The sequence below is a fragment of the Schistocerca serialis genome, chromosome 7, assembly GCF_023864345.2.
Source record: "Schistocerca serialis cubense isolate TAMUIC-IGC-003099 chromosome 7, iqSchSeri2.2, whole genome shotgun sequence".
NCBI classification, from domain to species: domain Eukaryota; kingdom Metazoa; phylum Arthropoda; class Insecta; order Orthoptera; family Acrididae; genus Schistocerca; species Schistocerca serialis.
Window position 1 is genome coordinate 285,234,059 of NC_064644.1, and position 144,179 is coordinate 285,378,237.

Below are 144,179 nucleotides of genomic sequence, written 5' to 3' on the forward strand. Positions count from 1 at the left end.
TCCATTGGCTAAAGGTTAACCTACACTCATGCTCATAAATTAAGGATAATGCTAACACATGGTGAAATAACGCTGCCGGCCGCGGTGGTCTAGTGGTTCTTGGCGCGCAGTCCGGAACCGCGGAACTGCTACGGTCGCCGGTTCGAATCCTGCCTCGGGCATGGATGTGTGTGATGTCCTTAGGTTAGTTAGGTTTAAGTAGTTCTAAGTTCTAGGGGACTGATGACCACAGAAGTTAAGTCCCATAGTGCTCAGAGCCGTGTGTGAAATAACGCTCTGGTGGGCGGTTTGTGGGTTGACATCACCTCGGGGTACTACCATGCAGGGCATTTTACCTGCGGTCATCGTACGGTGGCGCTGGCAGCAGCCCACATACACAGAGGTGTGTTGGTGCATATCAGAGTAAGGTGCAGAGAGTAAGTGCGCAGACGTTTTCAGACGTGCTAATGGTGACTGTGTGTTGAAAATGGCTCAAAGAACACATATTGATGAGGTTTAGGGGGGGGGGGGGTAGAATACTAGGGCGACTGGAGGCTGGTCAAAAACAGCAGGTAATAGCATGGGCCCTCCGTGTGTCACAAAGTGTGATCTCAAGATTATGGCAACGATTCCAGCGGACAGGAAACGTGTCCAGGCGCTACAGTACGGGACGTCCACAGTGTCCAACACCACAAGAAGACCGATATCTCACCATCAGGGCCAGCAGACGGTCATGGAGTACTGCAGGTAGCCTTGCTCGGGACCTTAACGCAGCCACTGGAACAGTTTTTTTCCAAACACACAGTCTACAGACGACTAAACAGTCATTGCTTATTCACCTGGAGGCCTGCAAGATGCATTCTACTGACCCCTGGTCACTGGAGAGCCTGTAAGGCCTGTTGTCAAGAACACAGTACATGGTAATTGTGAAACGTCCCCTTTGAAGAATTATACATGACTGTGCTTAAACTGACACACAATATTTTGTTAGCGCAACGCAATCTGACTTTCAAAATTCTCTACAAAAGAATGGCCCTGACTAACATTAAACTATACCTTTCACAAATCACTTACCTCACAAAAATCTTCGCTGCTCAAGCTACTGCAATACAGCAAGCGCCACTACTGCCAGCTAAATAAAAGATTCAAACTATGGAAGGCACTAACTACTGATAGGGATAGTTAGCAAATGAAAGATATTAATAGAGAACAAACAATGTATTTACCCTGATATCATCATATATAAATATAGCAGTTCATGACAAATTACAAATCTCCGCCATCTCTCTCCCCACATCCACCACTGCTGGCGGCTCACCTCCCACTGAGCAACGCTACGCGCTGTTCACAGCCAGCTGCCTAACACTACAATGGCGAGTATTACAACAATGCAAAGCAGCCACAGACTGCACACCGCACAGCCAGTGATTTTCATATTGAGCGCTACATAACGTTGCCAATAAGAAAACATAAACAGCCTACTTACATAGAGAAAACATAAACAGCCTACTTAGATAGAGAAAACATAAACAGCCTACTTACATAGAGAAAACATAAACAGCCTACTTACAATTGGAACAGTGGTCCAAGGATATGTTCACGGACGAGTCCTGGTATAGTCTGAACAGTGATTCTCGCCGAGTTTTTATCTGGCGGGAACCAGGAACCAGATACCATCCCCTTAATGTCCTTGAAATGAACCTGTATGTAGGTCGTTGTTTAATGGTGTGGGGTGGGATTATGATTGGTCCACTTACACCCATGCATGTGTTTGACAGAGGAACAGCAACAGGTCAGGTATATCGGGACGTCATTTTGCACCAGTATTTTCGCCATTTCGGGCGTGAAATGGGTCCCACCTTCCCCCTGCTGGATGATAACGCATGGGCCCACCGAGCTGCCATCGTGGAGGAGTACCTTGAAACAGAAGATATCAGGCTAATGTAGAGGCCTGCCTGTTCTCCAGATCTAAACCCCACTAAGCACGTCTGGGATGCTCTCGGTCGATGTATCGCTGCACGTTTTCACACCCCTATGACACTTCAGGAGCTCCGACAGGCACTGGTGCAAGAATGGGCGTCCAGCAGCTGCTCGACCATCTGATCCAGAGTATGCCAACCCGTCGTGCGGCCTACGTATGTGTGCATGGTGATCATATCCCATATTGATGTCGGGGTACATGCGCAGGAAACAGTGGCGTTTTGTAGCACATGTGTTTCGGGACCGTTTTCTCGACTTATCACCAATTCCGTGGACTTACAGATCTGTGTCGTGTGTGTTCCCTATGTGCCTATGCTATTAGCGCCAGTTTGTGTAGTGCCACGTTGTGTGACCCCACATTCTGGAGTTACCTTAATTTATGAGCATGAGTCTAGATTGCGTAAGGCGGAGTTAATGGAAATTTTGTACAAGCCAAAACCTCCACGCTACCAGATAGACGAACTGGCTGACGCTAAAGGGTATATTTTAGCCAGACATCCTCTGTATCGTGCTCATTTAAATCCTACTGAGTATATATGGACTTGGTGAAAAGTAATGTGGCAAAAAACAACAAGAAATTTACGCTCAGTGAGGTTGAAATGCTGATGAAAGAAGCCATTGCAAATGCTGCACCACAGCCATACCAAGAAGGTAGCTGAGGAGACATGTACTCATGAAGGACTATGACATATTTTGAGTAATACGTAACTTCTCTTGTGCCATGCCTAAACAAGGAATAGTTTACAAATATTCATCCCACAAACATTCTAATGCAGCTGAAATTCTGACAGAATCCTAAAACAGCGTATTATCAAACTAGCAACTCAGATTGAGACCGGGCTATGGTTATGAAAAAGCCTATTCTCAGTATAAATATATACACATAACTTCTTCACTTACATTGCTGCAAAACCCACAGAAAATATCGTTTCACCAGCTATTGGTTGTCATTAAATGTTACATTATTTCATCTACAAACCTACATTGCTCGAATGTCACAGTAGATACGTTTTTTCTCGTGTCACGCTTACTGAAAAACTCTCCTCTTTGCGTGCTATCATTTGCTAAAAACCTGTTTCCGTATCTCAGACCTTTTATGAGATATGAGGGATTTATGTATATTTCATTCTGCCTGTTTCACTGGCGCATGCGTTCGTGGCGGAGCCCTTTATATACATTCCATATTCACGACACTGGAGACAGACAGCGACCTCCTTCCAAGGTTAAAGGAGCCCGGAAGTTTCAAGTGAACTCGTTAAACTTCGGTCACATGATTAATCAGTATAATCTAATAACCGTAAATTCAACTAAGAACCTAGGCATTACGATTACGAACAACTTAAATTGGAAGGAACACATAGAAAATGTTGCGGAGAAGGCTAACCAAAGACTGCGTTTTATTGGCAGGACACTTAGAAAATGTACTAGACCTACTAAGGAGACTGCCTTCACTACGTTTGTCCGTCCTCTTTTAAAATAGTGCTGCGCGGTGTGGTTGATTACCAAATAGGACTGACGGAGTACATCGAAAAAGTTCAAGGAAAGGCAGCACGTTTTGTATTATTGCGAAATATGGAAGAGAGTGTCACAGAATTGGTACAGGATTTGGGCTGGACATCATTAAAAGAAAGGCGTTTTTCGTTGCGACGGAATCTTCTCACGAAATTCCAATCACGAACTTTCTCCTCCGAATGCGAAAATATTTTGTTGACACTGACCTACATAGGGCGGAACGATCACCACGATAAAATATGGAATATCTGAGCTCGTAGGGAAAGATACAGGTGTTCATTCTTTGCGCACGCTGTACGAGATTGGAATAACAGAGAATTGTGAAGGTGGTTCGATGAACCCTCTGCCAGGCACTTAAACGTGATTTGCAGAGCATCCACGTAGATGGAGATTTAGAACTTAATCTTCAGTTTAAGTAACCATAAAAGACATTTAATATAGTGACTCAGAAGTAACTAAGTGTGCATGTCCTTATCACCAAAATGACTTGACGTAAGGCATTGTGACGAGGATTTGTACCCAATATGTAAACGGAATGTTAACTGTGTAACATCAGATGTTAGATTTAGAATTCAGCTGATATGTTGTTACTGTTCAGTTCACTACCACGCTTTCACTACACGACCAATTCTATGAGTGCCATTAACAAATCTGAATAGGTACGCGACAGGTCACCATAAAATTGTGCCAAAATATTTGACCAGATGAACATCAGAAACGGTGGAACACATTCATGGAATAAAAATGTGCTTCAGTTGCCAGTAAACTTCTTAATTTATTCCACGAGCGGCTTCTAAGCTTAAAGATTCATCTTCTACAGATACACCTACATAAATGCTCCGCAAGTCGCGTGTGGTGCGTGGCGGAGGGTATCATGTACCACTATTAGTCATTTTCGTTTCTGTTATTCTGTTCCACTAACAAATAAGGCGAGGAAAAACCGGATGTATATATGCCTCAGTACGAGCCCTAATCTCTCTAGTCTTACCTTCATGGTCCTTAGCGAAACTCACGTTGGCGGCAGGAGAACCGCTCTGCGGTCAGCCCCAATCGACGGTTCCCTAAATTTTTCAATAAATCTTCTCGAAAAGAACGTCGCATTTCCCTCAGTGGTTCCCTTTTGACTTCCCGAAGAATCTCCAAAATACTTGCAAGTTTTTCGAACATGGCGGTAATAAATCTAGCATCCCGCCTCCGAAATTCTATTTCTTCCTGGCGCCGATCCAAAACATTCGAACAATATTCAACAATGGGTCGCGCTACTAACCTATAAACGGCCTCCTTTACGTACGAACCACTCTGCCCTAGAATCCTCCAAATAAACCGAAGTCGACCATTCTCCTTCCCTACTACTGCCCGTAAGTGCTCATTACATTTCATATTGCCTTGCAACGTTACGCCTAGTTATGCCACCAAATAATTATAGGAATATAAACGTTGCTGGTCGTGCCAGTCAGACACGGGGGAGCATACTCATATCAAACAACAGCAATGGAGCGAAGGGCCAGCAACCACAGCGCCCGACCGCCACACATTTTTCCGGCGTATAAAGTCACTCTCGATGTGTCAGCGGCCTTGGCAACGAGGGCGGAGGAGCGCCTATAACTCCAGGGCACTCTGATGTCTCGGGGTGGGAATCTACCCCTACGTGTCGGAAGAATCAGTAATGATCAACAGCAGGAGGATGTAGAAGGCAATGGAAACCACTTCATTAAAGCAACGTAATGTGTATCCACAGGACATGTGGCCTGTAACTGATAAAATGTTGGATGTTCTCTCTGTTGGCAAAGGATTACGGACTACCAAGAGGAAGGTGAGTATGAGAGAAAGGCACAGTAATCAACGAAAGAATAATACGAGTCAGTGCGTATGATATAATTTCAAACGTGGCAGGTATAACATTCTTAGATGTCGTTTTACTCATCGTATCTGGCAATCTGTCGCAGCATAAGTCCTGAAACAGTAACTGTAAAAAAATGACTATATAGTTATTTTTAAAATAATTAATCCTGTTTTTTGTTTCCACTGAACATTTACTATAATCTCAAATTAATTAAAAGCATCTTGACAAATCTGAAACAAGTTGTAATATACTTACAATAATGAAATAAATCATGCACAAAAAGCTACATGCTTTCTGTCTAAAATCCAAAACCAGACTGACTCCTATGCCAATATGGCTACCCCTACATATATTTTCCAAACAATATCGAACAATCCTCGCCATTGTATAGAATTATTTTTCGATTAATTAACAATTAAAACTCTCATCCTAAAACAAATGTCACATTTTAAAGATTACCTAGATTCTTATACATTAAATACATGATTGAATTCTAATCTTTATATAACTTGAAGCAAGTATAAATGCTTAGGTATCAAATGTTAACAATACACTTGTTCTATTAACTAATTAAAGGAGATTCATTTCATATGAAATGTTCCTACCAATTAACAGACTTCTACACATTACTGTAATTAATATTCCGTAATATATTCCTTCGTAACTTTTTCACAAGTACATATTTCCACACACCTCTACGTCAGAAACTACTGTTTATGGTTGAAATTTATGCGCCTTTATTAGTTTTAACTGGACTGTTACGTTTCACAGGGAAACTATAAAATCTGAAAAGGGAAGACGCAATCTAGATATAGTAGGGTGTCAGTGAAGTGAAATGGAAAGGAGACAAAGATTTCTGTTCAGAGGAGTACGGGGTAATATCAACAGCAAGAGAAAATGCTTTGGCGGTAGTAGGAGTCACTATGAATAGAAAGGTTGGACAGAGAGTGGATTACTGCGAACAGTTCGATGATAGAGTTGTTCTCATCAGGATCGTAAGTTCAGGTATACACGCCGAGGTGGCAAGCGACAGAAGAAGATCTGGAGAAAGTATGAGATTACTGAAGAGGTATTTCAGTACGTAAAGGGACACAACATCCAACACGTAATCTTTGTAGACTTGGAATGAGGTTGTAGGACAATGAGTAGGAGAGACGGTTAGGGGAGGGTATGGGTCTGGTACTGAGAAAGACTAATTGAGTTCTGCAATAAATAGCGAGTTCGCTTTTCAATAATCACAGGAGGAGGAGATTTACTTGGAAAAGTCCGAGAGATACGGGAATATTTCATCATTGTCAGTCGGAGATTCCGAAATCAGATACTGGACTGTAAAGCGTATCCAGGAGCAGGTACAGACGCAAATCACAATTTAGTAGTGATGAAGACTAGGCCGAAGTTTAACGGACAAGTCATGAGATTCATTGTGGAAAGAAGTGGAATACGAAAACTCTAAGGATTGAAGAGACACACTGTAAGTTCTCCAAGGTTATAAATACTGCAATAAGAAATAGCTCAGTAGGCAGTTTAGTTGAAAAATAGTTGACATTTCTGGAAAGAGTAATCACGGAAGTTGGGGAGCAAAACATAGATACAAAGAAAGTAACTGCAAAAAGGTCATTGGTAACCGAAGAAATACTTAGCTGAGCGATGAAAGAAGGGAAGTACGAAAACGTTCATTGAAATTCAAGGATACAGAAATACAATCCATTTAGGAATGAAATAAATATTAAATACAGGGAAGCTAAGGCGAAATGACTCCATGAAAAAATGTGAAGACATGAAAGAAGAAATATTTGGTAGATCAGTGTATAGAGACTTTGAAACAACACTCGCTGAGCTTAAAAGCAAAGGTGGTAACATTAAGACAACATTTAAACGCAGAGGAGATCGGGGATAGGTGGAAAGAGTATTTAGAAGACCTTTTTAGGTGGAAGACCTGTGTGCTGACGTGACAGAGGAAGAAACAGGAGTCGATATACGTAGAAGAAATAGGGGATCCAGTATTAGAGTAAGATTTTAAGAGAGCTTTGAATGACTTCGGATAGAATAAGGCAGGAGGATAATCATTATGTTGTCACTTACCCTGATGGTTTTTGATATTCGATCTAAAACCATTGGGGGAAGTGGTAACAAAACGATTACCCATGTTGAGGAGTACAGAGAATGTATGAGTATAGCGATATTACACTTAAATTTCGGAAAACATCCACACAATTACGAAAATTGCAGGAGCTGACAAATGAGAGAATTACTGCGCAGTCAGCTTAACAGCTCATGCAGCCAAGTAACTGACAAGAAAGATACAGAATAGAATGGAAAAGAAAACTGAGCATCTGTAACTGGCGATCAGTTTGACTTCAGAAAAGGTTTGGGTACGAGACAGGCAGTTCTAACGTTGAGGTTGATAATGGAAGCAAGACGTAAGAAAAATCAAGAAACATTCATAGAATTGGTCGACGTAGAAACAGTATTCGATAATGTGAAATGGAGTAAGATGTTCGAAATTCTAAGGAAAATATGTGTAAGCTGTAGGGAAAGAGAACTAATGGTTCAAATGGCTCTGAGCACTACGCGAATTAACTTCTGAGGTCATCAGTCGCCTAGAACTTAGAACTAATTAAACCTAACTAACCTAAGGACATCACACACATCTATGCCCGAGGCAGGATTCGAACCTGCTACCGTAGCGGTAGCTCGTTTCCAGACTGTAGCGCCTAGAACCGCACAGCCACTCCGCCCGGCTGACAACTAATGAACTACATATACAAGGGCCAAGTGGGAACAACAAGAGTGGACGACCAAGAACAAAGCGCTCGGATTAAGAAAGGCGTAAGACAGGGATGTCGTCTTTTACGCCTTCTGTTCAACCTATACATTGAAGAAGCATTGATGGAAATAAAAGAAAGATTCAGGAATGGAATTAAAATTCAAAGTGAGCGGATTTGAATAACATTGCTACCCCAGTGAAATTGAAGAAGAATTCCAGGAACTGTTAAATGTAGTCTAACGAGTATTGAATATGAATTAAGAGAAAATCGGAGAAAGACAAAAGGTAATGAGATGTATCAGAGATGAGAGCAGCGAGAAACTTAACATCAAGACTAGGGATCACGAAGTAGAAGAAGTTTGGAATTTTGTTTCCTAGGCAGCAAAATAATCCATGACGGACGGAGCAAGGAGGCCCTAAAAAGCAGACTAGCACATGAAGACACAGCATTCCTCTCCTAGAGAAGTTTTCAAGTATCCAACACTGACCTTATTTTGAGGAAGAAATTTCTAGGAATGTAAAATTAGATTACAGCATTGTGTGACAGTGGAACATGGACTGTCGGACAAGCGGGACAGAAGAGAGTCAAAGCATTTTAGATGTGATGCTGCAGGAGAATGTGGAAAATTAGGTAGACTGACAAAGTAAGGAATTAGTAGTTTCTCCGCAGAATAGGCGATGAAATGAGAATATGGGAAAAACTGACAAGAAGAAGGGACCGGGAGGTAGAGGAAGACAGAGATTGGAATACATCCAGCAAATAACTCACAACATTTATTGTTACTTTGACATTAAGAGGTTGCCACATGAGAGGAATTCGTGGCAAGCCGCATCAAATCATACAGGGGACTGATGAAAAAAAAATCGTGGTGCCTAAGATGAAGCTTTAAGTTACGAAACCAGTCATGGAATCAGTTAAGAAAATTAGTGGCAACTGGCAAAGGAATGATGAGCTGGAGTATTCAGAACGCTGCCCACCACGAAATTAAATACCGCCTGGTAGTGTTGCGGGGATGTAACTTGTTAAGAAAGTTGTATAAGTATAGCCGAAACGAATGGAGACCCTTCTAGCGACGATACTGGCCACTAATGGTGAAAGCCGCTGAGGTAAGCGACTTTCACCAAGGACAGGTAGTTAGCGTTGCCTGGGAACGAGTATCTCGGATACAGTGAAGCTGATTGAGTGTCCACGTGCTACTGTTGTATCAGTGGTAACTAAATGAAGGACGGTGAAAGTGTTGGACGTCCATGCTTCAACACAAATGGGCTTTGTTATGCGGGAGCAGCTTCAATAGGAGTCGATCTGATGACTAAGCAGTGCTCGGCAAGGAAAATTTTTGTGACGAAATTGTTCAGCAGATGACCCATATGTGTTACAACGTTGACCGAACGACATTGCCAATTATGATTACAGCTCGCACCAATTATCTAGATTAGACCGTGGATCAATGGCTACATGTCACATCGACGGATAATGACGTTCTTTGTTAAAAAAGATCGAATTTCGTGTCATAATAGACCATCAGCCAGGTGAATGGCTGCACACAGACGCTGGCGGACGCGTACAGTATTATATTAAGCGGAATATTCGTCTTCGGTTTCATGGTACCTGTGATAGTAATTAAAAGTACCATGATAGCAGCAGGGTTAGTTAGTTAGTTAGTTGGTGAACACTACAGCAGAGCCGACGGCGATGGGTTTTCCCCACACCAAAACTTGTCCGTGACAAGAGACAGTACGTGCTACGATGGTCTGAGGAACTTTGCAATTGCAGGGAGCGTGGGAGTAGGAGATTGGAATTTTCTGGTGGTTTTAATGGACCAATTTAACGTTATCTCTATTAGCAGAAACGAAAACCGTGTTTTACACATCATGACGAGAGCGAATTCACGCTGGCTGATCACAATAATTGGATATCTAAATATATTTATTACATTTGACTGTAACCTTTAATCGTGTAACTGATACTAAAACCTATGGCTGTTAACTCTCAAAAGTAACACAATCAGAAATACGCATATTATCAAAGCCCAATGATGCAGGAAAGGCGATACCTGAGTGATAACGACCAATATTAAACGTCAAAATATTAAGAAAAACGTTTCAGCAGATTCTTTAAAGTGAATATTCAAACAGAGGTTTACACAAGAGCATACAAGTGTACAGTCTTAGACATAAAAACTGACCGCTGGCCGGCCGCCACAGAGACTAAGTCCGAGTCGATCACTTAAGGTGGCCAATAATACTGATCGCCCCTGACAACTCTGTCTGGCCATCTGCACAGTCTGCACAATCTGGCAACACTGGAACATGCGGAAGTGTTAGGAGAAAGTATTGTCTACTCCCGAGCTGATCCTGGAGTGAGCCCGTGGTCTTGCGGAAATCGTTGTGCATTCTAAACATACAGTCGCATGTTCGCGTCCAACTATATATATTTCACCACATTTCCGTCTAAAGTTATGGGTCTGATTGAACATCGAAGACAATTCGCTTAACATTCTGCCCACCCGCAATAACAAGTATTCCATAAACGATTCCGCAGTACAGCTCGTGGCAGCGTCGCGATCATAACAGCTTACGCTGAAGAGTTTCCTCGCACTGCAGCGGCTACCGGCCACCGGCCAGACGCCACCCGCCGCCTGAAATCCGGCGCCGCCCATGTGAAGGCGACGCCACGCTGTCAGTGTATGTATCAATGCCACTTTCGAATTTGAAGTTCTAGTTATCATCTTGCACTAACGCATTGGATTTTGCATTCTTGAAAATCATGAACTACACTTAAGCATTGTAAAATTGAGTCGCAAGTGGAAAAAGGTGTAACATCTGCAACACAACGTTTACTTTTGGTATAACAGAGGGTTGAATGTAGAGGAGGCAGCTAGAAAGATTTGAACTGTGTTTGGAGCGAGTGCTTTTGGAAAATATGCACCAGACAAAGATATTCTTGTTTCAACAAAGATCGTTCTGGCATGAATGATTTTCCACATTAAGGAAGTCTCGACTACTGATATATGTGACAGATTACCATTTTACCATCATGCGACATTTGCATTCAACAGACAATGTTCATAAGTCTGGTGTAGGAGTCCTGCATGCTCTAATTCGAAACAACAAAAATCAACGGTGTGACTACTATTGAACGTCATCAGGTCGCTCATTGAGCATTCCTAAGCAGTACTGTTACAGGTGACGTGTTATGATGTCTTTATCGCTAACTTCCTAAGAAGACAAGAAAGGCTGAGCCCCACCAAAAGACGTAGACTAGAGCAAAGGGTAGTGTGAACATATTATTTTACATCTGATAGGACCATAAGTGTGTTTTGGACTACGAATTCTACCTCAAGGGGTGTGTGCAAAACAGCTGGAATTTGTTGTCAACAACTGAGACAACTTTCGATCGCAGTGTAAGAAAATCGAGCAAGAAAACTATCCAGGAGACTGATAGGAAAGTCGCCTCACAGGCACTTGTATTGTTAGGGAAGTCCTCTCTCAAGCACTTGTCCCTCTCGTCATATATTCTTAAAATTTTACCATTCCCGCTCTTGATCGATCAACAGTCAAGGCAATTCATTTCTAGACGAAAATTCTCTTAAAACTACACTGGTTTAATGACATCGTTAGAACCAGTGGGTTTCTACGGGCGTAGAATTTGTAAACAACTTTAGGATTGTCAGATTGTTTTAGATACCGTGAAAGAAAATTCAGCTGCTGATAATTTTCTCTTTGATGATTACTGTTGCCATTAGTAAACTAATGGCAAATGCAATTAAAATATTCACTGTACTAATACACATTAAATTCAGCTTACTAAAGAGACATCACGACGGCAGTCTAACTTAATTAAGCATTAAGTGTCTGTAAGACGACTGAGCCTATTTTAACACGAATTAGTAGGATATTAACGACTTTTGACTTCGAAAAGATCTGTATTTACTTCATTTCCTTCATCATTCGCAACTATTATGAAAATGTGGCATTTAAACGATAAAATTGAGCATTCACAACAACAAAAAATATCTCGGCAGAAAACGAAAGTGGCATTATGAAATTGGCAGCACCGTAAGGTTTTCGCTCTGATACTAAGGGGTACTGTAAGTAGCAAGACGAATTTTGATCGAGCGATATCTCACGATTCCCTTACTGAGTTTGTATCTGCCTACTTGTGGCTCCACTACAAAAGAATTAAAAATCTGGCTTTCAGCGAGTCTCGAAAGGCGAACGAAAGCAGCTTGCACCTGGTAGCTAAGCATGTTACCTAGGAACTGTTTTTCTCCTAAAGTGGAAAGACATCCTTTTGTGGTTGAATTGTTGGCAAATGTCAGTCAGACGTGTGCCGTTGGTCTAAGCGTTTCGGTATGTTGAATTTGTACCAATGATTTTTCTACAGGTTTTTTCTGTTCCAAATAGAGAGTTGAAGTCTCACATTAGTATTTTCACATCTTCTTGGTGAATTTTGCTCGTAGTGTAGTGTTCCAGAAGTTTTCGACATTTTTGGTGTTTTTCTTACTTTCGATGTTGGTGGGGGCATGTGCATTGATGAGTGTATATTTTTTACTGGGGCTCTGAATGAACATAGTCATAAGTCGATCGTAGATGGGTGTGATTTCTTTGACAGAGATGTTGACAGATCTGTGTCGAGAAAAGCAATGCGAAAGATTGGTACGCCTTTCGCTACCTTTTGTTGTATTTTGCTCTTCAAGATGCAATGGTTTCCGTAATGCAAGGTTTCACTATCAGTTAGTTGTGGTTCGTGAAGTGCAAGGATGAGAATTTTTTGTTGGTCGATTTCTTTTGTGAAATTATTTAGTATTCGTGCTTGGATCAACGTATCGATGTTTAGTTTTCAAATGCATGTTTTCTGCTAGTAGGGAAATTTACCAGAGATCTTCGATATTCTCTGCCGTGCTAACCTGGACTACCAAGAATCCGAAAATCCAACTGCCGCCTGTCGACAGCCGGGTTGTGTACCACCTGGGGTAAAGTTGACTTTGCTTGCACAGTTCATGTTTGCTTGTGTTTCGTTGGATTGGCTTGGGTGATACCAGGACCGGACAGGACCAGAAGGTGTTGAAGCCTTTGGAAGCATATATTTTCAGCCTAGCTCATTGAGCTAACAGACGATGACCAGAGTAGCGGTGATTTTCATTCAGACGAGCGTGGATTTTGGGATCCACGGATTGAGTAGCCGTTCAGGATTGTGTTAGTATTTGGTTCACCCCATATGGGGGAGGGTTTCCCCTATCGGCCCCACCAGATTATTATTATTATTATTATTATTATTATTGTCATTATGTCATCAGCAAATACGATATGGTGCATCTTCCCACCACTGAAATAGAAGTGCATTGCTCGATTCAGTATTTCCATCACATAAATATGGGTTATAATTCCGTTAAATTGCTGCTAGTAGACATATTTCTCACTTTCTCTTAGGCTGTTGCTACCTGTTGCTCCAACATAGGAATTTATGTGCGCAGCATTGTTGCAATACAGACGTTCAAATTATCCGATTTCTGTAAATTCATTTCGATATCAGATCGTTCTAATCGGATTCAGCCAGTCAGGTTTAATGTGGATATCCGAATACGACTCTCATCATTTGATAGACTGGGTAAACCACATTCTTAACAGGACGGTTGAATCTAGATCACTTACTTATGACAGGGTCTGAATTCTTAAACACTGTGGAAAATAATAGTACACTGTGCTTATTACTAATATGTTATTTAAATATAAATATATGAACGAACGAGATAAGAGTTTATTTACAGGAGCAAAGCCCCATCCATTATAGCAGAGCAGTACGAGATTGGTTTCAAGGCCAAGAGAGGATAAAGCTGTTGCCATTTGTTCCACGATCACGAACATCAACCAGATAGAGAATATGTGGGCAGAGGTAACAAGGTCATTGCCATGTGGACCTACAAATGCAAGCGACCTTTGGACGAATATAGAAATCGTATGGTGGGAAGTAAACCATCACGCTACACTGTCGACGACTTAATGAAATCAATGCCCCTACGTCTTCGAGAAATCTTACGTATTGTCGTGGGTGGGTTGGTTACTAAAAATATACTCGTCCACAAAACCCATGTGGACAATTATCTGAGGGTCGGTCAAGCTTTGCTTTGTCGCAGCTCTTTAGATCTAAGTCCATTTAATTTCAGTCGCCTCCTTACAATTCTTGCAAAGCAACGTAATTGAGAAATCTCATACCCTCGACGCCGACAGAGGAACTAACTGGTTCATGTGTTGTTCAACACACAGTAGTTGTCACCCTCACTGGAATCAATGACAGTTTGTGTGTGTGTGCGTGTGTGTGTGTGTGTGTGTGTGTGTGTGTGTGTGTGTGTGTTTCGTGTTCACGCACAATCTGCATTAATACTATTGACATTAGAGAGACAACCAAGAATATATATTGCTTCAAATATGACTCTAAAGTATTTTAATGCGATGGGAAGTTACAAACTGAATTTTTACCCAACCCAGGACCTGCATATTACGTTAAGTAAGATGTATTAACTCTATAGTATCGCAAGCAGAGACAGTGCGCTCTTGTTGTCGAGGATCGCGACAAGTGCAGCGATTAGCAGTGCCCAATGCCGCCGCGATTTGTTTATGTTGGCTGAGCGTGGACACTGCAGCAGACGCTTCGCCATAAACAGAGAGAAATTACCTTGGCTCTGACTGCAGTGAGCGGAAATCTCTGCCTGCGTGTTCTTACAGAAACCAACGTGAGACTCTACTCACAGGTGCCATGGAGTAATTGCAACGGCTATCATGTCATTAGTCATCAGAATATTAACCTGTGATGAAATGTCCACTCTATTTGAATCCCAAGAAAATAGGAACCTTCTCACATAGGAATGTGAGGTAATATCAAAATTTATCCAACATACAAATATTAACTACAAGGCTTTCATGTATGCAGTAGTAGCACACAAGGAAATATTATGTCTTGGAATCGTATATTTCATTTCCTCTTCTCATATTAACGCCCTTGTCTTAGTATGAGGTGAGAAAATAAACACGAAAAACTAAAGTTCCTGAGAAACATGTGAGTCATCTACTCGTCTCGTATCACCACTTTTGTTTTAGTATGAAGCAAAAAAATAAACAAATTATGGTTGTGAAGCATAATATGACAACAGATTCTTATCGTAGGCGCTATCGGAAACGCAAAAAGCAGGGAGCAGTCCATTCTTTTGTCCACAAGTCTGTCTCCTTCCATGCATTACTCCCGCTAGGAGATTCTGATTTTAGGACTTGTGGGCATCAAGTTCTTCAGCAGAACAAGCCTTATGTCATTGTGCTAATTACGGTATAGAAAAAATGCAACAATGACGATTTCCCTTACAGCAGTAGGGATATTTGCAAATGTCTGCATTCAGCAATGACTGCCAGCTGCCCCAACACTGCACAGAATTCATGCGGCAGGCAACACAACTGTGCGTGCACTTCAGACTTCATTCAGTAAGACGTCAGGAGATGGATGGAAACGCAAATTATTGTCGCTTTCCGAGTCGTATTCAATCCAGAATGAGGTGTTATTAAGATAGTTGAGCGTGCTAGCAATTACACTTTTATAATTCCCATATGAGTATTCCGATAGCCGAAAGAACCCCGCCGGCCGCTGTGGTCTCGCGGTTCTAGGCGCGCAGTCAGGAACCGTGCGACTGCTACGGTCGCAGGTTCGAATCCTGCCTCGGGCATGGATGTGTGTGATGTCCTTAGGTTAGTTAGGTTTAAGTAGTTCTAAGTTCTAGGGGACTGATGACCACAGCAGTTGAGCCCATAGTGCTCAGAGCCATTTGAACCATTTTTGAAAGAACCCGTTAGTGTGAAACTATCGGGAACTGCATTAATATCAAACTCCAAGATCTTGAGACAATACGTGGACTCTTCTCTACCTATTACTGTTATTTAGGATTCTCTCCGTCCTAGGCGTAATACAAATGGAACTTCGGAGGCGCTTTCCGTTATTCTTGACAAACATCAGCAACTTGTAATCACTGCGAGCTACAACTGCGTGATGATAAGGCACAGGTTGTCAGTAGTTGTGGTGGCGTTATGCTCTAAAAACTGCTTACAGTAACGTTAATGGTGGCACACACAATTTAGCACTGACTACCTATTTAAGTAAAGATAGTGTTGTGCCGTCGTCGCTTCTCTTTATTTGGCCCCAGCTTGAGTAATCCGATTTAACGAACTTAGCACTTCATTCGCGGGCTGCTAATGATACAGTACGACAACAAAGATCATCGTGCAGGTATTACATTAATTCTGCAATAATTGGTTAACAAATATTACCCTCAGTTATGCAGCTGGAATGGCTCATTACACAGGTACTCTATGTTGCACTTGGTTAAGGGATCAGTTCGCTGTAATCCTGCTTCTAGTGTTCGTAAATACTTATATACTTCATAAATGGTTCAAATGGCTCTGACCACTATGGGACTGAACTTCTGAGTTCATCAGTCCACTAGAACTTAGAACTACTTAAACCTAACTGACCTAATGACATCAGACACATCCAAGCCCGAGACAGGATTCGAACCTGCGACCGTAGCGGTCGCTCGGTTCCAGTCTGTAGCGTCTAGAACCGCTCGACCACCCCGGCCAGCATACTTGTATACTGACCATGCGTTATTTGACTAAATATGAACTACAATCTGATTCGCATATATATTACATGGGTTAGCGCCGGCACAAGGCAATCAGTAACGGTTGGATGCCGTTGATGTCCCGTTACACTGATGGCTAGACAAATGTTCGCAAATCACCTCTGTTGCCTCAAGAAGCAATTGCAACTTAAATATCGAAGGACCGACGCCCACACTGTCACAGCGCGTTGAAATACAGCTGAGACGGCAGATGAGTATTTGTGACCGACTGGGCTTTGGACCTGGACCTCCTGCTTACTAACAGACATGCTGACCACTGCACTATTATTTTTTTAAAAAAGTTTGAATAGGCTTTCAGCACCAGGTAGGCGGAGGAAAAGAGGTCATGGGTCGAGAATCCGAGGCCTGGCTTCAATGCCTCCCATACCTGTCACTGAGCAGCTGCATTATTCCCACGTATTCCATGTTTGCACCCATATATACCTTTAAAATCTGGAACAAAATTGAAGTAGTAATTAAGGTAAAATGAATTACAGATTGCCGCCTTCAATGGCGTGCGTTCCTTGTAGAACATAACTTATAACGGTGAAAAGGGTGACGGAAAAATACATAACAAATATTCATTCCGAAATATATTCACAATTTAAGTTATTATGCCCTTAACCACAATCCGAGTTGGAGTCTCTCTTCAGTTACAGCTAACGAGGGCGCACCTATCGCACTATTTTAAGAACCGAGATGCAGTATTTTGGATTTAAAATTTTGTAAATTCGTTGTAAGTACTTATGAGGCCAAGCTGCTTAGGTCATCGGTCCCTAAGCTTACGCACTGCTTAATTTAACTTAAACTAATTTACGCTATGGACAACACACACACCCATACCGGAGGGAGGACTCGAAACTCCGACGGTGGGCACTGTCGGGACACAGCAGCCAGCCTCTCTTCAGCACCTATCTACACACGCTCCTCGTCAGACGCAAAATTCGTCGTGCTTGTTTTAGTAACCCTTAGTGTCAAAGCGACCATCCTTGAGTTACTGCCAAATTCATATTGCCACGTTTTTGTTTTCTGCCGACATACTTTATGTTTATGTGATTACATATATTATCTATGAACTGCCAAATTTTGATAATACTTGCGAAGCACATCATGTCAAGTAACACTTCACCAACTTGTTGGGAACATGGAAAAAGCACTATCCTTTCTGGATGCTCTCTGTATCTTCCTGGATGTCGAGTAATACGACCTTCGAGTAAATGGTTAGAGATGAAGAACCTAGTGGTGAATGAATTCATAGATGAGCTGAATGCGGGAGACTACTCTTGAAAAGAATAAGTAGACGATCTATTGATCTATTCACAGTAAGAATTAGAAAATTTGCTAGTACTGTTAAACCTATGTGCACTGAACATTGTGAAAAGGTATTTAAAGGCAAGCCCCAAGAAAATTTGTGTAGTATTATTTATGGGGAAGCATGTCCAGCACACATACTGAAAAATTATGTTTCTCGATGAAACTTTATAGAGGGTTGTAGTGTATCTAGAGGTAGCCCTGGATGGAAAACTATTATGAACACCTCACATAAAGAATATTTTCCACTGCGAAAGATAATCTTATAATCACTAAAAGCTGCTGTAGGGTAAATGTGGTCTAAACCCAGTACATACTGGATATACATCCCTGCAAAAAGACCAATGATAATTTATTGGCCTATAATATGAACAAAGTCGAACAGAAGGTGGCTGTTGGGGAGTCTGGCAAAGTGCAGAGACTGGCCTGCTTTCGCAAACAGATGGAATTAGCAGGACATCCACTCTTGGAATGGATGTTATGCTAGACATGCCCGCCTTACACCTGTAGCTTAAAATGGAGGCAGCGGCAGGGACATAAAGGCTAAAAATTGGAAAGGACAGGATATAGTTAGAATATACGGAATCCCAAACCAGTAAGGCGATGGCTGGAGAAATGCTGACTAATTACACAATAACTTCTAGCTGTTTCAATAAACTTTGCAATGTAACAGTTGGAAGTAGGGAGCAGTGGAGGAACGAACCACAACACCGTGCTGGAGACATAATATAGTGGTTTACTGACAGGTCGAAAACAGATGAAGGTACCAGGTGTGGTGTACTACCTAGAATCTCTTTAGGGAAGATGGCCACAGTATTACACTTTTTTTCTGTCAGCATGTGCACGGAGGAAAATTAGAGTAGAACCTACAAAAATCGTAGCATCTACTTTTATTCAGACAGCCAAGCAGCTTTGAAATCTGTATCAGCCCCCGCAACTAGATCGAAAGTCGTTGCAGAATGCCATGGAGATTTTTCTTTCGGACATGTCCGAAAGAACAGACACCACACACATATCCATGTACAGGGTGTTTCAGGAGGAATAGTAGGTATTTTAGCAGGTGGTAGTACAGACGAAAAAAATTCCATATAAATGAGTCCACTTTTTATTGAGTACAGAGATACAGCTGTTAGTACGGAACGCTAACAAACTCAAAGAAAAGGCAAAGGAGGACATTCAAAGTTGATTTTCAAAAATTCACCAACCAACTTCAATGCACATTCGACTTCTCTTGATAACACCACGTGTAGCTCTACTGAGGTCGTCTTTGCGTTGTTTTATGAGGGCTGCACTATTCATAACCCGAACGATCAAATCGGCACTTGGGTTTACTATTTATTTTTTTCTTTTGTAGAAAAATATATGGATTCCTTACAGACCTCATGTGCATCCATTGCAAAATAAATTATGAATATATTTCTGCATGAATGTTTGTTAAGCATTTTTCAGTTACCCTTTTCACTGTTACAAGTTATGTTCTACAAGGAACGCACGCCATTGGAGGCGGCAATCTGTAATTCATTTTACCTTAATTACTACTTCAATTTTGTTCCAGATTTTAAAGGTATATGTGGGTGCAAACATGGAATACATGGGAATAATGCAGCTGGTCAGTGACAGGTATGGGGAGGCACTGAGGCCAGGCCTCGGATCTTCGACCCCTACCGTCTTTTCCTCCGCCTACCTGGTGCTGAAAGTCTCCTCAAAGTTTTTAAAAAAAATAATAGTGCAGTGATCGGCATGTCTGTCTAGTAAGCAGGAGGTCCAGGTCCGAAGCCCAGTCGGTCACAATTACTCACCTGCCGTCTCAGCTGTATTTCAACGCGCTGTGACAGTGTGGACGTCGGTCCTTCGATATTTAAGGTCTAATTGTTTTTTGAGGCAATAGAGGTGATTTGCGAACATTTGTCTAGCCATCAGTGTAACGGGACTTCAAAGGCATCCAACCGTTACTGATTGCTTTGTGCCGGCGCTAACCCATGTCATATACAGGGTGGGTCACCTAACATTACCGCTGGATTTATTTCGTAAACCACATCAAATACTGACGAATCGATTCCACACACCGAACGTGAGGAGAGGGGCTAGTGTAATTGATTAATACAAACCATAAAAAAATTCACGGAAGTATGGTTTTTAACACAAACGTACGTTTTTTTAAAATGGAACCCCGTTAGTTTTGTTAGCACATCCAAACATATAAACAAATACGTAATCAGTGCCGTTTGCTGCATTGTAAAATGTTAATTACATCCGGAGATATTGTAACCTAAAGTTGACGCTTGAAACCTCCGACGTTCAGTTGCGTGTTGTAACAAACAGCTGCAACATACATCGCTTTTCTGCAGAATGATCTGCCAACGTTGCTCGAAAATGTCCCACTGGAAACGCGTCGACGTATGTGGTATCAGCATGAAGGTGCATCTGCACATTCTGCAGGTAACACTAGGCTGACCCTTGACAGGATGTTCGACGGGCGTTTCATAGGACGTGGAGGACGCATAAATTGACAAGCCCGTTCTCCTGATCTTAAACCTCTGGACTTCTTTCTGTGGGGCACGTTAAAGGAAAATGTGTACCGTGATGTGCCTACAACCCCAGAGGATATGAAACAACGTATTGTGGCAGCCTGCGGCGACATTACACCAGATGTACTGCGGCGTGTGCGACATTCATTACGCCAGAGGTTGCAAGTGTGTGCAGCAAATGATGGCCACCACATTGAACATCTATTGGCCTGACATGTCGGGACACACTCTATTCCACTCCGTAATTGAAAACGGAAATCACGTGTGTACGTGTACCTCACCCCTCATGGTAACGTACATGTGCGTCACTGAAAAAGACCAATAAAAAGGTGTTAGCATGTGGACGTAATGTGCTGTTCCAGTCTCTTCTGTACCTTAGGACCATCACCGTTCCCTTTGGATCCCTACGTAATTCGATGCTCTCCGATACACACGATCGAACAGCGGAGGAGTGGTACTCAAGCGTCAACTTTCGGTTATATATGCGAATCAGATTGTAGTTCGTATTTAGTCAAATAACGATTGGTCACTATACAAGTATGCCGTCCGGGGTGGCAGAGCGGTTCTAGGCGCTACAGACTGGAACTGCGCGACCGCTACGGTCGCAGGTTCGAATCCTGTCTCGGGCATGGATGTGTCTGATGACATTAGGTTAGTTAGGTTTAAGTAGTTCTAAGTTCTAGTGGACTGATGAACTCAGAAGTTCAGTTCAATAGTGCTCAGAGCCATTTGAACCATTTATGAAGTATATAAGTATTTACGAACAGTAGAAGCAGGATTGCAGCGAACTGATCCCTTAACCAAGTGCAACATAGAGTACCTGTGTAATGAGCCATTCCAGCTGAGGGTAATATTTGTTAAGCAATTATTGCAGAATTAATGTAATACCCGCACGATGATCTCTGTAGTCATACTGTATCTTTAGGAGCCCGCGAATGAAGTACTATGTTTGTTAAATCGGATTACTCCAGCTGAGGCCAAATAAAGAGAAGCTACGACGCCACAACACTATCTTTACTTAAATAGGTAGTCAGTGCTAAACTGTGTGTGCCACCATTAACGTTACTGTAAGCAGTTTTTAGAGCATACCACCACCACAACTACTGACAACCTGAGCCATATCATCACGCAGTTCCATTTGTATTACTCCTAGGACGGAGAGAATCCAAAATAACAGTAATAGGTAACCCAGCGAAGATAAGAGTCCACGTATTGTCTCAAGTTCTTGGAGTTTGATATTAATGCAGTTCCCGATAGTTTCACACTAACGGGTTCTTTCGGCTATCGGAATACTCATATGGGAATTATAAAAGTGTAATTGCTAGCACGCTCAACTATCTTAATAACACCTCATTCTGGATTGAATACGACTCGGAAAGCGACAATAATTTGACGTTTCCATCCATCTCCTGACGTCTTACTGAATGAAGTCCGAAGTGCACGCACAGTTGTGTTGCCTGCCGCATGAATTCTGTGCAGTGTTGTGGCAGCTGGCAGTCATTGTTGAACACAGACATTTGCAAATATCCCCACTGCTGTAAGGGAAATCGTCTTTGTTGCATTTTTTCCATACCGTAATTAGCACAATGACATAAGGCTTGTTCTGCTGAAGAACTTGATGCCCACAAGTCCTAAAATCAGAATCTCCTAGCGGGAGTAATGCATGGAAGGAGACAGACTGTTGTACAAAAGAATGGACTGCTCCCTGCTTTTTGCGTTTCCGATAGCGCCCACGATAAGAATCTGTTGTCATATTATGCCTCAGAACCTTAAACTGTTTACTTTTTTACTTCATACTAAAACAAAAGTTATGATACGAGAAGAGTAGATGACTGACATGCTTCTCAGGAACTTTAGTTTTTCGTGTTTATTTTCTCACTTCATACTAAAACAAGGGCGTTAATATGAGAAGAGGAAATGAAATATACGATTCCAAGACATAATATTTCCTTGTGTGCTACTACTGCATACATGAAAGCCCTGTAGTTAATATTTGTATGTTGGATAAATTTTGATATTACCTCACAATCCTTTGTGAGAAGGTTCCTATTTTCTTGGGATTCAAATAGAGTGGACATTTCATCACTGGTTAATATTCTGATGACTACTGATATGATAGCCGTTACAATTACTCCATGGCACCTGTGAGTAGAGTCTCACGTTGGTTCCTGTAAGAACACGCAGGCAGTGATTTCCGCTCACTGCAGTCAGAGCTAAGGTGATTTCTCTCTGTTTATGGCGAAGCGTCTGCTGCAGTGTCCACGCTCAGAAAACATAAACAAATCGCGGCGGCATTGGGCACTGCTAATCGCTGCACTTGTCGCGAGCCTCGACAACAAGACCGCACTGTCACTGCTAACGATACTATAGAGTTAATACATCTTACTTAACGTAATATGCAGGTCCTGGGTTGGGTAAAAATTCAGTTTGTAACTTCCCATCGCATTAAAATACTTTAGAGTCATATTTGAAGCAATATATATTCTTGGTTGTCTCACTAATGGCAATAGTATTGATGCAGATTGTGCGTGAACACGTAACACAATCACACACCACACACACACACACACACACACACACACACACACACACACACACACACACACAAACGCACACACACACAAACTGTCATTGATTCCAGTGAGGGTGACAACTACTGTGTGTTGAACAACACATGCACCAGTCTGTTCCTCAGTTAGCGTCGAGGGGATGAGACTTTTCAATTACCTTGCTTTGCAAGAATTGTAAGGAGGCGACTGAAATTAAATGGACTTGGATCTAAAGAGCTGCGACAAAGCAAAGCTTGACCGACTATCAGATAATTGTCCACATGGGTTTTGTGGACGAGTATATTTTTAGTAACCAACCCACCCACGACAATACGTAAGATTTCTCGAAGACGTAGGGGCATTGATTTCATTAAGTCGTCGACAGTGTAGCGTGATGGTTTACTTCCCACCGTACGATTTCTATATTCGTCCAAAGGTCGCTTGCATTTGTAGGTCCACATGGCAATGACCTTGTTACCTCTGCCCACATATTCTCTATCTGGTTGATGTTCGGTGATCGTGGAACAAATGGCAACAGCTTTATCCTCTCTTGGCCTTGAAACCAATCTCGTACTGCTCTGCTATGATGCATGGGGCTCTGCTTCTGTAAATAAATTGTTATCTCGTTCGTTCATATATTTATATTTAAATAACATATTAGTAATAAGCACACTGTATTATTATTTTCCACAGTGTTTAAGGATTCAGGCCTGTCATAAATAAGTGATCTACATTCAACCGTCCGGTTAAGAATGTGGTTTACCCTGTCTATCAAATGATGAGAGTCGTATTCGGATATCCACATTAAGCCTGACTGGCTGAATCCGATTAGAACGATCTGATATCGAAATGAATTTACAGAAATCGGATAATTTGAACGTCTGTATTGCAACAATGCTGCGCACATGAATTCCTATGATGGAGTAACAGGTAGCAACTGCCTAAGAAAAAGTGAGAAATATGTCTACTAGCAGCAATTTAACGTAATTATAACCCATATTTATGTGATGGAAATACTGAATCGAGCAATGCACTTCTATTTCAGTGGTGGGAAGATGCACCATATCGTATTTGCTGATGACATAATGACAATAATAATAATAATAATAATAATCTGGTGGGGCCGATAGGGGAAACCCTCCCCCATATGGATGGTACCGAGGAAATCAAATTCTTGGGGTGAACCAAATACTAACACAATCCTGAACGGCTACTGAATCCGTTGAACCCAAAATCCACGCACGTCTGAATGAAAATCAACGCTACTCTGTTCACCGTCTGTTAGCTCAATGAGCTAGGGTGAAAATATTTGCTTCCAAAGGCTTCAACACCTCCTGGTCCTGTCCGGTCCTGGTATCACCCAAGCCAATCCAACGAAACACAAGCAAACATGAACTGTGCAAGCAAAGTCAACTTTACCCCAGGTGGTACACAACCCGGCTGTCGACAGGCGGCAGTTGGATTTTCGGATTCTGGGGAGTCCAGGTTAGCACGGCAGAGAATATCGAAGATCTCTGGTAAATTTCCCTACAAGCAGAAAACATGCATTTGAAAACTAAACATTGATACGTTGATCCAAGCACGAATCCTAAATAATCTCACAAAAGAAATCGACCAACAAAAAATTCTCATCCTTGCACTTCACGAACCACGACTAACTGATAGCGAAACCTTGCATTACGGAAACCATTGCATCTTGAAGAGCAAAATACAACAAAAGGTAGCGAAAGGCGTACCAATCTTTGGCATTGCTTTTCTCGAATACAGATCTATCATCATCACTGTTAAGAAATCACACCCATTAACAGTAGACTTATGACTATGTTCATTCAGAGCCCCCGTAAAAAACAGACACTCGTCAATGCACATGCTCCCACCAACATCGAAAATAAGAAAAACACCAAAAATGTCGAAAAATTCTGGAACACACTGAAAAATACTATGAGCAAAATCCACCAAGATGACGTGAAAACAGTAACGGGAGACTTCAACACTCTATTTGGAACAGAAAAAACCTGTAGAAAAATCATTGGTACAAATTCAACATACCGAAACGCTTAGACCAATGACACACGTCTGAATGACATTTGCCAACAATTCAACCACAAAAGGATGTCTTTCCACTTTAGGAAAAAAACAGTTCCTAGGTAACATGCTTGGCTACCAGGTGCAAGCTGCTTTCGTTCGCCTTTCGAGACTCGCTGAAAGCCAGATTTTTAATTCTTTTGTAGTAGAGCTACAAGCAGGCAGATGCAAATTCAATAAGGGAATTTGGAGATATCTCTCGATCAAAATTCGTCATGCTGCTTACAGTACCCCTTAGTATCAGAGCGAAAACCTTACGGTGCTGCCAATTTCATAATGCCACTTTCGTTTTCTGCCGAGATATTTTTTGTTGTTGTGAATGCACAATTTTATCGTTTAAATGCCACATTTTCATAATAATTGCGAATGATGAAGGAAATGAAGTAAATACAGATCTTTTCGAAGTCAAAAGTCGTTAATATCCTACTAATTCGTGTTAAAATTGGCTCAGTCGTCTTACAGACACTTAATGCTTTATTAAGTTAGACTGCCGTCGTGATGTCTCTTTAGTAAGCTGAATTTAATGTGTATTAGTACAGTGAACATTTTAATTGCATTTTCCATTAGTTTACTAATCGCAACAGCAATCATGAAAGAGAAAATAATCAGCAGCTGAATTTTCTATCACGGTATCTAAAACAATCTGACAATGCTAAAGTTGTTTACAAATTCTACGCCCGTAGAAACCCACTGGTTCTAACGATGTCATTAAACAAGTGTAATTTTAAGAGTATTTTCGACTAGAAATGAATTGCCTTGACTGTTGATCGATCAAGAGCGGGTAAGGTAATATTTTAAGAATATATGACGACAGTGACAAGTGCTTGAGAGAGGACTTCCCTAACAATACAAGTGCCTGTGAGGCAACTTTCCCATTAGTCTCCTGGATAATTTTGTGTCTCAAATCAACAGAGTGAGTTATCATGCAGTAGCATTGGTGATGAAGTTTTGTTGCTCGGTTTTCTTACACTGCGACCGAAAGTTGTCTCAGTTGTTGACAACAAATTCCAGCTGTGTTGCACACACCTCTTGGGGTAGAATTCGTAGTCCTAAACATGCTTTTGGAGCTATCAGATGTTAAATATTATGTTCGCATTACTCTTTGCTCTAGTCTACGTCTTTTGGTGGGGCTCAGCCTTTCTTTTCCTCTTCGGAAGTTAAGTATAAAGACATCATAACACGTCACCAGTAACAGTGCTGCATAGGAATGCTCAATGAGCGACCTGATGACGTTCAATTATAGTCAATCTGTTGATTTTTGTTGTTTCGAATTAGAGCATGAAGGACTCCTACACCAGACTTATGAACATTGCCTGTTGAATGCAAATGTCGCATGATGGTAAAATGGTAATCTGTCACATATATCAGTAGTCGAGACTTCCTTAATGTGGAAAATCATTCATTCCAGAACGATCTTTGTTGAAACAAGAATACCTTTGTCTGGCGCATTTTTTCCAAAAGCACTCGCCCCAAACACAGTTCAAATCTTTCTAGCTGCCTCCTCTAAATTCACCCCTCTGTTATACCAAAAGTGAACGTCGTGTTGCAGATGTTACACCTTTTTCCACTTGCGACTCAATTTTACAATAAATTTCAAGTATGCAAAATCCAATGTTTAACTGCAAGATTATAACTAGAGCTTCAAATTCGAAAGTGGCATTGATACATACACTGACAACGTGGCGCCGCCTTCATTCACATGGGCGGCGCCGGATTTCAGGCGGCGGGTGGCGTCTGGCCGGTGGCGGGTAGCCGCTGCAGCGCGAGGAAATTCTCGAGCGTAAGCTGTTAAGATCGCGACGCAGCCACGAGCTGTACTGCGGAATTGTTTCTGGAATACTTGTTATTGCGGGTGGGCAGAATGTTAAGCGAATTGTCTTTGATGTTCAATCAGACTCACAACTTTAGACGGAAATGTGGAAAAAAAAAAAGAAAGTAGAGTTGGACGCGAACATACGACTCTAAGTTTAGAATGCACGACGATAACCGCAAGACCACGGGCTGACTCCTGCCGTATTAGCTCGTAAGTAGACAATACTTCCTCCTAGCAGTTCCGCATCTTACAGTGTTGCCAGATTGTCCAGATGGCCGGACTTCGAGTTGTCAGGGGCGGTCAGTTTTATTGGCCACCCTAAGTGAACGACTCGGAGTTAGTCTCTGTGGCGGCCAGCCGGCGGTCAGTTTTTATGTCTAAGACTGCACATTAAGTCATTTGGACACGTGGAAACGCTTGATTACTTGCGCGTGACTGAGGCAGTTAACGTGTTCACAGCACGCGTACACATCGAAATACGAGTACTTCCGTGCTTCTATGAAACTGGTGCGTTAAACCTCACAAATTCAGTGATAAACTTATCAAGACACTAACTCACATGCGGTATCCAGCAACAACGCAACGCCATGAACTACACGAACGTGACACGGAAGACAACTACGTCCACAGGAAAGACACGGCGCCGTACGAAGCGCAATGCCCGACATAACAACGTCGCTCACACGCAAGATCCGCCTGTCGTAGCCTCAGCTGAGTACCATTCTAATATCCCTGGTAGCCGTAGTCCGGTCATACATAAACGACAAATATCAAGCCGACAGCTTGTAACCGTTGCTGGTGAATCACAGCATCTACCTAGGCGCGGAATACGGGACACACCATCGAGGTAACGACAGGCCGACAGCCTGCCCGTTTCTGATACTCTACAACATCCATGCGGCCCCCGTCCTCCGTGCTTGACACCGAGAAGTGGCAGACAAACAAATAGCTTGCAGCTTTTGCGCCCTAATGATGATAAAATGTCGATATACTTACATTTTCTAAAAAATATCATATATATCTGCGATATATTTTTCCCTGGTGTGATAATACTGAAATGGCAATATCTAGTGCCGATACTTTTTTTCTTTGCAATTTTCGGTAAATATATGACACTGTCATTTTGAAATTTTAGTAGAACTTTGTTTTACATTCACTGTGTGAAGGAGTCTTACTACGTTTTGAGCTCCCATCAAGTTCAATTGGTTCAAATTGCTCTCAGCACTATGAGACTTAACATTTGACGTCATCATTCCCCTAGAACTAAGAACTTCTTAAACCAAACTAACTTAAGGACATCACACACATCCATGCCCAAGGCAAGATTTGAACCTGCGACCGTAGCGGTCGCGCGGTTCCAGACTAAAGCGCCTAGAACCTCTCGGCCACCACTGCCGGCTCCCATCAAGTTCAAAATGGCTCTGAGCACTATGGGGCTTAACATCTATGGTCATCATTCCCCTAGAACTTAGAACTACGTAAACCTAACTAACCTAAGGACATCACACAACACCCAGTCATCTCGAGGCAGAGAAAATCCCTGACACCGCCGGGAATCGAACCCGGGAACTCGGGCGTGGGAAAGCGAGAACGCTACCGCACAACCACGAGATGCGGACAATTTATTGCGTCACTTATATTCAGTTACCATTGTCAGGAAAGCGGTTATCGCCAAGCGTACACTTGCATCGTTTTCCTTTCAAGTCTTGCTCTAAAGGGAATAAGCAGGTCTAATACCGCCAGTGTATCAACAATAAGCAACTGACCCTTTTATAGGCCGGTACGTCGATACTTTTTCCATCGACGTATCGATCCATTCCCCTAGAACTTAGAACTACGTAAACCTAACTAACCTAAGGACATCACACAACACCCAGTCATCTCGAGGCAGAGAAAATCCCTGACACCGCCGGGAATCGAACCCGGGAACTCGGGCGTGGGAAAGCGAGAACGCTACCGCACAACCACGAGATGCGGACAATTTATTGCGTCACTTATATTCAGTTACCTTGTCAGGAAAGCGGTTATCGCCAAGCGTACACTTGCATCGTTTTCCTTTCAAGTCTTGCTCTAAAGGGAATAAGCAGGTCTAATACCGCCAGTGTATCAACAATAAGCAACTGACCCTTTTATAGGCCGGTACGTCGATACTTTTTCCATCGACGTATCGATCCATTCTTTTCGATTTATCGAGGACCGACAATGATATGTTTTTAAATATCGATATACCGGATTCCCGAAAGATTTAAAAATATCAATAGCCCTAGTGCGCATACCTCAGTATTTCCCTCCGTGCTAAGCGGTCGCCATACGCTTGCTGGCCATTGTCGAGGACCGACAATGATATCTTCATAAATATCGATACACTGCATTGCCGAGAGTTTTAAAAATAGCAGTAGTCGTAGTGCGCACACCTCAGTATTATCCTCCACACTAAACGGTCGCCATACGCCGGTCGGCCGCTAGCCAAGGCACTGTGGTGAACCATTAGTTTCCTTCCATGTTCGTAGGCAGAGGCAGACTAGTGTCTGGCCTGCACACTATCCAACGCCGCCTGACCTCTGCCTATGCCACCGATTACCAGCGCCACATCGTAGTCACGACGAACCTCTCTCATACCTACTGCTTGAAACATGTTGGCACTGTTGTTGTTGTTGTTGTGGTCTTCAGTCCTGAGACTGGTTTGATGCAGCTCTCCATGCTACTCTATCCTGTGCAAGCTTCTTCATCTCCCAGTACCTACTGCAACCTACATCCTTCTGAATCTGCTTAGTGTATTCATCTCTTGGTCTCCCTCTACGATTTTTACCCTCCACGCTGCCCTCCAATACTAATTTGGTGATCCCTTGATGCCTCAGAACTTGTCCTACCAACCGATCCCTTCTTCTGGTCAAGTTGTGTCACAAACATCTCTTCTCCCCAATCCTATTCAATACTTCCTCATTAGTTATGTGATCTACCCATCTAATCTTCAGCATTCTTCTGTAGCACCACATTTCGAAAGCTTCTATTCTCTTCTTGTCCAAACTATTTACTGTCCATGTTTCACTTCCATACATGGCTACCCTCCATACTAATATTTTCAGAAATGACTTCCTGACACTTAAATCTATACTCGATGTTAACAAATTTCTCTTCTTCAGAAACGCTTTCCTTGCCATTGCCAGTCTACATTTTATATCGTCTCTACTTCGACCATCATCAGTTATTTTGCTCCCCAAATAGCAAAACTCCTTTACTACTTTAAGTGTCTCATTTCCTAATCTGGTACCCACAACCTCACCCGACTTAATTCGACTACATTCCATTATCCTCGTTTTGCTTTTGTTGATGTTCATCTTATATCCTCCCTTCAAGACACCATCCATTCCGTTCAACTGCTCTTCCACGTCCTTTGCTGTCTCTGACTGAATTACAATGTCATCGGCGAACCTCAAAGTTTTTATCTCTTCCCCATGGATTTTAATACCTACTCCGAATTTTTCTTTTGTTTCCTTTACTGCTTGCTCAATATACATATTGAATAACATCGGGGAGAGGCTACAACCCTGTCACACTCCCTTCCCAACCGCTGCTTCCCTTTCATGCCCCTCGACTCTCATAACTGCCATCTGATTTCTGTACAAATTGTAAATATCCTTTCGCTCCCTGTATTTTACCCCTGCCACCTTCAGAATTTGAAAGAGAGTATTCCAGTCAACATTGTCGAAAGCTTTCTCTAAGTCTACAAATGCTAGAAACGTAGGTTTGCCTTTCCTTAATCTTTCTTCTAAGATAAGTCGTAAGGTCAGTATTGCCTCACGTGTTCCAGTATTTCTACGGAATCCAAACTCATCTTCCCCGAGGTCGGCTTCTACTAGTTTTTCCATTCGTCTGTAAAGAACTCGTGTTACTATTTTGCAGCTGTGGCTTATTAAACTGATTATTCGGTAATTTTCACATCTGTCAACACCTGCTTTCTTTGGGATTGGAATTAATATACAGAAGTCTTGAAGTCTTTCACTAGAGATCACAAATTAATTCCGCTTGCTCGCTTTGAACTCACCATGATGTCCTGTGGCGTCGTCTCCAAACTCACTCTTCCTGTGTGTCTATAGACACAAGTTTTGAGTCCCCGCCGCAGACCCATCGTCACCTGAGTCTGTTGTCGGGTACACGTGGACACGACTCGCTCAGAACAGTGAGCGGGTACACGCTAGCAAAACCGTGGACTCGCGGCGTTCCCGCTAACTGCGGAACCGTTTTGAAAGAAAATATCCGCCAATGAACTGTAAATTATTATTCATTTAGCCATTTTAAAACAAATTATGATTTACACTTGACAGCAGTCCTCAAGTGCAGGCTGAAATGTCATAAAATACCGACGTGCCAAAATAACGGCGGGGAGTCATATAACAAAATGACACGGCTTATAGATTGGCAATGAATGTTGTTACGTCTACACATACGTGAAACAGATTATGCTTCTCCGAAGAGTCCTGTAAATATATTTGAATACTTCATATACCGGGCTATTCAAACAGAAGGAAAAGATTTCTGACATTGATTGCTTCAGAACTACACAACACAGAAACACAATTCCAACGTTCCTCGAATGAGCAAAGTTAAAATTTTATGCATTCATTATGAGTACCACGTGTTACACGACAAATAGCAAAACTGTGGCTCATTTCATGCCACACGCGATGTAGCTGGCCTCTCGTTATTGAATTCGCAGTTTCAGCAATACGATAACGCAAACATTCAAGAGCGTCTGGCATAGGGAGGATAAAAACGCGGTCCTTTACCTAACTCCACAGATAAAAGTCGTAAGGTGCGAGGTCCGGAGACTTGAGAGGCCACCGACTATGATGTTCACCTTCTGCTCGTCCTCTTCCAGTCAAACGTCCTGGAATGGTGTCATTAGGTAACGTAGGACGTGCTTAGAGAAATTCACTAAGGATGTCCTACGTTACCTGTCTGACACCAGTCCAAGAGGTTGGACTGGAAGAGGACGAGCAGAAGATAACGAGAGACCAACTGCTTCTCGTGTGGCAGGGAATGAGCCACCGCTTAGATACTTGTCGTGTAACACATGGTGGTCCCATTGAATGCACAAAAATTTGAATTTGTCTCTTTCCAGGAAGGTTGCAATTGTGTCTCTATCTTGTCTAGCTTGCAAGAAAAAAATGTTTGAAACGTGTTCCTTCTTTTTGAATAGCCTGGGAATACAGAGTATGTCTAACAATTATGCCGATATATATACTTTCGAGGCCCTGCCAGCTCGTAACGACATTACCAGAAAACATGAAATGAGAGTAAAGTGCAATTTGTTAATAGCGATCCACTATTAAAATAAATAACAAGTGTGAATGATAAGCTATACAACTCACTGTTGTCATGACCAAATGGGTACAGCAGTAGCGCCCTTTTTTTTGTGGCTGGGATAGAGTATTGGCGTTGCTCTGTGACCAATTTTCGTTTGAGACCGCATTCCCGTTTTCTCCTGGTAGAGGTGAATTAAACAAGAATACAATCCATATGTTTTAGGATAGGGTTCGCCTTTAGCAAAACACAATTTAGTTTTTTATTCTAGACGTGTTTCACTGCAGTTGCAGCATCATCGGCGAGCTTTTACTTTGTGGCTGTTAAGGATAAGAATTGTTCTTTACAGTTTGTATACATGTAAATATTAGTTTTTAAATGGTAATTACAGATTTTTGAAGAAACACATAAAATTAAGAATTCATACCTTTTTACCACGTGGTGTGGTTTTCCTGCTGTATGAAGTTTTTACAGTGACTGTTTTCTTTCACAATTTGTCATCTGCACGCATATACACCTTAATGTAGACAAATTATTTAAGCAAAAATTACGATTTTAAAACTGTTATGGCTATGATAGAAATTAATTAATTCTATGTGGAAGGTTTTGTGTGTGTGTGTGAAAAGTTAGAGAGAGAGAAAGAGAGAGAGGGAGAGTAGATTTGACAATTTTTCGTTATTTATTTAATTATTAATTGTGTGTGTGTATATATAAATAATGTAACATCCTCAAACGTCCTCTCCACCTCCTCTCTCTCTCTCTGTCTCTCTCTCTCCCTCTCTCTGCACACACACACACACACACATATATATATATATATATATATATATCCTAAGATATGATGATAAATTTCAAAGGAGAAGATACTCCAGGAAGTAACCAATCTTCCATCACTATTCATGGCGGTGCATTAAATTCTGGAGAGCCTAGAACATCATGTAAAGAAGAGTCGGAGCTTTCTAGGACTTCGTCAAAGATAAGACCCACGAAAAAACACCTGCTGGGGTTTCTGAACATCAAATCATTCATGAAATTTGGAAAACTAAAAAACCTGATGGAGACTCCCAATCAATGCAACATGCGTATAGTAGCACATCAAGAAACAAGGCATCTGGATAAAAATTCATTTGCGTCAGGTGGATACAGGAACTAAAAAGGAAAACCAGCCATTAAAAATACCTTTAATACGAGTATATTAGTGACAGCATTTATAGTCAAAGAGCAAATTACAGAATGAATAGCTAATTTTAACTCTACATCACAACGAATTTCATTTCTGACATTCAACTCAGGCAACGAACGTTACACAACTGTAAATGCACATGTACCTCTCAACCAACATAACAGAACAAATGTTCAAAAAGTGGAAGATTTTTGGGAAATGCTAGAATATGAAACATCCAAATTACCAAAAGAACCTATCAAAATTTTAGTGGGCGACTTTAATGCACAAGGTGACAAGGAAAAAAAAATTAAATCAGTAGTAGGAGGTTATCCAGCATATGAAAGAACCAACAGAAATGGGGGAAGACTCATAGACTTTTGTAAACAATTTAACCTAAAACTAATGTCCACATTTTTCAGGAAACTTGCAAGAAAGAAAAAAACGTGTCACCTAATCCTAATCAAGGTAAACATCTATTAGACCATGTGGCAATAACGAGTCGTAACTAAAAGGGAACTTGGATGTCACAGTGAAGGAGGGCCTAAACATAGACTTAGACCATTATCTGACTGAAATAAAGACCATGTTCCAACCGATCAAACCTAAAGCAAAACCAAAAAGATTTCCAAGACTATATACTAAATTTCTCACGCAAAATCAGGGCAAATTCTATGATACATTAAGCACAAGAAAAATGCATGATTGGGAAGAAATTAAAGAAACAATGCTAGGGTCAGTTAACTGGGACAACCTCGGAGAATACCAAGACACAGTCGGTGGAATGAGCTGCATGATGAAGCAATTGACAATCGACGAAAGGCATGTAAAATATATAACTGTAATAAGAAACAAGAATACCGGGAAGAGTTTAAAGAAGAACGGAAAAAGACAGCAAAAATCATGAGATCAGTGAAAAGAAAACATGACAAGACGGATCAGAACAAATGGATTCAGTCTTTAAAAGGAACAACACTAGAAACTTCTATAAGACTTTCAAAGCAATGTTAACTGGATTCCAGTCACCAAGTTTACATTTTAAAGATAAAAATCGAAAAATGGTATTAATCAATAAAGAGAAATGCCAAATTTTAGCAGAATACGTTGAAAATCTATTAAATCGTGAAGAGTCTAATGGCAGATTACAATTTCAAAAACGACAACATAAGAGCCCACCAATGGAACCACCTACAGTAGAAGATATAGAAAAGATTATCAAAGCATTGAAGAATAACAAAGCACCAGAAGAGGATGGGATGGTAGCAGAAATGTGGAGACTCACAAAGTAAGTAAAGACATTTAGATAAAACGAATCATACCCAGTGACTGGAAACAAGCAATTATCCATCCTCTGCATAAAAAAGGAGATAAAACAGACACAAAAAACTGCAGGAGTGTATCCTTATTACCAATAACATACAAAATACTGCCTAAAGCATTTGTAAATAGAATAGAGGAACAAGCAGGATCTAATACAGGGGATTGTCAAGCAGGATTTAGAATGGGTGTATCATGTGCAGAAGAGATTCTTAAATTAAAAACAATTCTGAGAGTGAGAGATATACAAAATAAAAATACAGTAATGGTTTTCGTAGACATCAAGAAGGCCCACCACTCGGTTGACATACAGTTACTATTCCAGATACTTTAGGAATCAGGGATAGACGAAAACACAAGAAGATTTCCCGAACAAACACTCACAGATAAAAAATCGAGGATTAAGTTTCAAGGCGAAATTTCTCAACCATTCAAAATCAAAACAGAAGTTAGACAAGGACGGGGACTGTCCCCAATCCTCTTTAACTTGGTTTTAGATAAAACAGTAAAAACAATGGAAAGCACATTAAAAAACACAGGCACAAAGGTTATAAGTATGGGCAAAGGGACGAACCAATATGAAGTGAAATGCCTTTGCAGATGATGTGGCATTGATAACTGAAAACTGAAAAGACGTTACAGTTATGCTTGATCAGTGACACGAGACTGCTGAAAAGACTTGGCTAGAAATATCCTTCGAAAAAACCGAGTATATAGAACACAAACATAATACAAAAAAGTTTATGTAATCTAAGTATGGAAAAATTAAGGGAGCTGATATATTCAAAAACCTTGGGGAGTAGATCCAAGCCATTGGACAGGATAACAAATAAAGAACGAATAAAAAACTTAGAATTTGCAAATAAATTAACACAAAACTACTACAATAAGAAATCAAGATTAGACATTATATTTCAGTTATCAGGACACAAGCAACATATGAATGAGAATGCCTAACACTGAATAAGAAGGCGAATTAAGAGAAGTAGAAAAAAGGGAGATAAAAATAATAATAAAAATGCTAGGTCTGCAGAAAAACAACGAAAACTGTTGGATTAAAAGAAGAAATGAAAATTTATACGAAAATACAGAAAAGATCACAGATACAGTGAGGAAGAGTCAGTTAACATTTTATCGACATTTAAAAAGAATGAAAGAAACACGGATGACCAGGGAGATTTTTAATTACGTTAGTAAGGTGAGAAAGACTGCAGAGTCTTGAGTTGTATACGGTCCATAACTGCCCAAATTCATAAATAATTATAATAATAATAACAATGAAAAATTCTCAAACCTACTCTCTCTCTCTCTCTACTCTCTCTCTCTCTCTCTCTTTCTCCCTTTTTACACACACACACACACACATACACACACACAAACACAAACACAAACACACACACACACACACACACACACACACACACACACACACACACATACACACACACACACACACACACCATCCTACACACACGTACGGGCCTTTGCTTTTCGCGGGCAAGTGCTCTACCAATGTGCTATCCAAGCACGACTCACGGCCCATACTCACAGCTTTACTTCTGCCAGTATCTCGTCTCCTACCTTCCAAACTTCGCAGAAGCTCTCCTGCGGAACTAGTAGTCTCCTTTCTTCCAGGTGTGCTAGTTCTGCAAGGTTTGCCGGAGAGCTTCTGTGAAATTTGGAGAGTAGGAGACGAGATACTGGCAGAAGTAAAGTTGTGAGGATGGGGTGTGAATCGTGCTTGGGTAGCTCATTCGCAGAGCACTTGTCCGTAAAAGACAAAGGCCCCGAGTTCGAGTCTCGGTCAGGCACAGGAAGTTTCATATCAGTGTACACTCCACTGCAGAGAAGAAATCTCATTGTGTCAACTTATAGTGCTTCACAATGAAGAAGATGAGGAAAAATAGAAAACGTAAGCGAAGCATAATGTAATTAGGCACACACCCACACGCACAACCTTCCACAAAAAATCACACCATCTGGTAAAAAGATATGATTTCTTAATTTTATGTGCTTCTTCAAAAATCTGTAATTACGATTTAAAAACTAATATTTACATGTATATAAACAGTAAACAACATTCTTTAACAGCCATAAAATCAAATCCCACTGATGACATTGCAACTGCAGTGAAACATGTTTAGGATAAAAAACCAAATTGTGTTTTGCTATAGGCACACCCCATGTAAAACATGTGTATTGCTAAAGTAAACACAAAAATAAGAGCTTCAGCCCCAACATGGAGAATACAACCATTTTGTTTGGATTGGCGAAAATTTTTGTATTTCCTGCGAAGCGTGAACCACAGCCTGAAACTTATTCCACATATCTCTCCTTCATAAGGGAACACATTTACAATGGTTATAATTTACGTCACTTCATTTTCGTCTTACAGTCTCCACAAACTCACAAAAAGGATCACCTGACCCGACAATCAGCAATTTCACGCTGTCAGTGCTACTTTTCAGTAGCAGCATCGTGTACCCACTTTCCGTAATAACAGTAAGTCACCACTAGCCTTACACTCTTGTATTCTACAGTAAGAGATAAGGAGTCGACAAGTATGAGGGAACCGCAACGGCACTCGTCATATTCGCGAAACTATAGCAGGAACGGAAGAAGCCCTTTAACACTGATGTAACATCCTCGCCTTGATTTGTGAAGCACACAGACCGTACATTAGACTAGTACTCGCTTCGTTTCTGATCTCTAGCTGGTGGCGAACTCACGTGACTGGCTGCCAAATTGGGTACCAGATTGGTCTTAATTGAACCAGATGCAACACGTCTAAGGACGCCCTCTCCGCGCACGCAAACAATCGACCACCATTTCGCGTGTATTTTATGACTGTGCCCTATACCTCAACAAACATTCCAAGGACTTACCGATTGCATGCCATGTAGAATCTCAACTGTGCTGCTTTCAAAGGTGGACCAACACCGTATTAAGCAGGTCGTGATAACATTTTGCACAGACAGTGTATATTTATATAACTGTCGCAGCTTAGCATTAAATTTGATACACATGTCCAGTCACGTCGGTGTGAAATGGAACGCCATTAGTGCGATTTGTATACAATTAATTTTGTGTGCGATGGCATTTAGGTGAGCTCAGCAATAGCAAAAGTGCTTAACATGCAACAGAATATCACAAACCTCTTAATCATACCTACCTTGTTACTATAGCAGACCTTGTTCGGTGTCCAGTCTTTAATCACTTACGTTCCCCTTGATGCCAGAACATGTACTTCCCTCGTAGCTGGGGGATAACCCCTGTAGAAAGTCTCCGACAAATCACTTCCCGTCTGTGCAAGGGGAGCTCCAGTCTCGTAAGATTACAGCCTCCCCCACCACTCCTGCCACTGTTCATCAAGTGACATCTGTCTGGAATGTCAAACCGTGTTGCCTGACACACTTGCTTCTTACTTGCGATGCAATTCACATGCAACCGTCACTTTCTAAATCAAGCAATCAATGGCATACGCACAGTCAGTCGCTGATAGAGTGTCTCCAGCCGCAAACTCATCGATTATCGAGCAATTCGTTACGATGTAGCATAAGAGACACTTCTTTCTGCAACGTTGGTTGGCTCTTTCTTTTAGTGCTGAACAGTTTACGTATATTTATTCAAACTCCTGCCACAATTTGAAAACAGCTTCTACTTTAAGATTCTTATTTTGAGATCAGGCCTCCATTTGCTGTTATATCTTATCCGTGTCTGTTCAAAGAGATCGTGCGTTATGTGGGATACGTTTTGTGGTCGCAATCCTGCTAAATTAGAAGCACGAAAACGTTGGAAAACCTAGTTTCAGTCACTTATTTTCTGCATACTTCATTAATAGCGGAGCTATACTTCTCGAAGCAGTAGGTCGAAAGACCGGAGTGACTTTAATACATACTGCCACTTGTGTTCCGCGGGAGGGGTATAAGTGCTCCGCGAAATACTATTCAGAAAACGGCGTTCCTTCCGAAATTTCAAAGGTGAGCATTATTTTTAAATTTTTAAGGATTTTTGCGTTATTAGTTACGATTTAAAATTGAAATAATCACCGAATAAAATATGTTTTCCTCATTTTAAAAAAAATTTATTAACCTTCAAAATAAGCAAGGTTTTCCGTGAAAGTACTACGGTTCTCTGTTCCGTGAGAGAAAAATATCTTAATCACTTGATCTACACAAAAAATGACACGTTTTTGAAATCAAATCCTAAGGCGATAATTACTTGCCTTTTGCATGTAATTTTAAAATTTCTCAGACTATTCGTGACTTTAGCTTAGGAATGTGGACTAAGAATCTCGCAATAAAAATAATTCAACTATTATTCTTCTGAAGGGTTTTACATGTCCAGAGAATCGGACTTCCTTTGCTAAACTTCTGTAGTGCGTTGTACAGTAAATTGCATTTCAGCCTGAATTACTACTAAACGAAGTACGGTTAGAAGAATGTGTCGTGTCGTCGTTACGATAACACTCTGCTAGCTCCGGACTGGTGACAAAACACACCGAATTTTAAATGATCTGCCTCAAAAGTTATTTCGAGGAGGTGAAGGGGGGAAAAAGTTGGATGTCTCGATGCGATACATATGAGATCTTAAATTCGAGAAGCTATCAGTTTGCGTGATAAAATTCTCCTCCTTCCTGATGTCAAATAAATATTTGTTTTAAGTATGTCATTGGTATTGTTTGCTCTGATGTAAAGTTGTATATAGCTATAGGGCAACTATTTTGTTTTCTTCGAGTTTCTTTAAAGAAACCATCTAGAACTTAACAAGACCACGAAAGTTGAAGATAAGTTTATGTTTTATTTTCTGGTACCTTCGAATTAAGGCGCTGTGGACAATAAGTTATCAAGAAGTACAAGTTCCAGTTTAATTCCAGCTTTTTTTCGTCTGACGTATTTGATACAGTACCCCTTATGTCCATCACATCTTGCCGCCTTCTGGTCTTCAGACAAAGCTCGCCTGCGTCTTTTGAGCTCTTCACCCGGCTTAAAACCTCGGTAGTTGCTCACCATTTTTGGCCACTGGAATACCGATTTCTTTGAGATCTTTACAACATTCTTAGACCATCCTAGTCCTTTTTTTTTCCTTTGGCCTTATGAGGTTCCAGATATGCCCATAAAATAACAATCTCTTCCTCATAACTGATTACATTACTTGTTCCTCGCTTCTTATCGGACATAAGTGCCTGTTAATTCACCAGTAGCCCCACATCATCTTCAACATCCTGCTTCCTCTTTTCAGTCATACACTGGCTAATCTCCGTCTATTCGTAGTCAAGGTCTCCGAAGCACACACGACGTTTCCGTGATGAGGTTAAAATTTTCAGGGGTATTTGAGAAGGGTAAATATATAAGTATGAAGTAAATACACGGAAACAACCGAGTCGAAAGGTGTAAGCGAAAATCTACTCGGCTTCCGACTTATCCTCGAGCAGGGATCAAAGGGCCCCAGCATTCAAATCCTGATCGTAACGTACAGAACTGCCGCTGAACGCTACCCAGAAACATTGTGGTACACTAATACCGGCGCACGTAAATTGGTGTAACAGAGAACCAAAAGCCTAAGTTAACGGTGTAGCAATAATGAATTCCATTTACTTGCACAAGTTTCACAAGCTTCTACACTTACAACATCTGTTGAAAATAGCTTCCCCCAACGTCAATGCAAGCATGGAAGCGTAGCAGAAACTTCTGTCGTACACATTCTAACACTCAGCGTGTCGTCTGAACTGGTTCAAAGGCATCGAGAGTTCTTGCCCGGATATCCCTTGAGTCTCGACAAGCATCTCGTCAACAAAACCTTTCTTGTGACCACATGAAAAGAAATCAAGCAAGGAGAGGTGTCGTGCTGGACACGAAACAGGATGCCCATTGCCCATCCACTTTTCAGGGAATATCTAATAGAGATGTTCACGAACCCTAAGTCCACAGTGAGATGTGGCTCCATCGGGTTGGAACCATATCCACTGAAGAATAACAAGTGGCGTATGTTCGAGGCATCTGGACAGTTTGTCTTTTATAAACATGGTGTACAGTGGTGCCTTAACGCGGGAGGGCAGAAGAACTAGGCCTAGTATGTAATCATTGATTTAGCCTGCCTTCATGTTCACTGATGATTTATGATGGCTTAGCGTGGGTATTCTTATCGGCCCAAATATTACTATTGCGATTACGTGGCATGCTTCGTAGGTGAAAAGTAGATACGCACGAAAGTGAGGATCGATAGTAATTAGCTACAAAAACCATTGAGTGAACACGACACGAGGCCCAAATTCAGCAGGAGCCATAGCATGCACTTTCTGTGGTAGGTGTGTAGCTACATTTACCGTAATACTCGATATTCAGTACTCCGCGAAACATAAATTTGACGTGCAGCTAATCGAGAGCTGATTGCTGGCGCCTCATCGACTCGAGCAAGTACTGTACGTAAGTCAGGTATCCATGTAGTTCGTTCCCCTCCTCGGTCTTTGTACTGCGGTACCAATTGCTCTGTCAACTCAACAGTTGGAACAGTCTTGGAATCACTGTGTCAGCTGGATATCTTCTATGCTGATATTTGACCCAATAAGACCTATGTGCTTCTCTAGCGTCTCCTTTTGCTTGCATGTACAGGAAAATCATGTCTGCAAATTCCGTCACCTTATATAACTCCATTTCATTAGAGCTGATCGAGGTTAGTACTTCAGCTTGTAAATACAGACGTCAGCCTACCCTCAGTGCAGATATTGCACTCATTTTCTCACGTCGCTGCACCGTACGACATCGGCATTGAATTAGCTGACTTATTATTCCAACCTCGACACCTAAGTATCGTTGGGATTACCCATCCTACAAGTTTAGCAACAGCAGTGCCAGTACATGTATTCCACCGTCAGAGGCATGAGAAGAACTGTCGGATTGTCGCCTAAAACTTTCGGCCAATTAATAGATTTTCTCTTCTCCATTGTCTATGGAAACTAGTAACATCACGGAATCACACTTTATACTCCCGATTTGTCTATCTACCGTAATGTGTCAACTTTTTTCCAATGCTCAGCTACGTTTAAGTATAGAAGGTTTTGGCCGGTTGATATTCGATCCATACTGCAGATCGTATGATTGATCACTTCATACTCAAGGTCATTCTGTTGGATTGCATCGCGAACGTATCTAACTTTCTTCAGACAGTTAAGCTTTCCTTGGCTTAAAAACATGCATACTGTTTGATCGATGATGATTGTCATATATTTTGGGCTCCCCAAAATATTGTTGTAATTCTACTTCCTCAGCCAACTCTGTCAATATATCATCCTCTATTTCTAAATAATTATCGATGACAAAAATGGTTAGTTCATCCGCACAGGCCAAAAAATCAACGTAGCTACAACTCTTTCTGTTTAGTTGCTAATCTGAACCTTTTTCATTCCTCTGTCTTTGTTTCATTGCCTTCCTCCATTCTCGAAAGACAGTTTTCTAGATTCAATTAAGAAGCAGTGGGGAGAGTCCATCAGCTTGTCTAACAACAATTTTGATTTCAAAACCATCTAAAACCACGCCAACGAATTTCATTGTGTCGTTCGGAGTCTGTTTCATCAGATTTCTCAAGTACTTCCAGAACAATCACGGGCAGCTGAGTCGTACGCTGTTTTGCAACCAATAAATATTTGTTCAAATGACGTTTTTCAGATTGAAAATATGCTCTGCGGATGGGTAGTCCCTTCCTGAAACTAGCCTGGTGCTCATCAACCTGTTCATGAGGATGATTTTTAATTGTTTTCTGAAGTGCTCTGGAGTGGATCTTTTATGAAACAGATACTAACTGAAACAGATACCAATAAAGTGTCTCTGTATTTTATGTGTTAGATGGTTTCAACCATGTGAAGAAACTTAGATAAAAGGTGAGAAAATCCGATACAATAGGAAGAGATCAATCATTTTTATTTAATTTATTCAGAAAATACGTGGTAGTGAAATAGTTTATCTGAAATCTAGTCTACATGGTATTGCAAACAGAGACTCATCGTAATAGAGGCCAGAGCAGAGAAGCTCGGAGTGACCCGTAATAACTGCAAGATGCTACCGATTATCAAAGTTAATACTGACCTGAAACTATATGAATAAACAATAAATCAGGATAATCCTAAATACGTATGTTTTTACGGGAAACAGCTATATACTGTACTGAATAAAAAAAACGTGGTTCATACCATATTTGAAAGTCACTGCAGTGCTTTCAGGCTACTGGCCGCTAACCGACAATCTATTTACAAAATTACACTAGAAATACAATTTATTTCGTATCATTTGTTTTCAATTCACTGTTGAGTACAATCGTCAATGTCCTTTCCCTGTTTCCGTTTTCATTTACGTTTTTCGATCTGGCCACAGTGGCCGGGCGGTCCTAGGCGCTACAGTCTGGAGCCGAGCGATCGCTCCGGTCGCAGGTTCGAATCCTGCCTCGGGCATGGATGTATGTGATGTCCTTAGGTTAGTTAGGTTTAATTAGTTCTAAGTTCTAGGCGACTGATGACCTCAGAAGTTAAGTCGCATAGTGCTCAGAGCCATTTTGAACCAACGTTTTTCGTGATTACGGTCCGCATTTTCTGGAGGCACAAAACACTGGCATAGTTCCGAAAGATCAACACTTTTCAGTGCCACGGTGTGTGCGATAACGTGTTCCTCTATCGCTGCATTTTCCTTGCCTTCTTGCACATTGTACACTATATCGCGTCACACAGATGCTTCAATCCCCATTCATAGGCGTCGCTGTTTAACCATTTGCCGATGTTTTCGTCGTCTGTGAATTCGCAAACTGAAATTAGTTTCACGTGATCGTTCCTCCCATACATTGTAGCACGTTCTGAACGAAGGTGATCGGTCTGATTACAACAGAACATTTCAATCTTTTTATTTTCGAAAAGCGCCTGACTAGGCACGGATAATTAGCAAGCGTGGTAACTAGCACCTTGATAATTTAAAGTTCCCTTAGGTATTGAGGCTGGATTCCACTGGAAACCATGTGCTCAACGACGGCAAAATTAGCATCGTAAATAGGTAAAATGTAAGCATCGATCGAAAGAGGTTGAAATCGAATCCATTTCAGTCTGTGTGCGGCCACCTTTGGTGCAAATATTAAAGTCTAGAAGACTCATCTAATAAAAGTTTGAAATTTGATCGTCAGCTTCTATGTTCTTTTGTATTGACGCCATCTTGAAGTTGTAATACGTGCTTTTATTATATGAGGCGCCATGGCTTTCATATTTCCACTGAATATGGTCACACAGTGCTGTAGCACATAATTTAAAACCTCTTACGAACGATGCTATCATTTTCCTTGTTCACAATCCTTCAATTATGACTCAGCGAGAAACAAATGGTGCCTGCGGAAGGAAAAACAAGAAAGACGAAAGTATCCAAATAAACGGAAATTTCATTCCCCAACAGTTGAACAGCACGTCATGTAATACATTTTAGCAGTTCTTCATAATACTGTGTGACCACGTTTTAGACCTTTCTCGATAACATTATGAGCATCATGCAGTTTCGTCTGTTTCTTTGCATGCTTATGTCGCATGTTACGTTTGTAGACTGGTATGGAGCATATGCCGTACGTGCTGGGCGGTGCCTAGTCTTGTGTTTCTTTCTCAATTTGTTGTGCTGTATTCCTGAACGTTATGTCGGAGACTTTGATGTTTGAGAGTTTTCATATCCTCTACTTGTTCACAAGTTACAGTCAAACCTTATGATTACTGTTGCTACATTTGTATGAGAATCCAAACCATAGCAAGACCTTAAGAACAGGTATCATACGTATTTTTACGCCACACTGCTGTAAATAAAATTTCGTGTCCCATCGCTTTGTATCGTATAACTACATTACATAGAAAACTGTTCAAGAAATTTAAAATCATGATATTATACGAAGTTTATATTGTTATTATCAGTAGAATACAATACCTCTGAAAAGAACAAAGGAATTACCATATGTGAATGTATTTTCGCAGCAACCTCCTCAGTTCTAATGTAAACACTATGTAAGAAAACTAAGGGTGTGAACATTATTAATAGTTCGTACGATTCACATCATTTCACGGTGGAGGAGCTTCGCACTCGTTTAATGTTGCTGTATTCAGGTCGAATGGTCTTAAAGGTTGATATGTGCTGCAGCCAAATGCAAATGAACTGCTGCTTTCTCCAGTTTTGTAATATACAACTACAATCATGGCACGTTGTATACATAAACTGTGGTTTATTTGTTTAATTGTATTTTTAGCTTTTACAGCGCCTCTTGGCAACAGCATTAAGGCCTAACTCGTGATCGTGAAATTGATTTCTAGAGTCAACGGCGATTATAATGTCCTTAAATGATCATGAAATATATTTGCAGAATGTTACTATATTTGTCAACATCTCAACACGTTAAGGAAAAACTAATGTTGGTTATAACACATATATTTGTAAAATATTTTCTAAAAAGATTTTTTCGCAGATAAACTCTACATATTGATCTTCGTAGCAATTTTAATATAAGTGGATAGGTTTTACATTTTCCTCACGTCATGTAACGTCGAATGGTTTTTCATGGAAACTACGCTTTAACTACTTGTAGTTGAAAGAATGTTACATTATGTAATTGATCAGAATGATATTCTGACTATATTATTAATACTTGCCAATTTTTTCTCAAGTGCTCAAGTGCTCTTTATCTTTTATATAACAATAAACACTACATTTCTTAAATATGTTTTATTTTTACTCTTTAACCACTTCATTTTCCTTCATTGGTCTTGCTATTGGTTTATGCAGTCTGCTGCTATTCATTCTTCCTTTATAACGGTGCTATATGGACCATAGTGCCAACTGCGCTGAGAAGTGGACTTCAGTTGGACTTTGTTGTTTCGAAAATGCTAGTATTTTGAGCTAATCGTGCATGCGTTTTCAAGTTTTCAACACTCGAACAAGGGTTAGAAACCAGTGGTCGAGCATGGAGGCGTGTTGTGATGGGAAATTGAAAGCGTCTTCAGTATATAGACCTTGCTATCCAACAAGACACTCTTTTTCATCACTTGACGGCCCACAGTTTCACTCTGCCCCTGTCATCGTAAATTGTGTAACATACTAATAAAATGAAGCAGATAGTGCAGGATGGAGTAAAGCTGTCAATAATCAATTGAACGGCTACACAAAACGTAATCCGGTTGAAATCCACTCAGCAATGTCACGTTAGTACCGTGTGATACAAAGACATTAGCACAGCACTATACCAAGAATTTTGTTATTTATAGTAAAGATACGGTATTCAATTCTTGTTTAATTTTTTCTGTAGGAATCCCGTACAACTCAGTTGACCTCTCGTCAAAATTTCATTTCAGCGGACTGAATACAATAAAATAACTAATTATTCAGAGGAATATCTAACAGGATGCGGTTATCTTCCTAATCGGTACATTTAAAAGGCTTAACTACATTAGCCTTCTGCAAAAAGTAAATAAAAATTCTGACCAGCTGCTTTCACGATGTGCGGAAAAATGTATTCATACCTACAAATAAAATTACAATGTACATAAGTATTTGACAACTTCGCAACATTGTACGCATTCGTCTGCCGTTAACCTCCCTGTCATGGAATCAACTATTTTTTTGGTAGTCTCTAAGGTATTACTTTGACATTCTTGTTGTAGACATTGTTTCAGAGCAGTCTTGCTTTGCATTCTTTTTTTTTCCACCATACTTTCAATCGAACTAATAAGATGTGCAGCTGGTTTAAGTTCTGCGCTCACTGCTGGAAACTTGAGAACCTGGAGAGTGTGGGACGACAATCACAGACAAACATTTTCCACCCTATGCTTAAGGACAGTCTTGATAAAGGTAGTAATTTGTGGCTAAAGTTAAGCTACTACCACGTCTGCAGATTTTCATTCAGAATATTTAAATACTGAAATCTATCCATGTTACCTTCAACAAAACAGGTTGCTGAACACCGGATGTAGCCATACATCCCGTCGCCATAATTCCTTCATTACTGTGCGTTAACGCTAGGTGAATTTGTTTGGGATGCAGCTTAGTGTTAGGTCGCCTCAACATGAAAATTTTGCCATCATTTAAAAACAGTTAAAATATGCTTCATCTGTGAACGGTACCTTGTCCGTGAAACTTCTGTTGTTGCTTATACACTTTCGAACAAATTCTTGTCACAATTTCCTGTTCTTCTGGCTGGCGTATGGTCTTCTTCTAGATATCCTACTTATATAGCCTGCAGTACTCAAAATATAGGAAACAGTCCTTTGTGTGATTTCTCTCCCGAACTGATCCTTAACACGTGGAGATAATGCAGAAGCTGTCAGTTTTGGATCTTTTTTGACCATCCTTATTAACGTGTTTCCTTCTCTTTGGGTTAGCTACTACGGTCAACCTCTTCTTTCGCTATTAATGAGATTATTTGTTACTTGTATATCACCATTTATGGATTGCAGAGTTGTGCAGCTTATTCCAATAAGATCGACTTCTTCTAAAAATTATTTCCCACATCATATTGGGAAATAAGGACTAGGGCCATCCAATAAATAATGCAACGCATTTTTTCCTGAAAACAGGTTCGTTTTATTCAAGATTACAGTACTCCATATTATCCCCCATTCTTCTGGCTACAAAACCCAATTTTCAACATAATTTCCTTTCCGTGTGACGGCCGCACGACACCTCACTGGAAGGTCCTGTATACCCGCATGGTACCAAACGACCAGTCGACGTAAAAGCCATCGTCTTACTGCAACGGTAACCTCCCCATCATCCACGCACTGCTTCCTGCGGAGTGCATCCTTCATTGGGCCAAGCAGGTGGAAGGTGCGAATACTGGGCTGTAGAGTGGAAGAAGAAAAACAATCCCATGACGCTTTGCGAACCCCTCTCGTCCACAGACTTGTGGAAGGCCTTGCGTTGTCAGTGATATGAAAAAGTTAGATTGAATTTTTGTAACAACGAGAACCCTGAAGTCGTTTATTCAATTTCCTGAGGGGAGCACAGTCCACTTCAGATATGGTCGTTCCATCATGTGGGATGACGTGTGTGTTAGCACTACCAACATAGATGCCCAGCTGAGCTGCGAGGTGTTTGATTGTGATCCGTCGATCATCTCGAATGAGAATATCCATGCGTTCCAACTATGCAGAGGTCACACCTGTGGCCGGGAGATCGGCCAGGTATTCACGATCTTGTTGCGATGATGACGCCGCGCTAATGACTCATCGTGCTTTTGTTGACTGCCAGGTCTCCATAGACATTCTACAAGCGCCTATGATTAGCTGCGGTGCTCTGGTTTTCCACCAAAAGAAACTCAATGACAGCTCTCTGCTTTTTGCAGAAGGGTAATACAGATAATCCTTTTATATACTACTGGCCATTTAAATTGGTACACCACGAAGATGACGAGCTACAGACACGAAATTTAACCGACAAGAAGAAGATGCTGTGATATGCAAGTGATTAGCTTATCAGAGCATTCACACAAGGCTGGTGCCGGAGGCGACACCTACAACGTGCTGAAATGAGCAAAGTATCCAACCGATATCTTATACACAAACAGCAGTTGACCGGCGTTGCCTGGTAAAACTTTGTTGTGATGCCTCATGTAAGGAGGATAAATGCGTACCATCACGTTTCCGACTTTGATAAAGGTCGGATTGCAGCCTTTAACGATTGCGGTTTGTCGTATCGCTACATTGTGCTCACGTTGGTCGAGATCCAATGACTGTTAGCAGAATATGGAATCGGTAGGTTTAGGAGGGTAATACGGAACGCCGTGCTGGATCCCAACGGCCTCCTGTCACCAGCAGTCGAGATGACAGACATCTTATCCGTATGGCTGTAGCGGATCGTGCAGCCACGTCTCGAGCCCTGCGTCAACAGTTGGGGACGTTTTCTAGACAACAACATGGACTATCAGCTCGGAGACCATGGCTGCGGTTACCCTTGACGCTGCATCACAGACAGGAGCGCCTGCGATGGTGTACTCAATGTCGAACCTGGCTGCACGAATGGCAAACCGACATTTTTTCGGATGAATCCAGGTTCTGTTTACAGCACCATGATCGTTGCCTCCGTGATTGGCAACATCGCGGTGAACGCATATTGGACGCATGTATTCGTCATCGCCATACTGGCGTATCACCCGGCGTGATGGTATGGGGTGCCATTGGTTACACGTCTCGGTCACCTCTTGTTCGCATTGACGGCACTTTGAACCGTGGACGTTACATTTCAGATGTGTTATGACCCGTGCCTCTACCGTTGATTCGATTCCTGCGAAACCCTACATTTCAGGAGGATAATGCACGACCGCATGTTGTGGGTCCTATGCGGGCCTTTCTGGATACAGAAAATGTTCGACTGCTGCCCTGGCCAGCACATTCTCCAGAATCTCACCAATTGAAAACGTGTGGTCAATGGTGGCCAAACAACTTGTCACAATACGCCAGTCACTACCCTTGGTGAACTATGGTATCGTGTTGAAACTGCATGGGCAGCTGTACCTGTACACGCCATCCAAGCTCTGCTTGACTCAATGCCCGGGCGTATCAAGGCCGTTACAACGGCCAGATGTGTCTTCTGCGTACTGATTTCTCATTATGTATGCACCCAAACTGCGTGAAAATGTAATCACATGTGTGTTCTAGTATAATATATTTGTCCAATGAATACCCGTTTATCATCTGCATTTCTTCTTGGTATAGCAATGTTAATGGGCAGTAGTGTATGTACGGGCTAGAATAGAAACCTTGTAGTTTAATTTACCAAATAATTTCTCTGTTTGTAGTCTTTAGTTGTAATAAATAAAGTTGTACTACGTGAATAACGATATACGAACACCTTTCTCCGTGACTGTATGTGCAGTGAGAGTCCGCCGTCGTGTTTGCTCGGCCTTCACGGCTTGCTCGAGCCGTTTCGCTTTCCGAGAGCGCTGGGCCGGACGTGTGCGGAGAGGACGAGGACGCAGGCGTCCGGCCCATTGTGGCGCCGTCAGCCGCAGCAGGGGCAGCGATTTCCAGGGCCGCCTGCGCTACACTCTCCCCCCGTCCCGGCCCGTCTCGTCCGGCAGACTGCAGCCTGCCCTGCCGCCGTCTCTCAGCCAACAGCAACCAGGGCATCCCACACCGAGGCCCTGTCAGCCGACACTTGGCACAACAAGGGCCACGGCCCGTGTGAACGAGCTGTCTTCAAGAGCATGTCAAGCGGGGGCTCTTCTCCTTCATTTTACTGAACTTAATTTCTGTTAGCAAGAGCCGTTAGGTCTGTGACGGGTAGCTTGAGTTTAAGAGGGCGTGTGAAATCGTTTAACAGTTTAGCCCTGGAGAGGGGGCTTCTTTGCGTCCTCCCCATTTGCAAAAACTGTTTCGACTGACGGTTCAGCCCCGGAGAGGAGTTTCTTTGCTTCCTACCGAGTTGGAAAAACTGTTTCCACTGACAACGAACACCTTCAGTGCGAGGTCCCAAGTTCAGTCTTTAGCAACGATCATTTGAAAGTGTTGTGTTGGCTGCTAATGACTTATCATGTGCATCAGGAGAACAACAGAAAATGAGTTGGTTCAAATGGCTCTGAGCACTATGCGACTTAACTTCTGAGGTCATCAGTCCCCTAGAACTTAGAACTAATTAAACCTAACTACCCTAAGGACATCACACACATTCATGCCCGAGGCAGGATTCGAACCTGCGATCGGAGCGGTCGCTCGGCTCCAGACTGTAGCGCCTAGAACCGCACGGCCACTCCGGCCGGCAGAAAATGAGTGTTCTGAAGGTGCTGACATGACCATTCTATGGGATGTACGTATTACACTTCGCAAAATGGACATAATCGACTTTCATGAAACGTTATAAAGAAACCATTTACTTGCACTGTGAACACAGTATGGAAAATGGGGCACCAAAGTGATCATAAAAGTTCTCACCATCAAGATCAAATACGAGCTCGTTGGGAATTACCTATCGGTGGAGGACGTCCAGCTAGATATCCACACCCAATGCACATAGAATCATATTGATGTAACGGGGCGATTAGAACTGATGGATTGTGACTGCATGTTACCGAATACGAAAGAGTCCACCATGGAGCTTATCGTGAAACCGGCTATCATTTGAAGTGCTTCTGCAGATAGTGAGCTAATATGTTTTACAGGCACGGAAAAATGAATAGCCAGAGGCTGAATTTGTTCATTGCTTCCAATTGGTATAAAGTACAAAGTCATAACTTTCAAGGGGGATAGTTTGCTCTAAAGGAGAACAATTTTCGTACACAGGCCAGGAATCAAGAAAAAGCAAGTTATTTTGACCAACTACTGCGCAAAAACAGTGCTCATACCATAGTTGTATTTCTCTTACGCCCATTTTCCCATTCTTGGGTGCTGTAGCGTAAATATTCATTGCTGCCCTCGTAAGGTCAAGCACTCGGGGAAGAATGTTAAGGGCAGAGCACTTCTAACTTATCGTAGCACTATAGGTAGCCTTCCAGCCAATTTATCATCCAGATTAACAGTCGGTATAATTGTATACGAATGCGTTAACGCACTGATATTACTTTACGTTGTTACAGCTCACTTGATACCTACAATTTCCAGGGGTTCTTTCATACGCATTCCCTCTTAAAATCCCGGTTGGTCGGATTTGTGGCCGAGCGGTTCTAGGAGCTACAGTCGGGAACCACGCGGCTGCTACGATCGCAGGTTCGATTCCTGCCGCGAACACGGATGTGTGTGATGTCCTTAGGTTAGTTTGGCTTAAGTAGTTCTACGTCTAGGGGACTCACGACCGCAGATGTTAAGTCCCATAGTGCTCAGAGCGATTTGAACCATTCGGAGTTGAAATCAAGTTCCTTATAGAATTATGAGGTAAGTTTGTATACCTCATTTACAAATTTTTAGACCGAGTGCGATATTTGGTGTGCATCGTCAAGCTGGCGTTTATTTGAAACTTCGTTACCTTACGTTTTCCAACACTAAAATAGTGCTTGAAGCTATGCAACCATCGACTGCTTACTTTGAAGTCTGTGTAATCTATGTCGTGAGCAATATGACGTAAGTAACGTAGTAGGTGAGTATCATGCACATTTTGTAAATTGTACCGAGTATCTCTGAACACCAGTTTTTTTTATTTTTAACATTTTTTTTTACTATTCTTCGGATGATCTTCTATCTACGGAACTACACTCCTGGAAATGGAAAAAAGAACACATTGACACGGGTGTGTCAGACCCACCATACTTGCTCCGGACACTGCGAGAGGGCTGTACAAGCAATGATAACACGCACGGCACAGCGGACACACCAGGAACCGCGGTGTTGGCCGTCGAATGGCGCTAGCTGCGCAGCATTTGTGCACCGCCGCCGTCAGTGTCAGCCAGTTTGCCGTGGCATACGGAGCTCCATCGCAGTCTTTAACACTGGTAGCATGCCGCGACAGCGTGGACGTGAACCGTATGTGCAGTTGACGGACTTTGAGCGAGGGCGTATAGTGGGCATGCGGGAGGCCGGGTGGACGTACCGCCGAATTGCTCAACACGTGGGGCGTGAGGTCTCCACAGTACATCGATGTTGTCGCCAGTGGTCGGCGGAAGGTGCACGTGCCCGTCGACCTGGGACCGGACCGCAGCGACGCACGGATGCACGCCAAGACCGTAGGATCCTACGCAGTGCCGTAGGGGACCGCACCGCCACTTCCCAGCAAATTAGGGACACTGTTGCTCCTGGGATATCGGCGAGGACCATTCGCAACCGTCTCCATGAAGCTGGGCTACGGTCCCGCACACCGTTAGGCCGTCTTCCGCTCACGCCTTAACATCGTGCAGCCCGCCTCCAGTGGTGTAGCGACAGGCGTGAATGGAGGGACGAATGGAGACGTGTCGTCTTCAGCGATGAGAGTCGCTTCTGCCTTGGTGCCAATGATGGTCGTATGCGTGTTTGGCGCCATGCAGGTTAGCGCCACAATCAGGACTGCATACGACCGAGGCACACAGGGCCAACACCCGGCATCATGGTGTGGGGAGCGATCTCCTACACTGGCCGTACACCACTGGTGATCGTCGAGGGGACACTGAATAGTGCACGGTACATCCAAACCGTCATCGAACCCATCGTTCTACCATTCCTAGACCGGCAAGGGAACTTGCTGTTCCAACAGGACAATGCACGTCCGCATGTATCCCGTGCCACCCAACGTGCTCTAGAAGGTGTAAGTCAACTACCCTGGCCAGCAAGATCTCCGGATCTGTCCCCCACTGAGCATGTTTGGGACTGGATGAGGCGTCGTCTCACGCGGTCTGCACGTCCAGCACGAACGCTGGTCCAACTGAGGCGCCAGGTGGAAATGGCATGGCAAGCCGTTCCACAGGACTACATCCAGCATCTCTACGATCGTCTCCATGGGAGAATAGCAGCCTGCATTGCTGCGAAAGGTGGATATACACTGTACTAGTGCCGACATTGTGCATGCTCTGTTGCCTGTGTCTATGTGCCTGTGGTTCTGTCAGTGTGATCATGTGATGTATCTGACCCCAGGAATGTGTCAATAAAGTTTCCCCTTCCTGGGACAATGAATTCACGGTGTTCTTATTTCAATTTCCAGGAGTGTATGTTTTGCACCCGCTCCTTGGACAAGGATTATCCTTTACTACGTTCCACTGGAGGCGAGAGTTTGGTTACCTGCCCGACGAGGATGACGAACTACAAGGCTCGACACCTGTTTTAGTATCAGTTTCACTTGTTAAGCACGCATCGCAATCACTGTGCTCCTCAACTCATCTGGCAGAAACGCTAATACATAATCTGCCACCTCTTTCTCAGTCTGCGAAATATCAACGTCGGCGACTGTTGTTTAGATATAACGCAATGTTTGCTTTGTTTAGTGATGCTATTGCTCTGTTTTGTATGAACACCATTAACACTACAGCACTGTTGTGAGTTAATCTTTGACTCAGCAGCTGAACTACGTTCTGTAGCCTCATGCTCTGCTCGCAATTGGATACCTCCTAACCCGCCCTTGTTGCCATTAGCAGCCAATATTGTCGTTTCCCTCCCCCCATGAACCATGAACCTTGCCGTTGGTGGGGAGGCTTGCGTGCCTCAGCGATACAGATAGCCGTACCGTAGGTACAACCACAACGGAGGGGTATCTGTTGAGAGGCCAGACCAACGTGTGGTTCCTGAAGAGGGGCAGCAGCCTTTTCAGTAGTTGCAGGGGCAACAGTCTGGATGATTGACTGATCTGGCCTTGTAACAATAACCAAAACGGCCTTGCTGTGCTGGTACTGCGAACGGCTGAAAACAAGGGGAAACTACAGTCGTAATTTTTCCCGAGGGCATGCAGCTTTACTGTATGATTAAATTATGATGGCGTCCTCTTGGGTAAAATATTCCGGAGGTAAAAGAGTCCCCCATTCGGATCTCCGAGTGGGGACTACTCAAGAGGATGTCGTTATCAGGAGAAAGAAAACTGGCGTTCTGCGGATCGGAGCGTGGAATGTCAGATCCCTTAATCGGGCAGGTAGGTTAGAAAATTTAAAAAGGGAAATGGATTGGTTAAAGTTAGATATAGTGGGAATTAGTGAAGTTCGGTAGCAGGAGGAACAAGACTTCTGGTCAGGTGACTACAGGGTTATAAATACAAAATCAAATAGGGGTAATGCAAGAGTAGGTTTAATAATGAATAGGAAAATAGGAATGCGGGTAAGCTACTACAAACAGCAGAGCGAACGCATTGCTGTGGCAAAGATAGATACGAAGCCCACACCTACTACAGTAGTACAAGTTTATATGCCAACTAGCTCTGCAGATGACGAATAAATTGAAGAAATGTATGTTGAAATAAAATAAATTATTCAGATAGTGAGGGGAGACGAAAATTTAATAGTCATGGGTGACTGGAATTCGAGTGTAGGAAAAGGGAGAGAAGGAAAAGTAGTAGGTGAATATGGATTGGGGCTAAGAAATAAAAGAGGAAGCCGCCTGGTAGAATTTTGCACAGAGCACAACATAATCATAGCTAACACTTGGTTTAAGAATCATGAAAGAAGGTTGTATACATGGAAGAACCCTGGAGATACTAAAAGGTGTCAGATAGATTATATAACGGTAAGACAGAGATTTAGGAATCAGGTTTTAAATTGTACGACATTTCCAGGGGCAGATGTGGACTCTGACCACAATCTATTGGTTATGACCTGTAGATTAAAACTGAAGAAACTGCAAAAAGGTGGGAATTTAAGGAGATGGGACCTGGATAAACTGAAAGAACCAGAGGTTGTACAGAGTTTCAGGGAGAGCATAAGGGAGCAATTGACAGGAATGGGGGAAAGAAATACAGTAGAAGAAGAATGGGTAGCTTTGAGGGATGAAGTAGTGAAGGCAGCAGAGGATGAAGTAGGTAAAAAGACGAGGGCTAGTAGAAATCCTTGGGTAACTGAAGAAATATTGAATTTAATTGATGAAAGGAGAAAATAAAAAAATGCAGTAAATGAAGCAGACAAAAAGGAATACAAACGTCTCAAAAATGAGATCGCCAGGAAGTGCAAAATGGCTAAGCAGGGATGGCTAGAGGACAAATATAAGGATGTAGAGGCTTATCTCACTAGGGGTAAGATAGATACTGCCTACAGGAAAATTAAAGAGACCTTTGGAGAAAAGAGAACTACTTGTATGAACATCAAGAGCTCAGATGAAAACCCAGTTCTAAGCAAAGAAGGGAAAGCAGAAAGGTGGAAGGAGTATATAGAGGGTCTATACAAGGGCGATGTAATTGAGGACGATATTATGGAAATGGGAGAGGATGTAGATGAAGATGAAATGGGAGATATGATACTGCGTGAAGAGTTTGACAGGGCGCTGAAAGACCTGAGTCGGCCCCCGGAGTAGATAACATTCCATTGGAAATACTGACGGCCTTGGGAGAGCCAGTCCTGTCAAAACTCTACCATCTGGTGAGCAAGATGTATGAAACAGGCGAAATACCCTCAGACTTCAAGAAGAATATAATCATTCCAATCCCAAAGAAAGCAGGTGCTGACAGATGTGCAAATTACCGAACAATAAGTTTAATAAGCCACAGCTGCAAAATACTAACACGAATTCTTTACAGACGAATGGAAAAACTAGTAGAAGCCGACCTCGGGGAAGATCAGTTTGGATTCCGTAGAAACACTGGAACACGTGAGGCAATACTGACCTTACGACTTATCTTAGAAGAAAGATTAAGGAAAGGCAAACCTACGTTTCTAGCATTCGTAGACTTAGAGAAAGCTTTCGACAATGTTGACTGGAATTGTCTCTTTCAAATTCTAAAGGTGGCAGGGGTAAAATACAGGGAGCGAAAGGCTATTTACAATTTGTACAGAAACCAGATGGCAGTTATAAGAGTCGAGAGACATGAAAGGGAAGCAGTGGTTGGGAAGGGAGTAAGACAAGATTGTAGCCTCTCCCCGATGTTATTCAATCTGTATATTGAGCAAGCAATAAAGGAAACAAAAGATATAATCGGAGTACGTATTAAAATCCATGGAGAAGAAATAAAAACTTTGAGGTTCGCCGATGACATTGTAATTCTGTCAGAGACAGCAAAGGACTTGGAAGAGCAGTTGAACAGAATGGACAGTGTCTTGAAAGCAGGATATAAGATGAACATCAATAAAAGCAAAACGAGGATAATGGAATGTAGTCGAATTAAGTCGGGTGATGCTGAGGGAATTAGATTAGGAAATGAGACACCTGAAGTAGTAAAGGAGTTTTGCTATTTTGGGAGCAAAATAACTGATGATGGTCGAAGCAGAGAGGAAATAAAATGTAGACTGGCAATGGCAAGGAAAGCTTTTCTGAAGAAGAGAAATTTGTTAACATCGAGTATAGATTTAAGTGTCAGGAAGTCATTTCTGAAAGTATTTGTATGGAGTGTAGCCATGTATGGAAGTGAAACATGGACGATAAATAGTTTGGACTAGAAGAGAATAGAAGCTTTCGAAATGTGATGCTACAGAAGAATGCTGAAGATTAGATGGGTAGATCACATAACTAATGAACAAGTATTGAATAGGATTGGGGAGAAGAGAAGTTGGTGGCACAACTTGACCAGAAGAAGGGATCGGTTGGTAGGACATGTTCTGAGGCATCAAGGGATCACGAATTTAGTACTGGAGGGTAGCGTGGAGGGTAAAAATCGTAGAGGGAGACCAAGAGATGAATACACCAAGAAGATTCAGAAGGATGTAGCTTGCAGTAGGTACTGGGAGATGAAGAAGCTTGCACAGGATAGAGTAGGATGGAGAGCTGCATCAAACCAGTCTCAGGACTGAAGACCACAACAACAACAACAACAACATTGTCGTTTCACGGTTGACAATGTGTGCGGTGTCGAGTTTCGTACGCATAATTGGTCTTTTGCAATTTCGCTCCCAAGCGGTTTCTTGTGAGCCAGAGATTCATCATACCACACTTTCAAAGGCATCAACTAGTACACGTATACAAGCCGCCTTAAGCTGTTTGGTTGCAGTAATTTGTGTACCATTGTTCCAGTGCCCCTTTCTTGTTCCAGTCGCCAATCAGGTGCATCTAGAACAATTGTTTATGAGCATCTGTGTGTTATTTAGTGTGGTGTCGTCCAAAGAGCGGTGTGCCAAAGCCAGGTTAGCAAGAGCCGGGTGCTATAGCAAGGTTTGCACCTCGCAACGGAACCACAGAACATCGCAGTCGCGGCACGTCACAGCGACAATGAGAAATGGTGGCTTCGCAACATCTCCTAGAGTTTCTCCACGCCACCGCACCAGCTGAGGAGAAGAACGCTCGTCAATTTCGCAGTCAACTGTCAGGATGACAATATCAAATTAGACTAGCTACCAGGGAGCTCAATAGAACAAATGTATTAACAGTTGTGAATATGAACAGCCTTGCGTTGTATAATTTAATGATGACAGTGGAAATTTGTGCCGCATAGGGAGCCGAACCAAGATTTGCCGCTTATCGCGAGCCGTCGCTTACAGTTCGGCTGTCCGATCAAGCTCCTCAGGCAGACCCCGACTTCCATATGTCGTCAACGATGTGTCTACAACCTGTACTTGTACATCCACTACGTACACACTTCAATAAATGTTTTGTATCACCTCGGTTCCGAGAGTTCCCGAACCTGTAGACAAAATTGGAGTAGAGATCAACATAAACATCATTTCTGTCCTCTTTGTACCTCGTGAAAACCACACACTGCATGCAGTATCACCAACAGCGAGACCTTCAGAAGTGATGGTCGAGATTGCTGTACACACCGGTACCTCTAATACTCAGTAGCAAGTCCTCTTGCATTGATGCATGCCTGTATTCGTGGTGGCAACTATCCACAAGTTCATCAAGGCACTGTTGGTCCAGATTGTCCCACCCCTCAACGGCGGTTCGGCGTAGATCCCTCAGAGTGTTTGGTGGGTCACGACGTCTATAAACAGCCCTTTTCAATCTATGCCAGGCATATTCGATACCGTTCATGTCTGGAGAACATGCTGGCCACTCTAGCCGAGCGATGTCGTCATCCTGAAGGAAGTCATTCATTCACAAGATGTTAACGATGGGGGGCGAATTGTTGTCCATGAAGACGAATGCGTCGCCCATACGATGCCGATATGGTTGCGCTATCGGCCGGAGAATGGCATTCACGTATGGTGCAGCCGTTACGGTGCCTTCCATTACCACCACCGCCGTACGTCGGCCCACATAATACCATCCGAAAACAATAGGAAATCTCCAGCTTGCTGCACTCGCTGGACAGTGTGTCTAAGAGGTTCAGCCTTACCGGGTTTCCTCCAAACACGTCTCCGTAGATTATATATGGAAGGCATACGCGGCACTCATCGGTGAAGAGAACGTGATATCAATCCTGAGCGGCCCATTCGGCATGTTGTTGGGCCCATCTGTACCGCGCTGCATGGCGTCGTGGCTGCAAAGATGAACATCGCCACGGACGTTGGGAGTAAAATTGCGCATCATACAGCCTATTTCGTGCAGTTTTAAAAGTTACACGACGTCCTCTGGCTGCACGAAAAGCATTATTCAACATGGTGGCGTTGCTGTCAGCGTTCCTCCTAGCCGCAGGTAGCGGTCATCCACAGCAGTAGTAGCCCTAGGGTGGCCTGAGCGAGGTATGTTATCGACAGTTCCTGTCTTCTGTATCTCCTCCATGCTCAAACAACATCGATTTGGTTCACTTCGAGACGCCTGGACACTTCACTTGTTGAGAGTCCTTCCTGGCACAAAGTAACAATTCGGAAACGATCGAACCGCGGTATCGACCGTATAGGCATGAATGAACCGAACCGTGTTCTTCCTGGTGTAAAGACTGGAACTAATCTGCTGTCGGTCCCCCTCCGTCTAATAGGCGCTGCGCCAGGCATGGTTGTTTACATCTTTGGGTTAGTTTAGTGACATCTCTGAACTGTCAAAGGGACTGTGTCTGTGATACAATATCCACAATCAACATCTATCTTCAGGACTCCTGGGAACCTGGGTGACGCTAAGCTTTTTTTGATGTGTGTGTATTCCTGCCAGGCGAGATATTTTACTTAAAAATCGCTTACCCTGTATCGGCGGATAAATACGATATAGCAGTGCCAATGCTATTCCGAATTACGCTGCAACTGATGACATCCGCAAAAAATGGACTAAACCTCAAACGTAAAATCTTAGAGATAGTTGTTGTCGTCTGTTGCCGGGTATGGTAACTATCGAAATTGACTTTGGTCTCACCCCTAAATATCACATTAGGATACTTAGAGATGAGACCAAGGTCAATTTCGATAGTTACCATACCCGGCAACAGATGACAACACTTATCTCTATTTTTTTACATTTTAGGGTTAGCCCGTTTTTCAACGCATACCTTCAATTTTCCTTTGGACATGTGCGGCAAAAATTTTCACAGTCGCCATTCCATTCCACAGCAAATTGTTGTTTATATTCGTATTTACGATTAAATTTCATGTATTTCATAACGGCAAAAGTTGCCGCACTGCATGTTCTTTTACACACGCACCCATTTCCACACGAAAGTTGCACCGTAATTCGGAGTAACACAGGCACTGCCACATCATAGTGTATTCCATGTCTGAGGCCGAACGTTGTCAATTAATCTTCCGGTGAAGAGTCTTATACATCTGTCAGCATCAAGTGATACTGTAACATTCAGAGACATTCATAAGTACTCGGAACATTCCTGTGGAAATGACTAGTACAAAGTTAAGTAAATCTTGATGTTGCGGCGGATACTTGCAATTCCGCTTATGCAATATGTAAATGGAGCATCCCAAACCAATACTGATCATCACGTCTTTGTCCGCCCCTAGTAGCTGAGTGGTCAGCGCGTCGGAATGTCGTATCTAACGGCCCGGTTTCGATTTCCAGCTGGGTCGGAGAGTTTCTCCGCCCAGGACTGAGTGTTATGTTGTCCTTATCATCTTCATTTCATCCCCATCGACACAACAGTCACCGAAGTCGCGTCAAACCGGAAGACTTGCACCAGGCGACCGGTCTACCCGACGGCAGGCCCCAGTCACACGGCATTTACATTTATCACATTTTTCATGCGACGTTACCCACGATGAAAAGCGTCGCTTTGTTTCTCGTTATAAACAAAATGGTTTTTAAAGCGAAATTTAAGTCCCCATTAGATAGAGCGGTCCCAATTTATTCTAGAGCGCTAATCATTTTATCGATATGTACAGTCGTGCTCAAAAGTATCCGAACGATCTGAATTGTATTTCGCCTGATTCGAATGCAGCCCACATAGCGCAGCTGCCTAGCAGGTCCTCTAATCGCCCCTCGGTACAGTCGAATGGCTCTGAGCACTACGGGACTCCACTACTGAAACCTAACTAACCTAAGGACATCACACACACCCATGCCCGAGGCAGGATTCGAACCTGCGACCGTAGCAGTCCCGCGGTTTCGGACTGCGGCGCCAGAACCGCACGGCCACCGCGGCCGGCATCGGTACAGTCGTTTGACCATTGAAAATGGTTCCAACAAGTCACCACTAGAAAACCCTGCTCTGTATCGCAATAACTCAAGATGTAAAGTAATACCAAGGTACTACAAATATCAGGAAACATCTTATCACAGATAAGACGGTTCTTCAGGCTTGTAAGCTCACATTTATTACAATAAATGAGATACATGAAATATTACCACTCTCATTATTACCTCAGATAGGTAATTCACGTAGGAAGTTCCTCGTATTCATGATTCCCTCTTCAAAATAACATACCGTACTTATTATTTAACACAAAATGACATTAAAAATTCGTTATTCACGAGCAGCTAGTTGAGAATATGTTTGAACTTCAAATGACACGACGAACCGTCTCGTTCTGCATATGGATTCAAACCCAGGTCATACAGACTAAGCAAAGACTTCGTTACTGACGGAAACTGTCATTCCTGAATAGGCATACAGAGTGATATACCTCGATTTTAGACCGTATCAGATAGCAAATATCAACTTTAAATTACATAACGTAAACATTGTTAACGGACTCGAATTGCTACATAGTGTCTATTGTCCTTGTTAACGAGCTACGGGAGATATTAAATATTGCTTCTTCACAAGTAACTTACTTATAATGCCGTGAGGTAAACCTTTGTGTTGGACAGGGATTCGAACCCAGAACCTAATTGGATTGTCATCGAAGCACAATCAACTGTGACATATTGGATTTTCTCGGCAGTAGCTAGGTGTTTTAACTGAAATGACGACAAGAAACATTAATTTTTTCTTTCCCAGGACTCCAACCTGGCACCTATCGCTGTTATATTGTAGAGAAAACGAACGTTAAAAATGGGTTTGTTACACCAGCAGCGAGATGTGAGCATGTTTGAACTAGAAAGAATATGACGAAGAGTTCAGTGCTGACTGGGAATCGAGCCCCACACATATCGTTGTTGACTGCACACAAAGAGACGTCAGCTACCGAATTTTTCTCCACCAGCAGCTCGGACTAACATCCTTGAATTTACAAGGATTTCGCAAACAGTTCTGTGTCTCACTGGGACTCAAAAACGTCAGATACCGTTAGTGTTGACAACGAATGAAAATACATTAAAAATTAAAATTATTACCACCAGCAGATAGATGTTCTCATGCTAGAGCTTGAAAATACATAATGAAAGTTTTAGTGCCGGGCCAGGATTCGAACCCTTTCACGCGCAATATGTGGAGATGTTGAGGAACCTGCAGTTTTGAACAAACAACAAATTGCAGTCGAGCTGTATTGTAACGAAGGGATCAAATTCCGCGTTAAAGGCGGTCTGAGTTGCACTGCCACATCAGAATCAATTTTATCGACATACAGAAGCTCAAATAAAAGATGGAATAAGTGTCCTGTTACCCTACAAAGCGTTTGTTTTGTCACTAGAAATAAATAACTAGTATAAGAAAGGTTACTGTTGATAAAGTTTCTACGTGTCACGACTACTGACTTTATTGTGGTTCAACCTAACGTCTACTTGGTAGAGAAGGAATATCATGTTTAACATGAATGTCAGACCACAATGCCATTATACCTTCTTCACTTGGCGTAGCCAGAAGAGAACAGAATCTGTCTCTCCATATCACAAATCATTAGCAGAAGTTGGAATCGAACCCAGACCATAAGTGTATGAACCTAGCATCAATCCAAGAGACCACCAAATTCTCTTCTCCATCACTCATTTTTCTATCATAACAATGTTGCGCCACACTGGATGAGAATTCTGACACAGGTTGACCGAATCGCCATGAACTAGCTGCCTCGGCTACCCAGTGCATACATTCGCCTCTATTTTGTAATCACCTTAATAAAATCACGTAACTGACACCTACACAGAACTGCCAACAGTGTAGGATGAAGAAATTTAAACAGGAAGTGTTCCTTTCGACTTGAGCTACTCTATTGCGCTATCTGTTTGTTAAAAACGTCGTGCAGTGCAAAAGAAAAGCTGTAACTGTCGGTCTCTCAGAAGTCTAGATCCGGCCATATGCATTCCCTCACAGTACTGTGCAATGCGCAAGTTCTGGAGGAAATGTTGCTGAGTTCTGGAGGTGTTGTAGCTATGTGTCAGCTAGTAAGGAAACGGTAAGCGTCGCGTATTGTTGATAAGACATCGCGAGTTGGAGTACATCCACTGTTACATTTTTTAAAACGCCATGCTGCTGTCTGCTGAAGTTATCGATCTAAAGGAACTTTGAACATAATTCCCTTCGCTTCTCAACCCAAAATAGTCGCATGTGGGATAAGGGCTTACTTCTGCGACATTTTGTTCTTTTCAGGTTTAATAGCAGATGCATCTCGAAACTTTTGTATTATGATGGGGAGAGCGCATCGTGCCAGAATACGTCAGAAAAGTACTTTCTACATTAGCTGTTGTGTGGCAGTGGCATTTTATTCTTCATAAAACCTTGTTTGACAACTTTAACTGAGAATAAGTTTCCTACATGCGTGTAATTAATAAACTGCAAGTGCATTGTCAGACTGTTATAGATAACATCAGAGAATTCGCATATATCGTTGATGATTAATTGCTCTCTCACGTTAACTAATGTTGTAACAACACTAAAAGAAACCGTACAAAAATTGTGCACCGTATTGTAAGAAATGAAATAAAACTACCCACGATAACCTTACGACGAAAGTCTGTTTCAATAAAACTTAGTATTTGTACACAAGCGTGCCTCTATCGGCACGAATTAGTAAAATGCTAATCACTTAGATTTCGATTGGGTCTGTGTTTGATTGGTATGCTGTGTCATACTCAAGTGGTTAGCAAATGTGGCATTTCATAAATAAAGTTATGTATCCCTAGAAACCCAAAGTTTGTTTGTCAGCAGCGGAAAGATGCGTTACCTGTTCTGCAGCATTGTAAGTTTTTCACCATTGCACTATGAGCCGAAAGTATTTTCTTCCGATATCTATATCGATGTGTGATCTGACTGCTTGTAGCTCTTTCACAGAAGGGATAAAAACGCTACAGTGAGCAAGACTGGAACCGCAAATCATAACAGACGCTTTCTCTCAGGTTAGCACGTTTCCACAGAGGTAGGTAAGAGGCATGCGTCTAGGTCTCCTCTTACGAGACCAGTAGTGGCTATAGCTCGTAAACCGTTATTTAAAGGACGAGATTAGATGCGATTTTCGCGTGCAACGACTTTTCTGGGCTGAAAACTCGAGATTTACAATATTTTGTTACAGCTCAAACGTTAATAATAACTCAGATTATTCAATGGAAATGACAGGAAAAATCAAGCGAACTTTGAGGCTTAATTCCATGCACACCAGGAAGTAACTCGTCGATCACAGAGTTGCCAAATATACCTTGCCTTGTTGCCAAATCTCAGTTACATTAACAGCAGGAAGAAGACGAACAGATGTGATCCTACAGTGGGCTGGGAAGTGACCATAGCTGACGTCTCAAAGACGCGGCTGCTACGGCCTGGAATACGTAATCCGTCTGATTCACATATCGGAAACCGGAACAGAAGAGAATCGAAGCATTTGAAATGTGGTGCTATAGACGAATGTTGAAAATTAGGTGGACTGATAAGGTAAGGAATGAGGAGGTTCTAGCAGAATCGGAGACGAAAGGAATATGTGGAAGACATGATAAGGAGAAGGGACTGGGTGATAGGACAACTTCTAAGACATGAGGGAATGACTTCCATTGTACTAGAGGGAGCTGTAGAGGGCAAAAGCTGTAGAGGAAGACAGAGATTGGAATACGTCAAGCAAATAATTGAGAACGTAATTTGCAAGTGCTACTCTGAGATGAGGAGGTTAGCATAGGAAAGGAATTCGAGGCGTGCCGCATCAAACCAGTCAGTAGACTGATGACCAAAAAACTGGGTTTAGAGACTGGAGCGTGGTTACTAATAATGCTCAGAACTGACTATAAGCTAAGCTCCATAAATCAGTAACTCTCATGGTTGTTTTTATATATCTTTCGTAAGTGTACTCAAAACTAAGAATATCATTGACGAACGTTTTCGTGCCTCACCGATAGTCGAGCACAACAAACAAATAAAAATAGAAAAGACTGTGTGCGTGTTTGTGTGTGTGTGTGTGTGTGAGAGAGAGAGAGAGAGAGAGATAGAGAGAGAGAAGGAGAGAGAGAGTGAGGGAGAGAGATAAACATAAAAAAAATTGTTGCTAAGAAACTGAATCATGGTACATAAAGAAATCTTTCATTAAAATGTCACGTTCTACATCTTTACGAAACGTCGTATTCATGTTCTACGGAACAAGTATTAATCTAATCTAATCTAATCATATCATATTGCTGACTAGTCGTGATGAGGCACGAATTACAGAAATTTTCGCCAATATCAGTAACCAAATCTAAACTAGAAAAAAAAAAGATGAAAGTTTTTGTAATAGACCGGAACTCCTTAAAAGACCCTTTAGTCCCTGTTAACTAACCACGAAAGATGTGTGATTTACCTCCATTCAGAAGGAACAAAATGTTCATGCAATTAAAGGAGAAGCGCATGACGTAAAGTTCTGTGACGGAGATACGAACCCAGCAAGCAATCGGATTGTTAACTAAGTAAAATCAAATGTTACGTGACTGTTTTTCTTACCAGTTGCTAGATATTTGAATCTAAAATAAGGATACAAATTTTTGTGCCTGAGCGACAATCGAACCGCACCCCTACCGTCCTTCTTTATCATCCACGAACATAGCTTTATAAGTAACACTTGCTTACTCACCAACAGTAAGATGTGTGCGTGTTTGACCAGAAATAACAACACCTATTGCGATTGTTGGCAACACATGAACAGACATTAAAAATGCACGTTAATTTTCACTAGCACACTGGTATGCACGTGTTAGGTCTTGAAATGAAATTATGAATATTTTTCTACTGGATCAGGATTCGGACCCACATACTTACCTTTGGAGGAAAGCTAGAGAAGATTGCTGTCTTGGGAAAAGGAACGAAATTATTGAACTATACTGTTCCGAGAGATTCAGATCCTCGAAAGATGAGATACGAATTCGAATCACAGTCCAGCACCAAATTTTTCAACGTCTCTAGTTCCATCAAGTTCAAGTAAAATAAGAGCCCTGTTCTTTTAAATGGGTATCGTTTCATCAAATAAAATAAAATTTTCTAATATAAGTAAGTTTACTGGCGACAATATTTCTGTTTACCATGACTTCCGCCTATGTCATTTCCCAACGTAAACCGGCTCTGCCCAATTGGTAATGAAGGCACGTGATGTTTAATGCAGATTCTGGATTATAACGTCTTTCTCTTGAGGTTACCAGAGGTAAAGTAAATCTGTTTGTGCCTCTTAAAAGTAAATGCCTGAACCCACGCATTGCACCTGTGGTAGTTCGTTCCACCAGACCATTGTGGCCACATTTCCCGGCCCCAAGAGTGTGCTGTAACGGATGATGTGCTTAGCTTACAAAATTAGTCACGGTGGCAAAAATGCAAGTCTATTAAATGGTTAAGCAGAAGCAATCTTCTGACATGGAGTTTATGCTATTCTCATGTCAGCAGGATGTAGAGACTGTCCTAGGCATCATAGCCTCGATGTAAGGCCATCTTGAAATATTCCCTAATTCTGCAAATTTCTTAGTTCGAGAAAATCCACTGTGAATTGTGAAGTTACCGGTAATTCGATTATTACCGTCATTGTTACTATCATTTTCTTCATGCCGTTGCTGGAACACATGAGCTTGAAGATCATTTAATGCCTTTTGGTCATTATAGAAGTAGTTGACGAGGAAGAGGTTCTTTCCCTGTCTACAGAGTCCTTTTCACGTTAATATCAAACATCAGCAATTAGTCGCAGATTACATTAAAACTAATGTAATTGATGAATACGTTACTTGATAACAAAAACGCGCTGCCTTTCTTAATTTACTTGCCCCTACAAATGGCTGTCGAATACTGCCAAACCAAAAGCCAAGGGATCTTACTGCCTTCCGTTATACGTCGCTGTCAGTTCTTCCACAAGATTTGGTCGACGTGACCTGTTTCAAGTTGTGTATGGCTGAGAACGTTTTAGAAAATCAATTGTTTTCCTTTGCAATAAACAGAAAGAATTTCATTGTATGCCATCCAAGTTCAAAATTTTCGCATTATTAGTTCAGACTTAATATTCACTTCTATAATGTAGGAAAGTATGTCACTGTTTCAGAACCCGCATTCGACTCATTGACCTTATACTTAATCGAAGACCATAAATTCTAGCACAGAGTGACATCAGTTTAAGTAACCTAATGTAGCGAAGACTTTTTGCCAGTGCTATGTTTCACCGGAAAATATGCAATTCACTCATTGGGCTCCAATTTTACACTGTAACAGCAATTTCTGTGTATATGCAATGCAGGTGGATTGTGGAATTTAGTGGTGCCCTCACTTCCACTTCTGTATACAATTTATGTACCATGATTCAGTTTCTTTGCAACAATTTTTTACTCTCTCTCTCTCTCATTCTTTTTTATGTTTATCTCTCTCCCTCACAATCTCTCTCTTTCTCTCTCTCTATCTTTCTCTTTCTCTCTCTCTCTGTCTCTCTCTCTCACACACACACACGCACGCACACAGTCTTTTCTATTTGTATTTGTTTGTTGTGCTCGACTATCGGCGAGGCACGAAAACGTTCGTCAATGGTGTTCTTAGTTTTGAGTATATTTACGAAAGATATATAAAAAAAACTATGAGACTACTGATTTATGGAGCTTAGTTTGCAGTCAGTTCTGAGTATTATTAGTAACTACGCTCCAGTCCCTAAACCCAGTAACAGAAATGTGAATCAGACGGATTACGTATTCCAGGCCGTAGCAGCCACGTCTTTGAGACGTCAACTATGGTCACTTCCCAGCCCACTGTAGGATCACATCTGTTCGTCTTCTTCCTGCTGCTAATGTAACTGAGATTTGGCAACAAGGCAAGGTATATTTGGCAACTCTGTGATCGACGAGTTACTTCCTGGTGTGCATGGAATTAAGCCTCAAAATTCGCTTGATTTTTCCTGTCATTTCCATTGAATAATCTGAGTTATTATTAACGTTTGAGCTGTAACAAAATATTGTAAATCTCCAGTTTTCAGCCCAGGAAAGTCGTTGCACGCGAAAATCGCATCTAATCTCGTCCTTTAAATAACGGGTTACGAGTTATAGCCACTACTGGTCTCGTAAGAGGAGACCTAGACAAGTGCCTCTTACCTACCTCTGTGGAAACGTGCTAACCTGAGAAAATGCGTCTGTTATGGTTCGCGGTTCCAGTCTTGCTGACTGCAGCGTTTTTATCCCTTCTGTGAAAGAGCTACAAGCAGTCAGATCACACATCGATATGGAAATCGCGAGAAAATACTTTCGGCTCATAGTGCAATGGTGGAAAACTTACAATGCTGCACAACAGGTGACGCCTCCTTCCGCTGCTGACCAACAAATTTTGGGTGTCTAGGAATACATACATTTATTTATGAATTGCCACATTTGCTAACCACTTGAGTATGACACAACATACCAATCAAACACAGACCCAATCGAAATCTAAGTGATTAGTATTTTACTAATTCGTGCCGATAGAGGCACGCTTGTGTACAAATTTTAAGTTTTATTGAAACAGACTTTCGTCGTAAAGTTACCGTGGGTAGTTTTATTTCATTTCTTATAATACGGTGCACAATTTTCGTACGGTTTCTTTTAGTGTTGTTACAACATTAGTTAACGTGGGAGAGCAATTAATCATCAACGATATATGCGAATTCTCTGTTGTTATCTATAACAGTCTGACAATGCACTTGCAGTTTATTAATTACACGCATGTAGGAAACTTATTCTCAGTTAAAGTTGTCAAACAAGGTTTTATGAAGAATAAAATGCCACTGCCACACGACAGCTAATGTAGAAAGTACTTTTCTGACGTATTTTGGCACGATGCGCTCTTCCCATACATAATACAAAAGTATCGAGATGCATCTGCAGCCTGGCCAGCTATTAAACCTGAAACGAACAAAATGTCGCAGAAGTTAGCCCTTTTCCCACATGCGACTATTTTGAGTTGAGAAGTGAAGGGAATTATGTTCAATGTTCCTTTAGATCGGTAACTTCAGCAGACAGCAGCATGGCGTTTTAAAAAATGCAGCAGTGAATGTACTCCAACTCGCGACGTCTTATTAACAATGCGCGACGCTTACCGTTTCCTTACTAGCTGACACATAGCTACATCACCTCCAGAACTCAGCAACATTTCCTCCAGAACTTGCGCATTGCACAGTACTGTGAGGGAATGCATATGGCCGGATCTAGACTTCTGAGAGACCGACAGTTACAGCTTTTCTTTTGCACTGCACGACGTTTTTAACAAACAGATAGCGCATTAGAGTAGCTCAAGTCGAAAGGAACACTTCCTGTTTAAATTTCTTCATCCCACACTGTTGGCAGTTCTGTGTAGGTGTCAGTTACCTGATTTTATTTCGGCGGTTACTAAATAGAGGCGAAAGTGTGCACTGGGTAGCCGGGGTAGCTAGTTCATGGCGATTCTGTCAACCAAGTAAATGAATTTTCTGAACATGGTGCAAACCACTACATCGAGTCTGTGTGTCAGAAATCTCATCCAGTGGTACGCAACACTGTTATGGTAGAAAAATGAATAGTATAGAAGAGAATTTGGTGGCCTCTTGGGTTGATGCTAGGTTCATATACGTATGGTCTGGGTTCGATTCCAGCTTCTGCTGATGATTCGTTATAAGGAGAGACGGGTTCTGTTCTCTTCTGGCTACGCCAAGTGAAGAACGTATAATGGCATTGTGGTCTGACATTCATGTGAAACATGGTGTTCCTTCTCTACCAAGTAGACGTTAGGTTGAACCACAATAAAGTCAGAGACGCAACACGTAGAAACTCTAACAACAGTAACCTTTCTTATACTAGTTATTTATTTCTAGTGACAAAACAAACGCTTTGTAGGGTAACAGGACACTTATTCCATCTTTTATTTGAGCTTCTGTATGTCGATAAAATTGTTTCTGATCGGGTAATGCAACTCAGACCGCCCTTAACGCGGAATTTGATCCCTTCGTTACAATACAGCTCGACTGCAATTTGTTGTTTGTTCAAAACTGCAGGTTCCTCAACATCTCCACATATTGCGCGTGAAAGGGTTCGAATCCTGGCCCGGCACTAAAACTTTCATTATGTATTTTCAAGCTCTAGCATGAGAACATCTATCTGCTGGTGATAATATTTTTGATTTTTAATGTATTTTCATTCGTTGTCAACACTAACGGTATCTGACGTTTTTGAGTCCCAGTGAGACACAGAACTGTTTGCGAAATCCTTGTAAATTCAAGGATGTTAGTCCGAGCTGCTGGTGGAGAAAAATTCGGTAGCTGACGTCTCTTTGTGTGCAGTCAACAACGATATGTGTGGGGCTCGATTCCCAGTCAGTACTGAACTCTTCGTCATATTCTTTCTAGTTCAAACATGCTCACATCTCGCTGCTGGTGTAACAAACCCATTTTTAACGTTCGTTTTCTCTAGAATATAACAGCGGTAGGTGCCAGATTGGAGTCCTGGGAAAGAAAAAATTAATGTTTCGTATCTTCATTTCAATTAAAACACCTAGCTACTGCCGAGAAAATCCAATATGTCACAGTTGATTGTGCTTCGATGACAACCCAATAAGGTTCTGTGTTCGAATCCCTGTCCAAAACAAGGGTTTACCTCACGGTATTTCAAGCAAGTTACTTGTGAAGTAGCAATATTTAACATCTCCCGTAGTTCGTTAACAAGGACAATATATACTGGGTAGCAATTCGTGTCCGTTAACAATGCTTACGTTATGTAATTGAAAGTTGATATTTGCTAACTGATACGGTCTAAAATCGAGGTATATCACTCTCTGTATGCCTAGTCAGGAATGGTAGTTAGTGTCCGTCAGTGACGAAGTCTTTGCTTAGTCTGCATGACCCGGGTTTGAATCCATATGCAGAACGAGACGGTTCGTCGTGTCATTTGAAGTTCATACATATACTTAACTAGCTGCTCGTGAATAACTTGAATTTTTAATGTCATTTTGTGTTAAATAATAAGTACGGTATGTTATTTTGAACAGGGAATCATGAATATGAGGAACTTACTACGTGAATTACCTCTCTGAGGTAATAATGAGAGTGGTAGTATTTCTAGTATGTCATATATTGTAATAAATGAGAGCTTACAAGCCTGAAGAACCGTCTCATCTGTGATAAGATGTTTCCTGATATTTGTAGTACCTTGGTATTACTTTACATCTTGAGTTATTGCGATAAAGAGCAGTGTTTTCTAGTGGTGACTTGTTGGAACCATTTTCAATTGTCAAACGACTGTACCGAATCACAATATTATCTGTTCAGAATACATTCTTGTAGATAGTACTTATAGTAACTGAATATGGCACCTTGCTAGGTCGTAGCAAATGACGTAGCTGAAGGCTATGCTAAACTGTCGTCTCTGCAAATGAGAGCGTATGTAGACAGTGAACCATCGCCAGCAAAGTCGGCTGTACAACTAAGGCGAGTGCTAGGGAGACTCTCTAGACTAGAGCTGTCTTGTGGCGGCGCTCGGTCTGCAATGAGTGATTTTGGCGACGCGCGTGTCCGACGTATACTAACGGACCGAGGCCGATTTGAAGGCTAGCACCAGCAAGTGTGGTGTCTGGCGGTGACACCACATAATGTAATTAACATTGTTTCCCATTTTGTGTCCTAATTAAAGTGTTCAGCTACGGTCTAAGTATACCGATAAATTAGCTCCTTTGTCCCCAAGCTGGTTGTTGTACCAAGTTTAAATGTCGCGTTACAATATCAGAAATGAGAAACGGGCTACAATTATTCAAATCATACCAGAGACACGTGCCACATATTTCATACGAGCTAAATATATGGTTGTGATGTTACTTGACACAAGCAAATAATAATTAGTACAAAATATCATAGTAATAGATAAATATTTCCGTAGTAATAATTTCCTATGTTAAAATGACAAAAGAATTTGTAGACCAAGTCAACAGAGTTACTCTATTAGTAATCATTTACGAATAATCATCACCATCTTACTACTGTACTATGCAGATAGCAACCGTTATTGAGAGCCAGTTGTTGCATACACACATTACTACTTCTCCAGTGTAGCTGAAGTCGATTCACTGGAACATTACTTGTAAAATTGAGCTTTTGACCAATATCTCACCAGCAAAACACAAGTTTAGAATCAAGGAAAGAAACCTACACAGTTAACTTCCTTCCTGAAACATACTAGTACCGAGTTGTAGTGTGCTTAAGTAGTCTGGCGACCGTTTCTCTTTACATAATTACAGTTTGCTTGGTTACTAATAGAACCTTGGTTCGATTCCCGTTTTTATATCGTTTCCTCTCAATATCCATATTTCTAGAGTCGAAAAACAGTGTAATGTGTTTCCATCACACACACACACGGTCACAAAAATACTTTTACGAGAATAACATTGTCGACATAGTACTAATATAATAGTAGCCGGTAGTGTTATAATAGGTAAGGGCTTACTATGTTGTTGTTGTTGTGGTCTTCAGTCCTAAGACTGGTTTGATGCAGCTCTCCACGCTACTCTATTCTGTGCAAGCTTCTTCATCTCCCAGTACTCACTGCAGCCTACATCCCTCTGAATCTGCTTAGTGTAATCATCTCTCGGTCTCCCTCTGCGATTTTAACCCTCCACGCTGCCCTCCAATACTAAATTCGTGATCCTTTGATGCCTCAAAACATGTCCTACCAACCGATCCCTTCCTTTAGTCAAGTTCTGCCACAAACTCCTCTTCTCCCCAATCCTATTCAGTACCTGCTCATTAGTTACGTGATCTATCCATCTAATCTTCAGCATTCTTCTGTAGCACCACATTTCGAAAGCTTCTATTCTCTTCTTGTCCAAACTATTTATCGTCCATGTTTCACTTCCATGCATGGCTACACTCCAACATATACTTTCTGAAACGACTTCCTGACACTTAAATCTATACTCGCTGTTACCAAATTTCTCTTCTTCAGAATCGCTTTCCTTGCCATTGCCAGTCTACATTTTATTTCCTCTCTTCTTCGACCATCATCAGTTATTTTGCTCCCAAAATAGCAAAACTCCTTTACTACTTTAAGTGGCTAATTTTCTAATCTAATTCCCTCAGCATCACCCGAATTTATTCGACTACATTCGATTATCCTCGTTTTGCTTTTGTTGATGTTCATCTTATATCCTCCTTTCAAGATACTGTCCATTCCGTTCAGCTGCCCTTCCAAGTCCTTTGCTATCTCTGACAGAATTACAATGTCATCGGCGAACCTCAAAGTTTTTATTTCTTCTCCATGGATTTTAATACCGACTTCGAACTTTTCTTTTGTTTCCTTTATTGCTTGCTGAATATACAGATTGAATAACATCGGGGATAGGCTACAACCCTGTCTCACTCCCTTCCCAACCACTGATTCCCTTTCATGTGCCTTGACTCTTATAACTGCCATCTGGTTTCTGTACAAATTGTAAATAGCCTTTCGCTCCCTGTATTTTACCCCTGCCACCTTCAGAATTTGAAAGAGAGTATTCCAGTCAACATTGTCAAAAGCTTTCTCTAACTCTACAAATGCTAGAAAAGTACGTTTGCCTTTTCTTAATCTAGCTTCTAAAATAAGTCGTAGGGTCAGTATTGCCTCACGTGTTCCCATATTTCTACGGAATCCAAACTGATCTTCCCCAAGGTCGGCCTCTGCCAATCTTTTCAATTCGTCTGTAAAGAATTCGCGTCAGTATTTTGCAGCTGCGACATATTAAACTGATAGCTCGGTAAATTTCACATCTGTCAGCACCCGCATTCTTTGGCTTGGAATTATTATATTCTTCTTCAAGTCTGAGGGTATTTCGCCTGTCTCGTACATTTTGCTCACCAGATGGTAGAGTTTTGTCAGGACTGGCTCTCCCGAGGCTGTCAGTAGTTCTGATGTAATGTTGTCTACACCCAGGGCCTTGTTGCCCTATCAAACTCTTCACGCAGTATCATATCTCCCATTTCATCTTCATCTACATCCTCTTCCATTTCTATAACATCGCCCTCAATTACATCGCCCTTGTATAGACCCTCTATATACTCCTTCCACCTTTTTGCTTTCCCTTCTTTGCTTAGAACTGGGTTCCCATCTGAGCTCTTGATATTCATACAAGTCGTTCTCCTTTCTCCAAAGGTCTCTTTAATTTTCCTCTAGGCAGTATCTGCCTTGCCCCTAGTGAGATAATCCTCTACATCCTTACATTTGTCCTCTAGCCATGCCTGCTTAGCCATTTTGCACTTCCTTACTATATCCTAGTTATAATGTCTCCTCAAGTGTTAGCGGATTTCATGACTGTGTGTTTTCGCGCAGTAGTGCTGAGACTATTTTATCGCTGAAAAAAAAGATACTGTAATTACAACGAAATTAATATTTCTGTAATTATATTATCTACGTAATTTAAGTGAAGAAGGACTGGCAACCTTTTGTTCGCTCTCTTCTTGGGCAACCATTGTCTGGTAGGGCAAAAAAAACTATTGCTTGGTCTATGTTATTTAGAGATTTTGTTATTTGTGCCCATTTTGCATAATAATACCTATTTAATGTCATTGTGTTTGTTACTACTACGACTAATCATACTTTTTTCCTCAGCTTTTTTCATGAATTTGATCACTGTGGCTTACTTTTTGTAGGGATGTCTGTTAGTGAATGATCGCATATTAACGGCATCAATCAGTGTCATACCTTTGGTTTGCTTTCAGAATAGAACCTGCGCCTAAAGTTTCACTTTTCGGAAAAAGAAGTCCGATAGCTTTTAGGCGTAAATCACGTCCCAAAATTATATTCACCAATAGATAATCCCGGTAGAGGGGCCTAGCTAAAAAAATACTAATCATGGTGCTGGTAATTAAATTCCAATTTCAATATTTAAAAATTGTTTTACATGATTTTTCAAGTATATAATTTGTCTTGATTTAATTGAAGATTCAATTAGCCAAAGATAAGTTGAATTTGGTTCACACTTGCAGTTGAGTTCAAACATTTTAAAAACCATAATAATATAAAATTTAATAATAATTTGAAAACCCAATATTAAAAAAAATAATAAAAAAAGGCCACAATTAGAAATGGCTCCTGTAACTGGTCCTATTTGTGTATGTACGTATGTATGTATATGCATTACTGTAATTTTGATATCTAAAAAATATTGTATATTTCCGTTACATGAGAAACCACTGTAACAAGATACGAGACAATTTCATCAAGCTTGGTTATACGAGACGTGGGACACGATCCTTAAGAAAAAGGAAAAAATCCACAACTCAAATCGTTGCTCAAGCGCAGTAAGAAAGGAGGTGAGGGCATTAATGTTTTCCTTTGCCTTGGTTTGTAAAAGTTAGTCAGGGAGTGTTAAATTCCCCCCCCCCCCCAAAAAAAAGAAAAAAACCGAAAAAACGTGGCTCACAATAGCTTCCAAATTTTTTGGGAGAATTTTGCAAAACTTAATATCGGTAAGAAGGCCGCTTTTTAGAACGTCTGAGAATGATCGCTAGATTTTTATTGTAAATAGGTATACATTAACAGTAATTCTTATTAAATAACATTTGCCGTGAGTAACTTGACGAGAATCAACGGCAAATTTTATTAAAATGAGTGAGGTGTATTTTTTTAAAATTAATGGGGAAAGTCGGTAGAAATGTTAAACAAAATGCACACTTTAAAGAAGTTCAGAAAAATGTAACAGACAGTTTAGTTGCAAAACTACAAAATGTGACTGACAAATTAGATGCAAAACGGCAAACTGCAACCACTGAAGTTAAAACTGATATGGCTGTTAGTTTAAATGCAAAACTTCAAAATGTGACTGACAATTTGAATGGAAAACTTCAAACTACGATAACTGAAATTCAAAATGATATAACTACATTAGTAAACGAAAATTTGAACGCCATAGCCGATCAGATACAATAAAATATTGCCACACCAATTCGTGTCGACCTTGATAGAAAATTCAGTAAAATTGAAACTAAATTCAAAAATATTAGTCATGAATTTGACGAAATGTGGAAGACATACAAGCACTTGCCCGAAACTGTGAATGATGTAACCCAAGCAGGTCGCGCAAGCTTTTGCAGAACAAAATTCAGTAGAAAATTCTGTGCAACAAATAGCTAGACAGGTAAAGGCACTCGCTAGCGAGCAGGAGAAATATGTAGAAGCGAAGTATCTAGAGAAAGGCAGTCAGTTTACTATTGACTTTGTAAACTGGTTGAACATGAAAGAAAACGAATTTCAAAAATGTTTACGGAACAAACTGCCTCTAACCGTAAAGAAAGCGACAAACGAATCTTTGTCTGCAGCAAACGTGATAGATGGAAATACCGAACAGGTATCTGAATGGAAACAGACACACAAGAAGTAGACACGTTGAAAAAGGAGCTGGCAGCGATAAAAAACCGCGGCATGCGGGTCTGATTTACGTGTCAATAAGTTGCCAAAGACCCTGACTGTGACATGTCGAGCAGAAACACCAATCAGCTGTTCGGCAACAATGCCCAATCCGCAACCGGTTCACGTAGCTTGTGAACAGGGGGCGATCAGTCCTCTTTCTTACTTGTGGGAGAGCGTTTGCTAAAACACAGATAATTCTAAAGTTTTACACCGGATCCTAAAATACCACACCCTGTTATTTTTATCAAAAGATTCCGTGGTATACTCCCAAAATCATGGAATGATAAACTGAAAATATAGTTTGTCGTTACCCATATTCAAGGTGATGGAGCCTTATGGGCGAGTGAAGTAAAAGATTATTCCCATACTTATGAGGAATTCTAGAAAGCTTCTCTAAAAAGAATTGGTCAGCAAAAACACAAGAACACTTAACGCTTTAGGTGTATAATCCAGAGATCTACAATAGTACAGAAGATACACATTGCGTAAATACTTTGAGAAGTATACAAATAAGATGAAATATGGGATGAACCAATGCCCAAATAACAAGTCATATGCCTTTTAAAATCAAAATTATCAGCCTCAATAAAAGAAAATCTACTTCATGTACCAGATTCAGACGTAGAACGTTTCACGTCAACGCTTAATTCTATTGACCTGTAGCATGAAGAAGCGAAATTAAACGGGGCTAGTAATGCTCAAGTATGGAATAACAACAGTAATAACTATTACCATTATCACAATAAAAACGGTAATGCTAACAAAAATGGGAATAGTCTGCCTCAATCTTACAATGGTAATAATAACATAGGACAAAAGAATGGAGGAAGTTCTCCTCCTTTTAATAAGAGGCGTAGGGAAGACAATAGATACCATCCAGGGTACGGTAATTACAATAGTAATAACAATAATCAGCCAAACCGCTGCCAATCGCTACCACAGCAGTCAAACAGTAATTGGCAACCTATTACAGGAACCAATATACAATCAGCTGACGGTTCTGCACCACCGAACAGTGCCACTGAACACAAAATTTCTGGGCAAAACTGGAGGCAACAGCCACCAGTAAGAATTATAGAAGTATTGGGCGACACCAAGCCCAGCACTTCCGAGGCGACCTCATACAGCCTTCATATGGTGGTCGTGGAAGAAGCGGGCGACAAATGCCGTGAGAGCGTGTATGTAATAAGATATAATCAGGGCAAAAATCTGAGTGATGAACTTTGCGAAGAAAACCATTTGTGTAAACTCACAGAGAAGAAAATCATTTCACACAGTAGTAGGTGGAATACCAACCACAATTGCTGTTGACACGGACGCGTCTACAAATTGTATGGCTTTAGATTTCTATAATAGGATTTGTGAACTTCAGACACCACATACGCTGCCGGTACACAATTGTAGGTTTATTGGTGCGTTTGCAAATAAGTGAAAAGGAGTACGTATGCAGACTCATGTATTAGTAAAGGCCGGTATTGGAACTACAGAGAGCACATTCTTGGTTTGTGAAGGTTTATCAGTGAGCTGCATATGGAGAGTAGATTTCTTACAAAAAAGAGATGCAGTAATTGACCTTTCTTGTGGCAAATCCGTATTAAAAGTGAATGAGAAGGGGATATCCCTAGCACTCATTAAAAGCAAGCCGGTTCACAATAAGTTATGTCAAGGAGTCCGAATCAAATACATAAAACCATAGTTAATTTTATGTGACGACCAATTACCTATGTTGCCAGATCAAACACAGCCCAATCAACAGAAATTTAATGTACGGCCTTGCAGACATGAAATACGAAGCAAAGTTTATGAATCAGTTTATTTAAGGACTGTACAACAAAACGAAGTGATTTGTCTTTATATATATATATATATATATATATATATTTATATATATATATATATATACTCTCTTTCAAATTCTAAAGGTGGCAGGGGTAAAATACAGGGAGCGAAAGGCTATTTACAATTTGTACAGAAACCAGATGGCAGTTATAAGAGTCGAGGGACATGAAAGGGAAGCAGTGGTTGGGAAGGGAGTAAGACAGGGTTGTAGCCTGTCCCCGATGTTGTTCAATCTGTATATTGAGCAAGCAGTAAAGGAAACAAAAGAAAAATTCGGAGTGGGTATTAAAATTCATGGAGAAGAAATAAAAACTTTGAGGTTCGCCGATGACATTGTAATTCTGTCAGAGACAGCAAAGGACTTGGAACAGCAGTTGAATGGAATGGACAGTGTCTTGAAAGGAGGATATAAGATGAACATCAACAAAAGCAAAACAAGGATAATGGAATGTAGTCTAATGAAGTCGGGTGATGCTGAGGGAATTAGATTAGGAAATGAGGCACTTAAAGTAGTAAAGGAGTTTTGCTATTTGGGGAGCAAAATAACTGATGATGGTCGAAGTAGAGAGGATATAAAATGTAGGCTGGCAATGGCGAGGAAAGCGTTTCTGAAGAAGAGAAATTTGTTAACATCCAGTATTGATTTAAGTGTCAGGAAGTCATTTCTGAAAGTATTCGTATGGAGTGTAGCCATGTATGGAAGTGAAACATGGACGATAAATAGTTTGGACAAGAAGAGAATAGAAACTTTCGAAATGTGGTGCTACAGAAGAATGCTGAAGATTAGATGGGTAGATCACATAACTAATGAGGAAGTATTGAATAGGATTGGGGAGAAGAGAAGTTAGTGGCACAACTTGACCAGAAGAAGGGATCGGTTGGTAGGACATGTTCTGAGGCATCAAGGGATCACCAATTTAGTATTGGAAGGCAGCGTGGAGGGTAAAAATCGTAGGGGGAGACCAAGAGATGAATACACAAAGCAGATTCAGAAGGACGTAGGTTGCAGTAAGTACTGGGAGATGAAAAAGCTTGCACAGGATAGAGTAGCATGGAGAGCTGCATCAAACCAGTCTCAGGACTGAAGACCACAACAACAATATATATATATTGCCACTCTACTAATTTCGTCCCGTGGGCCAACACAGAAGCTGTATCGAATGAAATCCGACGCATGTTAGAACAGCACATAAAGAAATATTTAGCTAAGTAAACTTTTCCTAGAGCGGCTGTACCTATGTAAATATTAAGAGAATTGGTGTATGTGTTAGTATTTAAGACATTTCACAGTGTACATAGTAGTCTTAATGCTAATTTATTTTCTTTATGTGCATAAGTAGATCTTAAGTAAACCTTTTGCTGAACAACAATTTTTAACATTAGTAGTAGAAGTTCAGGAATAATCTTTCAAGTAAAGACATTTCATTAATATTACGAAGAGAAAAGAAACAAGAACCTTATTTTGATGTAATCGTACTAACATTTTCATTGATACAACAATGCCTTTTCTTCTGCTATGCAATTCTAAGCAAAGAATGTAAAGCAGAAGCTGTACACATGATAAAGTGTTTCTATCAGTAGATATTAAGTTTTTTACAGATGATATGATTCGTAATATAAAATAATATTCTGTTTATGCATAGCATGTAGTTTTCAAACATAAACAGCAGGCTACTGTGAGTCGTCTTTCTAAAGTGAAGTGATAAAATTACTGATATTTTAGTCCGCTAGTAGTGAAATGGCAACATTGTGCCATAGGCAGATTCGTATTCTGCACTAATTGACGCGACTGATTTCAACGATACCACCAGTTTGTGTGAGGTAAAATCACTCAGTTATGTCCTCAGCTCCAGTAGTAATGACTTAAATCGCATTACATACTGAAAAAACAGTGCAAATCTAGGCGTCACAACCGCAAACAGCCACACAACGAAATTAATGTCGCGAACATTTTTAATAGGAAAAAGGTAGAAAGTTACAGAACGTAAACACTATGTAAACCATACAGTTAATTCTTAAAACAGAGTACATAAACTGTGGGATTCTTCTTTGTGCGCATTCGTTTGTAACATGACACTTACCGACAGGGGATGAGTAATAAGTTGTCAATGACGCCGGCCGCTGTGGCCGAGCGGTTCTCGGCTCTTCAGTTCGGAACCGCACTGCTGCTACGGTCGCAGGTTCGAATCCTGCCTCGGGTATGGATGTGTGTGATGTCCTTAGGTTGGATAGGTTTACGTAGTTCTAAGTCTAGGCTATTCTTTACAGACGAATGGAAAAACTGGTAGAAGCTGACCTTGGGGAAGATCAGTTTGGATTCCGTAGAAATGTGGGAACACGTGAGGCAATACTGACCCTACGACTTATTTTAGAAGAAAGATTAAGAAAAGGCAAACCTACGTTTCTAGCATTTGTAGACTTAGAGAAATCTTTTGACATTGTTGACTGGAATACTCTCTTTCAAATTCTGAAGGTGGCAGGGGTAAAATACCGGGAGCGAAAGGCTATTTACAATTTGCACAGATATCAGATGGCAGTTATAAGAGTCGAGGAGTATGAAAAGGGAAGCAGTGGTTGGGAAGGGAGTGAGACAGGGTTGTAGCCAATCCCCGATGTTATTCAATCTGTATATTGAGCAAGCAATAAAGGAAATAAAAGAAAAGTTCGGAGTAGGTATTAAAATCCATGGAGAAGAAATAAAAACTTTGAGGGTCGCCGATGACATTGTAATTCTGTCAGAGACAGCAAAGGACTTGGAAGAGCAGTGGAACGGAATGGACAGTGTCTTGAAAGGAGGATATAAGATGAACATTAACTAAAGCAAAACGAGGATAATGGAATATAGTCGAGTTAATTCGGGTGATGCTGAGGTAATTAGATTAGCAAATGAGACACTTAAAGTAGTAAAGGAATTTTGCTATTTGGGGAGCAAAATAACTGATGATGGTCGAAGTAGAGAGGATATAAAATGTAGACTGGCAATGGCAAGGAAAGCGTTTCTGAAGAAGAAAAATTTGTTAACATCGAGTATAGATTTAAATGTCAGGAAGTCGTTTCTGAAAGTATTTGCATGGAGTGTAGCCATGTATGGAAGTGAAACATGGGCGATAAATAGTTTGTGCAAGAGGAGAATAGAAGCTTTCGAAATGTGGTGCTACAGAAGAATGCTGAAGATTAGATGGGTAGATCACGTAACTAATGAGGAGGTTTGAATTGAATTGGGGAGAAGAGGAGCTTGTGCCACAACTTGACTAGAACAAGGGATCGGTTGGTAGGACATGATCTGAGCCATCGAGGGATCACCAATTTAGTATTGGAGGGCAGCGTGGAGGGTAAAAGTCGCAGAGGGAGACCAAGAGATGAATACACTTAGCAGATTCAGAAGGATGTAGGCTGCAGTAGGTACTGGGAGATGAAGAAGCTTGCACAGGATAGAGTAGCATGGACAGCTGCATCAAACCAGTCAAGTAAACTTAATTTGTGTACTCACCAAAACGGCAGCATTGAGGTGATGTGATGATACGCTGAAGTGGAACACAGTGAAGTATTGTTACTTGAAACTTAGATAGTGTGTATTGCGCATAAACTGTGGAACAGACTGTAGCACTGGATCTATTTGAATGTGACGTCACGTGTGACAACTACCCCCCGACGTGAAGTTAAGCGTTTAAGAAAGGAAATCTTAATTAAACACTTTGCAAATAAAAAACTGAAGTAAATTTGTGTTGCAAGTAATTACAACAAAGGTATTAATCAAAATTCTTTTTAGGGAATGTCTATTAAAAATTGTGTTACTGGCCCTCATCTACGAATGTTTCATGTAATCCCTGTATCCTGAGCTGACAGGATACCGTCGAGCACAACCGGTTCAGAACTCCGCAATCTTCTTGGTCCATTGCAGATAGTCGTGGCTCGTATATACGCAGATTTTGTCAACATCGCGAGCACACCGCGGTGACCGCTCTATACCACATCCACGGCGAATGCTGCAGCACAACTGATTTCGCCTACAATGCGTCGCATTTACAACTGTAGAGCAAGAATGAATAAAGTTGAACTGAGTGATTGATGTAAACAGTTTCAAAAACCACACGTATTTCTGTAAGAAAACACTCAAACTCGAATCACAAGAACAAATAACTCTCAAAAATGTAAATTACTAAATTGATGTTCATTCTGATTAATGTACTAAATGATCTGATTTTCTCAATGTGTAAAGTTTTTAAATTCTATGAGAAAGCAATGCATTCGAAGAAAGGAACTTGATGCCTATGCCTTTCCTGTCGTTTCGGCAGGTACCAGTAGGGTCGCACCCAGTTGGAAAGGCAAATTACTTTCCTGGCAAAGCTAAAACAGGCTCCAGCTCAAACGAATAAAATTATGAAAAAATGGACAATCTAAAGACTAAAAGTTAATGAAGCGATGTAAATTTTTAAAACTTTTTACAAAGACTTGAAAAACTTTTAAAAATTTGAGGGCTGTGTAATATTCCTCAAAGTGTCAGCGGATTTCGTGACTGTGTTTTCACGCAGTAGCGCTGAGACCATATTATCGCTGAAAAAATATAAAATAAAAAAAATTAAAAACACTGTGATTACAACGAAATTAATATTTCGCTGATTGTATTATCTATGTAATTTAAGAGGGACACTCAACCTTTTGCTCTCTCTCTCTCTTTCTGGTCAGCTATTGTCTGTTTCGCTCAGAACAAAAAAAAATTATTGCTTGGTCATTGTTATGAACAGATTGTTTTGCAAAATAATACCTATTTCATTTCATTGTATTTGTTATTACGTCTAATCATACATTTCTTCCTCAGCTTTTTTCATGTATTTCATAAATAAATGTGGCTTGCTTCGTATGGAGACGTCTGTTAGTGAATGATCGCAAATTAACGGTACCAATCAGTGTAATACGTTTGGTTTGTTTTCAGAACAGAACCTGCATCTAAAGTTTCACTTTTCACAAAACGAAGTCCGATAGTTTTCAGGTGTAAATCACGTCCCAAAATTATATTCGCCAACAGAAAATCCCGGTAGAGGAGCCTAGCTAAATAAAATATGAATATTGATGGTGATAATTAAATTATAATTTCAAGATTTAAAAAATATTGTTACATGATTTCCCAATTACGCAATTTTTCTTCATTTAATTAAAGATTTTCAATTAGCGAAAGATGATTTTAATTTGATTCTGACTTACATTTGAGGTCAGACATTTTTAAAGCCAGAATAATATAAAATTAAATAATAATTTCTAAACCCAATAACACAAAAGTAATTAATAAGCGACCAATAGATAAAGCTGAAAGAAATGAGCCATCAGACACAATTTTTATTCTTATTCACCAGGTTTCAACACTACTAAGAGTGCCTTCATCAGAATATAAATGTTTAAAGTGGCCCATACCGTAAATAAAAATTTATTCGAAAGTAAAGTTTTTTATATAAAAGAAAAAAACAGAGATAGTACTTACAGGTCATGTATAAAATAAATAACAGGCCAGAAGGGCTTTAGTCACATTTCTGTTAAAAAAAGAATGCATGAAGGCGAGCCACTATGGGCTGCTCATATCTTGTATTGTTAGTCAGCACTTACACTTATACGAGGGGCGTTCAGAAAGTAAGCTCCGATCGGTCGCGAAATGGAAACGACTATGAAAATCCGATAAAGCTTTGCACAGATGTGTTGGGTAGTGTCTCTAGTATAACCCCAGTTAGCATCACGTCGCTCTTCTCATTTCTGAGCTCGCAGTGAGTGCGTAAAGATGTCTAGAAAATAGTGTCTGCCGCCAAGTACGAGGGCCTGGTGAGAAATTTCGCCTGAAGCTATGCAGCTAACATTACATAACTGTCGTGCTGTTTCGTCTTCACGACAATTCTCAGCCGCATTCTGCAGGGGCAATGAAGATGCTCCTGCATCGTTTTCAAATGGAAATGTTAGATTACCCACAATACAGTCCGCAATTGTCTCCCCCTGAGTTTCATCTCTGGTCACATGAACCGCTGTCTTTGAAGACAAAATTTTGACACAGACAACGAGGTGTAGGCCAGCGTGGAGAATTGGCGGAAAGCACTGGCGGCAAACTTCTATGATGACGCTATTGAAAAGTTGGTACAACGCTATGACAAAAGTCTAAGTCAGAACGGCGACTACGTAGAGAAGTAGCTGAAAGGTGTAGCTAATTGTTACAAGTAAAACATTTCTGATGTTCACCGTGGTTTCAATTTGGCAATCAATCGGAGCTTACTTTCTGAACAGGCCTCGTATATAAAAAAATTCTTTTCCCACAAATTTTTTATTATGTTATGGGTCACTTTGAACATTTAAATCCTGATGAAGGCTCTATTCGAAGTGTCGAACCTGTTTAATAAGACTAAAAATTGTGACCGAAAGCTCATATGTTTCAACCTTAATTTGTAAACTCATACTGAATCATACAGCCATGTTTAAAACTTCGCACCATTAGATACTTCCATCACCAGCTACTAATAAAACCGTTATATTAGACACAGAAGTTACCAAGTACGGTGTTATATGCTCCTCCGAGACGGTACGCGTCTGCGAGTTACAGATGCTTGTCTGCAACAAAGGGGTAATCTTACACACGCGCAGCCTGTGGCGAAGTCGTAAAGACATTGATTCGCTTATCGAGGTTTGTTCGGCAGCGATGACACTATGACGACTTCTCTGCAGTTTAATTATCCCAAGAGCCGGATATCATGCTTTCTCCAAATTAAACCCATTATCCATATTTACTAAAGTATTAGCTAATCTGATCTCTATAGCTTCCTCGAGGACAGAATCCCAAAAGGAAGAGGTGGATGTTAGAATCTTCATATCACTGTAGTTCATGGAATGTCCTGTGTTAATATAATGTTTGGGTAAAGCTGACTTGTTTGGCTGTGATAAGCGTGTGTATCTTCGATTTTCCACATATTCCTCATGAATGGTGCGTGTTGTTTGACCTTTGTATGATTTCTCACGATTTCCGCAAGGAATCTGATATACATCCGCCTCAAGAAGCAATAAATCGTCCTTTACAGAGCAAAGTTAAGCTGCAATCTTCTTGGGAGGCCGGAAGATCACGTTAACACAGTGTTTCTGAAGAACATTTTTAAAGCGAATGGATTTTCTTCGCAACAAATTCGTAGCGCATTCAGTGTAAAACCTAGCCTGCCGGTATGTGATGCGGAAGAAGGTTGTAATTCATTCAGATCAAGTGCTGTTTTGCCGTAGGTGGGTGCTCTTTCCTCGAAGATAGGCTGTATGCTCGAGAAACACTGTGTTAATGCGATCTTCCGGCCTCCCACGAAGATTGCAGCTTTACTCGGCTCTGTAAGGGATGATTAATCGCTTCGTATAGCGAATGTATATCAGATTCCTTGAGGAAATCGTCAGTCATACATAGGTCAAACAACACGCACCATTGATGAGGGATGTGTGGAACATCGAAGATTCACACGCTTATCACAGTCAGAAAACGCAGCTGTAGCCGAACATTATATTAAGGCAGGGCATTCCATGAACTACAGTGATGTGAAGATTCTAACATCCACTTTTCCTTTTGGGCAACGGAATTACCTCAGGGGATACACCGGTTCCCGTGGGATCACCGAAGTTAATCTCTCATCGGGCGTGGTCGCCACTTAGATGTGTGACCATCTGAGCCGCCATGCATTGTTGCCATTTATCCGGGTGCACTTAGCCTCGTGATGCCAACTGAGGAGCTAGTCGACCCAATAGTAGCGGCATCGATCAAGGATACCATCATAACGACCGGAAAAGCGGTGTGATGACCCCACGCCCCTCCTATCCACATCCTACACTGAGGATGACACGGCGGTCGGATGGTCCCGGTAGGCCACTCGTGGCCTGAAGACGGAGTGCTTTTTTTTAACCTCTTCCTTATGGGATTCTTTCTTCAAGGAAGCTAATAATTTAATGTATAGAGATAGGTAGGTATTAAAATCCATGGAGAACAAATAAAAACTTTGAGGTTCACCGATGACATTGCAATTCTTTCACAGACAAAAATGACTTGGAAGAGCAGTTGAACGGAATGGACAGTGTCTTGAAAGGAGGATATAAGATGAACAACAAAAAAAGCAAAACGAGGATAATGGAATGTAGTCGAATTAAGTCAGGTGATGCTGAGGGGATTAGATTGGGAAATAAGACACTTAAAGTAGTAAAGGAGTTTTGCTATTTGGAGAGCAAACTTACTGATGATGGTCGAAGAAGAGAGGATATAAAATGTAGACTGGCAATGGCAAGGAAAGCGTGTCTGAAGAAGAGAAATTTGTTAATATCGAGTATAGATTTAACTGTCAGGAAGTCGTTACTGGGAGTATTTGTATGGAATGTAGCCATGTATGGAAGTGAAACATGGACACTAAATAATTTGGACAAGAAGAGAACAGAAGCTTTAGAAATGTGGTGCTACAGAAGAATGCTGAAGATTAGATGGGTAGATCTCATAACTAATGAGGAGGTACTGAATATAATTGGGGAGAAGAGGAGTTTGCGGCACAACTTGACAAGAAGAAGGAATCGCTTGGTAAGACATCAAGGGACGACCAATTTAGTATTGGAGGGCAGCGTGGAGGGTAAAAATCGTAGATGAAGACCAAGAGATGAATACACTATGCAGAAATTAGAAGGATGTAGGTTGCAGTAGGTACTGGGAGATGAAGAAGCTGGCACAGGGTAGAGTTGCATAGAGAGCTGCATCAAACCAGTCTCTGGACTGAAGACCACAACAACAACAAGCAAACTCATTCAATGAGTACTAACTGCAGTTGAAACCGCTCTGCCTAAATGCTATTGTAATGGACGACATTGTCCTCAACTGCTTTTGTATGGTGAGTGCAAACAGTTGTTTAGTTTTTTCATTTGAAGTTATAGTTTTCCTCATGATTCCCATATAATTATTCGTTGTGGTTCATCACACGTTTTTCGTATAATCGAGTGTAGAATTTATCCTGGGCCGGAAATACCTATTGTTAAGAAAATTTTCAAAGTTGTGTGAATTCCTAAGGGACCATACTGCTTAGGTCATCGGACCCTAGACTTACACACTAATTAAACTAACTTATGCTAATAACAACACACACATCTATTCCCGAAGGATGACTCTAAACTCCAGCGGGAGGGGCCGCGTAGTGCGTGACATGATGCCTCAAACCGCGCGGCCACTCAGTGCGGCCACTATTGCTACATCAGGAAGCAGACCAAGGACCTGTGTGGCGTTAAATGCAATACAACACCATTCAAGCTTATTCCACCGGCTTCTCAGAATTCAAGTCGTTGACATATATTCTGTGGTAACTGATGGCTAAATAATCTGGAAAGAGCCGCTGACTCCAACATTGGACTCAAGGCTGCCAAGGACACTGCACCAGCTCGGAGTGTAGTCGATGACAACCGGGTGTGGTAGTTTGCTGCCCGCGGGCACGTCAGGCATGCTTGACAACATACCAGTTTCATCCATAGTCTGTTTCGGGGAGTACTGATTCGCTCTCATATCACTGCTTGGATTTTCCCATCTGATGGACCACAATGTCAAATGCCATAGTGGTCTGCTCAGTGCTGAACCTGGCGTATCAGTACGGTAGGCTACTTCACACGATGCTGGAATCTTAGGGCAGCTTCTGCCATGGGCTGGACCTGTGACGAAATGATAATTAAATCAAGACACTAAGCTCTCGACAGGCGTTGATATACATCAACGGGCAGAGTTGAAAATGTGTGCCCTGACCGGAACTTGAACCCAGGATCTCGTGCTTACATGGCAGACGCTCTATCCATCTGAGCCACCGAGGGCACAGAGCATAGTGCGACAGCAGGGATCTATCCCTTGCACGCTCCCCGTCAGACCCACATTCCCAGCTTAATGTCCACACACTACATTCGTAGTGCACATGCCCATTACTCTCATTATTCGCTGCAGACAATGTTATCGAGCCCCGTAAGAGTTCGATCAATGCGTGTGTATCCAGTACAGAAGGAGAAAGTCGATAGCCAGTTAGCCTTAACTACATGAAGATGGTATCTGTTCTTTCAGACATGTCCTTTCTTCACGTAAGGGAGTAAGACGAACACTAGAGCGCACAAGATGTTACCATACCATAACCCCAGAATCGAGTGCAAATAACATAAAGGCAATCGATAGCACTAATCGAGTGCTCTAGGCGAATGGGGGTGCAATATTTATGTCCGAAGAGGAGACTCCACTCTAAGACGTCATTCATATTGACTCAATGGATGCTCCTCCAGAGTCGGCAGCAATCTCTAGTTTTCTATCTGTTGTTTATCTACCTTACATATTCCTATAGGCTTTGAACCTTTCGTTCCTCTAGGCACAAAGAAGATATTTTCCCAGCTCAAATTTTTTTCTAGTTTCCTTTTTACTGAAAAATGTCTTATTTATTAGTAAGAATCGCTTCCAAAGGAATTTCAAGAACAGTTGTTCCCTTAGTACTGTTTACTCTCTTACTGAGACGAAAGCAGACAGCAAAACTAAAATCTCATATCACCATGACTCTGCTGGTTGATACACTGACTGTAGTGACATTTTTTGTGCTTCTCTTGATGCTTCCACACACCCTGAAATGTCTGATAAACGAATTTAGTCCTTTCTCGTGAATTACTAATTCATCTGTTGCCGTAGTAAAATATGACATCATGTATTATTCAGGAATGTTTGGTTCTGCAAGGGTAAAATACTAAAGGATTTCTTGAACCAGTACAACATTAGTTAAGTTTCTGTTTTTATCAGGGCACATGTAATCGCAGCAGGGAAGTAATTAACTAATGACACACTTTGTTTGAACTCTAACTTTGTCATCCCTGTAAAACCTTATTATTGTAGCAACTGTCACTGGCGAAAACACAGAATATAATCCGTGTCTGCCAATCGGCTGAAAAATGTGTTCAAGGCATTGATACTACGTTTTTACACCCCAATGTGCTTTCATATTTCCTGGGAACAACTGAATTTCGCACAATCGCTTGCAGTTTGAAAAGTTTACACTGGACAATTTGTGACTAACTCCTTGACACAATTTCTAAGATCTCCTATTGGCATTACAATATTTCTATCTTTGTATTATGACACTAGTAACAATCTGTTAGTTTGCACATGTACACATTCATTGATAAGTTTCTATTTTTTATTTTCTGTTTGATGAGATATGGATGAATTTGAATCACATCTAATTCACATGTGCTCAGAAATACTATAACTTGATGATATAGTTTGATGTCATCTTCAACATCACTTAGGAGAAAGGCATACCATGAATCCCCTCTATCGTCAGAAAAATGGTGTATCTCACAGAAAACTACAAATGAAAAGAAAAAACATCTGGGTAACAATAATCAAAATTGAGGACAATGCATTGATATTTTATGACTTATGCCTAGACATAACCTCATGAAGTGTGCTCTGTGCTACTTTCTTTCTGTGTGGTAACTCTTTTTTCTGTGATAAAGGTGTAGGTACTTGCAGAAATGCATTAACTGTTCCCTTAGAAGTTTCATCTCGACCAAAGTGTACAACTGATTTTGTCATTGGCAATTACAACTTGACATATACCGGTCAAGTCATCTCCACTACCTGGTATAGACTTAGAAATTTCATCAGTAATATCTTGGTACTACCTATTGGGGTATATATGAGGGTTAGAACTATAAAGTGGCATCTATTTATTTAAAGCTCACATAAAATAGATACTTGTTTCAATGTTTTACTGACCTTCAAAGTAGTCACCAGCGTTGTGTATAGCTCGTTGCCAGCGATGTGGAAGTCGTAGGATACCCTTAACAGTGCCAGTTATGTTGACAGTTCAAGAGGCGCGGTCTAGTGACAAATGAATTTGTAGCAGTTCTGAAGCAAATGCCGTGAAGTGTTTCCTTCAGTTTAGAAATCGAGTTGAACTCCTGGGGGCTTAAGTCAGGGGAGTGCAGTAGGTGGTACTTTACATAGCAGTCTCATCAGTCCAACAAATCAGTAACAGCTTGCACTGTACGTGCTTGAGCATTGTCCTACAAAATGATGGTCATTTCCTGCAGAAACAGTCGTCACTTCACTAACAAAGCTGATTGTAGCTTGCGTTCCAAAAATGCTCTCATTGTAAGGTATTTTAATAAATGGTCAATCTTTGGCAGTAAATACATATCCCCTCTCTACTGGTGTTAAATGGCCCAGTACATCAATTCCTATCATTTGAAAAGATTTTTTGGATTCTGACAATCTCTGAAGCGTCTGTTAATTGATCACATGGAATGCAGATTCTTACATATTGCTCCACATCTCCATGTCACGTTCACTAAATCTTTCTACTACACATCTGTAAGCAGTTATCGAGCCTATGTCCTGATACTACATGGTCATGTGTTTGTAGTAACACTTCGGTTTGTATTGCTGCAGAAGTGACTATATGTGTCTAGCTTAACACAGTACATGTTCTTGCATAAGGGACTGTGGTTGTTTACTGTATACACAGCATTCTGTATCCACCACTACTGCCTTTTTCAAATTTACTAATTTCAGTTCCAATACTTGTAGCACGGCAGTTTTCATACTCAGCGTATCCACATTCATGTGCTTGACACCAGGCTTGTGAACTACTTCATATTCAAACTCAAATAATTTCAATGGCGATTTTGCTAATCAATTTGAAGATTCTTTTAGTCCTGATGATAATTTCAAGGATGCATGATCAATGATGACTTTAACTTTATGGCCATATAATGGCAAAGGAAATATGAAATACCATAAGTCAAAGCTAACATCCCCCTTTCTGTAGTAGAATAACTGAACTGAGCCCTATTCAGCTAGAAAGAAGCATGATGTACCACATGTTCTCGCCCACCTATATCCTGACTTAAGACGACACCCTAAGCTGTATTGCTTGCAACATGTGATAATGTAAATTTAAGAGTAACGTCAGGAATAACTGATACAAGGGCTGAAGCCAGTGTCTCTTGCAAATTCTGAAAAACTACTTGACATTCTGATGTCCACTAAAATCTAAACCCTTTTTCACTAATGTAGTCAATGATTCTGTAATTTCTGCAAAGTCTCTTTCAAATTTTCGGTAATAACTTGTCAATCTAAGAAGTGACTTTAATTGCTTAACTGTTTGTGGAAGAGGTAAATCACGAAAACTGAAGTGAGATGAGGGTCCATTGTCATTCCACCTTGGGGAAAAATATCCTCTAGATAAGTAACTTGTGACTGGGCAAAATGACATTTGTCAACGCTTGAGACTAGCTGTTTTCAGTCTATCCAATAATTCCCTTATATTTTACGTATATCCATCTAGATCTTTTGAAAAGATGATGATGCTATCAAAGGGACCATGCATTTTTTGGTAAAAAGGACTCGTTTTAATACATTCTGAAACGTTACAAACGCATTTCTTAAACTGTAAGGCAATCTGAAATACTGGTAGTGATCGGATGATGTTGTACAGGCTATTTTCTGGGCATACTTCAGTCTGGTGATACACACCACTGGCATAGCGTGGGGTGGGCAAGGAGGCCTATAATACCTCTCACATAATTTGCAGAAGAGTATCAAATGGTCTCCAAGAAAAACAAGATTTTCCAGAAAATATAATGTTATCACAGTTAATTCTATGTATTACTCTTCTGTATGTGTTTTTGGACGAGGGCCACAAAACATTGTGAATCACACCCCAGTCGCCGACGAGGGCCAGATGGTTGTAAAATGTTGAGCCCCAGTCGCCATTGGGAATGATGCAGGTGAGGGCATTAAGAATCAAGTGTCGTACCCCAGGCAGCCAGTTACGGTCACTGTCATTGATATCCACTCCTTAAATCTATCATAGAAAAGAGTTATCTTTTTAATAGGATATGCTTCGGTTACTGTACGTTAGTTTAAAAATCTGTACTCGCAAAAGAATCTATACCGAGCAACAGAATTAAAAGATCACTTTTTCGAAACCCCATATGTTTCGTAGCGAATTTGGATCAAAGTATCCTTTATAATGATGGAAAACCATGGCACACTGCAATGTCATCTTCGGGCTCAAAGCTTCAAACACGAATGTGTCGACTCCAGCGAAAGGAGGATTACAGCTAAGTAAGGTATGTAAGGTTATTTAATGATGTTACATTGGTACCATACTTACCACTATTATGCCAAATGCCTCCTATGACGTGTCATACGACGCGAAGTCCATCACAGCCACTCTTATCTAAATGCCACCTCTTCTTTTAACGCTTCTGTGATAGAGGTTAGAACCGTGATGCGCAGCGTTGGCATCACTTGGCTTTTTATGAACGGCCAAGGAAAACGTTTCAGATACAACACAACAAGGCCTCAGGGGGTGCCACAAAGGACCTCAACGAAACCATCACGCTCCCTTGGGTCGAAAACGTCAGCTCGAAATTCATTAAGCGGTTTCTGTTGCTCACTATCCTCTAAGACTTTTGACACCTGCTCAGTCAACATCTGTCGCCTCCTAAATTCTAGCTGTCATTTTTGTGCAGTTCGTTTCTCTCCTTTATATAAATCAAACTAGTTACTGTCTGCAATAATTCTGCAGCCACAGTTGCAAATAAAGAACAATTACATCGAATTCCTGCATCCAATCATTAACGAAGGTCACTGTGAATAATCGTCCGCTTGCATTTTCTACACATAGTACATGTTGTTGGCACAAATCTGTCACATGGTGTACTACGTTCTGATGAACTACAAGTTTTACAAAGTATCGGAACAAGGTACTCTTGCTTAATATTACCCTTGAACTGCGAAAAATCTGCCGATGGTCTCGGTCTATACAAGGTAGTTTCAAAGTCGTATCATGGCCGCATCACAAAATTACAATTTTCTTGAGAACAAATAACAATGTCTTGTCTTTGGCTAACCTTCTAAGACTGTTGCTGAGGTTGGTGTGCCAGATCACTGCCCTCAAACTCTTACTAATTCCCAGCTTAAGCACTTATGATCAACAATTTGTAGGGGTCGCCCAGTGCCAAGCTGGAAACCCTTACTGCTTCGTCACGAAGCAGACCCAGGACCTTTGTGGCCTCTTTAGATACAACTAACCAGTATTCAAGGTAATTTCGTTTATTATCCAGAATACAATTCGTTGCTGTGACTTGTGCGACGACAATTGCTATGTAATCCGGATAGGTATCTGCTGAATCGAATGGGGGACTCAAGGCAGCCACCGAGGACGTTGCAATAGATCGGAGTGGATGATGATGACACGCTAGCGCGGAAACCTGTGACCTGCTAACGATGTAGGCAAGCACCATCGGTAGCCTTGCAATGAGATGGCGATGACCGTGACATGTGTCCCTCCCAGATCATCGCCCGCATTGTCATGTCAAGTGGGTCGTGATGTGGGATGCTGTGATGTCATGGTAAATGTTGAACCTAGCCACCTGGCTAGCCACGCGGTCTAACATGCTGCTTACCGAGTGGGAAGGTGTGTCAGTCCTCGGCACGAATCCGCCCGCCGGATTAGTGTTGAGGTCCGGTGTGCCGACCAGGCTGTGGTTGGTTTTTAGGGCGGTTTTCCATCTGCATCGGCGAATGTGGGCTGGTTCCCCTTATTCCACCTCAGTTACACTATGTCGGCGATTGCTGCGCAAACGCTGGCTCCATGTACACGTACACCATAATTACTCTACCACGCAAACTTATGGGATTACACTCTTCTGGTACGAGACATTCCCGAGTGGGAGAGGGGAGGGAGTGGGGAGGTCCACTGGCGCCCGAACCGCACAATAGCCCTAGGTTCAGTGTGGGGTGGCGGTGGGGTGGGTGGACTGCTGTGGCCTGTTGTGGGGCTACGGCGGGACGAAGCCTCTCCGTCATATCTAGTTCCGCGGTTGAATACAATACAATACAAATGCTGAAACTGGCCTGCCGGAAAGTTAGACAGCCAGTTTTCTGAGATGCTGAAGTTTTAGAGCCCTGTTGGTGTACCCATGGACTACCCATCAGTTCTTGCTGCTGCGCTGACTTCAACACTGGACGCTGAAATTCATTACCCAAGGCTAAGGATCACTGATTTTCTTGTAAGGCAGTAAGAGTTGTATAACAGAAGAAGAAACGATTCGGAGACATGCAGTAAAGTGTGAAACGTCCCCTTTGAAAAATGATAAATGACAGTGCTGGTAAACCTCTTCGTTATCTGATTTTCAAACAGCTCAGTAGAACTGAATGTACTCAGACATTTCTCTCTTTACTTATTCTGATCAAAAATCTCACTTTCAATAATCCCTACAAAAGAATGGCCCTAACAATAACCTATACCTTTCATGAATCACTTATCCCACAAAAATCTTCGTTACTCGAACTACTGCAATACTGCGAGCAGCAATACTGCCAGCTAAATAAAAGATGCTAACTACAGAAAGCACTAACTACTGATAAGCATAGTCAGCAAATGAAAGATTCAAAAGTTATCATATATATAATTGTTCTTGGTATACAGTATTACAAATTTACTCTTTCTGATGGACACACGTCCTTATCGTCCGCTCTCAAATTTCTGCCATCTCTCTTCCCACATCCACCACTGCTGGCGGCTCACCTCCAACTGTGCAACGCTATGTGCTATTCACATTCAGCTGCCAAACACTACAATAGCAAAAATTCCAACAATGCTAACGAGCCACAGACTGCACACAGCATAGACAGTGATTTACATACAGAGTGGTACGTGACGTTATCAACACGAAAACCTAAACAGCCTGCTTACATAGCCCCCAAGCTCCCCACAAAAATTTTACGAATTGTTTCGGGCAGTGGCCAATATAGATTTGAAAATTTTTTTCGTAATTACAATAACAAAGATGCCAGATGCACACACTTATTGATACATTGTTGGTCAAAAGCCAAAATTGTTCTCATAAAGACAATCCTCATCATTCATCACAGTAGTAACTGCATTGCACAAAGTCTGATTAGAAAACGAAAATCCACATGGAAGTAGAGGATTTCATCCAGTCTTGAAGAAGTAGTGTTGTCCTTCCAACGGAAAGAGAGTGCTGATTCTTGACATGCAGACAGGTGATGGTCCACAACAGAGCAAATCCACAACAGAGTCAGCCGAAATTTTTAAGAATATTGGTAGGTAGGTCGTCACAGAGCAGAACCACTGCAGTCTTGGTAGAGGGTATGGTATTGGTGGGCCACCAGAGGTTCAGACCCACTGCAGTCCTTGTAGAAATAATGGTATTGGTGGTCCATTAAAGGTGTAGACCCACTGTAGTCTTTGTAGAAATAATGGTACTGGTGGGTCATCAAAGGTGTAGACCCACTGTAGTCCTTGTAGAGACGGCCAGCAACGATATGTAGGGACTGTGCGGGTGCACAATCACCATTAAAGAGTCTTGCAGACAATACAGCAAGTCCCTAAACCACCACTTGTGCACACACTAACTTTTTGGTATGTCCTTAGAACCAGCAATGCTGTTAACCAGTCACTTGCAGAATTATCAACACATGTGCGAGCACTAACAGTCCCTTTTTTCACATATTGTACATGTACTATGACCAACAGAAACGTGTGCAGTGAAATGCAACTTAATTTGAAGAATTCGTGTCTATAGAATTTCAAATTTATGACATGAGAATACAATTACAAAGGTACAAAATACATCAGTAAAGAACATATCCATACACATAACATTTGTAGTAATATGGGCTTTACAAAAGAATCGAAATAACATATACATCAGTGTTACAGGAATTATGACATACGTAAATACATAAACGATCAGAATAACTTTCGAAACATCAACTTCACACATGAGCATTGAAGAAAAAAAAACCGAATAAATAATTGCTGAACATCTTTACAAAGTAAATAACATATTATTAGCAAAAAATCTACAACATAACTCTTACCAGATAAACACATAAAGACAGGAAGAACACAAATACACAAGTGTACACAAACACATAGCGAATAACACTAAAGGAAAGGACAGGGTTTGTTTTACTGCAGTATTTTGCCAACAAAACTTTCTTGACTTCTTGGAGGTCTCCCTTCATTCATCATTATACCCAAAAAGTCCTACCTATACCTGATTTCTGTATTATATTCATATCCTCTTTCAAAATAATTATTCTTCATTGTACAGTACCTTTTTTTTACATAACTTTTTTCGTATAACTTCTCAATGCATTTCTTCCGATTCTTCGCAAACTCATTCTCTTATATAGCCTACCCCATCTTAAGCTAACTTAAATCTACTGAGCTCAGATGCATAAACTAAGGGACGATGCATTGCAGCCGCTAAAAACAATTAACACAAAGAGAAATGACAAAAAAATGAAAATTGGCAAAGCTAGCAGCAATAAATATAAATTAGCAAAGCAAATGCAGCATTAAATCTAATATGAGCCAATGTGCAGTAACAAGAAAAATAGATTGGTAGTAAACTGGGTTAATACACTCCTGGAAATTGAAATAAGAACACCGTGAATTCATTGTCCCAGGAAGGGGAAACCTTATTGACACATTCCTGGGGTCAGATACATCACATGATCACACTGACAGAACCACAGGCACATAGACACAGGCAACAGAGCATGCACAATGTCGGCACTAGTACAGTGTATATCCACCTTTCGCAGCAATGCAGGCTGCTATTCTCCCATGGAGACGATCGTAGAGATGCTGGATGTAGTCCTGTGGAACGGCTTGCCATGCCATTTCCACCTGGCGCCTCAGTTGGACCAGCGTTCGTGCTGGACGTGCAGACCGCGTGAGACGACGCTTCATCCAGTCCCAAACATGCTCAATGGGGGACAGATCCGGAGATCTTGCTGGCCAGGGTAGTTGACTTACACCTTCTAGAGCACGTAGGGTGGCACGGGATACATGCGGACGTGCATTGTCCTGTTGGAACAGCAAGTTCCCTTGCCGGTCTAGGAATGGTAGAACGATGGGTTCGATGACGGTTTGGATGTACCGTGCACTATTCAGTGTCCCCTCGACGATCACCAGTGGTGTACGGCCAGTGTAGGAGTTCGCTCCCCACACCATGACGCCAGGTGTTGGCCCTGTGTGCCTCGGTTGTATGCAGTCCTGATTGTGGCGCTCACCTGCACGGCGCCAAACACGCATACGACCATCATTGGCACCAAGGCAGAAGCGACTCTCATCGCTGAAGACGACACGTCTCCATTCGTCCCTCCATTCACGCCTGTCGCGACACCACTGGAGGCGGGCTGCACGATGTTGGGGCGTGAGCGGAAGACGGCCTAACAGTGTGCGGGACCGTAGCCCAGCTTCATGGAGACGGTCGCGAATGGTCCTCGCCGATACCCCAGGAGCAACAGTGTCCCTAATTGGCTGGGAAGTGGCGGTGCGGTCACCTACGGCACTGCGTAGGATCCTACGGTCTAGGCGTGCATCCGTGCGTCGCTGCGGTCCGGTCCCAGGTCGACGGGCACGTGCACCTTCCGCCGACCACTGGCGACAACATCGATTTACTGTGGAGACCTCACGCCCCACGTGTTGAGCAATTCGGCGGTACGTCCACCCGGCCTCCCGCATGCCCACTATACGCCCTCGCTCAAAGTCCGTCAACTGCACATACGGTTCACTCCCACGCTGTCGCGGCATGCTACCAGTGTTAAAGACTGCGATGGAGCTCCGTATGCCACGGCAAACTGGCTGACACTGACGGCGGCGGTGCACAAATGCTGCGCAGCTAGCGCCATTCGACGGCCAACATCGCGGTTCCTGGTGTGTCCGCTGTGCCGTGCGTGTGATCATTGCTTGTACAGCCCTCTCGCAGTGTCCGGAGCAAGTATGGTGGGTCTGACACACCGGTGTCAATGTGTTCTTTTTTCCATTTCCAGGAGTGTATAATGTAAAATTCAGTAGATCTATGCCTGGCAAACAGCAGCAGCAAATGCCATAACTTATACCTAAACATGGTAAAGCTCAAGCAGAAAGAATATTACAGTAAAGAGAAGAAATTTATAATACCTAAGTCAGATCTTAACACAAGAGTGATGCATCACAAAAATTTACTCTGTCAAAAAAGTTACCAAATCGTTAAAAATTAATGTATCCAGTTCCTGTGAAGGGAAATGTCTGTTGGTGCTCCTCCCATTTTTTAAGAAAGTAGATCATATAATTATTATTTAATGGATGTGTAGGCATAAAATAGTGATATTAGCGCATCTATTACATTTTATTTAACCAATGCTGCAGTGCAACTAGAAACTAGATATTAAACAAAATAGGCAAGTATATACATAAGGCAAGGCATGAAACGCCATTCAATAGCCATATGGCATCTCCTAAGGCAGTAAAAAAAATCTCTCATCTAGCAAGACAATAGATGTAAAATGTTTCTCATTATTTCATATGGCATTTCAGTAAACATCAGACAAAGTAGGCATGTACCCCCTGAGGATTAATGTAATTAGACCCTCAGGTTTTACAGATTACATCAATCGAATGGCATGTATCACCGAAAACTTTCTTTGTATCTTTGTGATTCAAAAATCTTTAAAAATTATTGTTTTAAGTACAAAAATTAATCACGCAAATACATGTCCCTACAGGGCTAAATGTGCGTCTTGCTGTAAAAGATTCTGGGGAAGTGTCGTGGTTATCGTCCTCCTTAAGCAAAGTTCTCCAGAAGCCAAAGTACTTACCTCATCATAAACAAAAGTGAAATGCTTTGCGTATAGATATCGTAGTTATTACGCTTATTGCCGTGATGAAGAAAGTACTGTATTGTAACGTATTGTTGTGCTATGGAAAAGGCTGTCTCACTGTAGCTACACCACAAAGTTTCTACTAAAACATGTTTTACTTTCCAAAATAATACAGAAAAACTGTGCAGATATAGAACAGATACAGCGCAAAAGCAATAATATAAATTGTGTCACTCATTAGTAGCGTCGTGATACAATCGTGTAGCTGTCAAATAAACTAACCACTGCGTCATCTGGTATCTCTCAGAAAGCACTTAAATCCAGAACGTAATTTCAAGTAAACCAAAACGTTGCATTAAAATCTGATTAGCAGTATATGTTCTAAGTATGTAAGCCGTATATTCGTTATGTAATCGTGCAACTAACAAGCAAGAATGTACAAATAACAGCACTGTATCATCTGTTCACTATAACAATGCATTCGTAATTACTGTTTAAATAAGTTCTCTTGGTTCTTCACTGGATAGTTAACTTCAAACATTGTTGCATGTTAACAGTTTCTAAGTCTGACTAAGCGTACTGGGAACGTGAAGTGAAAAATTTTATAGCAAAGCCTAAGTTAAAAAGCAGATTATATGTCAATAAACGGTTTTACATGTCAAATGTAGCGCCATTCTTTGCTCTTCCTAGTATGCAGAGTTTCAACTTCAACACAATTATCATGTGGAATACATCGGCAAAGAATTCTTATCTTTTTCTCAAGGTTCACGTCTATGTTATTTTTCTCTGAGCCAGTCGGCGCACGTGGCTGCCTACAGTGCAAGTCATTGTCTGTTACCCTTGTTGTCGCGCGTCGTTACTCGGATTTAGAGGTCTAACTTCTACAAATTCACCATGTCGAAAGGGCCCAGCCCTGTTTGAAACCCGTCAGTTTTGATTGAATTCTGGTTTGTTGTTAAGATAATATCGTCTGTCGTCATGTCGGTAGTTTCTGCAATTTTTTTCTTGTCGGTCACGTGGTGGAGAATTTCTCCATGAGTCGTAACCACGCGGTGGACCGTTGCGTCTAAAGTTATTCTGTCTCCCTCGATAATAATTATGTTGGTTCCCATATCGTCTGTTTCTCTGATTGTCTCTCTCGTTGTCATTACGGCGGAGAGGTGATCTTTCCCTGTAATTATTACTACTCTGCCAATGGTTGTCATAAGGGTGGTGTCTTTTTTATGGTGTAAGAATAGCCTTGTTGTGTCCAGTTGTTATATCTGTCATCGCGGAATTGTGATGGGTGTGACCTGTAATTGTTGTGTTCCTGTTTTCGCGTTTCGCGATTGTCAGTGTCAATTTCCAATTCTTGCAGCAGTCTCTGAAAAGCTTCTATGTCGTCTTTGGAACGTCCTCCCAAAATAATATGTCGTAAATGTTCAGGTAGTTTGATTAAGCAAATGCGGATGAGTTCTGAGGGGCTGTATGGGTTTGACAGATACTGATTCTTATGCAACATGTCTTCAAAATATTTCACAAGACTGGGAAATTAAGATTGTTCGAAATGTTTCATCATTATGATGCTATGTTTTACTCGGTCTTGTGTAGCTTGAGACCAATATGCTGAGAGGAAGGCATGATAAAATTCTCCTTCACTGTGACAATCGTGAATGACCGATCGCATTCTTACAGCTGCTTCATTCTCTAAGTAGCCACACATAAATTCTAATCTGTGCTCCAATGACCAGTTGGGAGGAAAACAATGAGAGAATTGATGAAGCCATGCTTGTGGCTGCATGTCGTTCCCATAGTTCTTAAATGTTTTGATTTTACATGTAGTAATGTACAGCTTACAGTCAAAGTCATCGTGTCGGCGAGTCGCATATCGGTCATTGTAATGTCGTGTCGGCGGTTCCATCGCAAAATTCGGTGCACCTTACCAATTTCTTTCATAATTTTAGAAATGCCCTGTCTTATTATTTTGTGGCTTTTCCGTGTTTCTAAGTCCCTCTTCCCGTGTTGGAGCATGAGTGTCCTCTGAAATATGTAATTCTTGTATGACTTGTGCCAACTGATCTTGTACTTCCGGATTTCTCTTCTGTGTTGCATATTAAATTGATTCTGATTTTGTTTGTATTTCCTAATTTGTTTGTAGTCTTCTGTCTCAGTGAAGTCTACGGGTCTTGTGTCATTCAGATCATCATCTACCTTTGTAGATAAGTTATTTAGCTGATCCGAAAGTTCAGCTACTTTCTCCGATAATGAACTGATTTCCTCAGTGTGTTTTTCTGAACCAAGTTTCATAGTGTCCATTTGTGTCGAAAGCGTATCTTCTGTGTCCTTTAAGTTTTCCGGAGTTCTTGCAACTTGCGTAACCAAATCGGTAGATGCAACTGAGTCAATTTTAGCTTCCAAGGTGTCGTGATTTTCACGAAGAATAGTTTGCAGTTCTTTTATGGCTGCTTCGTGATTCTGTAATGCATTTTCATGACGCGAAAAAATAGGTTGCAAATGCTCACAATTTTGTGTTTTAACGTCATGACAGATTTTTTGACTTTTCGATTCGATTTTAAGTAACTCAGTAGTTAAACCTTCACATGTTTGTTCAAGCGTGGTGTGTAACTTTGAAGCTGTTTGTCTCTGGTGTTGTTCCATTGTGTGTAACTTTTGAAGCTTTTGTCCCATTTGTTGCATTAATTGTAATAACAATGCACTGGTGTCTGAAATATGTTCCTCAGTGCTATTCGGCAGGGCATTTAAACCGCCAATATTCGCATTTTGAAAATCAGAAAATGGGTCTTGGCTAATTTGAGAAAACGGCGAGGACGCAAAACCTGAATCTACAGTAATTGCAAGATTGTCTCCTGTCATTTCGGATTCCTGAGGCGAGATGTTCCCGACCGGTCGATCGATAATGCTTCCCTGTTCACTGATTGTTTCACTGTCTACACCATTATTTGCCGTCCGCTCCATTTCCCTATGCACAGTTACCAAATTACTAATTTGAATCTCTGTTAATTAATTACACGGTGGTACTGAAAAGCCACGCTCGTCGTCAATAACATTTCTCGATATACTTTGGAGCCTAGTGTTACGTTTTTCACACGCTATAATTGTCACGTATTTCACACGATAACAAGAAAAGCAGAATCTGAAGAGTAAAAATAAGAAAACACATTAACATAGCACTGAAAATAGTATCTAGTTAATTGCAAGTGTAGCTGCGAAATACTTGTTGCAAACCTATATGCATGTCAGAATTGTTTTACTGTACAACAATGAAAAACTACAACTACAAAGGAAATTCTCTCTACAATTACGCTCTTGCAATCAACAATAGCTACACTAATTACTCAATCTACAAGAAAGAATCAGAAGATTCCAGTGAGGTATCCTCGGCTAAGGGTCGACATGGCCAAAAATTCACCAACAGTCAACGGAGTGTTCAGTGGTGCATTACCGTTGTGCGAAAGCCAAATATATTGTTTCGTCACAAATCCGGAAAGTTTCTTTCGGACTGCTTCACGCCAACTGCATTGAACTTGCATGTAGAGCTTTTTATTGGTCTTCGCACCGTGTGGCGAGAACTCATGGTGCACTATGTCTTTAACATTGAAGAGCACTGTGGGCATAACTTTAACATTTGATCTCACCGGCCGATTTTTTTTCGGTCTTGGACGTCAAGAACGTTTCCACTGCGACGAAAGAACTTTGGTTTCGATGTCATATTCTAAACGCATATTTTTAATAGCTTGCTATTAGACGTTGCAGTCGTTCTGCATCGTTGCACGCGTCTTGTAACGATTCCTGAGCAACCTGCATTTTCGGATTTTTTTTTAGAAACACATTGTTTGACAATTGCTAAGAAACAACTATTGATAGCTGCCAAACAACAGAGAGTTGTTACCTAAATTGCTATTAAATCAGACTGGTTTGTATGCTCGGGAGCGTGTTAAATGCATTCCACTTCAACCCGGCTAAAGTCGAGGAAGAGTGGGTTTGCATAGGGAGCGTATTGGTTGAGTTCCGTTCCAAGGTGAATTTCTCCGACAACGTCCGCTCCACTGTGGCACAGGATTCTGGCCACCGATTAGTGTGGGGAGAGAGAGGGGAACACGCCATAGCCTCGGCGTTTGTTGTGGGCTGGTATTATACAAAGTGGCCCAACAACACCGCTATATATCTGTGTGCGAGGTGCCATTACAGCACGGCAGTATTGAAGGGGGATTGTTATGGAATGTCCGTCTGTTTAGGGTGCGGTACGCCCCGACTCTCTGTTTATGGACGACAGTGCCCGCCTGCACAAGACCATTGAGGTGTCGGACAAAGTAGAAATTGAATATATTGGACGTATGGTGTGGCCTGCGTACTCTCTGGACGTAAACCCTTTGGCTCCTGTCTGGGATACTCTTCGCAGACTTGTTTCTCAACGAACAGTCCCATCCTGAATCGTGCAAGAATTCAAAACCGCCTCTACAGAGGAGTGCCAAAATATCCCCCAAAGACTCTTTAACAGTTTGGTAGCTGGAGTGAATAACCTGGGCAAAATGTGTATTAGTGCCCGAGAAAGGCATATTTCTTACTGGGTGGCCGATATCGACCGTTGTGTTAGGTGTCTGACCTTTGTCAAGCAGGAACGTTAGTTCTGCCTGTTACCACGCTTCCTCATGTGGTGAAATCCGTACCATTTTTCGTTATATACAGAGTGTAAATTTCATGTTGACAAACCAGAATAACTCGAAAAATAAGCTTCACACAAAAAAATGTGTAGAATACAAAGTTGATTATTTTCAAAGGGGACTTCTGCTGATGCTAAATTAGCCCGACACCCCAGCCAGCCCCCTGGGGGTGGGGCGAGAGGCTACTTTAAAATTTCAAATGAGAACCTCCATTATTTTGTTGCAGAATCAGATTGTATATAAAAAACTATGTACATTTTGTCTTAAACATTTGTTCTGATTCTTGGTAGTGGGCGCTGTAATTCAAGTAAATCCATGTTCTCATTTTTGCGTGGAAATTGCTTACCAAAATATAAAAAAATATGTATTTACTTGGTAAATTTTGATTCACTAAAACTGAAACTTTCCCTCTGTCCCCATAGTGTGGGGTTGTGAGAGAAGAATGGGGAAGAGGGAGAGTTTTAGTTTAAGCGAATCAAAATTTACGAAGTAAATACATGTTTTTTATTTATCCGTAACCATTTTCAATGCTAAGATGAGAACAAGGATTTTCTTGAATTACAGCGCCAACTACCAAGAATCAAAATAATTGTTTAAGACAAAATGTACGTAGCTTTTTATGTAGAATCTGATTCTGCAATAAGAAATGGGGGATTCTATTTGAAATATTAAAGTAGCCTCCCGCCCCACTCCCAGGGGGCTGGGGTGTCAGGCTAATTTTAACACCAGCAAATGTCCCCCTTGAAAATAATCAACTTTCGATTCTACACATTTTTTCGTGTGAATCTTATTTTTCAAGTTATTCTGTTTTGTCGACTTAAAATTTACACCCTGTATACAGGGTGAAAACTATTTAAACCGACAAATTCTGGGAGGTTGTAGAGGACATCAAAACAAATATTTTCCCACAATGTCATTTTTCCTATGAAGATTATTTAAACCGGTGGAGGCCGTATTACGCTCTTCAGTTGTTGGAGGTCGTATTACGATCTTCAGTTGTAGGCAACTGCTGTCCCCCAGTGTAATAGTGCGTTGTCTCTGTTTACTAATGGAGCGATACACCTGGAGTGAGTACACTGATATGGTTGGCGCGTATTACGTAGCGCACCACAACGGACGAGCTGCACAGCGGGTTTATCAACAACAATATCCTAATCGCCGTATCCCGCATCATACGACCTTTGCTGCTGTGTACCAACGTCTGCATGAGACCGGGTCATTTAGCAGATTACCTGGACAGGCACGCCGTCGCACACTAAGAACGCTGCAATTTGAGGAAGCTGTCTTGCAGCATGTGGGGCCGGATCCTTCAATTATCACTAATGCAAGTGCACGTAACATGGGGACGAACCAGACGAATGTAATAACAGTCCTTCAAGAGCAATTGTTATGTCCATTTCACTTACAGCGTGTCCACAACCCGGAAGCAGTTGATTATCCACCCAGACCACAGTTCTCGCAGTGGTACCTGGAACAGAATTACATGCATCCTGCATTTCCATCCTCTGTGTTGTTTGCCGATGAGGCAACGTTCGGGCGTGATGGAGTCTTCAACATGCACAATTCGTATGTTTGGAGTGAGGATGACCTATATGCCACAGTTACTAGCGCTCATCAAGTACGGTTAATGTGCGGGTCGGTGTTGTTGAGGACTGTTTAATTGGGCCGTATCTGCTACCTAGGCCATTAAATGGCAGGAACTATTACAATTTTTTCGCCAGAGCATTGCCAGAATTACTGGAAGACGTCCCGCTTCCTACAAGACAACGTATGTGGTTCTAACATGACGGGGCGCCGGCACATTTGAGTCGTCGTGTGCGTCGATTCCTGGACCGACGGTTCCCAGAAACGTGGATTGGCAGAGGTTGTCCTGTACCATGGCCTGCTCGATCCCCAGACATGTCCTCTCTGGACTTTTTTCTGTCGGGAGAGATGCGCAACCTTGTTTACGCAACACATGTTGCATCAGAAGAGCAGCAGGAACAATTCAGGATACTCCTGGAGTTTTTCCCCGTGTCAGACAAAACATGATCCGACGGTGTAACTTTTGTTTACGTGTCAATGGAGCCATTTTTGAAAATCTACTGTAATTGAAATTAAGTTGTGTAATGTGTTGTCTCTTGGTCATAAAAATGGATAAGTGTTTGTTGGTTTAATTAATTTGCCACCAGATATCTATTCCTCTACCAGTTTAAATACACCACATAGGAAAAAATGATATTAGGGAAAATATTTGTTTTGATGTCCCCTACAACCTCCCAGAGTTTGTCGGTTTAAATACTTTTCACCCTGTATACTATTCCCCCTCTATGACATTTGTAGTATGTTAAATTGTCCATCATTGCCCGTGACTGTTCCTATGCTGTAATGTCTCTGTTCGTTAGCAACTGTCAAGCAGTGCACAACAATTTTGCAACAAATTTTGGTTTAACACATTTAATACGTAAAATAGCCGACAGGATTGCGTGATATGTAAACATCATCAGCGACTTTTGTGATTGTGAGTCGGTGATCGTTCACAATAATTTCTTCCATTTTTCCACGACCTTATCGATTACTGTTGTACTGAGGCTTACAGTGCACATGCCGTCTTCAGAATGTTCACAATATCCTTCGAAACGGTTATAAAAGTCGTAAACCCTTTTTATACGCAAGTCGCCAACAGTTATATTAAACACTGCCAAGCTTTGCTCCACTTTACTCCATTCTTGCAGCACACTTTCGTACAAATTATTGGTGTCTACCGAAACACATATTCTTTTTGTGACCGCTGACAACAGACTATATATACAGGTACTTTCAGGCATGTTTACCAACTAAGCATCGAGATTATCGCCTGAACTGGACTAACACAGCACACGTTGTTGTCAATATCCCGTTTCTTTCTGAGCACATCTCGTTTGTTGCACTCAGCTTCTATGATCTTATCATGTTCAACACCACTATAGTGAGCCAGCAGAGGGTGCTTGTTGGACTGCGCGCGCATATGTCTGGCAAACAACTGTGAACCGGCAACCCGTGGCCGGAGGACGTTTTCTCCTCTACGCGTTTTGAAGACACTTCTACGCTTACAAAAAGTGTCTATCATTTGCAGTTATGTTAGAAGTACTTCGAGCTTACGAGTGGTCAGAGAACACTCATTGCCTTCGTTTCTCGTCGATACGGATAGACGACAGCTGTTCTGTTACGCGAACTAATCACCCCACGGTCGGCAAAGAAAACATTTTACTCTCGCCCTCTCATCCACCTCATACGTTACTCAAATTGGAAAACTTTTTTATGTCCATTTTACGTGCAGGTAGCTTCACTTTGGCACTCGAGAGAGCGTTAATTAGTTTCTGCTGCAGCACCAGTAAACTAGTATTATAAAAAAAACCACCTGTTTCCGGTAGCGCACTCGGTGGAACCTTTAGTGTCCTTCATGAAACAAGACGGATCTACGTAATCTCACCTTGTTACAGTATTTCCAATTACTGATGATTTAAAATGTCAATAAAAACTCCACGAAAATGTTACACATCACTACTTTCAGCCTAGAATACGGTGGAGTGTTATCCAAAAGTAAATTTTTGTTATCTCTAAAAACAATTGAAAAGAAAAACTAACACTACAAGAAAGTTTCAAGAAGAATATTTTTTTTACTTCAATCTATGAAAAAAGTAGAAATACTAATATTTTTGGCCTGAAAAGAAATCTATGAACATTCCGAAAGTTTATAGACGTTGTAACGTCCCCTTAGAAAAATTAATGAATTACTGTGCTGGTAAGCCCCTACGTTATTTGATTTTCAAACAGCTGAGCAGAACTGAACGTACTCAGACATTTCACTCATTACCTATTCTGATCAACACTAAACTGACACGCAATATTTTTAACGCAACGCAATCTGACTTTCAATAATCCCTACAAAATAATGGCCCTGACTAACATTAACCGGCCGGCCAGAGTGGCCGTGCGGTTCTCGGTGCTACAGTCTGGAACCGAGCGACCGCTACGGTCGCAGGTTCGAATACTGCCTCGGGCATGGATGTGTGTGATGTCCTTAGGTTAGTTACGTTTAATTAGTTCTAAGTTCTAGGCGACTGATGATCTCAGAAGTTAAGTCGCATAGTGCTCAGAGCCATTTGAACCATTGGAACTAACAATAACCTATACCTTTCACAAATCACTTACCTCACAAAAATGTTCATTACTCGAACTACTGCAATACAGCGAGCGCCACTACGGCCAGCTAAATAAAAGATTCAAACTACTGAAGGCGCTAACTACTGATAGGCATAGTTAGCAAATGAAAGATTTTGATAATGAACAAACAATGTATTTACCTTAATAGTGTTCAGAAGTCATTATATATATATATATATATATATATATATATATATATATATATATATATGTATATACCAGTTCATGACATCCAGTTTTACAAATTTACTATCTCTGATGGACACACGTCCCGATCATCCTCTCTCAAAATTCCGCCATCTCTCTCCCCACATCCACCACTGCTGGCGGCTCACCTCCTACTGCGCAACGCAACGCTACGCGCTGTTAACAGTCAACTGCCCAACACTACAATAGCCAACAACAATGCAAACCAGCCACAGACTGCACACAGCACAGCCAGTGATTTTCATACAGAGCGCTAAGTGGCGTTACCAATAAAAAACCTAAACAGTCTACTTACAACGTACGGATACACATTTTATCTGGGGAACATAAAAGTATTCCGAGAAAAAAAGTACCACAAGATGTGTGAAACTGTTCCATCTGTGTAACGAAAACTATCGTTGTTGACCAGTTCTTGCCAATCGTTACGAAGGAAAAAATTTTTACTTCAATCGGTTGGAAATAAAAATCACAGTAAAATCAACATATTTGGACTGAAGAAACTGAAACCCGGCGTTTCCCTCATGTTTATTTATAGCTGGGTGTCCGCACCCATCAGGCTTTGTGCTAATGTTATGACCTCATATCTCCTGAACTATGTGTCGAGCAATGACATAATTACATAGGTACATTCACCAGCTATGTGGATACTGTGTCCAGAATGTGTTGGGAATGGATTAAGTGGCAACGAAGTAATAATTTAAATGTGACGCAGGTTTCGGTAGTTTTTCACGTATCTCACTGTGGATGACGTCATTTCCCGAGAACTACGGGTAGTACAATGATATAATTTACCAGTCACATTCAGTGCGCTAAACAGTTACTAGTAAAGAAGCAATAAATTTTGAATTCACGACCCATTCGGTTCTTTTACTTCATGAACAGTGGAAAAGTAGTAAGCGATAAACCTTTTTCCTCTCATCATTTTGCAGGGGTTCTCAGCGAGAAAAAGTTTTTTTAAAAGTTTTAAATTTTGAATAAAAATTTTTAGGGGGTATCACCCGTCGCGGAGTATACTTGTGTCTAACCCCCCACCACCACCCCACACCTTTCTTATGTGAGTGGTTCTTTATACAACGTCGATTTTACCCCACAGTAAGGTATGTGTGTTTCACGTTTGCTTGAAATCGGCGAGAGGTTTAGGAGGTGATGTGGAACGTACCCCAAACGCAAACAGACACATACACTTACGCGCACACACACTCACACACACACACACACACACACACACACACACACACACACACACACACACACACACACACAGCACATCCATTCTTATATTATATATGGATTCCCTAATGTTATAGAAGCATGTGATATATACACTGCTGGCCATTAAAATTGCTACACCACGAAGATGACGCGAAATTTAACCGACAGGACGAAGATGCTGTGATACTCAAATTATTAGCTTTTCAGAGCATTCACACAAGGTTGACACCGATGGCGACACCAACAACGTGCTGACATGAGGAAAGTTTCCAACCGATTTCTCATACACAAACAGCAGTTGACCGACGTTGCCTGGTGAACGTTGTTGTGATGCCTCGTGTAAGGAGGAGAAATGCGTACCATCACGTTTCCGTAGCCTATAGCGATTGCAGTTTATTGTATCGCGACATTGCTGCTCGCGTTGGTCGAGATCCAATGACTGTTAGCAGAATATGGAATCGGTGGGTTCAGGAGGGTAATACGGAACGCCGTGCTGGATCCCAACGGCCTCGTATCACTAGCAGTCGAGATTACCGGCATCTTATCGGCATGGCTGTAACGGATAGTGCAGCCACGTCTCGATCCCTGAGTCAACAGATGGGGACGTTTGCTAGACAACAACCATCTGCAAGAACAGTTCGACGACGTTTGCAGCAGCATGGACTATCAGCTCGGAAACCATGGTTGCGGTTACCCTTGACGCTGCACCACAGACAGGAGCGCCTGCGATGGTGTACTCAACGACGAACGTGGGTGGATGAATGGCAAAACGTCATTTTTTCTGATGAATCCAGGTACTGTTTACAGCATCATGATGGTCGCATCCCTGTTTGATGGCATGTCAGTGAACTCACATTGGAAGTGTGTATTCGTCATCGCCATACTGGCGTATCACCTGGTGTGATGGTATGGGGTGCCATTGGTTACACATCTCGGTCACCTCTAGTTCGCATTGACTGCAATTTAAACAGTGGACGTTACATTTCAGATGTGTTACGACCCGTGGCTCTACACTTCATTCGATCCCTGCGAAACCCTACATTTCAGCAGGGTAATGCACGTCAGCATGTTGCAGGTCCTGTACGGGCCTTTCTGGATACAGAAAATGTTCGACTGCTGCCCTGCCCAGCAAATTCTGCTGATCTCTCACCAACTCAAAACGTGTGGTCAAAAGTGGCCGAGCAACTAGCTCGTCACAATACGCCAGTCACTACTCTTGATGAACTGTGGTATCGTGTTGAAGCTGTGTGGGCAGCTGCACCTGTACACACCATCCAGGCTCTGTTTGACTCAATGCCCAGGCGTATCAAGGCCGTTATTACGGCCAGAGGTGGTAGTTCTGGGTACTGATTTCTCAGGATCTATGCACCCAAATTGCGTGAAAATGTAATCACATGTCAGTTCCAGTATAATACATTCGTCCAATGAATACTCGTTTATCATCTGCATATCTTCATGGTGTAGCAGTTTTAATGGCCAGTAGTGTATTTTATAGTGAAAGCATAGAAGTATTCGGAGATAAAAATTAAATACCATAAGAAGTGTGAAACTCTTTCCTTGTTTAACTAAAAATAACATTAGAGATTATTTTGCAACACGCTGGACGTCGTAGAATCTTTAAGAGAGAAGGTGCTTAGTAAAATCATAAAATTAATTTTGGTACTGGATGAGAGATCATGATTGTACCGTGTCACCTATGAACGCAATTGATTCACGAGGGACCCTGTGCGAAGCTGATCACGAGCACTCGTATGCCGCCACAAGGATTTTTATTCAAACATCCCACCTCAATAGGACCGACAAAATTCCCATCCTCCCGAAATTTTCTTATTTGCAACTGTCATAGACCCTTCATGCTGCATCTATCACCTCAAAACACCAAGATACACTATACAAATGTAACTGTAGATATTGTTAGGCTACTATTTCCGTAGAAGTTGAGCAAATTACTGTTTTTTCTATGGTTTTGTGAATCCCAAGTTTTAACGATGTTTTCTACAAAAGTTTTGTCCTCAGAACGCAATAAATGCATTGAACATTGAGCCGTATGGGTTCTTATCAGTTCCGGTTTGTAGATCGTATTCTGGTTCGTTTTCCTTCTGGTCGCCGGGCGGCGCTCTTGCGCCGCATCTTCTGGTCTGAAATGTTTGCGAGATAGGCGAGCGCGAAATGAACAGTCACTGGGGGAGGAGGAGGTAGGAATTCGAGTGGTAGGAATTCGGTCGGAGGAAACGTATGTGCCGGTTTTCGGTCTCTCGACCGATTCGCTCTGAGCGAACCGCTGCAACGGGAACGACCTCGATTACCATTAGCTGATTTCGTCGCTCTGAAGGGGCACCTCTGACCTGTTGTTTGGCAGCGTTGGCGGGCTCTGTTGCTACTGTCTCTGTTGTTACTGTCCTGCCCTACGTGGTTCTTCCCTAGTTGTGAATTTGTGCTTTGCGGGAAATTTGGATCTGCCATAGTGTGATGTGTATCGCTTATAAAAGTGTTCGCTGAGCTCCCTCTGTTGCTTTTCTGAAAAGTAGCATAGTTGTGATCCCCGGATGCGATGATTGTGGTGATAATTTTCTGTTGTTTCGTTTGAATAGTGTTTCTCCTTGGCAAATGATGTCTGACATTACTGTCACCGTCCGTGCAAGTGGTAGAAATGTGACTGCGGTCGCAGGTGCTACAGGTGCTGTCATGAACATTAATGATTAATGTGCACTTTTAATTATGTTTTATATTCTGATCTGGCCAGATCTATTAGTATGCCGCAGAGTTGTGAAGTTTCCTGTGCTGGCATCCTTGGGTGTTGTAATGAGATATTCGTTACCTGCTTCTTGGAGCCAGATTGGGTCTGTGGCCGTCTTGTACCTGTATTTGACCGTTACACAATAATCCAACCAGGATTTCAACTCAAAAGGGAAGTTGAAAACTGATATTTAAATTGTACTTAAACTATTTTTGTACCTTGGTTACGTTGATATACCTATTCTTGGTTCTCTCCAGTGTTTCAATTTAGCTACTCTTGAAATTCTTAGTTTAACCCGTTAACTGCGGTTGCCGTGTGCTGTTGTACCTCATTCTGGGTTGCTTGTTCTGGCAGGTATTTGCAGAAAGAGTGTTGTCGTACTAGTTGTACGAATGTGTGTGAAATCTTATGGGACTTAACTGCTAAGGTCATCAGTCCCTAAGCTTTCACACTACTTATCCTAAATTATTCTAAGGACAAACACACACACCCTTACCTGAGCGAGGACTCGAACCTCCGCCGGGACCATAATACTAATTGACCTGTTTGTATTTCCAGGCATCTTCTTGTCACATTATGGTTATTTTACGAGCGCTCTTTTGACACCTGATGGGTCAGCTACTGTTTCTGCTATCTGTGTGTCAAACTGGCCCTGCCTGACAAGGATGAGCGCACCGGCGACACGATATTGCTGGACAGCGTTTGGGATTCGCCACTGCCGTTAGATAAGCACGTCTACGGCACGGCGACTGGTCTCTCTTTCTTCTCTGGTTTGCGTGGGCCTAAATATTTTCAGGCTGTGCCTATTTTCTTCTTTTGACTTGGATCCGTTTTGGTGCCGTGGCCTTTCTGTATCAAGTTTTCCCTAGTCAGCTGGACTATTTGCTGGCCTCTGTACCGTTGAAATTTGTAAGCTTTCTCAAAAGACACTGTTAAATTTTGATTTGTGATTTTAAAATAATCTATTAAATTTTTTGAGACATTTGCCCATTATTTAATTTTTACTAGTTGCCGTTACATTTGACTTTTACAAATATTGCTTTAAATTTGTCAGATCTCTTAAACTATCTTTAAAATTTAGGTCTTTAATTTAAAACCATTCTCTTACCTTGGGCCATTTAAATTTGTTAAACTATTTTACCTGTTACTAAATGTGTCCCAGTCACTGTCACATCTCAGCTTCAAAAATTTTGCTTAAAATTTGTCAAGTCCTTTAAAAGACCGTGTTAAATCTTGGGTCTGTAATTTAAAACCATTGTGTTATCATTTATCTATCGTGCTTAAATTGGTTACGCTATGGTGCTCCTTTGAATTCTAAGCATTCCGTTCATTGGTCTAAGAACCGCTGATTTCGAAAAGATAATTTTATAGGTTTTTTTCATTGTTTAATAACTGTGAATCAACTGGAAAATAATGAATGATATCATAACCTGGGGCCTAGGAATTGCATGAATTTCTGTTAATGTGGGTTGCTGGAGCTCATGCACAAATATTTTGCTCTTGCTGCCGCAATGCCTTTGCATTCCATTTAACAATTTCGTTCGTCATTACCCTTTCTTAAACGAGAAACGAGTGAGCGGAGATGACGAACGGCTGAGGTCTCTGTGCCATTAAAATTATTATTTTTTTCACGAAAGTCTTACTGTAGTTTTCTAGCTGTCGGATAGTGTGTCTTAATAATCAAGTACCGCTTCACACAATATTTTCTTTTTAAATCATCAAATTTCGTTGATCTCCGATTAGATTAGGTTAATTATTCATTCCATAGACTCATAAAAGAAGGGATTCTCCTGGGTGTGGAACATGTCATATAAACACATTACAAAAAAGTAATTAGAAAAATTTGAGTTTCATTAATTTTAATTATCCTCAGTCAATAAACAGTAGAATTATGTACATGAATTAAATTTAAACTTCTAATATTTACAGGTTTGATACTTTCATCTTCTTTGCATACATCCATCATTCACACAGTAGGTAGTTACTTGGCTGTTACAAACAAGTATTGTCAAAAATTAAAGTATAATAAATTTTCATTAAAATGGTCTACTGCACTGGCTGAGGAACTCATTGATGGAATAGAAGGAGCTGGCCACCTGAAATTTTTTAAAATTATATTTAAATTGTGCCAAAACTCTTAAGGGCTGTTGGTAACTTATTGAAAATATGCATTGCTGAATACTGGACTCCTTTCTAGGCAAGAGTAAGTGATTTTAAATCTTTATGTATATTGTTCTTATTCCTAGTATTGATACTGTATACTAAGCAGTTAGTTGGAAAAGGAGATGTATTGTTTACAACAAACATCATTAAGGAATAAATATACTGAGAAGCTGTGGTTAATACCGCCAATTCTTTGAAAAGGTTTCGACATGATGTTCTTGGATTTACACTACTCATTACTCTTATTATACGCTTCTGTACTCTACAATTTTTATCTCTGTATGTGGAGTTACCCCAAAATATGATACCATATGACATAATGGAGTGAAAGTAAGCAAAATTGGCCAGTTTTTTTATATTTATATCTCCTATATCTGACATTATTCGCATTGCAAACACAGGCTGGTTTAGGCGCTTTAGCAGTTCGTAAGTATGTTGCTCCCAACTGAATTTATTATCAAGTTGTAATCCCAAGAATTTTACACTCTCAACTTGTCCTATTTTCATGTCATCATATTTTATACACACACCAGAAGGAAATCTCTTGTAAATTCTGAACTGCATGTAGTGGGTCTTTTCAAAGTTTAATGACAGTGAATTGGCTAGCAGTAAAATTTGATTAGCTGCCCTTTCTAAAATTATATTTGATTTACTATTTATTGCAATGTTTGTGTCATCTGCAAATAAGGCAAACTTGGCATCAGGTAATGTAAGAGATGACAGGTTATTAATATACACAAGAAACAGTAGTGGACCTAGTATGGAACCTTGGGGAACACCACATGCAATTTCTTCCCAGTCAGATGATGTCCGATTGCCTACTGCTGAAGTCTTATATAATGACACCTTTTGTTTTCTAGTAGTAAGATATGGCTGAAACCACTTTGCAGCACTACCAGTGGCGCCATAATATTTCAGTTTACTTAAAAGAATGCTGTGATTCACTCAGTCAAACGCCTTTGACAGGTCACAGAATATGCCAGTTGCCTTTAATTTGTGATCCAATGAATTAAGGACATTTTCGCTGTAAGTGTAAATAGCTTTCTCAATATCAGAACCCTTAAGAAACCCAAACTGTGACTTTGAAAGTATGTTATTTTCCCTAAGGTGCTTAAGTAGACACTTGATCATAACCTTTTCAAAGATTTTTGGAAAAGCTGGCCAAAATGAGATTGGTTGTTAATCTGACAGCATTTCTTTGTCCATTTTCTTGTGGAGAGGTATAACTTCAGCATATTTAAAACAGTCTGGGAATGTTCCTGTGACAAGTGAATGATTACACAAATAACTTAAGATATGACTAAGCTCACATGAACACTCTTTTATTAACTTCGTTGATATGTTATCATAACCACTAGAATGCTTTTATTTCAAGGACTTTATGATGGATTCATTTCTTTAGGTGAAGTAAGTATCAATTCCATTTTACTGAGATTGCTTTATTTACTGAACCTGACAACCGCATTCCATCAGTAACAGAGACAAAATACTTGTTTAAATGGTTCACAACACAACATGCATTTGTTACCAGGGTTTCTTTTATTTTTAGAGCTATTTGTTCCTCCTCATTTCTGGTCCTATCTGCCTCTGACTTAACTATATCCCATATTGTTTTTATTTTATTGCTGGATGTATTTATCTTCTTCTCATAATGCAGGTGTTCTTCAATATTTTGCAGTAATTTTTGTAATGAGCTATAATGCTAGTATCAAAGGTGTCTGTACATATCAGATAGAGTTTCCTTTTTGTCTCGCATGATATCTTTATCTCTTGTGTGATCCATGGTTTCTTATTAGACTTCTGCTTATTTTGGGTTACCTTCAGGGGAAAACCATTTTCAAAAAAGGTCCTAACTTTATTAATGAATGTTTTGTATTTTCCATTTGTGTCTTGGAAGCTGTAAACATCCATCCAATTAATTTCTTTGAGCAATCTCCTAAATTTCTATGGTTTTGGCTATTTTGTTGGCCTTCTGTACTCAGTTCTGATAAATGTTTTACCCTGACAATTTTCAAAATTTAATGTTAGGTGCTGCATGTCATGGTCAGATAGCCCATTTACTACTGGTTTTGTAATGTGGCGTAGTTGCCTAGATGTGTCTATAAATATATTATCAATGGCAGTCCTATAACATTTGTATACGCTAGTTGGTAAATTTACAGTAGAAATTAAATTGAATAACAGTGTAACTGATTTCAGTAACTGTTCACTGACAGTGTTTTTCAGGACATCTATATTAAAATCACCAGCAACCACTAGTTCTTTGTATTTTAATTTTAGATGAGATAGTAAATCTTCAAGACCGTTTACAAACAGGTTGAAATTTCCTGAAGGTGCTCTGTATATGGTTGCTATTATAAATGACCTATTATGAAATTCTATTTCTGTTGCACATGCTTCTAAGTGCTGCTCTATGCAAAATTTATTAATGTCAGTATTCTTACATTTAAAACTGTTTTTAACAAATGTGGCAACTGCTCCTTTCTCCATCTTTTGTCTACAGAAGTAGGGGGCTAACTTAAATTCTGTAAGGTTTAACATATCTATTTCGTTTATATCCCTTCCATAGAAAATCAAAACGCGTGGTGACAACTCGAGGTTCTGCTGATGATACTGCACTGTTATTACGGGAAACAGTCGATTCGGAAATATCACACACCAGTCAATTTATTTATTTGCGGAAAACGAATATTATTCTTGGGATCTTAGCTGCTGGCTAGATAAAAAAAATCAGTATTTTATTTTCGAATGTCTCGTCGCCCCTTACAAACACCGACCAGTGTAAGCCCTTGCTTCTGCCATAGGGGTACTAAAAAGGCTCAAGTTGGTGCGTCTTTGCACGGAATACTGGAAACAAGTGATCGCAAGATATCTCAGGGAACACTAAACACATCGCTGCCGCTGATCTCCATCGCTGCTGCAGCATGTATGTTGCATAAAAGCTTTGAAGAGGATAAATCAGAGCGCTTCGCCTCTAAAGACGTCACGCGGTGGGTGTAACCTTGAGCTGCCTATTTGGTAACGGCCACTACACTGAAATGAATGATACTTTACATTGTTTGACATTGGTAGTTAACTGTCTGTTGGTTCCAGTCAAATACGTAAGGTATCTATATGAAGTGTTCTCAGAATCGCGTCTAAAATTACGAGAGAAAACGAACAAATGTCAAGTATACTGTTTCTGCGGGCCACACAGTTTTTGTAACTTTAATAGACCACATTTAGAAAGACTCCAAGTTTATATGACTTCCTAGGAGAGCACTGGACACTACATACTAACATAGAAGCGCCACTGAAGAAAATGGTTGAAATGGCTCTAAGCACTATGGGACTTAACCTCTGAGGCCATCAGTCCCCTAGAACTTAGAACTACTTAAACCTAACTAACTTAGGAACATCAAACAAATCCATGCCTGAGGCCGGATTCGAACCTGGTACCGTAGCGGTCGCGCGGTTCCAGACTGTAGAGCCTAGAACCACTCGACCTCTCCGGCCGGCACCCCCACTGAAGGTGGATTCAGTGTTCTCTCCTTCCCATTGTGGCTCCATCTAAACTCTGCCATTCCCGTGCGACATTCTTTGTCGGCAGTCTTTCAAAGTTTTTTACATCGTAATTGAAGCGTGCGACTGGTGTTATTATCTGAGCCAGGCACATTTATTGTGAAGGGCCAATAACAATGTTCGACTGTCTGTCAGGCACAAAATAGATACATGAGTGGCTCGAAGATTTCTTAAAGAATATAACCCAACATGTTGTTCTCTACAGCTAGTGTTTATTAGGGACAAGACTATCGTCAAGAGTGGCCCGGGGAAGTGTGGTAGGATCGCTGTTATTATCTACACTCCTGGAAATGGAAAAAAGAACACATTGACACCGGTGTGTCAGACCCACCATACTTGCTCCGGACACTGCGAGAGGGCTGTACAAGCAATGATCACACGCACGGCACAGTGGACACACCAGGAACCGCGGTGTTGGCCGTCGAATGGCGCTAGCTGCGCAGCATTTGTGCACCGCCGCCGTCAGTGTCAGCCAGTTTGCCGTGGCATACGGAGCTCCATCGCAGTCTTTAACACTGGTAGCATGCCGCGACAGCGTGGACGTGAACCGTATGTGCAGTTGACGGACTTTGAGCGAGGGCGTATAGTGGGCATGCGGGAGGCTGGGTGGACGTACCGCCGAATTGCTCAACACGTGGGGCGTGAGGTCTCCACAGTACATCGATGTTGTCGCCAGTGGTCGGAGGAAGGTGCACGTGCCCGTCGACCTGGGACCGGACCGCAGCAACGCACGGATGCACGCCAAGACTGTAGGATCCTACGCAGTGCCGTAGGGGACCGCACCGCCACTTCCCAGCAAATTAGGGACACTGTTGCTCCTGGGGTATCGGCGAGGACCATTCGCAACCGTCTCCATGAGGCTGGGCTACGGTTCCGCACACCGTTAGGCCGTCTTCCGCTCACGCCCCAACATCGTGCAGCCCGCCTCCAGTGGTGTCGCGACAGGCATGAATGGAGGGACGAATGGAGACGTGTCGTCTTCAGCGATGAGAGTCGCTTCTGCCTTGGTGCCAATGATGGTCGTATGCGTGTTTGGCGCCGTGCAGGTGAGCGCCACAATCAGGACTGCATACGACCGAGGCACACAGGGCCAACACCCGGCATCATGGTGTGGGGAGCGATCTCCTACAATGGCCGTACACCACTGGTGATCGTCGAGGGGACACTGAATAGTGCACGGTACATCCAAACCGTCATCGAACCCATCGTTCTACCATTCCTAGACCGGCAAGGGAACTTGCTGTTACAACAGGACAATGCACGTCCGCATGTATCCCGTGCCACCCAACGTGCTCTAGGAGGTGTAAGTCAGCTACCCTGGCCAGCAAGATCTCCGGATCTGTCCCCCATTGAACACGTTTGGGACTGGATGAAGCGTCGTCACACGCGGTCTGCACGTCCAGCACGAACGCTGGTCCAACTGAGGCGCCAGGTGGAAATGGCATGGTAAGCCGTTCCACAGGACTACATCCAGCATCTCTACGATCGTCTCCATGGGAGAATAGCAGCCTGCATTGCTGCGAAAAGTGGATATACACTGTACTAGTGCCGACATTGTGCATGCTCTGTTGCCTGTGTCTATGTGCCTGTGGTTCTGTCAGTGTGATCATGTGATGTATCTGACCCCAGGAATGTGTCAATAAAGTTTCCCCTTCCTGGGACAATGAATTCACGGTGTTCTTATTTCAATTTCCAGGAGTGTATATACATAAATAATTTTGCGAAAAGGGTGGGCAGCAGTCAGTTGTTGTGTGCTGATGATGCCGTGGTGTACGGTAAGGTGTCGAAGTATAGTGACTATAGGAGGATACAAGAGACAAAACTTCAAGATCGTGTGATGAAAGGCAGCTAGCCCAAAATGAGGAAAAATGGAAGTTAAAGTGGATGAGTAGGAAGAACAAACTTGTAATGTTCGGATACAGTATTACTAGTGTTCAGCTTGACACAGTCAAGTATTTTAAATATTTGGGCGAAACGTTGCAAAGCGACATGAGGTGGAATTAGCGTGTAAAAACTGTGGCAGGGAGGGCGAACGGTCGTCTTCGGTTTATTCGGAGAATTTTAGGAAAGAGAGGTTCACCTGCAAAGGAGACAGCGTATAGGATGCTGGTGTGACATATTTGTGAGTACCATTTCAGTGTTTGGGATCCGTACCAAATCGGATTGAAGGCAGACATCGAGGCAGTTCAGAGGAGGGTTGCTTGATTTGTGTTGGAACAAAACGTATATGTTACGCAGATGTTTCGGGAATTCAGATGGGAATTCATGGATTGAAGGCGGCGCTCTTTTCGGGAAACACTATTAAGAAAATTTACAGAACTGGCATTTGAAGCTGACCCCCCAAGCGATTCTACTGCTACCAGCATACATCGCACGAACGGACCACGAAAATAAGATATGAGAAATTAGGTCTCATACGGAGGCGTAGAGACAGTCGTTTTTCCGTCTCTCTAATTGTGCGAGGGGAACAGGAAGGGTAATGACAAGTAGTGGTGCATGATACCCTCTGCCACGCACCTTACAGTGGTTTGCGATCTATGTAGATGTAGATGTAAACTATAGCCACTGTTTCTTCTCCTAGCTGAACTTTTACTGGTAGGCTGAATTGTAAGCTAATGTAGCAATAAAGGCTTGACACACAAAGTACTACAATTTTCTTGAAATGACAACAAAAAACTAACAAGAGATGTTTTCTACCGTTCGATAATTAAGGTTTTCTCTTGGTTTCCATAGCGTTTCATGCCATGTCTGAGGACAATGTAGCCATTGTGAGGGCCATGACATCAGTGCTTTCAAACACTCAAATACACACTAACCGAACTGACGGGTTGAGCTCATATTAGTTTCTGAGTAGCGGTAAAGTCTATAACTGAACTTGTACTGTAGTGCCATCTATTATTGTAAGGAAACAACACTCACACTAATTTGAGATGGCCCTCACCTTACCATAACCTTAGCGTCGACACATATCGCCTTCTGCCATGCATTGCAGACCTACATTTCAAGCTAAATCAACATTAGTGTTTATAGCCAATTACGTAGGAAAGTTAAGCTCAGAAGTAAAAGTGATAATACTTATTTAGCATTTTTATAGAATAGTAATAGCACTGTGTCATTTGAGTTATGATGAAACAGGGGTGTGCATTAAGCGGCCTGGCATGTTATAGGCCGCAGGGGTGGCACGGAACAGGTTCTTGCCCCAGCTCAATTTGTCAATCCGCCATCAGCTATCAAACAATGGAACTGCACTCAGCCAAACGAGGTCACTGCCCATATTCAGGTGCTGGACAAAAACATGCAGTCACTAGAAACATTTCCTAATCATCATGTATAATACGCCACAGGGAAAAAAAGAAACGTTGGCACTGAAAACCTCTTCCAGTCATTTCAGAATGCATAAATACAGGTTCTTCACGGTCTTCAACTGAATCGTACACCATTATTCCAGCAAAACAGTTCCAAATTCAGGTTATGATGATGGAGGTGGGTGGTGATCGCTCACCATTTTCTCCAAGCTGGACCACAAAATCTAAATAATATTGAGATCTCATCTGATGGCTGTACTCAGAAGGGGAGTTACGACAAGTTTTTTCTCGCTCCCACAAAACGATGCCAGCGTGTGAACAGGCACCCCTTCTTCCTCGAACACAGCAATTCCATTAGGTACATGTAATGTAGCCCACCATGCGACAGACATGATCAAGCAAAATCGTTTCAGAATCTTCGCAGAGTAAGTATGGGACCCATGGATTAGCACGACATGGCTACTCAAATCATCTCTGAACCACCGCCGTTTTTCTGTCTTGGGACATAATCTTGGCCAGATTGGCTGTCTTCCCTTGTTCCTCAGTCCAACTTTTATGGGTTTGGCGCCACATTTTTCTGCTACAGTCATTTCACTTATTAGTTATTTTGGAATTACAATTCTCCCAGCAAATCCCTGATTATGGTGCTCCCTTCGTGTTATTTTGGTTGTGACTGGCTTCGCGAATGCGACATTCAGTTGTGCAGCAACAAATGCAGACGTCATACCCCTATTTTTCGTCATAATCTTTTTTCAATGACCGTCTGTTACGGTCACATAACACATACTTTCGTTCACGTTGGGATTTTTTCGTTGTACTTATACGCAGTATGCCGGCCGAGTGGCCTAGTGGTTCTAGGCGCCTCAGGCCGGAGCTGCACTTCTGCTACACTCACAGGTTCGAATCCGATCTCGTGCATAAAAATGTGTGATGTCCTTACGTTAGTTAGGTTTAAGTAGTTCTAAGATGACCTCAGATGTTAAGTCCCATAGTACTTGGAGCCATTTGAACTATTTGCACGCAGTATAAACCTTCGACACTCTGCTTGGGTGCCAATGGTTACAGGAGCACTCACCATAAGAACAGCAACAATGTGCCTACTTTAGAATTAACTAAGCTCCGACTGTAAAGTGCTATATTTTTTGTCGTTTAGTTATTCTAGGATTGAAGACATGTGTGTAAGTTGAAATGACATGTTTAATGTCGCAATATTAACACAACAACATACGATTTTACACCGTTTTCAATGTGACAACAACAAAAAAAGAGGCTGTCAGGATAATGCATCTCGTAACATCAAAACCTCAGATAATCCTAAACACAACAATATAAAATATCAACTTTCAGAAGGTTAAAAGATCCTAAACATGACAATACTAAAGCTTAACTAGAAGTTTCTTTACAAAACTGTTCCTACACTTACGTTATGATGTTGGTCTGTACTACAAAAGTCATTCAATTCCAATTTAAAGTTCGGTATTATTTTTAGAATGGCAATCAAGTGTACGGTGGATGGTTACCTATTTGACAAATCGAAAGATTACCCAGGGTCGCTCGAGTTTAGAGTTGACTCAACCTGGTAAACCAACCAGTTTAGATTAGTTTAGATTTACTTTCATTCCTATTGATCCGTAGTGAGGAGGTCCTTCACGATGTAGAACATGTTAGAAAAACAACAATACATGACAAATATTTACAACTCAAACAAATAAGCTAATGTACCATTCCACAGGTCCCAAGTGGAATGATTGTCATTTTTTAATGAACGCTGTACGAAAGAATCGTTTTACAAATACTAATGCACTGAATGTAAAACATTTTTTTAATTTATTTATAAGGTAATAAACATGTAATACAACTACTATAATAATTATTTACAACGAACACATTACTGCACTTAAATGGAGCAGAAGTTAGATTGTACTTATACACACACACACAGACACACACACACACAAACATACAGACACAGTTATTTACAATGAACACATTACTGCACTGAAATTGTGCAGAGGTTATACTGTACTTATAAATATACACACACAAATCGGTTGGTTCTACTGAGAAATTCATCAATGGAGTAGAAGGAGTTGGCCACCAATAAGTCCTTTAGGATTCTCTTAGACTGAATTTCATTGGTCGTCAAGATTTTTATGGCTGCTGGCAAGTTATTGAAAATGTGTGTTCCTGAACAATGCACAACTTTTTGTACAAGACTAAATGACTTTAAATCCTTGTGGAGATTATTCTTATTTCTAGTATTAATTCCATGAACTGAGCTGTTGGTTTGAAAAAGTGATATATTTTTAATGACAAATTTCATTGAGGAATAAATATATTGGGAACAGTAATTAGTATACCTAGTTCCCTAAACAGGCTTCTGCAGGATGTTCTTGAGCTCACACAACATATAACTGTTACTGCACGTTTTTGTGCCTAGAAAACTTTAGCTTGTCTTGATGAATTACCCCAAAAAATAATCCCATGTGACATTAGGGAATGAAAGTATGCATAGTATGCCATCCTTTTCATTTTTATATCCCCTATGTCTGGCACAATTCGCATTGCAAATAGAGATTTGTTAAGATGCTTCAGCAGTTCTGTGGTGTGCTATTCCCAGTTGAATTTATTATCAAGCTGGAATCCCAAAAATTTAACACTGTCCACTTCTTCTATCTGCTTGTCATCATATGTTAGGCATATACTCATGGGACACCCCTTACAAGTTCTGAACTGCATGTGGTGTGTTGTTTCAAAGTTTAGTGACAAGGAATTGGCTAGGAACCAGTGATTAATGTCCACAAATAATTTATTGGCTGACCTTTCTAAGACTACACTTCATTTGCTATTTATCGCAATGTTTGTATCATTGGCAAACAAAATGAACTTGGCACCTGGTAAGGTTACTGATGAAAGGTCGTTGATGTACATAAGAAAAAGTAAGGGCCCTAAAATGGAACCTTGTGGAACCCCAGATGTAATTAATTCCCAGTTGGATGATGCCTAATAGCTTGATACATGTCTCTTTCTTAATAAAACCCTTTGTTTCCTGTCAGAGATATAAGATTTGAACCATTTTGCAGCATTTCCTGTTTCAGTATAATATTCTAACTTACATAAAAGGATATTGTGATTTACACAGTCAAATGCTTCTGACAGATCACAAAATATACCAGTTGCTTGCAATTGTTTATCTAAAGAATTAAGCACATTTTTGCTGTAAGTGTAGATAGTCTTCTCAATATCAGAACAATTTAGAAAACTTTGACAGTATGTTATTTGAGATAAGATAGTTATACATCCTATTGTACATTACTTTTTCTAAAATTTTTGAGAATGCTGGAAAAAGTGAAATTGGATGGAAAATTGATGCTATTTCTTTATCTCCCTTCTTAAACAGTGACTTAACTTCAGCGTATTTTAACCATTCAGGAAATATTCCATTGATGAACGACTGGTTACACAGATAGCTTAATATGTTACTTAACTCAGAATCACATTCTTTAATTACCTTTGTTGGTATTTCATCACACCCACTAGATGTTTTTGATTTTAAAGATTTTATGATGGACATTATTTCTGCTGGGGTAGTGAAGGTCAAATTCATATTATGGAAGTTACTTCAAATTTCTGGTCTGAGGTTTTCCACAGCAGCATCTATAGAACCAGGCAACTCCATCTTTTCAGTAACAGTTATGAATGTTTGTTAAAAAGTTCTGCAACACTGTACACATCTGTCACCAGTGTATCATTTACTCTTAATGCTATTTGTCCCTCTTCATGTCTGGTTCTACCAGTCTCCTCCTTCACTGTATCACATATTGTCTTTACTTTGTTATCTGATATGACTATCTTTTCCTTGTAATATATTTGCTTTGATCTCTGTATTACAGTTTTTAATATTTTGCAGTATTTCTTGTAATGTGTTATAGCATCAACATTGGAACAGTTTCGGATTGACAGATAGAGTTTTCTTTTTTGTTTTACAAGATACCCCTATTCCTTGAGTAATCCATGGCTTCTTTGTAGACTGTGCTCTAATCTTGGTAAGTTTTCGAGGAAAACAGTGTTTGAATAAGGCAAGCACTTTATCAGCAAAGGTATAATATTTTTTATTCATGCCATGACCACTGTAAACATCAGTCTGGTGAATGTCACTGAGGAGTGTCCTAAAATAATCAATTTTTGGCTTATTGATTACCCTCTTGAGCTCAGATTTAACAGATTTTATATCCAGTTCAGTGTTAACATTTAACAGAAGGAACTGCATGTAATGATCTGAGAGGTCATTGAGTATTGCTTTTGTAATATAATTTTGTTCATTGGACTTTTCTAGAAAGATGTAATCAATGGCTGTTTGTGAGCAATTGGCTACCATAGTGGGGAACTTTACAGGGGGAATGAAGTTGAATGATAGTGTTACTAGCTCAAATAAGTTTTTATTGGGAGAGTCTTTAAGGAAATCTACATAGAAATCACCAGCAACCACTATTTCTTTGTTTTTGGTTGTTAAATGGGCCAGTACAGCTTCAAGGTGGTTTACGAACAGATAAAAGTTACCTGCAGGTGCTCAATATACACTTAATATTCGGAATGATTTATTTTCTGAAATTCTACTTCTGTTTCACATGCTTCCATATGCTGTTCTAGGCAAATTTTATGAATGTCTATGCTCTTAAATTTATGACAGTTCCTCATGAATGTGGCAATGCCTCCTTTATCCATTTCTGATCTGCAAAAGTGGGATGCTATCCTAAATCCTGTAACACTTAAAAGTTCTATACCAGTGGTCACATGATGCTCAGAGCTGCAGATTATGTCAGCTGGGTTTGAAGACTCTAATTCATCTATGCAGATAATTAATTCATTAATTTTATTTCTGAGTCCTCCAATATTTTGATGCAATAAAAATAGCTGACATTTCACATTGAATGAGTTAAAATTGGGTAGAGTTAAAATATATGCTGACTGTTGAAAATTCTTAACCAATGGCTGTTTATGCTGATGTAATAAGTTACAATTGTGTTTTATTTTTGTTTCTTTCTCAAACTGCAGGTTTGTCTCAGTCCTAACCTCTCTTAAAATTTGGTTTCTTTCTCTCCTCACTAACCTAAAAAAGGGTCTATTCTGAACCCTATAACCACTGGTATTTTATCACTTATGATAGTGACTCCCCCTTTAACTTCCCTGCTATTGTCCCAGCCAGTTTACCCTTCCCCTTCCTGTTGAGGTGAAGGCCATGCCTAGTATAATCCCACTTATTGAGAGAATCAACAGGAACCACACAAATGTGTGACCCTGCACCCGACATAAGCAACCGTTCCAACTCCAAATTAACTCTCTTGACAGAAGAGTTATAATGAGGTCGGTCATGGCGCCTAAGAACAGATACAAACTGAACACTAGTATGCTTTGATGCTGATGCAATCTTTGCCAGGTCACACTCTATACTTTACCCAGGATCTCTGTCAATACTATTACCTGCCCCACCCACTATAACCACGGTGTCTTCCTTAGTGAAATCTTTACAAACTGATCCTAAATCCCCTGTCACCTGCTCCAGACCAGTACCAGGTTTAAAAAAATTGGTGACCTGGTATTCTGATCCTAGTTTATCCTGAAAAGGTAGCCAACACCTCTTCCATGGGAACTACCTAGCAACAACACTTTCTTTCTCTTTGCTGATTTCCTCACTTTCTTACTTTTCAAATTGCTGCTGAACGTTTGCTGTGCCCTGTCTACACCTGCAACTGCTTGAGCTCACCCGTTTCTAACTGAAGCATCAGGTCAAATCTATTTTCCACATTCACCACGAAGCTGTCAGATACGCCTCTGCACAGGGTATTTAGCTTAAGCTGCGATGAACTGTAGTCTGCTAGGTCGCTCTCTTCTGCTGAAATTCCTATAAAACTAATTACACCCTTGCTGAATTCTTCAGCAGAAACTTTTCCTATGTTTCTCGTTATGCAAAAGAACATTTACTAATCCCTAGTCTTAGAATATGGCGACATACACGAAGATGGTTGGTGCAGCATGCACATTATAATGCCCTCTCAGTTCTCACAGGAACAGTTAACTAGTTGGCTGGTTCGTTTCTCCATAGTTGGAGTTAATCGGTGCTACAGCTAATTTCTAGCTGGGTATCAGCCACTGTGAACGCAGTGTTCACACAATTACTCCTCTGCGTCATACAGAGTGTTATGCGCTCCGTTCTGCACTTACGCCAGTTCAGAGAAGAGTCCCCTAAAATATCCGTCTTGTCTTACTCGTAGCCAAACTGACTCCCCACCTGTGTTCTTTCGTTCTTCGCGTCAAAGCTTTTTTCGACCAGTAGGAGCGTTCCTCTTATTCTGTGGAAACTCTCTGTACCAACTGGAAGGACCCTAAGATTAAATTGTGTCGAAACTTTGGCTCTTTTCTCCTTCCAAACGCGTTTCCGCCAATCAGACGTTTTGGGCCAATCCCAGACGTCCGAATTCGTACTTTGACTCTCTAACGTGTGTACCACTTGCTGGACATGTGATCGAAAATGCGTCACTGGTCACTGGTCTTGTTTCATATTCATTTGAAATTCTGAAACGCAATTTCCTAAAAGCTTTCGTCCTGCCCTCCCTCAGATGGGCCACTATACTCACTCTCCCCATGTGAGTCACCTGGTCGGTCGTTGACTTTTTCGCCTGGTACACCCCTTCAAGTGGTTTCCATGGTAACTCTTGTAGCGTGGCCTTGCCTCTGCGTCGTCCCTCTGAATTCCAAACTAAAACGCCTCTCGGTGCTTGTTTCACCTTCTGCTCAAACATGCATCATAGGATCGGTGTGTTAAGTACCGTCGATTGGATGTTGCCCCTTTTTCATTGCATACTGCTCGGCTAATTTGCTCATTACTACCGAATGAAGTTAAGTGCCATATTCCCCTTTCTGTTGCGATGTATAAAGCTCTCATTTATTTTGTGAATCTGACCGTCATTTATTCTGCCACCTTACACGATATAATGCATTCACCACGATTGACACTTGTACTGTATTGAGTACATCGTTATTGGTCACAAAACTCAAATCCCGGCCTGGCTAACACCTGCTTGATGTTGAAGTATGCATTTCTCGCGGTGTTTCCATATTTTGTCCAACTCCTCTACAATCATCGTTTCGCCTTCCACTCCTTGCATATCATCAAGGTTTTGGATAGCATCCTGAGGATAGGCTAAAGTTCATGATCACTGTTTACTGAATGTAGCTTTTCTAACATGAGAATGTCTCCCTCTTTATTCTCCTTTTGTTTATCAATATTCCACTTTGTATATGTGGCGAACGTACTACTGGACCTTTTCATATTGTGTTTACTTCAAAGTTAGTATTCCTTCCCACGATTTTCAGTCGCAGCTTACCAATCGGTGTAGGTACCATTTCATCTCTCTCCACATGTCGCACAGTAGTGTTAACTTCAGTAACGTTGTCGTCTTCCGTGAGCGTTTAGCGCTGTCTGAACCTTCGTGGTCTGTTCCATTTAAGTTTACGGAGGTCACTGAGTGGTATCCAATCACATTCTTCAATAAGAGCCCATCTAAGTTGCTGATGAGTCCGTGGTGAAACAGGACTATCACGAACACGTCAACCAGGTCCCACAGGTGAAGGATGGGATTTAGGTCGGAACTCACAGCTGATCATTTCATTAATCCAATGTCCAGGCTTCCCAAAACGTGCCTGTTGATGCCCGACACATGGGTCCTAGTAGTAGAAGCAATTCTGGACCACCACCGTATACACCAGCATCACAGATCCAACAAGATCTGTTCGGTGTACTGTGTGGTGGTAAGACGACCATGGGTAACATGACTCGCCACTACATCACAGAACGTAGGACATCTGCCGATTTCCTGGGCAGTGTTTAGCAGGTACCGCTAAACACGAAAATGGCTATCACCTTGCGTCAGAAGATATCTGGACCCATCTACGAACAGCATGATTTGCCCGTGACGAAGTTGTCAGTTGACATGAGAACGGCTGAACTGAAGGCAAACTGCAAGATGCTGCGTGTAGCGAGGTACTCGAACAGCTCGTCGTGGGCGGAAGGTCCTTCATCGTAACCTGTTCGTTACAATCTGATGGCTCTTCCGAGATCTTCTTTCGGTACTCTGGCCGTATCCGCACTACACTGAAACACCGAGATGGCCAGATATATATCTCCACTTGAAGCTGCAACGCCTTGGTAACCTTTTGCTATCCGCCTTCTGTACTGCCCTGTCTCCCAGTATACGTCGAAAGTATCGGTACGGAGGGGTCTCGAAAACCAATGGAGTTAGCTTGAAAACTCAAATTAATGGTAGTAGTATAGAGCCGTTTTTCGTTATGCACTCATGAAAGTATGTTTGTAGAACTCTTTATGATCGTAGCAAATGTTGATCTATAAATTAAATAATTCGATCCTTTCGTTGGCATCGTAAACAATTTAATAAGTTGTATTATCTATAATTACTGAAGAGAACATCAAGCATATCGGGCGGAACATATGATCTCGTTAAATACTTTTCGGAGTGCAATATTCACAGCTCAACGGCGGTCAGCGCGTGCATTCGGTTAGAACAACTAAAATCCTTGCTGTCTAAGAATCTGTTCATCGATCCGTCTACTAATACTTTTGCCTGAACCAGTAGTTCACATGATCCACTGTAATCCATAAATTTCCCTATTGCTTTGAATAATGCTATCTGCATTTGGAACCCTTTCAAATTTACGAAAGTGTTATTAAATTCAGACTTACACAGCCATTTTGTCCGTAGCCAAATCTTATGTCACATTACCGATTGTTCTCCTGACATTTCAGCAATGCGTTGGGCTACGACAAGTGTTCATTTACGACAGCATAAGGCGTCGCAGAAGAATTTATTGGAGCCAGGTGACCATGTTTTGAGTTGCACTAAGGTCCATTAAAATCGGGTACTTGAAGCCCAACCACAAGAGAACGGAATCAACTCTTGACGTGGCCATAAGCCGTAACAAATGTTTATCTGTAAAAGTTTCTGAAAACACCTTCTCTAAAGACGATTGTCTTGACTGAAGCACAGCTTTGTAACAAGCTGCCTGAAGGCTGAAGGGCGCATGGCGATCACGCAACCAAAACATTACTCTGAATGGTGCAGGAATGGGCACCAGTGGACTGATAGGTGGTAGAGGCGCTACATAAGAACGCCAGCAGGAACCAAAGCGGCTGAAAATGGCCGAGGAGTACACGGTGGAAAAACTGTGGATTTTTAAACCACTTGACGCAGCAGGAAGCCAGGCACAATATAAACAGACGTACACTGTCACGGACGACTGTAGCTTTCTTCAGTAAAATACTTGACATAAATACTGAAACCAGATATTGCCTTAGAGATAAGGAACAGTTGCCTGATGGAAGCACCTGGAACACTAGACTGCATGGCTGTGGAAAGTGCACTACGTGGATAGTAATAAACTGAATGTATTAGAAACTAGTGGTAAGAAAGAATGTAAAAGGAAATAATTACAAAGTTGGAAAATGAAACGACGAAGTGCTACAAGATTCACTAGCAATTAAGTCTAAGGAGGACGTTTAGCTAAAAGATGGGAATGTAACGTCACGTGTGCTGGGGTGGCGTATTAGGCGTAATAGAGTTGAAAGTCGTAGCTTCAGTCAAAGGCTGTATGAAAACCGTTCATAAATCGTGGATACGGGGAGAGAGGGAGGCCGTAATTAGAAGAGTCTAAAGATTGATGATTAAGGAATAAGTGCAATTGCTATATCTTTCGAACTGCAGATATGCAGCAGCTACTGTTGCTTCATATATGTTCCGAAGCCTCCACAGGAAGAAGGACTGTCAGATGTCAGTATGTGGTACGTGCATCATCTGCAAGTTAAACACATCGCTTTCTATCCAATTTTGACATGTCAGTATGTTTCTAAGTGACTTGAGAAATAACGTGTATCCATAATTCGCTATCGAAAGTATCAACTACAGTCCCAAAGTGATTATTGTGAAGTAGGGAACATACAGATTTTTATTGATATAAATAAATTACATGTTACATCAACAACGTAAACAAATTGCAACGACTCAAAGTGATGATGACCAGCCCGAATACATGGTTTGCAAGATGATTTAATGAGAGAACTGAAACTTAGCTTTGAAATCATCCGGCTACGTTACTTTTATACCTACTCGTAATATAACTGCTACCCCAAGAATACTCTCCACATGTTGTCCTCTTAACTGTGCTTTCAAAGAACGTTTTGACAGATGCATACTGCTGACTCTTTCCACACCAATCATCACTGCCACGTTCTCAAATTCTACATCGCAGGCTAGTATCCGTCGAGAAACGTAGCCGCTTTTTTAACGCTTGAAAGACCTGTAAATTTATATATACGTTTATAAATGTCTTTCATTTAGAATGAAACCTGCAGTGAAATGTTTCTGTATTTACCGTTAGGCTTTACTGTCATCATGTAATTACGTTAGGAGGACATCTGCGTGTAACCGCAACGAATAATCCTTCATTTTTCAGAACGCTACGAACAGTAGTAATTCCAACGTAGAAATATCAAAGACGATTTTGTGTCGTTTTTCAGGTGCAAAGTAACGCATATGTATGCGAGGTATGATGCCGGCTGGAAACAGGAAGTGGGTAAATCCCGGCATGGGGGATTTGGGCGACGTCGCCGATGCACCAGAAATAGTGGAGTGTCAGACAAGTTGAAAGACAGCGTGTTACAGCTGTGTGAAATTCGACAAGACATCAGTCAAATATTAGTACAAATTTGAATACATTGATGATCTCAGAAAAACTTGGCACATCCAATGGCACTACTATATTTTCAATATCTTTAAGACTAGCGAAGTTAATATTTCACACTGACTAAATATATTCACAATAAATCTTTGACTCAAAACTTTTCGACGCTTAATATGAATTCAACAAACGATATTTCAGATGGGAACATTCCACTGCAGCTGGCAACACCTGAGAGATCTGTATCTACTTTAATTACAGAACTGTATCAGAGCCGTGCAAGGCTCGTGTTCATGCCATTTATTGTTTGTCATCTTATATCACGGTACTGCCGCCACGTTTTCTTGTCCCATTTACTGGCGTCACTAACTTCCTGCCTCACTTGCCCGTGAGCGGCAGCAGCAATGCTTATCTATAAGTGCACTGTCGTACCATCTCTGGAGCGACCGACAGTATTCTCCGGGTCGTCGTATGTCTGGGAGGCAGTTGGAGACTGACCAGCAGTGCAGTCGGGACGCAGCAGTAGTGATGTCGGGGACGGAGCGCCGGTGAGGCGCGGACAGCCAGAGCTCGCCGACCGCTGGCGACACACATGAACTGTCCGACGTAGGGAGATTGGATCGGGGCGACCGTTTCTTGGTCATTCGGTTGGTCGTCTCATCGGCCGACATATACTTGGTCCTTTCACCGTTTCTGGGCCTGGGCAGTTGGACCGTTGGCGTGGAGCAGCTAGGAAATCACCGCGGCGCGTAGTTTGGCCGAGGCCGCAGGCGGCGTCCACGCCCGGTCGGAGTGTGTGGTGCTGTTCCCATTGCTACGAGGTCCGTGGCTCACCAATCCTGGACACGAAAGTTGATTTTTGACTTAGTCTACCACCAAGTCACGAATGTTCACATTGTGTCGTTGGGATTTCGTTGTTGGCTGTTGGGACTTTCCCGCGAGCAACTACGTGTGTTTTCAAGTTGGCAAATTTTAGCCGCTCTCCGGTGGAGATTAAATGTACTTGGTTATTTTGAATTGAAGTGGACCAGAGGAAACTTCTGCCTTGAGGCCGTTAACGTTCCGGTTACGTGCTCTGGCCGTCGATGTAAATTCAGGCAGTGTGTTTTCGTCATCGTGTTGTAGCTGGCCTGCACATTGTGTAGTTTGACAGATCAATGGATAATTGGTTGCGGTCGCCAATACCTTCTACGTTGTTCCGTGGAACTCCCTATTGTGTGTTGGTCAGGTGGAGTGGAAGTTATCTTGTCGGTGGGTTCGTTGGCTGTCTGTCGGTTGGGCTGTCGTCGGATCGAGAATAGTTGGGCCGACTGCCAGTCTCACCTATGGGAGCGTTAGTGTTTGAATTCCAAGCCGACCCTCGGAAACTTCTGAGCACCGTTGGGTGTATCGCCTTTTCTTATTTCTTCTTGTTGTTAGTATTTGTATGGTTTCCAGCCGAGTCTTTAAATTAAGGTTGTTTTGCCCGGAAGGTGTAAGATTTTTTGGGCCTTTAGCACAACTGTTTTTACGTAAGGCTTTTGGCCTTTTAAAAATTTATTTTTGTTTGAATCTTAAGTGATGGGCCTTCAGCCGATTTTTAAATTAAAGTTGTTTTGCTCTTGAGGTGTCAGATTGTTTGGGCATCCAGCCTAGTTGATGGAACTGATTTAAGATAAGGCATTCTGCCTTTTACATTTCTGATTTCGGTTTGAATCATAAGTTATTGGCGTTTAGCCGATTATAAATTAAAGTGGTCTTGCTCTTAAGGCATATTATATGGCGCATTCAGCCAGTAATTAAGTTCCAAAAAATAATGCTGTGATTTTTAAAAAAATGTTCTCGGCTCTTGTAATGTTTGGTCAAATAAATAAAGTTGTATGCTCGAGTGTAACTGACAGCGACTTATTTTGTCCTCTTTCCAGAATTTAAACTACCTGTCCCGCCTGACAAGTTTAGCAGGAAGCCTCAGTATCTAGTTTATTTATTGATTTATTATACACTCCTGGAAATTAAAATAAGAACACCGTGAATTCATTGTCCCAGGAAGGGGAAACTTTATTGACACATTCCTGGGGTCAGATACATCACATGATCACACTGACAGAACCACAGGCACATAGACACAGGCAACAGAGCATGCACAATGTCGGCACTAGTACAGTGTATATCCACCTTTCGCAGCAATGCAGGCTGCTATTCTCCCATGGAGACGATCGTAGAGATGGTGGATGTAGTCCTGTGGAACGGCTTGCCATGCCATTTCCACCTGGCGCCTCAGTTGGACCAGCGTTCGTGCTGGACGTGCAGACCGCGTGAGACGACGCTTCATCCAGTCCCAAACATGCTCAATGGGGGACAGATCCGGAGATCTTGCTGGCCACGGTAGTTGAGTTACACCTTCTAGAGCACGTTGGGTGGCACGGGATACATGCGGACGTGCATTGTCCTGTTGGAACAGCAAGTTCCCTTGCCGGTCTAGGAATGGTAGAACGATGGGTTCGATGACGGTTTGGATGTACCGTGCACTATTCAGTGTCCCCTCGACGATCACCAGTGGTGTACGGCCAGTGTAGGAGATCGCTCCCCACACCATGATGCCGGGTGTTGGCCCTGTGTGCCTCGGTCGTATGCAGTCCTGATTGTGGCGCTCACCTGCACGGCGCCAAACACGCATACGACCATCATTGGCACCAAGGCAGAAGCGACTCTCATCGCTGAAGACGACACGTCTCCATTCGTCCCTCCATTCACGCCTGTCGCGACACCACTGGAGGCGGGCTGCACGATGTTGGGGCGTGAGCGGAAGACGGCCTAACGGTGTGCGGGACCGTAGCCCAGCTTCATGGAGACGGTTGCGAATGGTCCTCGCCGATACCCCAGGAGCAACAGTGTCCCTAATTTGCTGGGAAGTGGCGGTGCGGTCCCCTACGGCACTGCGTAGGATCCTACGGTCTTGGCGTGCATCCGTGCGTCGCTGCGGTCCGGTCCCAGGTCGACGGGCACGTGCACCTTCCGCCGACCACTGGCGACAACATCGATGTACTGTGGAGACCTCACGCCCCACGTGTTGAGCAATTCGGCGGTACGCCCACCCGGCCTCCCGCATGCCCACTATACGCCCTCGCTCAAAGTCCGTCAACTGCACATACGGTTCACGTCCACGTTGTCGCGGCATGCTACCAATGTTAAAGACTGCGATGGAGCTCCGTATGCCACGGCAAAGTGGCTGACACTGACGGCGGCGGTGCACAAATGCTGCGCAGCTAGCGCCATTCGACGGCCAACACCGCGGTTCCTGGTGTGTCCGCTGTGCCGTGAGTGTGATCACTGCTTGTACAGCCCTCTCGCAGTGTCCGGAGCAAGTATGGTGGGTCTGACACACCGGTGTCAATGTGTTCTTTTTTTCATTTTCAGGAGTGTATTTTCTATTTCTTTTCATTGTGCAGATGTGTATCAGAACCTACCACAACAACACAGCAAATGAATGTGGCATGAATACCTCCTGTCTTATCTTACTTGTGTAGTTATTCCAGTAACTTTATTTAAATATTTATAACAACTGTGGTATTTTGAATGTGGTCACTCGCATTTGTTAGCTGACACCAACATTAAAAAGTGTGTCAGGAGACGCTTCTGTCAAGCAAACATAAATAATAATTTAAATAATACTTAGCCACAATCTGTTGTCATTTAACATGTCCGTATTGGCACAAGAATTGTGAATTATTTATTTAAGAGCAATTCTTTATGAATGTTTCTTATTTCTTTATTTAAATGTTATTGTATTATATTAGTTTGGAATGGAACCTAGGAACGATGTATTTACGATAGTGAAGGCCTTCAACCAATAGAAAAGTACTCAGTGATGGAACACCATTGGAGTCAAGTGGGGACCCACATTTTTCAAGAGAAGAGCTGAAGAGAGATATTCTGCACACTCTTATGTTTCCGCTTGATGAAGGAAGACATGCTAGTGAAATAGTTGTTTTTGGGGTTGAGTGTTCTGGGAGGTGAACGGCCACTACAACGTTCTATCTTTTTCCGAACGCATTACGAAAGTGAGATTAGAAAGAGTATGAATTTCTACTCGCTATCTTGTGTGCGTTTTGAGCTGGTGTGCATTTTGTGTAATTTGAGCATGAAATAGACTTCGTTTTCCCAAGTCTTGGATGACTATTTAGCTTCGGAATTAAGCTACCACATTAGTAAAGCCCTCAACGCAGTTTTAATGAATTTAATGAAGTTATTTTCAGTCGATATTTTAACTGGACATCGCTGGACAAAATTCCGTTTTTTCGAGGTGTATTTCATTCAATAAACGTTATTCAATAAAATTATCTGTGGTCTATATCATTTACAGGGTTCAGAATAGAACGCTTTTCACTACATTAACCATTTACTTTTTATTTTATATTTCTGTGTATTTTATTAATTGCTGATTCCAGCCAATGCATAGACTATTTGACTGCACGATCACAGGTAGAGACTATTACTTGCTGCGAGTTAGCCGCTGGGCATGAACGTGGACATACACGGCTCGACCCTAAGAATTCATGGAGCTGTTCTTTTTAAAAAGAGCCGTACGTAGTCCATAAGGGCAAGCAATTTCAGGTAAAGTCGCAACTGATTTACTCTTGAGGGATGCTGTTTAGAGAGCAACTACACAGAAGGAAACAGTCAACTAACTTGTACAAGGGAGAACCAGCACTGTCGATGCTGCACATATGACACAGCACATTGTTGATAAGGGAACGAAATCGTGAAATGTAAGTGTAATTTAGGGACTACGCTAAGAGAGTGTTACAGCTCCATTAGTATTTATAATAATCTATTGGATTACTTTGAACGGTGTGTAATGCTATTCGGGAGTGATGCCGTTGTCTGTAGAGAGGTTGCAACGACATAGGACCGTAGGGAAATGCAGGCTGACCTGATGACGATAGACCACTGTTCAGGGGTGGCAGTTTACTCTGATAACTGACGCATTGTGAACAGATATACGAGAAGTTCCATTGACCACAAACCACTGGAAAAAGTAACAACCGTGAAAAAGAAAGAAGAGGAATACACAGCTAACTAAAATGGAATGGCCACAGTCTACTACGCCAGTGATGTTAGAGGTTACGGACTTTTCGCGCCATAGAAACTACAAACTGCTGCATGTTCACATCTCTGCATCTCAGTTGTGCAATATTTCAGTACAACAGTCTTTGCGACAAAATCTTCGTAGAACAGCAAATCTGCACAACGGTCTTTGCAGGAGCGCTGCATGTAGACAATGCCACGCCGCAGCACAGCGGCGTGCTGCGGTCTATCTGTTGCAGAGTCCATGCTGAAGCTTTTCGGCGTCCCAGACTTCGTACTGGTGCCCATCGATGTCTCAGCACTTTTAAACCGCTGGGTTGCCGTACCTAAACGCGGCCAGAACTCCACGCTGAAACATCTCCGGACTGTGTCAGCTCCAAGCCACAGTAACGCCACTCCTCGCTACTCCATGATGTAGCATTTCCATGCCACCGCAATTCCGTACGGCAGCATCTCCGTAAAGCAAAGTCTCTGCCTGATTTTACCTCCCCACTGCACCTTCTGTGGACAGAAGGGGCTTTCCCAGGCGTCACCTTTGACAGCACATCGTGTCCAGAGAGTGAGGATTTTTAGTGCAATCACAGTTGTCTAGTCTTTGTGTTTCCGATCGTAAGCATTGGGTGACGAAATCAAAAAATTATGAAGTGACTGCGTATCAGAGGGTACAAATAGTGAAGAAAGGGAGGCCTAGACAGCAAATGGAAGAGCTGAACAAAGAAACTCATTGGATGGTAGGGATTAAATGGCATTACTTCCAAATGTATTTCATCAGCTCTAGTGAGTGGTAAAAACACATAGAAGATATTGGTTTATAACATCCGAGATTAAATTATACTTTGAAAGTTGTTGTTGTTGTGGTCTTCGGTCCTGAGACTGGTTTGATGCAGCTCTCCATGCTACTCTATCCTGTGCAAGCTTCTTCATCTCCCAGCACCTACTGCAACCTACATCCTTCTGAATCTGCTTCTCTTGGTCTCCCTCTACGATTTTTACCCTCCACGCTGCCCTCCAATACTAAATTTGTGATCCCTTGATACCAAAGAACATGTCCTACCATCCGATTCCTTCTTATAGTCAAGTTGTGCCACAAACTTCTCTTCTCCCCAATCCTCTTCAATACCTCCTCATTAGTTATGTGATTTACCCAACTAATCTTAAGCATTCTTCTGCAGCACCACATCTCGAAAGCTTCTATTCTCTTCATGTCTAAACTATTTATCGTCCATGTTTCACTTCCATACATGGCTACACTCCATACAAATACTTTCAGAAACGACTTCCTGACACTTAAATGTATACTCGATGTTAACAAATTTCTCTTCTTCAGAAACGCTTTCCGTGCCATTGCCAGCCTACATTTTATATCCTCTCTACTTCGACCGTCATCAGTTATTTTGCTCCCCAAATAACAAAATTCATTTACTACTTTAAGTGTCTCATTTCCTAATCTAATTCCCTCAGCATCACCCGACTTAATTCGACTACATTCCATTACCCTCGTTTTGCTTTTGTTGATATTCATCTTATATCCTCCTTTCAAGACACTATCCATTCCACTCAACTGTTCTGACAAGTCCTTTGCTGTCTCTAACTGAATTATAATGTCATCGGCGAACCTCAAAGTTTTTATTTCTTCTCCATGGATATTAATACCTACTCCGAATTTTTCTTTTGTTTCCTTCACTGTTTGCTCAATATACAGATTGAATAACATCGGGGAGAGGCTACAAACCTGTCTCACTCCCTTCTCAACCACTGCTTCCCTTTCATGCCCCTCAACTCTTATAACTACCATTTGGTTTCTATACAAATTGTAAATAGCCTTTCGCTCCCTATATTTTACCCCTGCCATCTTCAGAATTTGAAAGAGCGTATTCCAGTCAACATTGTCAAAAGCTTTCACTAAGTCTACAAATGCTAGAAACATAGGTTTGCCTTTCCTTAATCTAGCTTCTAAGATAAGTCATAGGGTCAGTATTGCCTCACGTGTTCCAATATTTCTACGGAATCCAAACTGATCATCCCCTAGTTCGGCTTCTCCTAGTTTTTCCATTCGTCTGTAAAGCATTCGCGTTAATATTTTGCAGCCGTGACTTATTAAACTGATAGTTCGGTAATTTTCACATCTGTCAACACCGGCTTTCTTTGGGATTGGAATTATTATATTCTTCTTGAAGTCTGTTGGTATTTCCCCTGTCTCAAACATCTTGCTCCCCAATTGGTAGAGTTTTGTCAGGACTGGCTCTCCCAAGGCCTTCAGTATTTCTAATGGAATGTTGTCTACTCCCGGGTCCTTGTTTCAACTCAGTTATTTCAGTGCTCTTTCAAACTCTTCACGCAGTATCATATCTCCCATTTCATCTTCATCTACATCCTCCTCCATTTCCATAATATCGTCCTCAAGTACATCGCCCTTGTATAGACCCCCTATATACTCCTTCCACCTTTCTGCTTTCCCTTCTTTGAATGTATGGAACTGAAAAGTGGGGAAATTAAATCTGAAATAATTGAGGAAATGGAATCGATGTTTGGTAACAGTAATGTGGAATTAGAATGAGAGATAGGGGGAAAATAGCTAGATTCACAGAAATTGAATGTTAATTTTAGATTTATACCAAATTGGTAGAAGGTGTTAATCAAAGGTTTGATGAAACAAATCAGATGAGAAACGGTCTTTCAGGGAAGACTTAGACACAAGAACAGAAAAGTAGACTGTATGAAAGGTAAGTACCATAAAGGTAGAGATTTTTGGATGTAATGAAGAGGTAAGGAGTAATATAGGAGACCTAGAAGTGGAAAAGAAATGTTTTCAGGGTGACTGTTAATAGTATAGTAGCAGGACATGGTAAAGTAATGTTAGTTTGTTCGGTTAGAAGTGGATTCCATACTAAACCTTTTAGTGGAGAGAACAAATATCGAGCAGTAGACTTCTTGGTGGCTTACAAGAATAGTTTTGCATCTCACATGAGTAAGACTGCTGAAATGAAACATTTAAAAAGACAGTTAGACTGGGGGTATTCAGAATGCTGAGGAGTTTGTAAATTACAGATCCCTTGAAACAAAGTACTTTACCAATTATTGGGGAGAGTTAAAGCAACTGCCATTGCACTACGATTTTGTGAAAGAGCCATGTTACTCAAATGGGAATAAAAGAGTGAGGGAGTTTACCGTTAGAGAGTTGAACAACTTAAATCGTTTCCATAGGACACTTGGTGTGTTTACAGAAGTTTAAACTCTGAGAAGCGGATTTCCAGAACCTTTAGAATTGGATCTCATATACCGATTCTGTAGAAAAATTTCTCAGTTTCATTGAAAACACCGGTAGCGCACTGCGTTACAGATCTGTTTGTTGAATAGAGAAGGAGTAGTAAGAATAAGGAAAAGGGAAATAGCAATAATAACAATAGTTTGATCCGAGAACAGGTCAGGACAAGTATCCGAGAAAGAGGCAGCAGGGATACAATTGGATTTCTGGGGAAGAAGAGAGAATTTTGAAAGGAGAAAACATTTCGAAAGGCAGCGTCCTAGGTATTAATGGCGATGAGGTGGTATCCTTCAGGGTAGGTTGTCGAGAGACTGGTGGCTTGCTGAGGGTTCCCATGAGGCAAATTACTGTCAGGACGGCTACGTTGGGGGCAAATGGATGAGAAGGGATAAGTGGTAGTCACCTGGATGCAATTGTGGGCGATGAGAAACTGTCTGTATATGTGTTCGGGTGGGCTCACGTTTGGGTGTACAGTTAAGACAGTAGATGGAGTAAAATAAATTATTGAGGTACACGAAATAAAAGTAAGTTTCATGATGATCGATATAATTTTTGTATTGGGGGAGTATTGAACAAAAATGGGATGACTCTGGAAGAAGATATATTAGTTCCATCAGGATTAAGAGTAGATGCTGGTATAAATTGAAAGGGTGACGAAATTAAAGGCAATGATGGTAAATATGAGGGGGTGATAGGTGTTAGTGCATTGATGAGTGAGAAGGAAAATCAGTCAAACAGCGAGCATAAACCTGTCCGAAGTGGAGGAGGTGCTATTATTAACAATGCTTGCAGCAATTACATTGTAGGTGTCGAAATGGTTGTTGGCTGTATATGGAAAGACGTAAAATAATGTGTGTGAATGTAGGAAGAGATTAGGGAAGAGACTACAGCAGATCCGTTGGAGGAAACAGAATTAAAAATGGGCACTATTGAAAAGATTCAGACAATAATTATTTGGCAAAAGGAATAAATAGAGACTATTGCATTATTAGATTTAGGATCTAGTTTGGCAGCAGTGTCTGACAAGGGGAACTGCCACAAGTCGCCGTTTGGTACAGTAGAATTTTGATAGGGTGGAAGAAGGGTTGAAATGAAGGGGTATATATTTCGGTTTGCTCAGTGCTCAGAAGTTCCCAAGAAAATGACGCCACAAGCTACGACGCGACTTCATCAGTCCACTACCACATTCTAAAACCAGGTGAGTTGTTAGCCCAGTGACTAAGGGCCAAGTTTCGAAAGTTCACACTGCGAGTAAACGAGCATTTCGCTCATCTATAAATATATGGCCGAAAGAGTCAGCCTACAGGAATTGTGAAATGAACCTGTCGTCTAGAACCGCGTGCCACAAAGGGAGCAGATTCACCACGAGTTGGAGAATTTCACAGGCGTCTATTGTCTATTGAGGCCTAAGTGCTGTAGTGAGACAGAGGAGAACTTACGTCATAGGGAAACTCAGTAGAAGCCGTTTATGATCAAGGAGACGTAGCAGTGTTAAATATGGCGTACCTAACATCGGCCATAAAGTGAAACATTTATGAAAACTATTTAATTGTGTAGTAATGCAGGGAATCAAGCCACAGTAATTTTAATCTGCCATCCTCCATAAATTTTCACGCTGATCCCAATAAAGCTTGAATATTGATCATATCTATAGTAGTTTAGGATTTACTCTTAATGTGCAATTTACAAGTTTTGTAACAAAGACCTGAATGCTAAAATCTGAACGCTTTAGTTGACCTTAACGATCGACATTTCATATAGAAGCGCATCATTAAAATGACAAATGCTGTAAATATCAAGTTTAAAGGATATAGTAAATTTTAATTATCAGCATTTTCAGTTAAGCCCTCCACACAAAACACGTTGAACGATGACAGCATGACACCTTATTGAATCATTATAATAGAATAATTGTTGTAAGGGTTAGCGCATAACAGTTACTTTTGTTCTTTATTTATTTATCAGAAAGCACATTAGTGCAAGGCTATTGTCCATGATATTCAAAGTTAAGAAGGAAATTGTATTGGTTTTATGTAAAAGAATTTTACCTCTATTACATAATGGATATTACTGTTACCGTATTTAGAACGTGAAAGTAATCAATCTTTGATTATTTAAATACGTTAAAAAGTAAAATAATGCAGAATAAGGTGTATCCAATCAGATGGGTGGCATCAGGAAAGGGAACTGCCCTAGTCAGTTGAGCGAGGATGTTTGGCGCGCAGGGAACGGTGCCGGGGACGGGCAGAAGGTCAGTTCTTGTCTAGACACCAAAGGGTAAAGTGCTGATGGAGATGCGAAAGCGGACGGTCGGTCTTGAGGTAGCTAGGAAGTGAAACGACTTAGAAAATTTCGCGTTGTGTTGTATCGCAGGACTTAGTCTCTGAGTGGTGAGCAGCAGCGCGCCTCGTGAAGTTTTCACGTAGATAACTTGTATTTCGGGGAGAGATTGTGAATAATTGAACTGCGTCAAATGGATATGCGCTCAAGTAAAGAGTAGCTCTAAATATAATCACATTCGCTATTAGTTTGCTTTCTGGATAACATTATTCTAACCAAATCGCAACTGTGTGACCTACATCATTTATGGGTCGTTCATTTAGTTCCCGATATTACGAGTACTATTACTGTTATTATAGGTGATGTTAACTTTGTATTTCGCAAACTTGCCATCAGATAGACAATTTAACCTAAGTATCACAAACGTTTAATTTTGGGCGAGTAATGCGACTTGTGCGGTTCGACCCCTAGACGAGTTTCAGCCGACATTTCGACGAAAAGGAACCGCATGTGAGCCCGATCATCTTTGGGATTTTAGCTCGCAACAACCCACGTTAAAATCTAATCTTATACCTTTTCTATTGTTACTGAGGAAGTATGTCACATCAACATTTTTTGTGAAGTCGTTGGTTTCAAAGGGATTGCTGACAAAAGAAATAAGCATTTCTAGTGTTACTGAGATTTAGATCGTATAATCACAAATATTGCATAACGTTATAAAATTAACATTATTTGAAAATAAAAAAAAATTTCAGTAATTTACTTTTATGCTTGAATACGGTCAACACATTCACAAAGTTATTTACAGTATAAACATTCGTAGCACCCTAAAAAACGTTCACATTTACCACAGTCGCACTTTTAGTGTAAGTAACATTAGGGAAAAATCTCACGATTTGGCGATAATTTCACAGTAAACTATGCATATGGAAGATTTTTCTCTGAAGGTGCATTTCATTATGGATCTAGGAGTGTATTTTAGCTCCCATTCTTCCACTTGTGACTTAAAGTTGCTGTGCGATGAAAGTAAGGCACTTCTCTAATCGACAAATGTAGTTCCTCATGGGTCAGTAAATGTTTACATCACAGGGTCTACGTATTGCCACATACCAGAAGATTTACTTTTAATGAACATGTGGGCATTCCGCTTCCATCGACAAACAGGCCATCGTATAAGCGTGGGCCATTCTGAGCACCCCAGGAGTCAGTAATGTACATTTAACGGCTCTATTTTTAAGTCAGTTGGCCAAATTTTGTCCAGAAAATGTTCGTAAGTTACTTTCATGAGCTGTTTCATCAAGATTCTGATTTCTTTCCGGTAGCTGTTTCTTGTCTTAATGACCCTGTAGACCAGATTATTAAATAACTTCTTGCAGTCAAACAAAACAATTGGAAGGAGTTAATCCGTATAATTTGTGATAATGAAATCTCTTTTAAACGAAATTTTAATTTACTTTACTATTAATTCCATTGTACATAACTATATTATAAAAAGTATTGATTTCGCATACTTCCTGACTACAAAAGAGAGAAAAACGCAAGACTCAGTTTGAACATTATGCTGTTAGCCATTTTATTACAAAAGTGCTTGGTTTTACTTCATGTGAGTAGCCTGTTGAAATCACATCGAAAATCTGACAATCATTTTCGTGGAAGCTATTGCATACTTGCATCTAATCAATACAGTTGCCTCTTTATCTTCATTACTTTATTACTTTTCCTTATTCCGAGTGTATGAGACAGCGACCAATGACGGATTCTCCTTCAGTCACTTTGGCAGTAAATTAGGTGGAAGGGGTTGGTGGAATTACCAATGTTAAAACTGAAAGAGCAACAGGAGCACATAGTGAGCCAATCGAGAAAGAAATTTTATTATATTTTATAGTAGATGATCATGGTCTTAATGTAAGCAGTTTTATAATGAGCGTTGTGCTTGGGATATGTTTCCCTTTACAAATAGGAATCCAACAATTGGAATT